The sequence below is a fragment of the Nuphar pumila genome, chromosome 4, assembly GCF_984573655.1.
Source record: "Nuphar pumila chromosome 4, dmNupPumi1.hap1.1, whole genome shotgun sequence".
NCBI lineage: Eukaryota > Viridiplantae > Streptophyta > Magnoliopsida > Nymphaeales > Nymphaeaceae > Nuphar > Nuphar pumila.
Window position 1 is genome coordinate 121,252,314 of NC_143252.1, and position 108,378 is coordinate 121,360,691.

The 108,378-nt window shown below is 36.8% G+C and overlaps 3 protein-coding genes across 3 annotated transcripts; all 3 read left to right on the forward strand.

Moving 5' to 3' along the window:
* The first annotated feature begins 32,498 nt into the window (after positions 1 to 32,498).
* On the forward strand, positions 32,499 to 61,569 carry LOC149840847 (uncharacterized). The gene is made up of 6 exons (XM_090005146.1): positions 32,499 to 33,114; positions 33,214 to 33,322; positions 58,112 to 58,232; positions 58,538 to 59,305; positions 59,967 to 61,458; positions 61,505 to 61,569. Exons 1-6 carry the CDS (start codon positions 32,922 to 32,924, stop codon positions 61,567 to 61,569), a joined length of 2,748 nt encoding a protein of 915 aa, XP_089861272.1. The 5' UTR covers positions 32,499 to 32,921.
* Positions 61,570 to 61,621: 52 nt separating this feature from the next.
* LOC149840848 (uncharacterized) lies at positions 61,622 to 73,847 on the forward strand. Its single transcript, XM_090003377.1, has 2 exons — positions 61,622 to 61,926; positions 72,896 to 73,847. Exons 1-2 carry the CDS (start codon positions 61,632 to 61,634, stop codon positions 73,324 to 73,326), a joined length of 726 nt encoding a protein of 241 aa, XP_089859503.1. The 5' UTR covers positions 61,622 to 61,631; the 3' UTR covers positions 73,327 to 73,847.
* A 2,684-nt stretch (positions 73,848 to 76,531) lies between these two features.
* LOC149840849 (O-fucosyltransferase 37-like) lies at positions 76,532 to 82,201 on the forward strand. The gene is made up of 6 exons (XM_090005147.1): positions 76,532 to 77,061; positions 77,676 to 77,841; positions 78,509 to 78,598; positions 79,820 to 80,100; positions 80,781 to 81,039; positions 81,959 to 82,201. Exons 1-6 carry the CDS (start codon positions 76,532 to 76,534, stop codon positions 82,199 to 82,201), a joined length of 1,569 nt encoding a protein of 522 aa, XP_089861273.1.
* The last annotated feature ends 26,177 nt before the right edge of the window (positions 82,202 to 108,378 follow it).

Genomic DNA, 108,378 nt, shown 5'->3' on the forward strand with positions numbered 1-108,378 from the left:
ACCAGTGTATCATCTAAAGGATTCATTCATGATTATAGGCAGATGTGTGCTAGCATTCAAGGTTAAGGGCGATAACTTTATTATGGCTTTTATTAGATATGGACATCTCTTTGGCCGTCATGCATGAAGTAATTCACTTTGATGTGAGTAACCAATTTATCATTGAAATTGAAGAGCGCATGAAGGGGTTTTAACCCTCCCATGAAAGGTATCAAACAGGCAAATATTATTTTATTTGTGAGCTAATTTTCCAATAGCCGTATTTGTTGAACTCTAAATTACAACATTTTTATCAGGCCCCTGCAATTCTTCCTCTACCAGATCACCGAGGAGAAAAGCTTTTTATTATTTAAGGTGTGGCCATAAATTACTTGTTCTATAGCCTTATGACAAATTTATGCAAACAGCAATACAAACAATCGTATATGGAGCAAAGTTGGGGGCTTAACTATGGCATAGATTTCTTTGATTATATCAGGTCATGCATCCCAGGGAACCAGGCGAAGGGATGTGAATCTTTCACATGCATAGACAGTTTGAACTAAGCCAGAACAAATTGAGTTGCACGATCCTTCCATCTTTGCTGGCACTTTCTATTCCGATGCCCAATTCTGCTGCGCTAACCAGGATGAAACTGTTTGGTGAGCCAGGATGAAACTGTTTGGTGAGCTGAAACCGTGAGTGTAAGTGCCCCTGCTTTTCTCCAACCAGGAAAGTTGCATATTGGCAGGCAGAGGAGTAAAGTGGATTCGACTTTGTACTTCATTATAATTCTTTGAGCTGCTTGATTATACTTAATTACTTCGCTTAAAGGATCCAAAGGTAGTGAAACAAGGTTAGGTTGGCTTGAAACGGAGGCAGACAGAAAATGAAACTAGTTTGGCATATTTTGTCAAGTGATAATTCCAACCTGGACGCATCATGCCTCACATAAAGTTAAAATTTTAATTACAGAAATTGCATAAAAAAGATTGAGCAGTTGTAGTAAAATGAATTTACTGTACGATGATAATGATGGCCAAGTACCCCGTAGAACTAATAAGCTCAGCTACTGCCGCTTCCTTAACCACTAGGAAGTCCACTTGTGTATATCGACCCCTGATAAACATAATCAAAGAATAACCTTAAATCGATTTCATCTGAAAATATGCATGCTCCATTTAATACCAGAAATGGCTTTTCCACCAAATTGCAGCAGGATAACTTGAACTCGAAATGCCATGCAATATCCTTTTTTTTTTTTTGAAAGGCAAGCTGGGGTTAGGCAGACCCCGAACAGATATCGCTTAAGCCCCATGTGGCAGAGGGATTCGAACCTGGGCCTTCAGCTTAGCACAGGACCCCGCTTACCACATGGGATACCATTTCGGTGGTACCATGCAATATCCTTGCAACTGCTCGTGGGGTGAATTTTGTATGAGAATTGGCTTGCAAAAAGACCTTATCCCACCCAGGATATTACATAATGAAAGACAAACTGAATTAATCAACTGAAATACAAATCACTCTGTCAACTCAGACTCTTCTGGCAGACCTCACCTTAATATCTGCTAGCAAATATGAACTGCAATGCAGTGTTAAAATAAATTAGTGGAATTGATCTTGAATGAATCACCATAAAAGAAATCTCATTGGTACTAATACTGAAGGCTTCACAGTTTTTTATGGCTATGAAAGTCTTGAATAAAAACTATGATACATGTTTGGGTATGAACAGTGGCGTAGCTAGGATTCATGTGAGGGGGGGGGGGGGGGGGGGGGAGCAAACAGGGGTGTAGAAAAAAAAAATTGGTGTGGTAGTCGGGGATTTAGGGGGCAGCGCCCCCGAATTTTTTTTTTGAGATAAAATAAAAAATGGCTGCAATTATTAATAAAAATCTATTTCATATGGACAAATCAAACTATTTGCTGCAGTCAGGGCTGGGCTAGGACTGGGCTTTAAAAAAAAAAAAAATTAACTGTTTTGGGAGGCAGAACTGGGCTACAGCCCAGTCCTGCACCCCCCCCCCCCCCCAGCTACGCCTCTGGGTATGAAAGCAATTGCAAATTAAACATGAAAGCACTGCAAATTAGTGAGAAACATTACGGAGGATTTCTGATGAAGAGCCAATCTACATAGACTACATAGAGGTTTCTTGATTTCCGCAAATCAGTTTTCAGAGAATGTAAGTTGAGTTTCAGCTATAAATCAGAACAGACTAAAATACTTCTATTGAAGAAAAAAACATAGAGCATTTGGGCACACATGATATCAAACCTTCAACTAATATGTGTATAAACAATACTACATTTGATTTATTTCTTGGTTGCACCATGATGGAAAATGTTTGTGGTATTTCCATGTTTGAAGTCTTGGAAACATGATAGGAAGTATTCAAGTTTGAGCTACTTTTGGGGTTTGATATTAGAATAGGAAACATGAATATATAAAATTGTCAGTTATAGGAAAATATTTTGTTGAGAAACAGGGTGTTACTCAATAGTAGAATGGGGGTTGATTAAGATGAGTGGCTACTCATTTATTAATTCCACAAAACAACATATTCCGAATGTATATATATATATATATATATATATATATATATATATATATATATATATATATATATATATATATATATATATATATATATATATATAAGGCACCATTTCTCGTTCTGCCCCATAGGTTCTATGTGTTTTATGATAGATCTTGTAAAACCTGTAAAAATTTGGATATTATTAACAAATAAATATTTCATCTTTATCTTCGAGTTAAAAATGTGTTTCTATAATTTAAATCTGATTTATTGGTATTTAAAAGCTCAATTACTCATTTCTGGCAAACAAGGGTAAAATTGGTATTTTTAAAACTATTTCAGATATTTAATAATCAATTATATTACTTCTGATCAAAAACATGCTTTTAAGAGTTTTGTAAAATATTAGTGTGATAGTATTTAATTTTCAAATTTACTAGATGAATTTAGCAAGTTGAAATCTTAATTTTTAACCAATGGGTATTTTGGTTATTTTAATCAAAAGTACTATTTAAAGTATTTAATCTATATTTTGCAGTAACCAAATTTGGTGAGATGAAGATGTTGGTGTATACATCATTTTCTACCCAGTAGTTAATATTTATTGGTGGTTCAACCAATTTTTCTGGATTTTTGTGGATTATACATTTTTAAAGCTTTTAGCATTTTTGATGACACACCAAGTGTTCGGAGTATCGTTGCTTGAGCGATCTTTGCAGATTTTGAAATCCCTCAGTCTTTTGAGTTTCAATTTATTATTTTTTATATTATTAAATTAAGTTTTCTTAACTAAACTTGTAGAAAGCATGTTTAGGCACTAATTGCATAAGCATGATGTTGTTGTGCTAAATATTTTACTGAATTGCAAATATAAGTTATGCACACACACCACACGTAGTTGTGGATATCTATGGGTGCTATGATTGCCTATATGTTTAACTGATTTGAGTGCATGATATACCAAAAATGTGATACTCACGCTAAGTACAACTATAAGCCAATGTGCATTGAATGTAATGCAATGCGAAATGCAAATTGGGTAAATGACAGTGGTAAGTACATGGTGCAAATGCATCACCCAATAAATGTATTTTTATTGTAGGCAACACTTTTCAGCTCACAATCACCACTTAGTTGTTGATATTTAAGACTTTGATTGTAGTTCGAAGATCATGCTGATCATGATTTGAATGTATGAGAACAGAAGTGATTTTCTTGTCATAGTTCAGAGATCATGCTCGTCATGATTTTAGATACCGAAATATGAAGTGTATTTGTTGTAGGTACATGTTTAATCTTGTATTTGTGTAAATGAATGTTGCATAAATTGATGTGTTTAACATGATCATATTGAATGATAGTGTAAAATAATAATTGTGTAATCATGCACGAAAGCATGAGCGATAGAATCATGTTCATGACAGGATTATGCAAATACAGTTATGCATTGACTGATACGTCTCGCGCTCTCATGAACGAATAATGATTTTTGTGAATGTTATATATATACACACACACACTATGTATGAGATATATTATGCATAAAATGCTTGCTTTGCATATTGATTCATGTGGTGAAACAATGCATATATAACTTGAATCCTGTGTGTATAACTCAAACTACGTTGGAATTATGTATGTTGAGGTTTAATTGCTTCATATTATGAAATGTGCATGTTCACTTATGCATGCATAGAACTCATGTTTTGTACACACATGCTTCGATGTATAATTTAAGAAATGCAATGTTCCTTGTAGTGATGATATGATGTCTAGGATAATATGCATCTGTATGATATGATTTAAATGCCACGTGGTATGAAATTATGAATGCATGCGATAAATGCTTAAGTTTAATAATGAGCTATAGTTCATGAAACCTTATTGGTTAAATGTATGATTTTATGATTTAAGTGCCATATGAAGTGATGTATGTTAATTATATACATGCTTGTGCTCATGTTGGTGGCTATCGACATTGAGAGTGGTCAATTATATTGATGAATGTATCATAATAGTTTTCACTTGTTATGATACCCGTTGAGAAATTGTTCTCAAAGGATTCTCTATGAGAGTATGCATGACTAGATCTGGTAATCCGACTAGAGTGGTAAGTCTTTTTGATGAAGTGCTTTGTCCAAGAGCGGGTAGCCTGCGAAGACGATATACTCTTGTGAGGAAGTGCATTATCCAAAACGAGCCATACCATTCGTCTAGGGCAGGTAACTCCTTATGAGGTTGTACATTTTCCAGACTAGGCAATTCAGTGTGGATATTATGAATATTTATATGATTAAATAGAATGTTATAATGAATTATGTGATCTTCTGAGTTGATTGAGATAGCCAGTTAAAAATCTATAGATTTGACTTTTCTATTGTAGCATGATTATATATTGAACTCAGATGTGAGAATTAGATCCTTATTGATTTTAAATCTTGCTATGAGATTATGATTGTGATTCTTATGTTAGTATATAAGTGAATGACACATCACACCTACAAATGACTAGGTTGACTTATTAGGTGAATGCACATCACGCCTACATAGTTTTGTTGCAAATGATTGCATTATGATTGTCTGATTTAAATATATCACACCTATATATCATGATTGATGCATATCATGAATATCTAACATATTTACTTAATAAGTATATGCGTGTGTTTCACGCTGGCATAGTTAAATATGATTTGACTCATTGTTTATAAGAATTATGAATGCATATGAAAATAATGCAATGACCTGAATGTCTTAGATGCATGTACATATTTAAGCAATGACTTGTACGTCTTGAATGCGTACGAATTATGCTTTATGATGCGACTTCATGTTGAATGAAATATTAAGTGATGAAATGCTTTTAAATGCCTTATGTTTAAATGCTTGAATGGATGACTTATGGGATGTTGTCTCTTTGTCTATCACTTAATGATTGATGAATAATATATCATGTTTTTACCTTTAGATGCTTGATATGTTTTTTTTAAGTTTGAGTTTGGGTTGCTCTACTAGACTTTAGCGAGTCTGACCTTGTTTTATAGGGGACAGTTAATGCAGGTAAAGTACGATGAGTAGTTGGAGCAAATGACTGGTCGAGCTGTATCTTCGAGGGTCCACTCTTACCTTGCGATCTTGGTAGACATGATCTTTTCGTTTTAAGTACTTGATCATGTAGAGACTGAACTATTAGTTTTATAGTCTGATCTGAAATAAAATTAACACTCTTCATATTTTAGTCTTATATTGTCCGTGGTTTAAAATATGTATATCCCATACATTTTGATTTGATTGTTATCTTTAGAGTAACCCCGCTTAAAGTCTTAACCATTTTTGAAAATCGTTTTCGCATTATAAGATCTAATTTACTCATACTTATAAAAAATTGTTCTCAAAATTTTAATATTTGAACAATAATTAAGGTTAAAATTTTGGGAGCTTTACAAATGGTATCAAAGCAGTTTGGTAATAGTGACCATGAGATGCGAATAAGACGACCTTCACAGGTAAGATATGTAATACCCGAAAAATTTAAGTAATGTTATACATATGGGGCCCAGGATCCGTTACCCGGATCCAAAAAGAAATATAAATATGAGTATTAAAAATATATACGTAATAATAATGTTTAATAAATATATAATTAAAAAGATGTGGGTGAGTTGGGTTTGGACCCAAATAGATCCAACCTGTGGATCCACCATCCACTTTAGACCCGGATCCACATTCCTTGTGGATCCAGCATCCGAGAATCGACCCGGATCTACGATAGAATGAATCTGGCATTTCGGGTCACGGTTCAGACCCGGACCCGGTGCGATAATTATAAAACATTGTATATAAGAATCGTGCCTGGCACGATTCTTGTAAAGAAAAAAAATAGCCAGAAACAAAACAGGGAGGAGAGGACCTCGCCTAACCCACCTCGCTCGCCTCCCTCTCGACTCTTCCCTCCCACCTCGCTGGAGCCCCTTCTTGTCACCGTCGATGATTCTGTTCACCTGCTGAAAACCATCAATGTCGACAGCGCCGGCCAACCTCAGCCGTTAACGTCTGCGGATTCTGTCGCCGGCGACCATCTTTGCGCATCTTCAGGCGTCAACCATCTCCTTTTTCATTCATCGAAAAACAGGTAGGATTTCTATCTTTGATTTTGTTGGGTATGGATTGAATCGAGCTGGGGTTGGGTCGGTCTAGAGAAACCCCAATTTAGTGGGCACGTATGAGCTTGCCAAGCGATTCTTGGTTGTTGGAAAATCCAACGCTGTGGCTTGGGGTTTCCGATAAGGGTAAAGATAGTAATTGGAGGGGGAATATGGTTTCGTGCCTAGCCCTAAACAAGAAATCCCCAAATCAAATCGATTTAGGGGTCCTCTTGATTTACCCTAACACGACTATACCTAAATACCCAAATCAAATCGATTTGGGGGTTTTCTTGATAAACTGATGCAGTGGAGACATCGACTGCAGCGGTTCTTGGGTGTTGAATGAAAGAACTCGGCTCCCACGTCGATGCAAGACACCGATATGGCAGCAACAAATACAAAAACTGGCTGTAGTGAGCCTGTGACACTTAAACGATATCAGGAGCCCACGCTATGGCTCCTCGATAGCCTGACGCGGTCGTTGAATTTTTTTCTGGTGCCCAGTCAGTTGTGCGACAACAATATAACCAAGGGAGTACACCTGATGCAGCGAGAGAGGGGATTAAGGCTGAACAGTCGTTGGACGGAGGAACCGAGCACTGTGCTACTAACGAGTGTTGTCGTAGGCTGTGTCTTCAAGGCACCGACGACAACAAGTAATGATGCAGAAACACGACTTCTATAGTTAATATGCAATGAAAAGTCTCTGTGGGATACACTGACTGCTTATGCTTTATTTCATTAACTAATAAATTGCCAGCTGAAGGCAATAACAAAACAAAGGGAAAACAGAAACAACAAAGACGTAATGACAAAAAGAATAAATGTAAAGTGAAAATCTGCAGGAAGGAAATGACGTCAAACCAAGAAGGGGAAAAACCAATCCTAGGCAAAGGGGAAAACTGCTGATAAAAAAACAAATACGGCTGCTGCCAATCTTGAATATTCTCCTCCTCTCGCACGAAACCCTAGACAGGGTATTAATAATGTCTTGCTGGATCTGGGTCTCGAGTCCAGTCCTTGGACCCGATCCAAAGGCTGATTGCTGCTGGATCTGGGGCGATCCGACTCATGCTTTCTGTGCTCGTGGACGTCCCAGACTTGCTCTGCATCATAAACCCTAACTCGGCAATAGCTACTCACCTCGTTTGGGGAGAGGGGTTTATCTTGTTAAATTCTTGTTTCTGATCTTGCATCCATTTCTTTTAATCGTACATAAGCACGTTTAAGTTCTTTACTGTTAGCCGTATGTATCTAATTCTCTTTGGTGAACACATCATATTATGTTGGAGCCCTATTTTTGGATCTTGCATCTGTTTCTTTTAAACTGTACCTAAGCATATTAAGTTCTTTACTGTTAGCCAAATGTGTCAGTTGCATTCTGACAAACAAGAGCATCTTTATGATAATTCTTGACAGCCGATTGTGTCAGTTGATGTTAATTGTACGTAGAAACTGATCCAGTTCATGGATGGAATGTATGCACATGTATGAGTAGTTATCAGATTCCATCTTATTTTCTGTATGAATGATTACGGATCGTGTATTGTCTGATACAGTGGTATTAGAATTTTTATCGATATTTCCTAAAATTTTCTGTACTTAATTGCACCTTATACTGGACCGTCAAATGCATGTGGTACTACATTTCTTTTGATTTCAAAATTTGGTTAAAGAGGGTATGCTGTTTAATATGAATTTGCACCTAGATCTGATGCTGCTGCCTATTGTGAGAATACTCGGTGATCATGAGAAACTGCATAGTAACTTGATGTTAGTATGGTTGGTCATTTCGTCGGTTATTGTAGAATTTGATTTTTCTGTTAAGAACAGAATTTCTGTTTATAAACATAGAATTTCGTGGGTGACCCATACAACATATCTCATATTTAATTTGAACACGTTTAAAGAGTATATCATTTCACATTACAGCTTGCAAGGTTATATAGATTATATTTAGGATGTAGTTGTTCTGTTCATGTTTGATTTCAGCTAGGGCTGTCAATTGTATATATTGCCTCTCTGTGCATGAATTGCCATGTTCTTTTAAACTATATCGATGCAATTTTTTTCTTTCTGACTAATTGCAATTTATATTGGACGTTTGTCTGAAAAAAAAATATAACCCAAATCTCATGATAGCTGATTTGTTATTTTCTTTGAAAATAAAATACCTAGTTGGGACACCTTGGGTTAGAACAATACGTGGGAGTATGTGATACTGTTATTGACAGAGCAGCTGGGTTCCTATGATGGGTATTCAGGTTTAGTTTATGGTGAACAATGAACATAACATGTGAACAAAGGAAATTGAGACTCAATATTTGAGGGTGTGTGTATTACTAAGAAGGGGGTTAATGCTATGGCAGTGATTAGAAGTTGTGGAAAAGATCTAACTTCGAAAAAAAAATAACTAAATTAATGAAACCCAATTACTCAGTTGAGACCTACCTTGGAGAGGGTGGGTGGTACAAGACTTCGAGGACTTGCGTTTGGTGTCGAGCGTGAAGTGGCTCGTGGGTCCCTGTCCTCGGAGTTAGGGACCAGGACTACCTATGTGTCCTAGGTGGTAGTTCCATGTCTTCTGCAGAAGTTAGTGATGCATCCTGTCTTGAGTGGAGCCCTTGGGAGATTCTCTCGGCTATTGGTCGCTCCCTTGGGGATTCAGTCTCAGTTAGAATGTTCGGGTTAATAAAATACTCTTGAATAATATACTCCCGAACGTTCTCTTCTGAGATGGTCACATGTGCCCATGTGTACCCGCAAGGTAAGATAATTTAAACACAATTTTAGAGCAGTTAGGTATCACAGTGATTGAAAATACCGGAGGTATGTGTTTATGTTCTTTAACATGCTTTATATTCTGAGCTTATGACGATATAAAATTGTGAAATGTGTAGATATGAGGTAGTTGAACAACTATATGAGAGTTGTACATGGTAATGCTATGATTGTTGCAATATACATCTCACTTGCTGATTAATGTTACACTCGGTTATTATTATGACTGTTGCATACCATACCTCTTTTGCTTATTAATGTTGCACACTATACTTACTTGCTCAGTTATGGTTGTTGTATAACTGTTTACATACTCATGTATATGAATGTTGGCTTAGTTTGCATAAACTGCTTACTTGTTTAGACATATGTTGAGATTCATCTTTGACACCCACATCACATGCTAGATTCATGACATACCTACATTAAGAGTTACAGTTTTCCTACTTAGACGTGGTAGTCTAATTCCTATAATTTTTACCATTTTCAGGTAAACGAGTAGACTTATAAACGGTTGCGGGATGAGGCATTGGATCACGATTGTTGATTTACTGTTCTAGTGATTCCTTGAGTTTATGGTAAGTTAAATATTCATATCATAAGGAAATGAAATACATGTATTGAGTTTTCTCTCAAAAGTAATGTTCTGAAATGCTTAACCCTATGTTGGTTATTCTTTTCGTTGTTATAAAAAAAATCCACATAAATCTGGGTTAAAATTTTGGGGCGTTACAAGATATCCGTCTGTAAATCTTGTTGATGAACATATATTAAATGTGTTGTTATTAAATGTGAAAAACTCGTATGATATGTGATATTTGAAATATTATTGATGTGAACCTAAAAATATGCTTAGGTCTCATATTTATTGTGTGATCTTTTCTTCGTGAGATGATTTGGGCATGAAGGGTCAATGACCTGATGAATACTCCCACATGTTTGAATGATTATATAAATTTCAAGCACAAAATTTCTTTTAAGTGGATAAAAAATAAAATTTGGATATTATTAATAAATAAATAATTCATCTTTATCTTCAATTTAGAAATATGTTTCTATCATTTATTGATATTTAAATGCTTAATTACTCATTTCTAGCTAACAAGGGTAAAATTAATGATTTTAAAACTATTTCAGATATTTAACAATTAATTAGATTACTTTTGATCAAAAATATGTTTTTAAGAGTTTTATAAAATATTGGTGTAATATATTTGAATTTTGAAATTTACTAAATGAATTTAGCAAGTTAAAAATCTTAATTTTTAACCAAAGGGTATTTTGGTTATTTTAATCAAAAGTACTATTTAAAATATTTAATCTATGTTTTGCAATAACCAAATTTGCTGAGATGGAAATGCTGGCATATGCAACATTTTCTGCTTAACAGTTAATATTTATTGGTGATTCACCCAATTTTTCTGGATTTTTGGAGATTTCATATTTTTAGAGCTTTTTACATTTTCGACCGCGCACAAAGTCTTCGTTGCATCGTTGCTTAAGCGGTTTTTGAAAATTTTAAGACCCCTCAGTCTTTTGGGTTTTGATTTGTTGTTCTTCATATTATTAAAGTAAATTTTCTTAACTGAACTTGTAGAGAGCATGTTTAGGCACTAATTGTGTAAGCATGATGTTGTTGTGCTAAATACTTTACTGAATTGCAAATAAAAGTTATGCGCACACATTGCACATTGTTGTGGATATCTATGGGTGCTAAGGTTGCCTGTATGTTTAATTGATTTGAGTGTAGGATATACTAAAAATATGATACTTAAGCTAAGTGTCAAAACAACTATAAGCCAATGTACATTGAATGTAATACATTGCAAAATGCAAATCGGGTAAATGCCCATGGTAAGTACATGGTGCAAATGCGTCACCCAATAAATTTAATTTTATTGTAGGCAACACTTTTCTGCTCACAAACACAACTTAGTTGTGGATATCTAGGACTGTTGTGATTTTAGTTCGAAGATCATGCTGATCATGATTTGAATGTATGAGAATAGAAGTGATTTTCTTGTCATAGTTGGAGATCATGCTCGTCATGATTTTAGATAGCAAAATATAGTGTGTATTTTTTGCAGGTACATGCTTGATCTTGCATTTGTGTGAGAATGTTGCATAAATTAATGTGTTTGACATGACCATATTGAATGCTAGTGTGAAATAATAATTATGTAATCATGCACGAAAGCATGAGTGATAGAATCATGTTCATGATAGAATTATGCAAATACCATTATGCATAGACTGATATGTTTCATGCTGTCATGAACGAACCATGATTTGTGTGAATGCTATATATATATATATATATATATATATATATATATATATATATATATATATATATATATATATATACTATGTGTGAGACACATTATGCATGAAATACTTATTTGGCATATTGATTCATGTGGTGAAACAATGCATATATGACTTGAATTTTGTGTGCATAACTCAAACTATGTTAACATTATGTATGTTGAGATGTGCATGTTCACGTATGTATGCATATAACTCATGTTTTGTTTATGCATGCTTCAATGTTCAATTTATGAAATGCAATATTTCTAGTGACAATGATATGATGCGTAGGATAATATGCATTTATATGATATGATTTAAATGTTGCGTGGTATGAAATTATGAATGCATGCGATAAATATTTAAGTTCAATAGTGAACTATGGCTCATGGAACCTTATTAGTTAAATGTATGATTTTATGATTTAAGTATCATATGAAGTGATGCATATTAATTATATACATGCTTGTGCCCGTGTTGGTGGCTATCGACCCTGAGAGTGGTCAATTGTATTGATGCATGTATCACAATAGTTTTCATTGGATATGGTACCCGTTGAAGAACTATTCTCAAAAGGTTCTCTGTGAGGGTGTGCATGACCAGATCAGGTAATCCGGCTAGTGCGGTATGTCTCTGTGAGGAAGTACATTATCTAAGAGCGGGTAGCCTGCGAAGGCGGTATATTTTTATGAGGAAGTGCATTATCCAAGATGAGGCAGACCATCAATTTAGGGTTGTAATTCCTTGTGAGGTTGTATATTTTTCAGATCAGGCGATCCAGTGTAGATCTTGTGAATATTTATATGATTAAATGAAATGTTATGATAAATTATGATAATCTTCTGAGTTGATTGAAATAACCAATTATGAATCTATAGATTTGGTTTTTCTGTTGTAGCATGATTATATATTGAACTCAGATGTGAGAATTAGATCCTTATTGATTTTAAAACTTGCTATGAGATTACGATTGTGATGCTTATGTTAGCGTATAAGTGAATAACACATCACACCTACAAATGACTGGGTTGACTTATTAGGTGAATGCACATCACGCCTACATAGTTTTGTTGCAAATGATTGCATTATGATTGTCTGATTTGAATATATCACACCTATGTATTATGATTGATGCGTACTATGAATATCTAACAGATTTACTAAGAAAGTATATGCGTGTGTTTCACGCTGGCATAGTCAAATATGATTAGACCGATTGTTTTTAAGAATTATGAATATATATGAAAATGATGCAATGACCTGAATGTCTTAGATGCATGTATATATTTAAGCGATGACTTATACGTCTTGAATGCGTACGAATTATGCTTTATGATGTGACTTCATGTTGAATGAAATATTAAGTGATGAAATGCTTTTAAATGCCTTATGTTTAAATGCTTGAATGGATGATTTATGGAATGTTGTCCCCTTGTCTGTCACTTGATGATTGATGAATAATATATCATGTTTTTACCTTTAAATGCTTGATATGTTTTCTTTAAGTTTGAGTTTAGGTTGCTCTACTAGACTTTAGCGAGTCTGACCTCGCTTTATAGAGAACAGGTAATACATGTAAAGTATGATGAGTAGTTGGAGTGAAGGACTGGTCGAGCTGCATCCTCGAGGGTCCACTCTGACCTTGCGGTCTTGGTAGGTATGATCTTTTCATTTTAAGTATTTGATCATGTAGAGTCTGAACTATTGTTTTTATAGTCTAATTTGAAATAAAATTAAAACTCTTCATATTTTAGTCTTATATCATACGTGGTTTGAAACATGTATATCCCATACATTTTGATTTGATTGTTATATTTAGTGTAATCCCGCCCAAAGTCTTAACCATTTTTTAAAATCGTTTTTGCATTATAAATCTAATTTACTCATACTTATAAAAAAATTGGTCTCAAAATTTCAGTATTTAAACAACAATTAAGGTTAAAATTTTTGGGGCGTTACATATTTGAACCGTTAGATGTGTTTAACCTGCTCGATTTAGTAAAAATCAACTCTTTGATCATGTTTCTTAAACAAAAAATATATTTTTATGATTCAGAAAAAGTTGGTACCTTCATTGCCATTGATTTTGGATCAACGAAAATACATGTATAATGGTCTGATTCAAGCGATCCAAAAGTTGGTTCCCTATTAAACAAAACCTATAGATCATATCTATGGTGTTATACGTGAAAAGAAAACTTTAAACTATTATTTTTGAAATGGCCTAACGAGACCTCAATGAAAAAAGGGCCCCTCTAAAAATCATAGTTTTAAGTGTTTTATGATAGATCTCAATCATTAGATGTGTTTATCATTGTTTTTCTTAGATTGATTTGATGTAAAAATATGAATATTTTATCATCAAATTTTAGTATAATATCAACCATTCATTTTTTTTCTCTTTAAAAATACACGTCTAAGCATAAAGTTGCTTAAGAAAAATCATGTTTTCTATTGAATAAACAATAATAAATACATCTTATGGTTTAGATCAATCATAAAACACTTAAAACTATGATTTTTGAAGGGCCCTAATGAGACCTAAAGAAAAAAGGGAGCCTAATCATGCCACTGCTCTCTCTCTCTCTCTCTCTCTCTATATATATATATATATATAGGAACTAATGTGTGAACCACAATTTTCATAGATTTTTTGTTCTTTTCTAGTTGAGTCGATCTGCATGCTTAGTTTTATAAGAACCCACTCTTGAATCATTCGATTTTTATGCATCAATGATATTTTTTAAGGCTTTAAAATCAATGACTCATAATCTTCATAGATATTCAAGCATTCAAAACTTGCATTTTTTCAACGAAAATACACAATCCAATGGTTGATTCCTAGCAAATTCACCATGCCAGGCACATCCACATGGTTGGATTTGCAAAAAAAGTGTTTAAAATGTTCATATTTATAGTCCTTATGTTCTAGTTCTCATATTTCAGTCCTCATATTCCAGTGACTCTTTCTCTCTCTCTCTCTCTCTCTCTCTCTCTATATATATATATATATATATATATATATATATATATATATATATATATATATATATATATATATATATATATATATATATATATAATACTTTTATGGTGGTACTGCAGCACCATAAGTTACAGTGGTACACACATCTAAGCTCCAAAACAAGATGTAACTATTGGATCATGTTTAACATATTCTATTTATTATTTTCACTTGTTAAAATTACTCAAATATGGTGTTTTATATCATATTTAAACCACCCTTATTTTCATGAATTGTGAGACATTAATTTTCATCAATGTCTAGATTTATCATTTGGTGGCTAGATCTATGCAAACAAGAGTGCTTATTACCGTATGGTATTATGGCATAGAATCATCATATATTTTCAAACACACACACACACACACACACACACACAGATATATATATATATATATATATATATATATATATATATATATATATATATATATAGAGAGAGAGAGAGAGAGAGAGAGAGAGAGAGAGAGAGAGAGAGAGAGAGATGCATAGGTGCACAATTAATAGTTGCACAACCTTGAGCTCAATGCCGCTGACGCTCAACAAAATCTGTGCAACAAATGCAATTTCGGCATAAAATCACAGAAAAAATACCTTTAGAGGCGGTTCTCGACTGCCGCTAAATTTCCCAGCCAAAATGCAGACCATTAGTGATGGTAAAAAACAACTGCTAAAAATGCTGAAACGCACAAAAACACGTTTTAGCATTTTTTTTGCTCACCGTCCATTAAGCCTTGCAAAGCGTGATCCTGTAGGTAGCTGCGCACCTAAAGGTTGCAAAGCTACCACTATATATATATATATATATATATATATATATATATATATATATATATATATAGAGAGAGAGAGAGAGAGAGAGAGAGAGAGAGAGAGAGAGAGAGAGAGAGAGAGAGAGAGCAATGAGTATATCCTAAATGGCTTTAAAGGGACAATTTTGAGTGTTTGCCTAATCTGAACTCATATGTGTTCTTTATAGCTTACTTAGTAGAAACCATGTATTAAATTAAACATCTTTTGTGTTTAGATGCATCCAGTGTTGTGAAAAGTGTTGAGGCGTAGCAAGGCGCTCCACCAAAAACCGAGGTGAGGCGTAAAGCGTAAGCCTCAATTAATTTTTTTGAAAACTTTTAAAAAATTATTAAAAAATATAAAAAGATAAAAACTGCTTTATTGATGAAATAACAACCAATAAGAAATAGAAAATCTCAAATAAGTACTAAAAAATATGAGATTGACATATAAAAGTAAATAAAACTGTTTACATAACTGGAAAATATATGAGATTAAACAAAAAAAGTTAAAATATACTACGAAATTGTTTACATAACTGAAATAACTGAAAAATATATGAGATTAACCTACAAAAGTTAAAATATATGAGATTATTCTAAAAAATATGAGATTAACCTACAAAAGTAAATAAAAAATGATTACATAACTGAAAAATATATGAGATTAACCAACAAAAGATAAACTATACTAAGAAACCGATTACATAACTAGAAAATATATGAGATTAACCAACAAAAGTTAAAATATATGAGATTATTCAAAAAAATATGAGATTAACATATAAAAGTAAATAAAAAACTTATTACGTAACTGTAAAATAAATGAGATTAACCAATAGATGTTAAAATATAATAAGAAACTGATTACATAACTGAAATAACTGGAAAATATATGAGATTAACCTACAAAAGTTATAATATATGAGATTATTAAAAAAAAAATATGAGATTAACATATAAAAGTAACTAAAAAAATGATTACATAATTGGAAAATATAAGATTAACCAACAAAAGATAAAATATACTAAGAAACTGATTACATAACTGGAAAATATATGAGATTAACCAAAAAAAAGTTAAGATATATGAGATTATTCTAAAAAATATGATATTAACATATAAAAGTAACTAAAAAACTAATTACATAACTGGAAAATATATGAGATTAACCAACAAAAGTTAAAATATACTAAGAAACTGATTACATAACTAAAATAACTGGAAAATATATGAGATTAACCTACAAAAGTTATAATACATGAGATTATTCAAAAAAAAATGAGATTAACATATAAAAGTAACTAAAAAATGATTACATAACTGGAAAATATGAGATTAACCAACAAAAGATAAAATATACTAAAAAACTGATTACATAACTGGAAAATATATGAGATTAACCAAACAAAAGTTAAAATATATGAGATTATTCTAAAAAATATGAGATTAACATATAAAAGTAACTAAAAAACTAATTACATAACTGGAAAATATATGAGATTAACCAACAAAAGTTAAAATATACTAAGAAACTGATTACATAACTAAAATAACTGGAAAATATATGAGATTAACCTACAAAAGTTATAATACATGAGATTATTCAAAAAAAAATGAGATTAACATATAAAAGTAACTAAAAAATGATTACATAACTGGAAAATATGAGATTAACCAACAAAAGATAAAATATACTAAAAAACTGATTACATAACTGGAAAATATATGAGATTAACCAAACAAAAGTTAAAATATATGAGATTATTCTAAAAAATATGAGATTAACATATAAAAGTAACTAAAAAACTAATTACATAACTGGAAAATATATGAGATTAACCAACAAAAGTTAAAATATACTAAGAAACTGATTACATAACTAAAATAACTGGAAAATATATGAGATTAACCTACAAAAGTTAAAATGTATGAGATTATTCTAAAAAATATGAGAATAACATATAAAAGTAACTAAAAACTTATTACATAACTGGAAAATATATGAGATTAACCAACACAAGTTAAAATATAATAAAAAATGATTACATAACTGAAATAACTGAAAAATATATGAGATTAACCTACAAAAATTAAAATATATGAGATTATTCTAAAAAATATGAGATTAACATATAACAGTAACTAAAAAACTGATTACATAACTGGAAAATATATGAGATTAACCAACAAAAGTTAAAATATATTAAGAAACTAATTACATAACTGAAAAACTAAAAAATATACGAGATTGACCAACAAAAGTTAAAATATAGTAATATACTAAGAAACTAGTTACATAACTGAAATAACTAGAAAATATATGAGATTAACCTACAAAAATCTTGTGGATCATGTCTCAGAAATCTTATTTTTAAAAAAAATAATAATAATAAATTTTTTTTGTGTCTCAGGCTTGCTCCTTGAGGCACAGAGGGCCGCCCCTCAAGGCGAGGCATGCCTTTTGCACCTCAAGGCACGTTTTTTATAACACTGGATGCATCAAAATCAATGATTCAAAACTACAGGTTAGGACTAAGCAAAAAACGTGCAACTAGGTGTATGTAAAAATGGCTTAGCAAACTTCATTGACCTCATGGATGTGATTTACATTCTGTTTTTTTGTGGGAACCAGCTTTTGAATCACTGGAACTCAACTGGCTTACAAGTTTTTCTGGCAATGCAAAAATCATTGGCTATAAAGGCACTGATCTTCCCCAACTCAAAAAACATATTTTTCATTGAAAAAACATGATCCAAGGGCCGATTCCCACTAAATCGACCATGCTAAACACATTTATGAGTTTAGATTGAGTCAAAACAACTTGGATCAAGAGATGCCAACTAGATTGTAGGTACACTCAGACTCAGTGGCGGAGCCAGAAGTTTTTCGTTGGGTGGGCAGACTTTGGGTGGTGATGATCGACCTCTATTGGTGACGCAATGGCTCGAAGCCTCCGTGGTGGTGAAGATCATAGATCGAGATCGAAAGCCTGTTTCGGTAGTTGAGCCACCTCCTTCTCGGTGGTGATCCAGCAGCAAGCCGAAGGTCTTCCAACTGAGGTGCCTCCTCAGCTCCCTCTCGGAGGGGACGGTCCTCGCCACAGCATGAGGCAGAGCAACTCCCTCGGCTGGCTCCATCCCATGTCCACTGTCTCATGCGTCTGGGTGCCATAGGGTACTCTGTATCGCAGGGAGGCTTGATCTCCACTCCTGCACCACCCTACTCTGATCTTCTTCGACAAGCATTCGCAAGGAAAGAATGCAACCACCAAATCGTGCGGAATGAAGAATAAGACCCGAGTCGTATCATATTTCGACTCGGTTTCTAATTCTGGGGTGGGCGACCGCCCACCCATGGCTCCGCCACTGCTCAGACTGTATTATATATATATCCCATCTTGATGGAGAGTTTTTGTCCATAGTTTGATGTAAGGGATGAAAACTGTTTAGAACCTGAGCAGCTAAATACATGGGAATTTGGATCATAATCAGATCCGAAAAAGCTAAAAAATTGCAAAACATCTTGGATCAGACACATTTGTTTGATGGCCACCAGGGCCCTCATTTTTTTAGATATAGAAGTCCGGCTATGTCACCTGGGTACGGGTGCAGGTGCGGGTATAATACAACAATTCCAAAAAATGTGGGTACGAGGACATGGTTATATATATATATATATATATATATATATATATATATATATATACAAAAAATTCAATATGCCTAAACCATTTTGGAGTACATATTAAGATTCATACATTGGGTCTAGATTATGTATGAATCTACATTAGGATTCATATTAAAATTCCTTTTTTAATCTTAAAAAGAGAAAAAAAGTGAGTTTGGGCCTGGGTTATGTTCAAGAAAAGAAAAGATTATCTTATAAATCCTTTTTTATCCATATTAAAAAGCATTCATATTAATTTTTTTAACTTCATTGACCACACGAAGCCCCCTTATGATAGAGGAGAGGCGTAACCCTAACCCTTCCCCTTTTGTGTTATCTCTCTCTATTTGTTGCAGGAAGAAGAAAAAGAAGAGGTGGAGGAGGAGAAGGTACACCCTTCTCTCAGGCCCCGCTCTTCCCCCTCTTCTCCACCCCCCCCCCCCCCCCATCTTCCCTTTCTCTGTCTCCCTCTCTCTTGTTTTCCTCTCTCTATCTCTATCGGTGGGAATGATACTTGGAGGCACGCAACAATAGCGCCTTCTTAAAAGCAACAATTGCCCCCATCAAGAAAAGAACCAGAGTGCAGTAGGGTGTACACAATTTCACTTATGTGATACAACCAAGTCTGTACCTTCTCGTGCTATACGAATCACCCTGGCATTAAGTAAGTTAGCCTCCACCACACAAGCACCTTAAACAATAACAAAGGGAGAAGAAGAAGGAAAATACACGCAAAAGAAAACTCAAATTTCTTATAAATGATGATGGGTTAGACAACTAGGGTTTCTAGGGTTCTATAGATCCAAAGTGCATGGTTTGATAATAAGGGCAAAACGAGTAACATGAACCCATTATGGAAACTCGCACTCATCGTGATCCAAATGGCTACATGCACCATAATGTCCCATTAAGTGATCCATGCGTAGCTAACATCCTATCAAGAGCCCAACTAGCTTACACGTTGAAGCTATCCAAAAGGATGTTTACACCCCCCCCCATGATGATAATAACCTGATGCATCGGTTTTTAAAACTCTTTATAAAATTCGGCCCATACATCATAACCTGATGCATCGGTTTTTAGACTCTCTATAAAGTCCCATCTATACATCAAAATGTTATAACCTGATGCATCTTTTATTCCAAAACCATGGAGACGGCAAGGCAAGCAGTCAAATACTTGCAAGTGTGACTTTTTACTAGAGTAAGTGGTCATATGGACATGACCATAGTCCACTAGTGAATAGGCTTTAATTACATGACATTACATGGCCCGATCTCCACCAAGATGAGATGCCAACAAAACTAAGTATCTGCTAAAGCGAGCTAGTGATATCCAAAATACCCATGAACAAAAAAAAAGGTTCCCTCTGGATGGATAAACTACCTATGCTTAAGTTTCTTTTTTTATTAAGCACCTATGCTTAAGTTTGTCTCTTCTCCACCATTGCCTGTGAAATATAGCATAGTGAACATTGTGAACAGACTAAATAATGTTTGTAACAATAAAAAACAAAGTTGTGTTCGGGACCGCCATGTTTTCACCTTTTTGTTTTTTGGGAGCCTTGGCTTCTAAGCCCATGACAGCAGTTAATACCTCCAAAATGAAAAAAAAACAGAACCAGCACTTGTACATGTCTACTGTACACAATTAAATGCAGTTAGGTATTTAATAGATTGGACTTATATATATATATCTGCCTGTCGTGACCCTTCATTGTCGATTCCAACCGTTCTGAATGTCCCGATGATATTGTTTGTCTACAAAGAAAAAATCTGTTAGGATTAAAAAACAATAATAAATAAATGTAGTATCTTTAGTTTAAAAACTCATTAGCGCAAACACAACATTACTATTAAAAAAGAAAATGATCGAGGTGCTGGATTATGTGAAAGTGAACAAGCAAAACATTCGTTTATACCAAGAAAGGGTTGTAGATGCTGATCTTTCACGACTAATCACAGTTCTTGTGGTGCACTACTAATCGATGTTTCCTTCTGTCTAATGAACACAATAATAGTGTTATTAAAGTATTTCATAAATCGTCTTAAATAAAAGGAAACGATATGGCCTGCATCATAAGTGATTACCTTAGATAGAGAAAGGGATGCTAAGAAACAAAATGAAGGAGCGAAGTATCTCCAAGCCGCTCTATATAACATTGATAGTAGAACCATCTTCTACTATATTTTTTAATTTAAAAAGATAGTTGACAAGGTCACCTTGTATTCGGAGTTGTATAAATTTTTCAAAAGTAAGGACAACTTGGTTATGGGCAGCAACTTCCTATTATAAATCAATATGCTAGACAAAGAGCATGATTATCATTTTGAGGTAAACACATTTTTTTACTTTTATTTACTATTTATGTTGTTTTTAAATGTGTTATGGCCAACAACTTTTATCATTTAGCTTTGTTGTGAATGAGTCTGATAAATGTGTTTATTGTAAAGTTAAAAGTGATACATGTATCATTTTATGCATGTATGTAGATGATATTCTATTGTTTGGTTCCAATATGGGAATTATGAATGAGACGAAGTCGTTTCTTAGTAGTAAATTTGACATGAAGGATATGAGAATTGCAAATGTGATCTTAGGCTTAAAGCTGACTCGTTCATCTGAGGGGATAGCTATTTCTCAATCTCACTTTATTGAGAAAGTACTTGAGAAATTTGGCTATAACCAAGGAAGATGGGTAGCAACTCCATATGACCCTTTTACTCCTCTTTATAAGAATACGACTGGTGTCTTTGTGTCTCAATTAAGGTATTCCCAAATTATTGAAATTTGATGTATCTTGCAAATTGCACGAGACTAGATATTTCGTTTTCGGTGACAAAATTAAGTAGATACACAAGTTGTCCAAATCACACTCATTAGAAGGCATTGGACAGAGTGCTTAGGTACCTAAAAGAAACTATTTCATTGAGTTTGCATTACAAGAGATTCACTGCTGTTCTTGAGGGATATAGTGATGCGAACTAGATTGCCATGAACTTTAAGAGTTATGGTGTAACATGGTATATATTTACTTTGGGTGACGGCGTAGTCACCTGGAGATCAGTAAAGCAAACCATCTTGTCACAGTCTACTTTTGAAACTGAGCTTTGTGCTTTAGATATCACAGGAATGAAAGTTGAATGGTTAAAGAGGCTTTTAGAGGAACTTTCTTTAATGAGCAAACCAATTCCTGCAATATCTGTGCATTGTGACAATATGACCACAATTGCAAAGATTAAAAGCACAAAATATAATCAAAAGCAGAGGAGACATATCCAAGTCAAAATAAAATCTGTTAGGAAACTGGTGCCTCAGTTAGTGGTTGCTATAAACTATGTTGGATCCAAAGAGAACACAGTTGATCCATTAGTAAAAGGACTAGATAAGTCATTAGTCCTGAAATTCAGAGAGGGGATGAGACTGAAACCCATCAGTAGTTCATCTACAGTGGCAACCCAACCAATTTGAGTGAAGATCCCATAAATTAGGTTTAATATGGTAATAACAAACTGTAGGGTGAACTGGATAACACCTTCATAATGTGATACTATGTATCTGTGTTTGTTCCCCTGATTACTCTGGAAATGTGATATAGCTGCAAGTTAAGGAAGAGTTAAAACTCTGAATGGGTTCAAAGCCTTCTTGGCGAGATGTTAGCAGTGCATCTTTGAAGAAGTTCACTTATGTGAGTGTGACTGTGTGACCGCAATTTAAGGAATTGGGTTATTCCTGAAGTCACTCATGAAACATGATTCAAGCCCATGGTTATTAACGTGTCACCCCTAAAGATTACAACCAGAACCTTTATCGTGTTGTTGCTAATGGACACTCATACATCAAAGGTTCAAGTTCAAGACTTTAGTTCACTTCGTTCCTGTGGGGGTAAAGTTAGTCAACTAAGGTAGTGGTTCAAATCAGAAGGTACTATTACTGAAAGCATGATATGTCCTGCTGCAGATTACTCCATCTTACATCTTTGTTTCCTTCTGCTTTCATTCTTTGAATTTGTGGAGGAATGTTGGATGTAGAAAGAGATGAAGAGGTAATTCAAATAAAGAAAACAAATGGGGACCACTCCTTTATGGAGTACTTTTGGACTTTGATGATGTGAAATAGTTCCATATTGAAGAATCTCAAAAAGCTTATGGGCTTTATAACCTACATAAAGATTCTAACACTTGTTCCAAAGAATAAGGGGATGGGATGGCTACCACACACACACGCGCCTGCCGTGACGAGCCAATTCAGGTTCGGGATATCGATCTGTTCCACTCATCCCTTATGTCCTTCCTATCTTCGTACCCTTTCTTGGGACTTGATTGATGCCAGTTGTTTTGAATAAATCCGACTCCACAGATGTGATCTACATCATTCATTTAGTGAATATTGTCAGTTAAATTGCCAAAATCTGACCTGTATATAGGATTTTTTGGCGATTAAAAAAATCAATGATTGATAAAACATAAAATTTTGTGATTTAAGAAATCATAGTTTCTCGTTGAAAAAATACGATCCAAGGGTCTATTCTTATTAAATCGACCATGGTGAATCTATGTATAGGGTCATATTTAATCAAAACAACTTACATCATAAGATTTAAAAGGGGTACGAAGAATGGCAATGACATAGGGGATGAGTGGAACCGACAAATGATTCTCGAACTGGGTCTAAATTTGAATGTCTACACCATGGAGCATGCAAAAAAAGGTAGGTTTAACCCTTTAGGTCACATGCCCTTCTGGGTCTGAGAGAGCACGGCACACTGTGTTTTTTTATATAAAATAATGCAGTCCACTGTCAGTTTAAAGGTAGGAGTAGATCTTGTTATCGGACTCAAATACTTTACAAAATACTCGGGCTACACAAAACATAGAAAATGACCAGTGCATGTTTTATGATTTATGATTTACACAACAAATTGCTATGTGTTAACGACTTTTTGTGTTTGGAGTTGTACACAAAAAGTTGCTGAACGTGGTAGTGATTTTCTGTGTTTTGTGTGGTAATTAAGTGCTCGGGTCGATGACAAATATCGGATATCACAATAACATTTAGATGAAAATGACACAATATTTACATTTATGTCAGCATAATATCATTGAAATGTCAGATATACTATTATTCATATTATTTATTTTTGTTTCTACTCTTCATATTTTTTTATTTGTTTTTTTTCAAGATTTTTGCCAATAAAATTGTCTAAAAGATTCAAAACATGATGACACTTTTAGAAAGGGGATCAGGTCCAAGAAACCTTAATGAGAAAGGCACCTTGGATATCACTCATTGCCCCAAAGGGGTTTGGTGTAATGGGATGGAGCCTAAGCCGCAAGGCAGGCAGTCTTTGTTCAAATCCCATGAGTGTCATCCCTTGTGCAAGCCGAAGTGTGGCGACTTATTTGGGCCAAGGGTAAACGTATGGAGTTTTCCGCTATCAGGCAAAACCAGCAGGGTTAGGTTTATGATCTTGGGGTGAAAAAGATGAATAACCTCAATAGGTGAAAAGTAGACCTTTCATTCAGACTAGACCTATTTATGCTACATGATCTGTCTGTGGCTTGACTTGCCTACTCAATGAGCCAAACCAGCTTTTTTTTTTAAACGATGTGGGAGGCTACCCATTTTTTGAAACGATGGAGTTACCCGAATTTTATATTATTACAAAAGATCACCCACAGGTGGTAGCTTATATGGTGGCTTATCTTTCCATAATAAATTATTACAAGTTTGAAGCAAGAAAAAAAAGAAACTCATATCTATCAAAGGCCCCTTACACAAAACATGCAAAAAGATTTGTCAAAGAAAGTGTTGGATTTCAAGATCGACGTCCTTGAACAGCACCATTTATGATTCTAGACCATCACTGGTTATTTGAAATCACCAATGCTAAAATGATGACAACCAGTGCAAACAATCAACTTCAACTCTTCCTAACACCTAAGCAAAGAAATTTGTCTATGTCATAGACAACCAAGAAGAGAAGACCTCAGCTTTTATAAGCACTACGCAAATCTGATCACATGTGTAATGGTTGGTTTTTGCAAATAAAAAAATAAATTTCATTTGAGAAATCGGTTACTATCACAGCAAAATGTTCGATACATAACGTCCAAACAAGATCAGCAGTTGTCGTTCTACTTGAAAGCATACCCTCCTGATATGATGTGTTCCTCAACTTCCAAATATTTTAGCAAACAATATGAGATCTATTGTCCCAATAAGCTTGAGCCACGGGGGGGGGGGGGGGTGAAAGCACGATGTTACCCAGCATTTAAGTTCCCGAATAAAATTTGTTAGAATAATGATAAGTTTGTTAAAATAAATTCAATTGCTAGGCAAGGGGTTCTGTTGGCCTATCCAAAAAAAAAATGTATCCAACCTTTTTCACCCAATTCCAATACCACCATATATATTTGTTATCCATATTAAATTCTACTTTACTTGAACTTGTTGGTATGAAGATCCGAATTCAGATCAATTACTAAGAATTTGGTTATTCATCCTCTACTCAATCCATTTGCATTGGGGTGCAAATGGATGGGATATATCCGGATATCCAATCTGAGTCTGACATGCTATTTATTTATTTGGATCCTCGAAGTAATATCCAAATGCATGAGCAATCAGATCAGATTTTGATCAGTTAAATCAGATTATTTTCAGGTTTTGATCTGATTCTAATCAATATTATAGTCTGATCTAATTCAGATTCAGATCAGAATCCGAATTGTTTTCATTTTTTACTTGTAAATAGTTTGGTTTTCTACTTACTGGATCCATCGTTACTACATATAGTTCAGATCCATATTCAACCTTACCTCATCAGAACTGATTCAGATCTAGATTTAGATTCAGATCTACTGTTGGTATTTCAGATTTGAATTTGGATCTAGCAAGATCTTGCCCAAATCCGACCGATTTGCACCCTTTTCAAAGAAACTATGTTCTATCCTTCGCCACTAGTATGGTTTTGAATGAATGAGACTTAAGCATGCCTTGGTGGATCTGGTCCCAGAGAATTCCATGCTAGATCCTGTGTCGCCAAGGTTATGAGACAAGCGCTTTCTTGTTGGATAAAATCCCATGCTTACCCCAGTTACACATTAAGATACCGGACCTGGATCCTCTCTCCATGTCCAGACACTCTCGCACCGTAACAAGGTCTGTTCGGACCGGACCTGATCCACTTTCACTGCCCCATTATTCATCTGTCACAAAGCTTGCACTCATATGCCCATGATTTGTGTTGGTCTCACCAAGATGCAACTTTTACATTTGCCAAACAACTTTAAAAATATGAAAGGGAGTTGGTTCCCCATGCTTTAAGGGAAAAGCAAGCAATAGGTGTCATAGTATTTGTGTAGGGTTGTATCCGTAAGGTCCAGATTCAATTGGGCACGCCTCAATCGGATCATATTCATGACAACTGTGTAAACAAGTCCTATACCGGCCAGATCATAGTAGATCCAAAATTCAAATGAGAATGTTGAAACAATAGTTCGGATTTGAATCCTGATCTGAACTCGATCCAATAGTAGAGCTGAATCAAGATCCAAGTTTTAAATGATAATACTGAATCCAATAAAGAAAAAGGTGCAAAAACAATGGGTTTTACATCTAAAAAGTGTAATTGAATTAGATTTGATCCGGATACAATTGTGGATCTGTCAAAAGGTACTGATCTGAATTCCAAATTGTCTGATCATATAAGCTTGAAGCAATCTGAATATGCTTCAATATCCATGTACCAGTATAACACATTGGGATCGGAGACCCGACCTAATTTGAACCACATCCACATTCAGCGGCTTGCCAATAGTTATGATTTCTTCTTTGCGGGGAGATCGTTTCAATGGTAGAACAATTGTCTCTAAAACTACAGGTTAAGGGTTCAAGTTCCTTCTCTCCTGATCGAGAAACTCTTCTTTATTCCTCTTGGGGGAGTTCGCAACCAAAAGAATGGCTTGGATCCATCCCCCCTTTTGCACCCCTAATTCGTGTAGTCAGCACTTGGGCATTGAATGGATCTCAGATCATACCACTATCCAATCAAAACCACTTGAACCAAGTATGGTGCTTGAATTTTTGCTAACTCCTAATTTTACCAAGCATGACTCGGGTCCAACCTAATCATTTAAATTAAGAATATCAGGTCTAGTTTGTGTTTGGTTGCGTATAAGATGGGTCAGACCCGAGGAAAGCGACCTGGTAGGCTGGTCTAGGTCCAACATCAACGGGTTGGACCTATTGATAGCCCTTAAGAAGAATCATAAGGAAAAGCACAAATCTCCAAATGAGTCATACCTTTTAAGCAATTTTTATATCCCTTTGAAGTTCTCTATTTTTATTGCAACTAGGGATGTAGTACTTATAAAATAAGTCTCTCTCTCTCTCTCTCTCTCTATATATATATATATATATATATATATATATATATATATATATAGTTTACAATGGTTTGGATAGATTCGACGAAGGTCTAATGATGCTTCAATTAGAAGGATAGAGAAATGAGAAAATATATTAGTTAAAAAAGGTCGGGGTAGGCCTAAGAAGACTTGGATATAGATGATAGAAAAGGATATGAATGCTTTGAACCTCATCGAGGACATGTCATTGGATATAAATGATTAGAGGAGAAGGATTCATGTGAAAGACCTAAAATGATTTTCTTGGTTCATATCGCCGACCCCAATTGTTTTGAAATGAAGGCGTAGTTGTTGTTGTATATATATATATATATATATAGTGCGGTGCCCATAAAACTCGAAAAACATTGTTTATGTGAGTTTTAAGCTTAATGGTGCTTTATTAAAGTGTCACTATCTTTAATGGCGCTTTAAAGCACTGCTTAAGGTGCTAAAACATGCATACAACAGGTTGTAGAGATTTTTCGCATTTTTTGGACAGTAGTGGCTGGACGGCCACAATCATTCCATTGGTAGCTGCACATCTCTCTCTCTCTCTCTATATATATATATATATATATATATATATATATATAGAGAGAGAGAGAGAGAGAGAGAGAGAGAGAGAGAGAGAGAGAGAGGTCAACATGCTTTTCTTGAATAGGCTATATTTTAAATAAATTTAAAAAATATAAAAAATTAATTTAATATTATTTTATTGGTTTTAACACATGTTCATGATTGACACATAATATTTTTTAATTATTTTTTGGCCGAATACATGAGATTCACTTGAGTATAGTATCGGGCCAATACAGCTGAATTGGTGGCCCAACAATTCAGGGACGATACGGATACTGACAACATCGGTTTGAGGTGTCTGTTCTAATGAAAACAAACAAAATGAACACATTTGTTGGTTGTAAATAGTACACTGACGTGTCCACCCAATCAGGCCTTTTATCAGGAAGCTTCTGCTACTCAATGTGATAGTTGTCGTTGCTTTTGCTACTGCTGTAATTTAGTTGGTGGAATGGAACATGGGGAACTTGAGAGGGGGCTCACCTGTCTTCTCTTGCCTCCTACTTGTGCAAACGCAATGCATTAGTAGCCTACCGGGTGACCTCATAAATAATCTAATGGTCAAGCCAGCATTCCACGTATCCAAAGGGAGGAGTTGTTTAGGAAAATAAATGAAAAAAACAGGCAAGGGAAATTTTTGTAAAGGAACATTTTGCACAACTTTATATGTGTCAACAGCAAATTTTAATGCATCTCTTTAAACATGAGTCTCTGCTGCATTGAGATCATTTCTTTTAGACATAGAAAGCTGGGGGTTAGGAAGACCCCTACCAGTTATACAACCATACCATTGGGATTTGAACTTGCAACGTCCCAACACAAGGTGAGGCGCACTAACACACCCCCTTTACATTGGGATCATTTTTGCTTAAGCCCAAAAGTTGGTTTGGAACCACAAGAAGAATCAACTTATCATTTTGTCTCATCTACATGGGATTGGAGTTGAGAGCCATATTTCTCCATATTTTTACAAATTTTGACCTTTTTTCTACAATTTTTTTTCAAGTTTAGGCTTACAACTTCTTGATGGCTAAGAGTCAACTAAAAGAACAAAAAAAAAAAAAATGCATGTAGCTTAACTTGCACTATAAAGTGTTTGTGCTTACAAGGGCTCAACTTATATGGTAGGGATGATTTATGAATGTCGCCAAGTTGACCGGACATCACAAGTTTGAAACTCACATGTGACATCTCTTACCCAGTCGAAACTGGGTGTACTATCCAATGAATTAAGAGAGGCTTCTAGGGTTTTACCAACCAAAGTCCAGTCAATGTGTGCTCGGTGATTAAGGGAGCCTTCTTTAGACTATCCAAATAGAAACTATAGGGTGCTTGTCATTGCCAAAATTCAATGAATTTATAGCTTCTCGTGGTATCCAAGAATATAACCTTTATTAGCTAATTCTACTCAAAAATGAACTTGGTGAGGGTTCTAGCCAAGTCAAAGTGACTTGCAATATTGACCTGGCCTCCGGCATCATTGAAGCTTCAAAAATATCCATAAAGGTTTGATAAGTTTTATTTTTTTTTAAATATTATTATAAAGAACCCTTGCTGAACAGAGGAACTCCGAGTGGAGCCTCATGACCACCTTGCCTTATGTGGCCTACCTCTAAAAGCTATAGACACACCCGTGCACCAGTGAGTTTTGAGAAGGTTTGATAAGTTAAACAGGTCACTAAGGGTGTATTTGAGAGCCTTGAATATCATATCTGTAGATCTTCAGAAGGCATTGATGCTAGCCCTACACCTAGGGGTGTCAATGTGTGGGGTTTACCCAAACCCTATAGGGTTTGGGTATGGTGATAAATAAGAAGACCCGATTAAGACCTGGGTCTGGACCTGAAGGTCTGATTAATACATGGAGCAAGGTATAGTTTGTGAAATTTTATACCAGACCCGAGCCCGACCTGAGTTCTGATTAAGACCCATAAATTTTTAATGTAAAAATGATAAAAATATTATTTTATTGGGTATGGCCCATGTCTGGTTCATGTAGTTCTTATGGGGTGCAGGTATGGTTTCTCTTATGGTGGGTCTGATTAGAACCGAGTCCGGACCCGATACCATACCAAAAAATCGGGGCTAGGTCTGGTTCCACCTGGGTTCGAACCAAACCCGACCCGTTGACACCCCTTACCTACACCTAGATCAAGGCTCTCGAACAAAGTATCTCAGTTCTTAGCTTTTTGAGGATCTTAGATACAAAATTTGGCTTTAATTCACGGTTCTCTGCCTAGACCTGCGGGTCGATCCAAAGATCCTTGATTCTCAAATCCAACGATCTCTCTCGGACTTGAGAAATGAAGCTATCAGACTCCCCTTAATATAATATTGTGAATGACAATCAAGCTACAAACTATCACTTTTCATAGACAAGGTTAGCTTTGTTTTGCACTTGATGTGGCTCCTTGTATCCTCATTCTTTGAAGCGCTTTTTTAGATAGTTCATTTATTGGGCAAAGTCACTTATTTTATTGATGAAATGTCACTCTCTTCCCTTGTTACCTTCCCCTCTTTTTTCATGTGAAATGAATGAGATGGCCCCTCGTATTGGGCACTATTGCTAAAGACTATGATACTTTTGAATGACCAAAATGTCCTTAAATGATTTAAGATAGAGTAAATCTTACTCAATTTGTGTTGTTCAAATATATGGAACATTGCAGTTGTCTTATAATGACCATATGTCCACATCTACTTTTATCTTGTAAATAAAAAAAATAATTGTTTCACATATTCATTAAACACTCCTTGGATTATGAGGTACCTTTCAAGTAAACCAAAATGTCAGTGGACTGCAAATTCTTGGTGTTCCAGGTTTTATTGGATCAAGATATCAGTATAGTACACGTGCTTTGATGATTGTGGTCTTGAAGTGTTGATTCTTGAGATCTACGGCCCATATTTGCTTGTATTTACTGTTATAAAAGCCCGTTTGTTGGATCATGGTTCATCTATCTAGGAATTGCTATCGTTTAGACTATGACATTTTGTTTTACCTAGAGGCCAACATTGTCAAAATGCTATAAGAAAATAAATAATGAAGGCCACTGTCGTCTGTCCATGATGATATCAAGAACCAACCTGTTGATTGGCATCATTCGAACTAGACCGTTGATTCTTTAGATTAACATGTTCATGTTCTGATTAGTTGTCAACACAAGCTTAAAGGGCAGTTTTACAATTATCAAACAAGAAAATCTTGTTTCTAAGCTCATTTTCTCTTAAAAGGAAAGAGTGAACAGCTGATAGTGTCTTGATGTTATCAAGTTCCAATTTGTGAAAATTGCTTTCAAACAGACTCCTCATATAGTAATATTCTAGCAAGTAAAATAACTTCTTGTGGAACTGGAATTCAGGGAATTGCATGAGAAGCCTCCGACTTTCACATGATGTTTATGCTTGTGTCACAAGAAAATGGACCATCTTCATGAATGTACACTGTTAATATGAAAAAAGAAAAAAAAAACCATGTACTCACATGTCATAGCAGAAATTTTGAAGTTCTCAAAGCACTGTAAAAGCAATCCAGTTCAAGACTTCAGATCATTTTAGAAACATGAGAATCTAAGAACTTGGTTACGTTTCAAAATGGTGCCAAACATTCTCCAATGACTCATAAGATTCTTATGAGTATATTCCAATTACATAAGAAGGCAAAAAACAGGATCAGGAACAGTCAATCATGTGAATCAAAGTTGTAGATCTTTGTCAACATTATCTAATGATACGGTGCCTATCTATAGCAAACTAAGTTCCACAAAATCACACTTGGAACACAATGATCTAGATCTTGTGAGTTCTTTCTTTCCTATGGTACAATACTATTTAACTCAAATAGGACCGTTGGCAGGATAACAAAGAGGCACTCTTAACTCTTGTTTTATCCTTTTCTTTTTGCCTCACATGATGCAAAGACAATGATAATTATTTTAGCAAACGCATCACATTTGTATCGTCAAAATTAATAAATAATTGCAGGTGATCTATCAAACAACATATTCAACACTGTGGCAGTATTTTAGTAGTTCCTTCTTTTTTTTTTAATGCTGCTTAGCTTGAGCATAGATACAAAATTTACAGAAGGAAAAGAAGATTTAAGAAAGAAAGAAGAGAGAAACAAAGACAAAATAAAAAATTAAACAAAAATGGTTCAGGAAAAAGAAAAATCAAAGGAAAAAAAAAACGCTCACTTAGCAGAGAAAACCAAGAACGAAACAGCGGAAAAACAAGAGAGAGAACAGCAAGGAAGAATAACCCTCTCTCTGTCTCTCTCTCTCTCTGGATTGTTGGTTCCACTGAGTTAAACACGAATTCCTCACTCTGAGGGGAGTTTATAGGATTGAGGTCCGCCTCTTCTATTCATTTCGCCGAGGTCGATCTGCTGGGCATCTGTGGAGTAACACCAACGCGAAGCATCTGAGCCGTCCAATGAAAGCTCTAATGGCGGAAAGAGTGAATTGGGTAAAATTGGTTGTCTTCCTTTCCTCTTATATCGCACTCCACATCGGCAGAACTCGGTGATCCCAGTGGTTTCTGGGGAATTAGGGTTTACGGGATTCGCTTGTTTGAGTATGGGGGTTCAGTTGTGGGTGGGCGAAGGGGTGGGGAGCGACTCGGAGTCAGAGAATTCGGTTTCGGGGGAGTTGTGATTGAGAGTCCGGGCCGTTGGTGGTGGTGCAAATGCCGCCTTCCCCGGCGTTGCGTCTCTCGCCGTCTCCGAAGACGGAGAGTCACAAGCGGGGGCAGAGCTTCGAGGACGCGCTGACGTTCAGGGAGAAGGATGACGATCTCGCACTCTTCAACGATATGCACGCCAGGGAGAGGGACAATTTCTTGCTCCCTTCAGCCAGCGAGGATTTGGACGACTCCATATGTAATTTCTGAGATGCCCATCTCCATTTCTGGTCTGTTATTTTGTTTCTGCGCTAATTCATTGATCGCCACTTGCTCATTTGCTCTATTTGATTTGCAGCAATGAAATTGAGGTATTTCTCTCATTTCAAACTGGGTGTGACAACTCCCGCACGAGGAGACGGCAGTGAGCTTCTCAATGAAGACGGCGAAAAGAATGACTATGATTGGTGAGATCTGTTGGTGTACTTATGCTTTGATGAACTTTTTTTTGCATTGAATCTGTTCTTGCAGTATCATACTTCCTCTCCTTTTTCTTTTTCCATTTGTAGTTAATGTAGAATGAAATCGCAGGTTAGTTTGGTTAAGGGCTAGGGCTTCACAGATTCGTGAAATATTTATTCATTTTTTTATTCAATTATTTTGATGATGAGTGCAAAACTCCACTGAAATCACATTCATCTTCACTTGGTTAAGGGATAAAGCAGGGCCCTGCTATGTTCTTAGTTTGGCGACCATTTTTTCTTTGTTGTGTGCATGTAAGTCAACTGAAGATTGAGCAATTATATTCAAGTTTTCATTGGTTTTGATGGCTACACACTGAGTCCAATTGAATTACCTTGTTTGTGCATAAACTCCATGTAGGGGTGCACACCAGTTAGGCTTGAGCGGAGCTGAGGCTCAAGAAGCTCGGCTTGGCTGAAAAGTATACTGCTCAGACTTGACTCTAGCTCGAAGCCAAGCCTGAGCAGTCTTGTTCGAACTCGGCTTGAATATGAGCTCGGGTCAGCTCGTGATAGCCGAGCTTGAGCCGAGCCGGGTCAGCTCGTGATGGCTGATCTCAAGCAGAAATTGAGTAATTCGGCTTGTTATGGCTCCGCTAGAGTTTCAAAAGCTTGATAGCCGAGCCCGAGCCAAAGTTGAGTAAATGGGCTCGTTATGGTTGTAATGAGTCGAGATCAAGTAACTCGGCTCGTTATGGTTGTAACGAGTCGAGATCGAGTAACTCGGCTCGTTATGGTTGTAACGAGCTGAGATTGAGTAGCTCGGCTCGTTATGGCTCGGCTTTGTAAAGTATAAAACCTGTTTTTTTAACAACAACAACAACAACAACAACAACAACAACAACTACGCCTTCATCCCAAAACAATTGGGGTCAGCGATATGAACCAAAAAAGAAATTCATTTTGGGTCTTCCACATGAATCCTTTTCCTCCAATCATTTCTATCCAACGCCATGTCCTCGGTGAGGTTCAAAGCATTCATATCCTTTCCTATCATCTCCATCCAAGTCTTCCTAGGCCTACCCCGACCTCTTTTAACTAATATATTTTCCCATTTCTCCAACCTTCTAACTGGAGCATCATTAGGCCTTCGCCGAATATGTCCAAACCACCGTAAACGATTCTCTCGCATCTTATTTTCAATGAAGATTTTAATTAGTTCCTTTGTATTCTTTGCATAAATTGCCCATGCAATAAATATAGAAGTTCCATTGTGTTCCCTGCATAAACTGCAATACTATACAACCCTGCGGCAAGTTATAAGGACTAAATGACCATTCTTAAATCTCAATTCACAAACTGACTCTTGATTACATATTCGCATGTGCATTCAATGCCCACAAACCTATTTTCCTCCTGTTTGGCTTTTTCATCACATTTCACAAAAAAAAATTGAATGTAATCAAATAATCAATTTTATATAGTGTATAAAAAAGTTGTACAGTCCACAATATATGTAATCAATTCTGTACAATGCAATAGTTTAACTACTAATAATTCCTGCATATTTATCAAAATTGAGGTGGGATGTTCTCATGATCCCCTCCTTGACCCTCCCAAAACATAGCCAAAATCGTAGACTTGCTAGAAGAAATAAAAAAATTGAGAAACAGAACATCATTCCCACAAACATAACAAGTTATTCACGTAAAATTTAACCACAAAAACGAACTTACAGGCTCACATAACTGTCACACACCTTGCCCCTTGCCTGTGAGATATTTGGGTTCAAGGCCATTTTTGTCCTACATAGAATTAATTCAACACTTCAGAGAATATTATATGGCTGTATGAATACTAAAACAACAAGAAAAGAGCATTTTTTAGCATAATCTCAACAACTAAAGCAAATGCATAATGGATTGTATACCAGGTATGAATATGAAGTGATAAATTTGCTTCTACTGCTCAAGAAAATGTGATTCAGGTTATTCATCATCACCAACCTGCGAAACTAAAAAGGGTTATTAAATCAATCATAATAAAAATGAAACTACACAAATTAACATGAAGATATTTAGTTTGTGGATTTATTATTACATTTATAACATCTTGATGTATCTTTATCCAATATGAAGTACAAATTAAAGCTTCCACCGTCTTTGGTAATAATGAACTATGAATGTCATCAAGCACTCAACCTCCAATACTGAAAGCTAACTCTGAAGCAACGATGCTGATAGGTATACTCAATATGTCACGGGCTAGCTGTAAAAGAGTGCGATATTTTGATATCGTATCCCTCTATCATACCAAAATGTCAAAATGTCCATCTACGTTGTATTTGACTAATCCATCTTCCAAGTAAGTGGCAAGATCTGATTTTATATCTTGGAAAGGAATATTGTCTGCATTACTTTAAAAAGCAAAGAAATCAACACTCCCACTACTAATACTACTGCTTGCTTTGGAATCCCCACCACTATTGCCAACCTTATTGATGTCCTTTCTGCTTGAAGCACCAATATTAAAATCAGCTGCCGCCTATGTCACATAGGTGTGGGTGCAGCGATGCGGAACTTTAAAAAAACTTGAGTGCGGGGGTGTGGGAGGGTGTATATATATATATATATATATATATATATATATATATATATATATATAAACCATACCTTCCTGTCAAAACCATACCAAAGCAAGTGTTGCTTTGATAAATGAACTGGCAGAAGGAGTGTTGTATCACGAACAAAAAAAACTGGTCCAAGTTGAACAAGGAAGAGAGGTGAACTGTCATTTCCATATGTGGAACTACCATGAGATGCCTCCACCCTCCATAAATCCCCTCTTTCAATCACAAAACTTTCAATTCCATGTGTTCTACTATCATATGTTGATGTAATATTTACACTCACCTGGTTTCAGAACAAACCATACAAATAGTTGGTATATCTTCAGTCTTCACATAATAATGCAAGACAAAGCAATATCGATAAAATAAAACACTTGAAACATCAAGAAGTCACGAATGAGAAAGCAACTTCAATTGATTAAAACTACTTAATTACCAACCAAATACATCTTACTTCTCAATAAGAAAAAAAACTTACATACAACATATATTTAACGTACACAAGCAAAACAACAGAAGAGAAGATCATAAGAATGCATTCAATAAGTATAGAAACATATGTAAACATGTATTTCATAACGCCCATGGTGAAAACAACATCCTAACTCTCAACAAAACATACATATGCATATATAAGAGTTTTGGTTAGTCCCCAATGCAGGCAGGCACTACCAAAAATAATATCACTTAGCATGGCCGAGAGGCGTCAAACCCGGCCACCACTATCGTAGGTGGCCGAGCTGTGCCCTTCTTGCCTCTGGCAGAGGCAGAGAGAAAGAAAAGAGGCCGACGGGAGAGTGAGAGAGATTGAAGGAGGTTGGGGAGAGAGAGATACGCAAAGGGGAGAGAGAGGTACGCAGAGAGAGAGGCGGGGCAGGGGTTTAGTCGAGAAGAGCGAGAGAGACGGGGGGAGAGAGAGATTGAAGGAGACATACATGCAGTCGTCGCACCAGAGTCGTCGTGCCAGAGTCGCAGGACGATAGATCTTCTCAATTAGAATATCTCTTGTAGATGGTTTAGAGGAGAAAAGGAGGCATCAGGGTCGGGAGGGGGAGGAAATTTTTTTGACCTAATCCCCCGCCTAGCCCCATTTCATTGGTTTTTTTTTTAAGTTCAGATTTGGACTATTATGACCTTGGGTGCATTGACCACATCCAGTGCCGGTTTGACCGCACCGGGTGCTGCACCCGCACCCAAGTCGCATCGCGTCGACGTGGGTGCGGCACCCTGTTGGCCAAATCCTTGTGACTTAGGTTGTCGCCTTATATTGACTCTCATGCGAGCAATATAATCATCATAAAGCTCTTGCAATGTAGTTTTCACTAACTGAACATGTTTTGCTTTTTCCTTGTCATAATAGATTATAGAAAATACAAAATTTATCAATTTGTTTTTTATTCTAGGACCCAAAATTAAAGCAATGTCCATCAACAAATTGCGACTTCCTCAATATTTCTCAAACTTTTGCCTCATTTTTTTTTTGCCATTGTTCTCATAAAGCCAAAACCCTCAATCACCTTTTTATCCAATACGTCCTTCACCTTCCAAATCTCCAAGAAAAACAACTTTGAAGTCGGATATTGGGTCCCCGAAAAAAGCCGAGAAACATTGTAGAACACTTTGAGGAAAATGCATGTATCTTTAATTCTATCCCAATCTTCATCTTCAAGCAACCAATCAAAAGATACATCATGAACCTTATATTGTGAAAAGATATCCTTATATATCAAAGCAATCTCCAACATTAAGTATGTCAAATTCCATCTAGTGGAGACATACAAAACTAACTTTCTTGAAGTTGGAACATCTAGTTCCTTTGCTACAACTATGAAATCATGAAGCCTTGATGGTGAATCTTTAATATATTTGATTCTTTCTCTAACCTTGTGAAGTGCTCCTTTAATCTCCTCAAGCCCATGTTGTACCATTAAATTCAAAATATGCGCACAACATCGCACGTGAAAAAATTTGCCACCACAATATAAGTTTAAATCACTTTTCTCCAAGCTATTCTTTAATGTCCTAATAAGAACATCGTTGTTAGAAGCATTGTCAACTGTAATCGCCAAAACCTTCTTCTTAATCTCCTAGCCTATAAGGCACTTTGCAATGGTATTGGACAATGCTTTCCCAGTATGATGTGGCTCTACTTCACAAAAATTGATAATACGCTTCTGTAACATCCATTCTTTATCAATATAATGGGCAGTCAAACACAAATAGGAAACAGACTGATTAGAAGTCCAAATGTCAGCGGCGAGACCAATTTTGTCAACATCATTGAACAATTCTTTCATTTTCTTTTTTCCTTCTTTGTACAACTTCATACAATCCTTCTTGATGGTCATACGTGATATTGGTTGAAATTTTGGATTCAAAGTTTTGCAAAACATGATTAACCACTCATGTTCTACTATTCTAAATGGATACTCATGGGCAACAATCATTCTTGTCGTTACCTTCTTCACTATCTCCATGTCAAGCTTACCACTTGAAGGAATCATATTGTTTGAATAATTAAATCCTTGAGCACCACTAAAGCTCAAAAGCTTTTGTTTGGATTTGGTAGATTTTTCTGTGCATCTTTCCAAATGCCTAATAATTGTAGTAGTGCAACCATTCTTATAACTCTTTAAAGTAACTGGACAATGTTTACATTTAACCTTCTTCACACCTTTGACTGTAATTTCATCAAAGTCATCACATACAATAGATGTTTTTGACCTATTTCGCTTAACTTCTTCCAGATCTTGTTCTTCAATTTCAATATTTTATTTCTAACCATCTTCATTGTGAACATCTATGGAAGACTCAAGATTTGATGAACCTAAATCAATAATAGATTGTTGCACTGAGACTGATGTCTCAGGCATCATAACTTGGTTGTCCTATTGGTCGCTTCCCTTTTCTATTGTATCTTTCTTCTGGTGTCATTTTTCAATTCTCGATAAAATAGCAAATATAAAATTTTCACATTTAAGAAAAACAACAAGAAAAGAAAAAGTGCAACATGCCTAGAAAAGTGTAATTAATTATGTTGTCTTTCCTACATACAGCAAAATCCAAAACATTTAACTTGCTTATAGCCACAGAAAAGCAAAAAGCAAAAAAGAAAAGAAAAGAAAAGAAAAGAACATGCCATATATTTGACTAATCCATCATGGGCTAATTTACCACCACACCTCATATAGTACATAACCGGCCATTAGTTATATTCAATCACCATCACACATCTCTATGTAAACGCAATTTGCTAAGACAAAAACACTACCCTGAAGCTTTGGATAATGACGAGGCTACCTAAATATTGCAATAAATCTTAAAAGTCATATAGATATCATGCATAAGCATAAAAGAAAATTGTCTGTCTTCCAAAAGCACCAAGACATTAACATGTGAAAACAAAATTGTTTGAAAATTTACATGGGCATCCTCTAATAGATATTATTAATTGGACACAAAGTTGAAAGTGCAAAAACAATTATAAAATTGCATTCATACAAGGAAAAAAAATCTTGTGGAGCCAAAACAACTATAAAATTACATTCATACAAGGGGAGAAAAATCTTGCTGGGCCAAAGAGAGCGTTAATACACAAAGACTGACATTACCAACTTTAATAGGTTCATGGAGATGTTTATGAAAATTTGGTAACATCATGGCCTGGAAAGTTACTTTTCATATCACTGCTTTATAATCATTTTTTAGTCATGAAAAACTTAAGATCTACCTATTTTTCAGCCAGAATGCAGGTGTGTAACGACCCCAACGCATGCCCCTTGAACATGCAATTTTTTTTTTTAAACCATTGCGGAAATCTTTCTAGAGACCCAGGGCCTTTACAGTTTCACTCCCAATTGGATAACCAAACACACCACAATAGAGAGAGGAGAGGGGAGGCCCGGCAGGTGGCCGTCGGCCTCCTGTCGACCTCCCGGCAAACACTGAAAGAGAGAGGAGAGGGGAGACGTGGCAGGTGGTTGTCGGCTTCCTGACGAACGCAGAGAGAAAGATGGGTGGCGTGACAGGGGGGCGCCAACCTCCTGCCGGCCTCTCGACGTACGCAGAGAAAGAGGGGAAGAGGAGGGCGTACCTGGAAAAGGGGTGGGGTCGGCTGTCGTGCGAGGCTGCTGACGGCGTCGGCCGGCGTCGGGCGATCATTGAGGTACGCCGAAACGGGAGGAAGCGAGGGAGAGGCGAGCGTCTGGCTCGCTGAGGATTGCAGAGGGGAGGTCACCGAGAGGGGGAGCAGGGAGGGCGCAGGTTGAGAGCCCTCCCTCCCTCTGCACGATCTTAAAAGGGCGCATCGATCGAGTTCCCCTTTTTTAGCGAAGGGTGGAAATAGGAGAGCAGCGGCGCGGGGGAGAGGGTTTAAAAGAACCCTCGCCCCTGCGGTTTTATTTTTTAACCCTAACGGGTTGGCGGGTCCAGGTCCGGGTCGGATCTGACCCGGGTCCAAAAACTCTTTTTTTTTTACATGGGTTTTACAAGGTGTCTGTTCTGAAATTTTGCACTCATCTTTCACTTAAGTATCTCACTATGTTTCAAATTTAAGCTTAACTGGACTCTTGGATTATGTGTTATCATCATCCGATTGAGAATGAAAATTCAGCCACTCTATTACTGCAGATTTATAGAAAATTGGGCTCTGTTTTTAGTCAGTTGAAAGGCCCTATAAAAACAAGCAGATTCTGAGCAATTTACTAAAAATAAATTCACCAACATGAATAGTTGAATGTCTCTATTTTTCATCAGCATAAGTTTCATCAAATTTGGAATTCTAAATTGGGATATCTGATAATTTCGCAAAGTCTCTCTCTCTCTCTCTATATATATATGTATGTATATAGATAGATAGATAGAGAGAGAGAGAGAACCTAATGCCAGTAAAATCAGTGACCACTAGAAGACTAGAAATATCTAACATTGTCTAGAAAAGCAGTAATTGAAAATTCAACAATATCTAACATTAACAATATCTAGAAATATCTAAACTGTGATTTATCTAACAATATTTAACATTAACAGAAAATTCACCATCATTGGTTATATTAAATCACCATCATGCATCTCTACCTAGAAGCTATGTTTTTTATCTAAATCTAAAACATGATTTGCAGAAAAAACCAATGTTGTAACTATCGCACCGTATCGTACGATACATATCATAACTATAGCCTAACTCGATACGATACACACTCTTATTGCGATATGAGTGAGTATCGTATCGTATCGTATCGTACGATATAGGGTGTATCGTACGATGTGTGTTTGACGCACTTTAAAAAGACCGAAACTCTACTTTTAAAATTTTTGGTTTTAAAGACCTCCCTACGGCCTATTCTCTGATTTGAGTAGAGGCCTTTAGAGGAAAACTCATCACCTTAAGATGCGTGAGAGTGATTTAGGGGCCGATTTGTGCGTAAGGAATAGGGTTTTGCGGATTTCTCACGTAAGAATGCATATCCACGTATATTGGAAACAATGTGGATGTTGAAGGAGGAGGAGAAGTAGATAATGATGATGATGATTGAGGTTATATTTTCAAAAAGCTTAGTTATTTAACACGTAAGTGTTCATAAACTTAGTTATTTTGTTTTTGTTTTTTTATGTAATATGAAAGTATGAGTCTTGTGGCATCTTTTTAATTGCAAGATATTTAATATTTTGCATTGTTCTTGTGAGATATGCATGCAATATTATCTATATTAAATAATGTTTGATGATGTCTTATGCAACTCATAGAGACATAAATGTTTCATATGTTATTTTATGGTTGTATTTTGTGCAATTTATCATTGTTTCATGTGTTATGACTTTTTTTAGAATTTTTTGCTACTTTTTCTTATTTTTCTTGATTTTTTTGGAATTTTTGAAATTTTAATTAAAATTTATGTTTTTTTGCGATACACTACGATACATATCTAACTTTGGGCCCGACCGATATGGGTAACAATACGCTACTTACAACATTAGAAAAAACTGCTAAACTATGATTTATCTAAAGAAAACTAGAAATATCTAACATTGTCTACAAAAGCAGTAATTTAAAATTCAACAATATCTGACATTAACAATATCTAGAAATATCTAAACTGTGATTTATCTAACAATGTCTAACATTAACAGAAAATTTACCATCATTGGTTATATTTAATCGCCATCATGGTTCTCTACTTGGAACCTGTGTGTTTCTTATTTAAATCCAAAACAAGATTTGCAGAAAAAACTTTTAAACTGTGATTTACCTAAAGAAAACTAGAAATATCTACCATTATCTAGAAAAGTAGTAATTGAAAATTCAATAATATCTAGAAATATTGAAATTGTGATTTATCTAACAATAACAAAAAAATAAACAAAAATAAAACCTATACGGTGGTAATTGAATCATTATATGGTTAACCCACATATAGTGATTCTTTCCTATTTCTATTAACGAGGGAAGATCAGGTGAAATCACATTGGACACCAAAAGTGTGCTACAACACCTGACTGTCCTCCATCTCTAAGTACAACCTATCGGTTGTGGGGCTCAATGTTAAAAATTGTAATCTCATAGATAATCTCATATGTAAATATCCCATAATATGTAATATTTTTTCCAGTTTAGTTACAATAGCATAAGTTAGTTAGGTTTTTACTTTTTAGTTTATTTTTCATTTTTGGACATAATATAGACCTTTTGCTTTTTTATTTGCTTTTTTGACTAAGTCAAAAAGCAAAAGTTGTGAGAGTCGTTGGACACTCCAACAACTCTATTTAAAGTTGTTGGAATGTCCAACAACTCTCCCTTGTCCTCTCTTTTGTGTATATATATGGGGAGTTATCCCATTGTATTTGATTTGTGTATGTGGGTTTTGTCCCACTTCAATGAAATCAATTCTTCACTTTTTCATTTGGAATCTCTCTTTTGAGTATTTTGTGTGTGAACCCTAGGGGTTCTTAAGTGTTTGCCTTGTGTGTGAACCTTTATGGTTCTTGAGAGAGTTTATTCATGAGAAAGCATTTGAAGTTTGTTTGAGGATTCCATTTTCTTACATGGTATCAGAGCTTGGTTGAAGCAATCAAGATAAGTTCTTTTGTTGCATTGAAAAACGTGTCACACAAGTTTCTTGCAAGAAAGTGATCCTTTTTGAAGTGGTGATCGTGTGAAGGCATAAAAAGCTTGAAGAATATTCATACTCATCATTTGTGGTAGAATATTCTTTTATTTAGTTTTTCTCTTTCTTCTCTTATCTATTTTCCCAAATATTGTAAAATCGATGACAATGATAATGTCACCATTAAGCCCATCAAACTAAATGATTCCAACTATGTCACATGGGCTTCAATTATGAAGCATCTTATATGGGGGAAGGGTTTATGGGGATTAGTAGATGGAACCGATGAGGAACCTACTCTAATTCTTATGAAGGATGAAGGAGAAAAGGAAATACCTCTTACGGAGGTAGAAAGAGTTAAGGTCATATCTACTTACGACAAATAGTGAAAAAAATAGTGTATGGGACATGTCAAGATCATGTCTTGGCTTATTTCAAGTGTTGATATAAAAAAATGCTCAAGTTTAGCAAAATTTGAGCATGTAAATGAAGCTTGGGACTATCTTAAGAGAATGCATTCTCTTAAAGATATTGCACATGTGTGCAATCTTCAAATTAAAGTAGGAAATATAGTTTAAAGAGACAAGAGCATTAGGGAGTATTATAATGGCTTGTCGGAATTGTGGGAAGAATTAGCTCTTCTTGAACCAAAGTGACATTGTCCACAATATATTGAACTCCGCCAAAACCAAATCAATGCAGAGCACTTTTTTCATTTCATTACTGGATTAAGATCGGAATTTGAATCCACTAAGTCTATCCTCCTTCATCCTGAAAAAGTGTCTTCAATAGAAGACACAATAGAGGAGTTAAGTATGGAAGAAAATAGACTCAAAAGTAGAATCTCCAAGAATGATGACTCAGTTCTAGTTGTCTTGAAGCCCGGAAACTATGTCAGGACTTACAAGCCTCCTAACTATGGAAGGGGAAATGATGAAAAACAAGGAAATGATTTTGAGAAAAGAAAAATCATTTGCTACTATTGTCGTGAACCGGGACATATAAAAACCCATTGCCCAAAATTAAAAAGGCCCTATGAGAAAAAGGTCGCCATCGTCGGACTACCACAAGAATCAAGTGAATCTTCCATTGGAAGCATATCACTGGCACAATTGGTGGAAGCTCTTGGAACTCTACTCAAGGGAGCATCTTCATCTATGGGAGCTACAGTCTCTTCAGTTAGCACTTTCGATCCAGGTAAAATTCTATGGCTTCTTGACTCATGTGCTTCTTTCCATATGACTCTGAATATTGAAATGCTATCCGAATGTCGTAACTGAGATGGGTCCAATGTTTTTACTGCTGATGGAACATCACTAGAAATTAAAGCAATAGGCAACTTTGAAAAAACTTCTCAAAACTTAAAAGGATTTCATATTTCTCAAATTAGATATATTTCAAAATTGAACCTTAATCTCTTATCCGTTTCTCAATTATCTCACCATGAATATAATGTTTCCTTCTCTTCTCATGGTTGCCAAGTGCAGGATCACCCATCAGGGAAGCTGATTGGGGAAGGCCATAGAGAAGGAGGCCTATACTGCATGGATTTTTTGAAAATTCCCAAGAATACGTTTTGTTGTAATGTTCAGAAAATGAACTTGGATTTATGGCATAGGTGACTTGGTCATCCTAACATATCCAAAATTAATTTTTTTCCAAATATGGAAAACTTTTGTAATTCTGAGACATTTAAATGTGAAAAATGTATTCTTGAAAAAATGAAGAGATTACCCTTTCAAGAAAGAAATTTTATCTCATCTCGACCTTTTGAGTTAGTACATTCGGATGTATGGGGTCCTGCACCTCTCATATCAGAAGGAGGGTTTTCATACTACGTCATTTTTATAGATGATTTTACAAGACATACCTGGATTTATTTTCTCAAACATAAATCCGAAGTATTTTTACATTTCAAATATTTCATAAACTGGTTAAGAACCAATTTAAGAATGATATCTCTATATTTCACACTGATTCAGGGAGAGAGTATTTATCAAAAGAATTTAGCGATTACTTAAATGTACATGGTATTTTACATCAAAAGTCATGCCCATATACCCCACAGCAAAATGGTTTAGTAGAACGAAAACATAGACATTATAGAAACAACAAGAACTCTGCTCATTACTCAAAGCTACTGTAATCGCAGTATATCTCATTAATAGAATGCCATCGTCTTTGTTAAAAAATGTATCACCTATTGAAAAACTTTTCAAACAAATTCCAGTTTATTCGCGATTAAGAGTATTTGGTTGCAAATGTTTTATTTTCTCCAACAAAAATGACAAACTTTCCCCCAAGGCCATTCCTTGTGCATTCCTTGGTTATGCAAGCAATCAGAAAGGCTATAAATGCCTTGATCCCAGAACTAGGAAGTTATATATGTCACGAAATGTATCTTTTTTAGAAAATGAAAGTTCTTTTGAAACTAAAAACCCTAGAGAGGTTGATGAATACTCCTTGTTGGACTTAGTTCCAAAAATTAATAAAGAAGTTAATCAAGAAGATCAAAATAGTATAATCAACGTTGAAACATCTCATCCAGACTACATTTAATACTTCAGGCGAGGAAATCTAGAGCAACCTTGTGCTCTAGAAAAATATATTAAAGCACATGATCAAATAGAAACCATAAAATCATCTAGGGTGTCAAAGGTGCCCGAAAAATTTGTATCCTATGAATCTTTTTCACCAAAACATCAAGCATATATTTCCCTATTACACTTCTATACAGAACCTTCAAACTATAATACAGTAAAAAAATATTCAGAATGGGTCGAAGCTATGATAGCCGAGTTAAATGTCTTGGAAAAGGCAAACACGTGGACTATTCAAGATATTCCACCTGGGAAAAAGCCCATAGGATGTCGATGGGTATACAAAGTTAAAACTAAAAGTGATGACACTCTTGAACAATTTAAAGTTCGACTAGTCGCCAAAGGCTATTCTAAAAAATATGTCATAAACTACGAAGAAACCTTTACACCAGTCGCTAGAATGACCACCGTAAGAACTCTAATAGCCCTTGCCTCCGTAAAGAAATGACATATCTTTCAAATGGATGCCAAGAATGCATTTCTCAATAGAAGTCTAGCCGAAGAAGTCTATATGAAACCACCTCTTGGCATTGAAGTTCTTCAAGGAAATACTCTTCGGTTACATAAGGCCTTATATGGTCTTAAGCAAGCCCCAAAGGCTTGGTATGATAAATTCAGTAAGGTTATGCTTGATTTTGGCTTTCAATTTTGTCTTGCTAACACAACTTTGTTTATTAAGAAATCTAATGCAGGGATCATCATTTTTCTTCTCTACGTGGACGACATGATCATCACAGGAAGTGATAAATAAGGAGTTGACAATATCAAAAAATTTCTCAAAACCAACTTTAAAATGAGTTATTTAGGTTTTTTAAAAAAATTTCTTAGTATTTAAGTAACTTATTTTCCTAAAAGTTATTTACTAACTTAATCTAGATTTGCTCTTGATATTATTGACAAGTCAGGAATCACAGATGACAAACATGTTGATACCCCTGAAGTTGTAAACATTAAAATGAAAATTGATGATGGGGAACCTTTTGAGAACCCAACACCTTATAGACAACTTGTTGGGGCATTGTCTTACCTCTCCATCACAAGACCTGACATTGCATATGCTATTCACACATCCAGTCAATTCCAGCATGCCCCCACCTATATTCATATGGGAGCTATGTTACACATTATTAGATATATTAAAACTTTCATTTTTAGAGGATTGTTTTTTTCGGCTTCTTCCACACTAAAATTAATTGCTTATACTGATGCAGATTGAGGAGGTGATTCAAATGATCAACACTCAACTACTGGACTGTGTGTGTTCCTTGGAGAGTCTTTGATCTCGTGGAGGTGTAAGAAGCAACAGAAGGTTTCTCTTTCGTCTACTGAAGCCGAGTACAGAGCCATAGCTACCACCACCATGGAAGTGGTCTGATTGAGACGACTACTTCATGATATGGGTGTTACAAGTATAAGTGCATCACAGCTATGGTGTGACAATAAAAGTTTCACTTATATTGCCAGCAATCGGACATTCCACGAACGAACCAAGCATATCGAAATGGACTGCCACTATGTACGTGAGAAATTTTTACAAGGCACCATTGATGTTTCCTATGTTTCCTCAGAACTTCAACTGACAGATTTCTTCACCAAACCGCTTGCTACTCCTCGATTTCACTTTCTCTTGGACAAACTTTCGGTTGTTCAATCGTAAGTTTGAGAGGGAGTGTTAAAAATTGTAATCTCATATGTGTAGGAGAAAGATTGATATTTTATGTCTTCAAGAGACCAAATGGGTAGGTGAGAAAGCTAAAGTGATAGAACCTTGGGGATATAAGATTTGGTATACAGGAATAAATAGGAATAGGAATGGAGTAGGGATTGTTATGAGTCGTCAGTTTATAGATAATGTAGTTGAGGTCCGTAGGAAGGGTGATAGAATTTTACTTATTAAATTAGTATTAGGTACGGATATTATTAATATTATTAGTGTTTATGCACCTCAAGTAGGTTTAGATGATTCCATTAAGCATCAATTTTGGGAAGATTTAGATGGAGTAGTACAAGAGACATCTTATGGAGAAAAGCTTTTCATCGGCGGTGACCTTAATGGACATGTAGGCATTAGTAGGGATGGATTTGAGAATATCCATGGAGGCTATGGTATAGGAGAAAGAAATGAAAGTGGAGAAAGGATTTTAGATTTTTGTTTGTCCTATGATATGATCTTAGCAAACACTTGGTTTAGGAAGAGGGAGTCTCACCTAGTAACATTTAAAAGTGGGGTTAATACGAGTCAGATAGATTTTTTCCTACTTAGAAAGAGAGATAGGGGTTGTTGCATCGATTGTAAGGTTACACCAGGAGAAAGTGTAGCTACACAACATAGAGTCTTAATTTTAGATCTTAGAATTAGACAATGCTGCAAAAGGGATAGACATAGGATAGATCCTAGAATTAAGTGGTGGGCACTGAAAGGAGCTAAACAAGGAATGTTTGCAGAGCAGGTAGTTAAGGAAGTTGATTGGTGTCTCGAGGAGGATTCAGAATCAATGTGGAATAAGATAGCGGGTGGTATGAGAAAAGTAGCTAAGGAGGTAGTGGGTGAGTCTAAAGGCGGTGCACCACTAGGTAAGGATACATCATGGTGGAACGAGGATGTCAAATTAGCTATTAAGGTTAAAAGAGAGTGTTATAGAAATCTAAGTAAGAGTCGTGATAATGAGAATTTGGAGAAGTATATGATAGCAAAGAAGGAAGCTAAAAAAGTTGTTCGAAACGCGAGGGCTAAGGTATATAAGGAGGTTTATGACAAGTTGGATACCAAAGAAGGCGAGAAGGATATTTATAGGCTTGCAAAGATGAGAGATAGGAAATCGAAGGATTTGGGTATGGTTAGATGTATCAAAGATGAAACGCAAAGGGTTTTAGTCAAAGATGAGGAGATTAAGGAGAGATGGAAAGATTATTTTGATAAGCTATTTAATGATAGTCATGCTCAAGATCTTGGAGACTTCTCCATTCCTTTTCATGAGATAAATCGTGACTTCATGCGCAAGATTCAAAAGACAGAAATTGCAGAGGCTTTGAAGAAAATGAAATCAAGAAGGGCAGTTGGCCCAGATGGTATACCTATCGAGGCATGGAAATGCTTGGGAGAGAAAGGTTTAGAATGATTGACAAATCTTTTTAACTTGATTTGGCGAACAAATAAGATGCCTAATGAGTGGAGGAAGAGTACTTTGGTGCCTTTATATAAGAATAAGGGTGATATACAAGATTGCACAAACTATCGTGGTATAAAACTCATGAGTCACACTATGAAACTTTGGGAGAGGGTGATTGAGTCTAGGTTGAGGAAGGTTGTCATGATATCGGAGAATCAATTTGGTTTTATGCCTGGAAGATCAACTATGGAAGCTATACATCTTCTTAGACAACTTATTGAAAGATATAGAGAGAGGAACAAAGATTTGCATATGGTTTTTATTGATTTAGAGAAGGCATACGATAGAGTACCTAGGGACGTTCTCTGGTGGACAATGATGAAGAAAGGTGTTTCTCTCAAGTACATTAGTATAATTAAAGATATGTATGAAGGAGTAGTAACCAATGTCCGCACTTGTGGAGGGGTGACAACCAATTTTCCGATAACGGTTGGGTTACATCAAGGATCTGCTTTAAGCCCTTTCCTATTTGCGATAGTGATGGATGAGCTTACGAGATCAATTCAAGAAAATGTACCGTGGTGTATGTTGTTTGCTGATGATATTGTTTTGATTGATGAGTCTAGAGCTGGGGTTAATGCTAAGTTAGAATTATGGAGACAGACATTGGAAGCTAGAGGTTTTAAGTTGAGTAAGAGTAAGACTGAATATATGGAATGTCGGTTTAGTAAGCAACGAAGTAGTGATGGGAGTGTAGTGAAGCTTGGTGAGCAAGATATACCGGTGAATGACTATTTCAAATATTTGGGATCCATCATTCAAAAGTATGGAGAAATTGATGGAGATGTAAATCATAGGATAAAGGTTGGGTGGATGAAATGGAAAAGTGCTACTGGAGTGCTGTGCGATCGTAGAATGCCATTGCGGTTGAAGGGAAAGTTTTATAGGACGACTATTAGACCCGCTTTACTATATGGTACGGAATGTTGGGCTGCCAAGAGACATCATATTCAAAAAATGAGTGTAGCTGAGATGCGGATGCTTAGATGGATGTGTGGAAATACAATAAAAGATAAGATTCGGAACGAAGAGATACGTAAGAAGGTAGGTGTTGCACCCATTGAAAATAAGATGCGAGAGAATCGTTTACGGTGGTTTGGACATATTCGGCGAAGGCCTAATGATGCTCCAGTTAGAAGGTTGGAGAAATGGGAAAATATATTAGTTAAAAGAGGTCGGGGTAGGCCTAGGAAGACTTGGATGGAGATGATAGGAAAGGATATGAATGCTTTGAACCTCACCGAGGACATGGCGTTGGATAGAAATGATTGGAGGAAAAGGATTCATGTGGAAGACCCAAAATGAATTTCTTTTTTGGTTCATATCGCTGACCCCAATTGTTTTGGGATGAAGGCGTAGTTGTTGTTGTTGTTGTTGTTGTTTATATGTAAATATCCCATAATATGTAATCTTTTTTTCCAGTTTAGTTACAATAGCATAGGTTAGTTAGGTTTTTACTTTTTAGTTTATTTTTCATTTTTGACATAATATAGACCTTTTGCTTTTTGACTAAGTCAAAGAGCAAAAGTTGTGAGAGTCGTTGGACACTCCAACGACTCTATTTAGAGCTGTTGGAATGTCCAACAACTCTCCCTTGCCCTCTCTTTTTGTGTATATATATGGGGAGTTATCCCATTGTATTTGATCTTGTGTACGTGGGTTTTGTCCCACTTAAATGAAATCAATTCTTCACTTTTTCATTTGGAATCTATCTTTTGAGTATTTTGTGTATGAACCCTAGTGGTTCTTAAGTGTTTGCCTTGTGTGTGAACCTTTATGGTTCTTGAGAGAGTTTATTTGTGAGAAAGCATTTGAAGTTTGTTTGAGTATTCCATTTTCTTACGCTCAACAGTGAGATGGAGGAGATCAACATAACGACACAATGAAAAACAAAACCCAAAACAAAAATGAGAGAGAGAGAGAGAGAAATATGATCGTTGATGCTCTGCTTTAGTGAAACTAAAACCCTCCCTAACCTTCTATGATCGATATAGTGATATTGAAACACAAAATCGAAAAAAAACTGAAAAGTCAACATAAAAATCACATAAATTAAAACAAAAATGGGAAATGTTGAGATTAAGAGGTTTTTAGTTTAAGTTTTCCTAGACGAGAGGTTATTTGATATTTAATGTTTGATGAGGGACTTGTGTGTAATTTCTTCCTTTGGCCTCTCTCTATTTAACATAGAGATTAGCCCTAATCCAACTTAATGAGTTCTCTCAGTCTTACTGCCGTCTCTCTCTCTCTGCCTCGGCTTCTGTGTTAGTGTTCAGAACTTCTACATGGTATCAGAGCTATCGGGAGCGTGATCGATCCAGAAAACAGGTGTGCTTATCTTTTTTATATAGATCTGATAACAGATCTGGTGTCTGACTAAGGTCACGACACAGATCTGTCATCAGATCTAAAGGACACGATGTTTGTGTGTCATCAAGATCGGGATATGACAGTTTTTTTAATGGTGCCCTGAAGAAACAAATTTTTTTGGTTGTCGTGATTTATATGTCTGGGAACAACAACTGTCGTGATTTTTATTTTCTGTGTGTGCATATTATCGTTGGTCATGAATATGGGTGTCGAGTTCTTCTCAGATCTGTCATGATTTCTATTTTCTGCGTGTGCATATTATCGTTGGTCGTGAATCTGGGTGCCGAGTTCTTCTCAGATCTTATTTGGTTGTTCGATTTCAGAATATGATATCAGCAGTCGTGATTCCCTGCTGTGTTGTGATTTTTTTTTGTAACATGTGTGCTGTGAAAGCAGCATGTTAATATCAATTGTTTTTCCGTCGTGGAAGCAGCAGGCGTGATTCCCTGCTGTGTGGAAAAATATTTTGTGTGGGAAGAGCTGTGTGGAAAAATATTCAGTTTGTGGGAAGATTTTATCTACTGTCGTGGGATTTCTGTGTTGAGTACAACTGCTGGTCGTAGTATTGGCTGATACGTGATTGTAAAACATGCTATTTTTGTGTCACTTGTAGCCTGTCAAGATTTTATTTCTGGTGTGGCAAACTGTGTAGTCGTGGACTTGCCTGACGTGTGATTATAAAACACGTTGTTCAAGTGAGTGAACCTGATTTTTTTTGGCAGCTGAAATAGAATTAAATATTCAGTATGGGTGAAACTTCGAAATGTGATTCCAAAATTGAACATATTGGGGAGTATAAGGCTTTTGCAAATCCCTTCTCGTATGGCTCTTCTATAAGGTTGAATGAAACTAACTATGTCAGGTGGTCCAGAACTTTTATGATGTCGGTATCTGGACATCGTAGAAAACATATTTTGTTGGAAGACAAACCCAATGAAAAGGTGGGAAAATACGTTACTTGGGATGAAGATAATGACATAGTTATGTCATGGATCATGAATAGTGTCGAACCCCATATTGCAGATGGTTTAATTTACTATAATATAGCCAAACAGATGTGGGACAATCTTCGAGATACGTACTCACAAGAGACTAATGTGAATCGTATCCTACAAGTCGAACATGAGATATAATTTACAGCAGGGAGATCAGACCTTGACTCAGTTCTATGCCTTCGTCAAAGTTGCGTTTGAAAGACTCAATGTTCACAGGCCTCTTTGTTGTTCGAAGCAAAAGGATTATCAAGAACAGACTATGGTTGATCGGTTTCTTACAGGTTTATCTTCAAAATTCTCTGTTGCAAAAATCCAAATGTTGACTGGATCAGATGTACCTACTCTTGCTGATGCATACAATCGTCTGAGTAGACTTACGATCTCTCTTCCACAATCTCAGCCTGTGACCCAGTCATCTGCTCTAGTTGTCTCATCTGGTTATGGGCGTGGAAATATTCAGAATATCAGAGGACGAGGTATGGGAGGCAGAGGAAAACTTTAATGTACATTCTATGGAAAATCTGGACATTTAGAAGATCGTTGCTGGGATAAGCATGGTCGACCAACCTCTTCTTCATCAAAGTCATATGCTCCAAAAAGCAAATGTTACTACACTAGAGGCAACAAATGTACATGATAATATCTCTGCAAGTGACAGTATCACCCTCAGTCGAGCTGAATATGATGAGCTGATATCTCTTCGCCCTTTGAGTTCCACCCCTCCTGTAGCCGGTGTTGCCTACTCAACAGGGAATCATCTTCATCCGAATGACAGTAAGTGGATTATTGACTCTGGTGCATCCAAACACTTGTGTGAAAATTCGCTTGTCTTTTCAGATCTAAAGGATATTATTGTTCATCGAGGAGTCTCATTAGCCGATGGGAGTTCCTCACCGGTTGTTGGTCAGGGAAATATTTTTATATCCTCCTCCTTACAGTTGAAAAATGTTCTTCATGCTCCCAACTTTCCTCAAAGTTTACTCTCTGTTAGTTGCCTTACAAAAGAACTAAACTGTAGAGTAATATTTGATCCGATTGGTTGTCATTTTCAGGATTTGCTGACGGGGAAGAAGATTGGTGGAGGCTATGAAGAAAATGGAGTCTACTACCTACATCATCCAGTGGGTAATGTTCATGCTGCAGTGGAACACTCATCCAGTCCTGTTCAGTGGCATCGTCGTCTTGGTCATCCTTCATTGTCAAAGCTTCGTTCTGTCTTTCCTCAAATTCTTTCTACTACATCATTTCAGTGTGAAGCATGTCAGTTGGGCAAGCATCATCGAAGTTCGTTCCCTTTGAGTCAGGGTCAGTCTAGTCATAAAGTTTTTGAACTTCTTCATGCAGATGTATGGGGTCCTAGTAAGATTCCTACTAGGACTCAGTGTTGATATTATCTTGTTATTGTTGATGATTTCTCTAAGTTGTCATGGGTGTTTTTAATAAAAGAATGATCTGAAGTTCCAAGTATTATCAAATCCTTAATTCTTGAAATAAAAACTCAATTTGAATCTATTGTCAAGATTGTTCGCACTGATAATGCTCTTGAGTTTAAATCAAAAGTTCTGTTACAATTTTACCAAGATCATGACATTCAACCCCAAACTACCTGTGCCTATTCATCTCAACAAAATGGGGTGGCAGAGCGAAAACATCGACACCTGCTTGATGTTGCCCGAACCATTATGATTCAATCCAATGTTCCTGCGTTATATTGGGGTGATGCGATTACCACTGCTTGTTATCTGATCAACCACATGCTTTCATCTTTTGTGGGTGATCAAATTCCATTACATATCCTAAAACCTAATGCCCCACTCTTCTCTTTCTCACAAAAAATATTTGGATGTGTTTGTTTTGTACACAAACTTGGCCCTGACCGTGATAAATTAGCTGCTCAAGCTACAAAATGTATATTTATAGACTATCCAAAAAAATCAAAAGGGATATCGATGTTATGATCCTATTTCTCGCCGAGAGTATGTCAGTGCGGATGTATCTTTTTTGGAATCCACTCCTTATTACTCTAGTACCGGTTCCCCGCTGTAGGTTGATCCAGCTGACTTTTTTTCATTACCTATACCTCCTTTTCCTTTGGAATCTGTGCCCTCATTTCCGAACCAAACTTCATCCTCTTCACGATTTAATAATCCTCCATTGGTATATGTGCGTAGAGCTCCACCTCCGCAAGTGCCTCCATCCTCTTCTTCTCCTGAGGTAAGTACTACTGACAATAGTGATCTTCATGATGATGATAACAGGCTTATCGCTCTACGCAAGGGGACACAACAATGTACCTTATATTTCATATCTCATTTTGTCTCCGATGTCAAAATTGGAAATCAGATGAAAACTTTTATTTCAGCCATATCTGCTGAAACAATTCCTCTGAACTATCAACAGGCAGAGCTAGATAACCGCTGGAAGCTGGCTATGCAAGAATAAATAGATGCTTTAGTGTCTCAGCATACATGAGATCTAGTTGATTCCCCAGTAGATGCTGACATTGTTGGATGCAAATGGGTATATATAATAAAGTACAAATCGGATGGTTCTATTGAAAGGTACAAGGCCAGATTAGTAGCAAAAGGGTATACTCAGACATATGGTATTGATTTCTTTGAAACCTTTTCTCCTGTTGCACGGATGGTCACCATTCGTCTTGTTCTCTCTTTAGCTGTTCATCATGGTTGGAGCTTGTGTCAATTAGATATGAAAAATGCATTTCTATATGAGGATCTATCTGAGACAGTTTACATGCAACAACCTCCAGGATTTGAGGTTGAGGGGGAGTGTCGGAAGGTGTGCAGATTGAGAAAGGCGATTTATGGCTTGAAACAAAGTCCGCGTGCATGGTTTCAAAAGTTGTTTGAAGTGATGTCACGCTTTGGCTTTAACAGGTCAGCGGCAGATCATACACTATTTATCAAGAAAACTAACTCAGGCATAGTTGTTATGGTGGTATATGTGGATGACATCATTCTTACAGGAGACGATGTGAAAGATATTGAAGCCACAAAGGTTCATCTTAAAAAACACTTTGTTACAAAAGACCTTGGTTCACTTAGATATTTTCTGGGTATAGAAGTTGTCAGGAGCCGTGAAGGGATGGTTTTGTCTCAACGGAAGTATGTTCTTGACTTATTAAAGGAAACAGGAATGTTGGGAGCTAAACCAACAAATATTCCCATGGACCATAAAGTTCAGTTGTTTGAAGAAGGGTCAAAACCGGTTGATAGCAAAAGCTATCGCTCACTAGTAGGGAAGCTACTGTATGTAACTGTGACCAGGACGGATATTGCTTTAGCAGTAAGCAAAGTTAGCCAGTTTATGGACAAACCAACTGAGGTACACTGGAATGCAACTATAATGATTCTCAAGTATTTAAAATCTTCTCCTGGAAAAGGGTTATTGTTCAAGAAAGGTGGAACTCTGGAGATAGTGGCCTATTCTGATGCTGACTATGCAGGATCTGTAGTAGATAGAAAATCTACCACAGGATTCTGTGTGTTTCTGGGAGACAACTTGATTTCATGGAGAAGTAAGAAGCAAAATGTGGTTTCTAGATCGAGTGCAGAATCAGAATATAGGGCTATGGCCCAAACAACTGCTGAATTGATGTGGGTTCGTACTGTTCTTCATGATCTTCAGGTGAAGGTTTCCTCTCCTATGACCATGATGTGTGATAACAAGGCTGCCACATATATAGCGAACAATCATGTTTTTCATGAGAGAACAAAGCACATTGAGGTTGATTGCCACTATGTAAGAGATATGGTTCAAGCTGGTCATATCACTACCAAATATCTAAAGTCGGAGGACCAAGTTGCAGATATGTTTACAAAGCCTCTTGCTAGACCAAATTTCTCAAAATGTTGTGACAAGCTGAGCATGATTGATATCTATGCTCCAGCTTGAGGGGGAGTGTTGAGATTAAGAGGTTTTTAGTTTAAGTTTTCCTAGACGAGAGGTTATTTGATATTTAATGTTTAATGAGGGACTTGTGTGTAATTTCTTCCTTTGGCCTCTCTCTATTTAACATAGAGATTAGCCCTAATCCAACTTAACGAGTTCTCTCATTCTTACTGCCGTCTCTCTCTCTCTCTCTCTCTCTCTCTCTCTCTCTCTCTGCCTCGGCTTCTGTGTTAGTGTTCAGAACTTCTACAGGAAAGATAGGAGATAGCAGACTAAAACACTTTCCCTTACCCTCTGCAACTCTGATTCAGTGATACTCAAGAGAGAGAGACTTGATGGTTGATGCTCTGCTTTACCAAAAACCTTTTGCAACCAATTCAATGATACTTAAACACAAAATTGAAAAAAAAATCCTGAAAAGTCAACATAAAAATCACATAATATAAAACAAAATTGGGAAAGATAGGAGAGAACACACCGAAACCCTTCCCCTTACTCTCTACGACTCTGATTTAGTGATACTGAAGAGAGAGAGAGGGAGACCTGATGGTTGATGCTCTGCTTTAGCGAAACCAAAACCCTCCTTAGCCTAAGTCAACATAAAAATCACATAAACTAAAACAAAAATGGGAAAACTAGGAGAGAGCACATTGAAACCCTTCCACTTACCCTCTGTGATTCAGTGATACTGAAGAGAGAGAGCGAGAGAGAGCACACTGAAACCCTTCATTTGTTCCTTTGCTTGACGTAGACTCGATCTTGTCCTTCATCGCTCGTCGGATACACAGAGTGACTGAGAGAGGGAACTGGGAAGAAGAGGATGAAGAGCGGAAGAGGGGAGGGTATGTTGGTGAAAATGCACAAATACCATCGTTCCTTTGCTTGTCATAGGCTCAACCTCGTCTATTGCTCGTCGGATGCACACAGAGAGAAGCAGGAAGGAGAGTTGGAGAGAACGAAGAGGGAACACAGAGCGGCAGAGGGAACTGGGAAGTGCTGGGAACGAAGGAGATGAACGGCAGAAGCCAAAAGGGGAGGGGGGTGGGGGAAGAAGTCGAGAAGACGAGAAGTCTAACAAACTTTTTTTAACCCTAATCGTGGTATACTCTGAACCATTGATCATGATAAGATCAACGGTTCAGCAACACCATACCTTACCGGATCCGGGTCCAATCGGTTTGGGCGAGCTTGAGCTTAAGCAAACTCAAACGTGCTTGAGCTTAAACGAGCCTGTACATAGGTACAGGCTCAGCTTGTTTGTATGACCTAGCCTATAGCTCATTTAAAGACTCGGGCGCACATGAGTCGGGTTTAGACCGAGCCGAGCTCAGGCTAACTTGACTCGTTGTGCACCCCTAACTCCATGGATGTGCTGGGGATTGTTAGTCCTTAAATGTGGTATTGGATTGAGGATCACTTGGTTGAGATGTGGAGTTCCATATGAGTTCGGTCAATACCTTTTGTCTCTTGTGGTGGATGAGCATGGGAAAATCAAAGAGAAGTTGGCTATGGTGTAAAAATGTTTATGTTTAGACACCAAAGATTTTACCTTTGGTGGTAAAGTCTATAAGAAAACATGGTTTAGGCATAAAACTTTGCAGAAGCTTGTGTTGCATTTTTTTTTCCAATGGTATATCTATGGCTGATTCAAGGATCCGTGGTGATGGTGATGTAAAACTCCATACATGATTGCGCTGATACCCATGCCTTTGTTGCATAAGCATGGGAAACCCATGATCATTTGGTTAGTGCATAATTCTATATGTGCATTAAGGTGAACTTTTTCTATCTTGGTTTGCATACAATATTGTGTTTTAGGTATATTAGCTTCTTTTCTCTTATTGGTAAAAATATTCCTTCTTGGGAAGGCAATGTTGTAACTGGTGATTCTTGCAATAACTTTTTCGGTATTTCTTCAATTTTTGTTATATTTGGCTTCTCTTGCAATGGTGCATGTCAATTTTTCTTTTTGCATTAGATTCATTTGTTGTAATCGTTTGACATTTCTAATTGCAGGCTTTTGACTCCTCCTGAGACACCACTCTTCCCTTCATTGGATGATGAAACTACTACACCTAATCTTTCACAGAGGGGCAGACTACAGAGTCAACCCATCTCTATTTCAAGATCAAATACAGTAAGATACTGATTTTTCTTACTCAAATGCTTTGTTGCATATCATTCTTAGATCAATGGCAGTTGCTATCCAACTTCAGTGAGGGATACTCTTGCCAACCTCATGTGGAGACATCATATATGCCAGTTCTTGCACACACACGAATGTGCACACACGCCCACACATACAACAATATACACAGGCACCGACAACATTAGAAGCATGTAGAATCGAGCATGGTAACATTGTACTGGTTCACTCAAGACGACTGATCTCAGAATACACTCAATTTTGCAATTTTTGGTGGATTGGCTATGTAATTTTAGATGGAGAAGAGTTACAGCAGGGCCAGTAGAAGTAGTGCAAGTCCACACCGGCTAAGCCCATCACCTAGGTCAACTACCAGCACTGTACATTCAAGGGGTAGGCCATCTTCTGCTCCCAACTCTAGCTTCATTCGTCCTTCAACACCAGTGCGAAGGCCTTCCACTCCGCCAAGTAAGCCTACTAATCAAGCACCAAGGTCTTCCACTCCTACAGCTCGAAGAATGAGTACTGGATCAAGTGGTTATAGTTCCTCATCCAGAAGGGGACTGTCACCTGTAAAGACCAATTGTGGAAACTTTGCTTCCCCAAAATTAAGTGCTTGGCAATCGAATCTTCCAGGATTCTCTTCGGATGCCCCTCCAAATCTTCGGACTTCTTTGGCAGATCGCCCTGCATCATACATCAGGGGGTCATCTCCTGCATCAAGGAATGGGAGTGACAGAGCAAATAGGTACGGAAGGCAACCTACATCTCCAACAGTTTCTAGAAGTGCCAACTCACCTCACAGCCATGATCATGATCATGATCGCTTTAGCTCGCATAGTAAGGGTTCTGTAGGTTCATCTTGTGACGATGAAGTGGAGTCTGTGCAGTCCATGCTCCCTGACAAGCAAATAGTCTCTCGAGGGAATTCTGGTCACTCAGTGGGAAAGAGATATGAGTCTTTTTCAAATCCTAAAGGTTTGGCATATCCAAAAAGAACTTCTAGACCGATATCATCAAGCCCTGCTCCAAAGCGGTCCTTTGATTCTGCAATGCATCAAATGGTATGCTTGTAATATATAATGTTCTAACAATCAATAAATGCTTATGCTATTCACTTTGTAATTTTTTTCATCTTCAATTACTGTCTTTAGTGCAAAACCATACCAAATGAGCAATTAATCTAGTTATTAATGTTGATGATATGGCTTGTGTTAGTAGGAAGAAAAAGTAAAAGGCCATTCAGTAGATCAACAATACATATTTATTTATGTGTTTTTCTTCTTGGTGTCTCAAACCAACCCTTTCATGTACTCAGAACATAGTACATTCACTCTCAATTTTCCAATCTAGCATGATCTGATATTCAGTGAAATTACTGAGAAGTGAATGGTATGTTGTTCATATTGGCCATGTACTTTGTCCATGGTGAATTAAATTGGTCTTTTTCTTGGTACGTATCATGTGATGATATGGGCATTTGACTGTAAAGTTGCACAAAAATTATCTGAAGGATCTGTTTGAAATCTGTACGGGCTATCCTCCAGCTTGTCTATCAGACAAACAAGGATGTCAAGTAGTCTTTTCAGCAGTCAAATAGTCTTTATCCTCTGAATAAAATGATGAAGCATGCGACAACTCCATGTTGTGACCAATTTATCTGCAATTTGATTGCTTTTGGCCAGCATGTTGAATTCATCATGACCATGTATATATTTTGTACAGGATCATCGAAAAAGTCCTCAGAGCATGTTCAGGCCTCTGCTGTCTAGTGTCCCATCTACTTCCTTCTATGTTGGAAAAGCAAATTCTTTTCATCAACGATTTGCTTCTGTCAATTCTGTTGTAACATCCACCATCAGTGCAAGCTCTGAGCAGGGTGCTAGTGTTGCACCTGACACTGATGGAAGTGATCATGAACATGATCTGGTTTGTGAATGGGAAAGGGCTCCATTTTCTGATGTCCAAGAAGAAGTATTTTCCTATGAAAAAGTCAATGAACTAAGCAAAGATACACCTGACATGGAGCTTCATAATGCTGATTTGGAAGGGTTTGAAGCTGTTTTGCATTCTAATGCTGCTAGTAACATTTTTGAGACTCATGGTGAGGCTAAGGAGATAGATTCTGATAATCTTACTGATGGTGATATTGGTACCATGAATTCTAGGATCACTGTATCAGATGAGTCCACCAGTGCAGCTGATAATTTTGATGAATTGGTTGCTACGTGTTCTAAATGTGGCAAAAAATTCCATATGATGGAAATTTTGGATGAGAATTTAAATATTTGTCAAACCTGCATTGAGAAAGATGAATTTCTATGTTGCCACTTGCAATCACAGCCTGGAAATGTGAGTATTGGCATTCATACTGAAGACGGAAACTCTGAAATTTTCTCTTCAAACGATGGAAAGAAACAAAATGAGCTAGGTATTGATGTAGAGAACATCTTTGGAATTTGTGCAAATCCACAACATACCCCAGACAATAGTCTTGGTCATCTAGGGAGATGTGGGGAACATTGTGCTTCTTGCTTGGAAGAAAGACAAATAGAGCAACTTTCTGGGGATAATGTGGAAACAAATAGTGAAGCAAAATACGTGATTGAAGCACACGACAATTATTTCTCTGGCCCAGAAACGGTTGATCATATGCAACCTCAGGGAAATCTCCTTCAATCCGACAATGACAGTAACGTGCATTTGCAAGTTAATGATGTCAGTGCTCATCCCAGCTTGAGACTTGAGGCTTCAGAAGGTGCTGGTATTTTCTTGTTGCTCACAAGATCAAGCAGTGGCAAGCGGCCAGTGGTTCATGTGACTGGTAGCTTAAATGCTATGAGAAGTCTGAGCAATGCATCTTTCTCCTCATCCATTGATGCAGTCTCAACAAGACAAATAGATGCTCGTTTTCAGCGGCAGTCTAGTAGGAGATCTGACTTGGAGAGTCCTAGCATCAATATGCACACAAATGTGCAATGCAGACTAGTTTCTTCAGGAGCTCAAACCTGTTCTTCTGATGCTGAGGTTTGTTCTGTGAATGTTGACCAATACAATTTTGAAGATGCTGTCCTAGCTGTTGAGGACAAAGTTTTAGAAGACACTTTATCAGTTTATGATGGAAAATGTATAGTATTGGAGAAGGTAAACTCAGATGCTACATGTTCCCTTTCAGTTGATATTCCAGTCTATGAGCATGTTGAAGCAGATATCAAATGTAAGCAAGTGATACCCATGGATGAATCTGCATGGGAGTCATCCAGCAATTCAGGATTTGCCCAGCTGGGTGATACATCAGATGCAGAAGTTCTGGATGAAACATGTATAGTTGTCAAGAACTGTAGTTTCACTGAGAATGCTGAAGACTGCTACCCTAACAGCTCAGGGAATATGTCTGAAAAAGAATTAAAGATTCTGAACATGGAATCTTCTGAGGCTTTGGATGATGGCATGCTTATCCGCACCAATATTCAGGTTGATGTGGTTGATTCTGTTCCTAAGGACTGCTCTTCAGATCAAGAAAATAGGCATGGCAGCCTTACAAGGTCATATTCTGATTCTGCAGCCTCTCCATCTGCAAATAGCATCTTGGACCAGGAGCCTGCTGCTTCTTCAGCCAAGGACACAGGTGCACTCCATGATGTTTCAGAACCAGGTGTTCTGGATCATGCCTCATGTTTTAAAGGTCTGGTTTTATTTTTTGATATTGACTTTATTTTTCCTTTATCTGTTCTAGTGTCACATCACAAATTAGAGTACTGTTTACCTGTATGATAAATGTTGAGTGATAGAGCACCTGATTGTATGTCTGTTCTATGCTTCTGTCTTTGATATTCTTAGAGCTTTACTAATGTCTGTATCTATATTCCCTCTATAACATTTTGTGGCTAATCATATAAATACCTACATGTTGTCTCCATGGTTCTTTTAGGTAGTTCTGCACTTACCGGTATTTATTATGTATTATGCTTATCCTCATGCATGTTTCCTTGATCCTTGTGTGTTATTTGACTGTCTAAAGTGGTGCAAAAATAACATTGTAAACAAATAACTTTGTAGAAGTTCCTTGATTTCCTTTTTTTTCCCATGTGCTACTATGTGCAATATTAAGATATAAAGAAAACCCTAAAGTGAAAGGAAAGATTTGGTAATTCTAACGTTCAATAGCTGTTGAAGACATTTTCTTACACTTTTTTAATGAAAATTGATTTTTCTTGCATATTTTCAGAAAATGAAACAATTTTGGAGTAAGAAAATGGCAGTCAAGATTGCAATCATCTTTGAGGCGCATTGCTATATTGGAAAAATATAAATTTGGCATCTAGGATCTGGCTTCTGCTTGTGATATTTAAATAGATTACTTATGTTTTATCATTTTGAAAGCATGACTAACTAAGATTGCCGGATTCACTGTGTTTTCTTTCTTCTCTTTGGTACATTACAAGTTGTTAGTTGATAAAACCTTTTATTCTTGTTGCTAACCTAATTAAACATGGTTGTCTATTGCAGTTATATTTTTCTGCTGCACTGAAGATTATAATAGTTGGGTTTCATAAATATATTCCTAAGCAGTTTTCAAAATCAGGGATGTGATTCGAACTTAGAGGTTTCTCTATTATGTTGGATTGCCAAGTGGTAGAGCAATGCTAATTAATAGCTCATGAACATTAGTAAGTGTAAATTTAGGTGGTAATAAGAGTTCTTGGTGGATATCTGGTCTTCTAGGTATATACGGGCTTCAAATATTTGGAACAATTTGCAAAATCCTGCTGCCAACTAAGAGTTTTATCCAAGCTGCTAGTTGGATTGATGATTTCTCAAAAGCTTGGATTACAATGCATGTTCATCTGTTCGATCTGCTGGGGGAATTTAGGATGTTTTTTTTTTCTTTTTCAGAAATTTTCATACTATGTTGACATTTTGGGAAACAATCTTCCTTGCAAAATCCTTCTGATCTCTTGTTGAGGGTATGTTTTGCACATAAAACTTTCATGATATATTAGTTCTGAAGAAAAGTGTAAGCCTAACTGATCTCAGATGGCTATGCATCATATAGTTCCGTATCATCTAAGGTATGTTGTATATCAGCAAGGTAGAAATAATACAACAAAATAGAGAGAAATTTTTCTTCCTATCATTTGGGTAAGTGATGACAAGATGAAATGAGACCTAATGCTACAAGTCCATTGTGGCATTTTCCTTATCCAGTACTTGAAATGGAGGCAAACACAGCCTACTTTTGCAAAATTGTCTACTAAAACCCGTGAAAGAAAATCTTTTCCTCTAGATCTTTTGGTTGATGCTTATTCTTTCGTGATGCTAGAAAACTAAAAGTAACTTTGAAGAAAGAGCATAAATTTCATTGCCTCTCCAAGTAAATTGCCTTCATTTTTTCTTCGCAGACCTGATAAACCAGTTAGTGATGACTTCCATTTCACGTGCATTTCCAAGCATATAATAGTGCAGTTAACTTCATTGAACAGTAGGTCCAGAGTCAGCTCATAAGCTTACCAATACCATGTAAGGCAATAAAGAATTAGCGTATTTTCAATTAATTGTAAATCCAAATAGAATAAATGGCCTTTGCAAAGGAAACCTCAAAAATGGGAAAGAGGTTCTGGGCTTTAGAAAGCCATAGGTAAAGCATAATGACTTGCTCTTAGATGCACTGTTGGTTAAAGGGGAATGGGATCAAAAGTTCGCTTTTGGTTCTTTAGGACAATGTGGAAAAGCATAAGAACTTGCTCTTGGATGGGCTATGATGAAAGTGGGATCTGGATAATACTTGCTTTTGGCGAGTAACCTTCAATTGAAGGGCATCTACTCAATTTTAGATTCTCTTGACATCTACTGCCTACTTTCCCAGAAATGAAAACCCTGTATTGTCATCTGACATATTCCTAAACAATACAAGAACAATGCGACATCTAATCGTTGAAAACTGCAATAGGCAAACCTTTAGCAGGACTCATAGCAGGGCATGTTCATGTAAGTGGCAGAAATTATATGCATGAAGGGAGTAATAAAAATAAACAACTACAGCAATACATTAGAAATCAAGGACAAAATAAAAGTAACAATTGTTATTAGTGCAGCAATGACTGGTGGATGTCACAAGAACAAGATCACTTAGGCCTGTTTGGATGTGTTTCTATTTATTGATTAAAAACATAGATAAAAACACATTTAAAAAAGCGGATTCTTGCCTTTATTTATAACTAAGTGAATGTTTGGAACAAAAACTATTTAAACTAGATGAAGCAGAAAGGGTGATAAGTAAGTAGTGACTGGTGGGTGGGAGAGAATGAAGCAAAAAGAGGTATAGGGAGTGTGGTGATGAGGGTTTTGGTGTTGAAGGGGTGGTATTGGTGGCAATGATGGTGGTTTTGATGTCAAAGAATGAGAAATGGTGGTGGTTTTGGTGATGGTGATCTTAGTATTGAAGGGGGGGAGGGGAATGGTAGTGTGTTGATGGTGGTTTTGGGTTGAAGAAAAGAAAGTGGTGGTGGTGGTGAATAACTGGTAATGATGGTGCTGGTGCTGGTAGCAAAGAAGTGGTGATGGTAGTGAAGAGGTGGTAGCAGTAGTGGTGGTGGTGAAGAAACGGTAGTGGTGGTAGTAGAATGGAAGAAGATAAATAGTAGTAAAAAGAAAAAATTAGGTCCTCCCTTCTTTATAAAAGAAAGGGTGGTTTCTAGTTATATTTATGAGAACTTGTTAAAGAAGTAAAATAGAACTGCGAAACACAAAAGCTTGCTATTTAAAATAAATATGAATAGCAAGGATCTATTTATATAAACATCCAAACAGCCGGTTAGCACTGAGATATACAGGAGGATATATTGAACTAAACTTACCGTGAAATTATGCCCCATACAAGTATCATGATTGAGGACCTGTTGTGTAGGAGGAAAGTAAAGAACCCTTGAGGAATCTGTACTACTAAAAAATGCCATGTTAAAACACTTTATAAGGCTCCGGGTGGCCCATTTGAGCCATGTGGGGCTTCGAGTATGTTTGAATAAGTCTTTGCTACAATCATGTTAGGGCAACAGCATACCATAGGGTGGTAAACAATGCATTGTGACAAATGGGCATGTTTGCTATCCATATTTGATAGCTCTAGTAAGAAGACATTCTGTCATGGAATTCTCCTCTTGGACCTCTCTTAGGACCTTGACGAATGAGTATAATCTACATACATACCAAGTGGATGAGATAGCTTGCAAAAGGAGGTGGAGTGATGTTTCTATTCTCAAAACATGTTATTCGTTCGGCTTTGCTGGACCGTTGGGTGGGCAATACGTCACAGGCAGCTGCTCAGTTTGGGCCCAAATCCAAGAAATTGACACTTTTGCTTGGCTTGTAAAAAAGCTAGGTGTTGACCTTGGAGATCTCAAAAGACAATTAATTATTGTCTAGTCATTTTGATATTTACCTGGTGACTGCTGTAGATGGAGGTGAATGCTCACTACTGTAATGACGACACTTCTTTCCTCAGATCACTGTTTGCAATGATTAAGATTGATCTTTGAATTTGTGCCAGGGTTACTGGCCCAATTTGGACATTTACTGGCTAGGGTCCGACCAGAATCAGCGTGAATCCAATCTTATTTCCATTCAATTCTATCCTGGCTTTTCTTTCTGTGCGTTGACATCTCATCAACCTCTTGCCCGAGTATTCTGGTTTCTAATGAAATTTCTCTTTTCTTTGCTTAAAATAGGAAAATATGTGTTTGCTCAATATCAATCTTCAGAAAAAGAACTTGAGACAGAATTCTTCAATAACTTGTCAACATGAACTCATATTGACTAGCATCTGATATTTCCTTCATGAAGATACTCTGGGATGGGGAAATTGATTTTACGGTAAAAATACTATTCTTTTGGACAAACCTTTGAGATGGGCTTGAGGTTTCTTCTCAGAAGATAGTATATGATAGAATTTGGATAGGTTCCAGGGTCCTCTCTATTTTAGCAACATGTATAAATCGATGAGACATTTTGAGGAAACCTTATCCCTGAAACTCAATTAAACAGTGACTATGTGGTATCATACATTGGGATAACCAAGAACGTCGAAAAAGTATGCAGGAATCTATCATATCCTAAGGTCTTTTCAGGGGTGACACCATCAAATCTCCTCACGAACAGAGTTGCAGTAATGAATATTTTCCTCTTTGAAAGTCGAAGGGAATTGAAGATTCCCCATAACTTGTCATAGATTATTTTTTGATTATCAATTTTAAGTCAAGAAAATCATCCACAAAGGTGAAAATTGGTTATATTGTTTATGCCCATTTGTTCATTAAAAAATCTTATCATCATTATCTTATTGTAGCTAGTAACCTAGCATGCCAGTGAATGGAAATGTTTTTCCTCTGGTCATAATTATATGAATTACTTGTAATGGCCTATGCATTTTATCAGAATTCTTAGACTAGACATGTAATGTATAATATAAAGTTTGAATCCACCTTTTAGGACCATGTAAGCCCATCATTTTTGTATGGCTATCTCACGTTTCACGTACAGATGCATGCCAGATGTGAACAAAGATATATATATATATATATACATATATATATATATATAGAGAGAGAGAGAGAGATGGAAACCTACCATATAGAAAACTTACCAACCCTACCCACTAAGAATTTTTTCATTGTTTTTTCGAAATTCTGACCTTCCAGATGTGTTCAGCATGATTGATTTACTAGAAATTGACACTTGGATCATGCATTTGGGATGAAAAAAACGGTATTTGAAGCCTCAAAAATTTATGAAAATTGTAGACCATTGATTTTTGAACCTTATAAAAACCTATCCATGCATTGGAATCAAATGATCCAAGTGTCAATTTCTAGTAAATCAATCATGCTGAATGCATCTGTAAGGTCAGAATTTCGAAAAAACACCAAAAATTGACCGTCCCAAACAATTGGGTACCATCTCGTAGGGATGTAGCCAGGTAGCTTTTATATATATATATATATATATATATATATATATATATATATATATATACACGGGTCAACATTATTTTTTGGTTGATACAGAACAATTCACTTGAGTATCGTATCAGTGGATACAACTAAATCGGTGGCCCAATGATTCAGGGCTGATACGGATACTAACAACATTGGTTTTAGGTGTCTCTTCTAAGGAAAACAAACAAAATTAACACATTTGTTGCTTGTAATAGTACACACACGTGTCCACCCAATCAGATCTTTTATCAAGAAGCTTCTGCTATTCAATGTGATTGTTGTTGTTGCTTTTGCTACTACTGTAATTTAGTTGGCGGAATGGAACATGGGAACTTGAGAGGGGGCTTCACCTATCTATGTTGGTCTTCTCTTGCCTCCTACTTGTGCAAAAGTAATGCATTAGTAGCCTACCGGGTGTCGTCACAAATAATCTAAGGGCCTGAAATCTGTGGCTGGGATGGGCGTTAATGAAGTTTATGCATTTGAAGAAGTGGCAGCTGCCAAATCCATGATTTAGTGTAAATACAACGGAGAAAGTGCCTCACTTCCCATCCCAAATGCATAAACGCCCATCCCATCACCGAGATTCCAAACAGGACCACCAAGGTAGTTTGACCAAGATTTTACCTCGGGACCGCCAAATGCATAAACGCTCATCCCAGCTGTAATGCCCCAAAATTTCGACTTGTGATTTTGAAAATATTATCGAAAAACCTTTCAAAGATTTAAAGTTTTTACTTTTAAAATCGACAGCGGAAGACATTTAGAAAGGAGCACAAGTCAACAAATCCTGGGTACGTTAGCTGAAAAACCATCATTCACATAAACCACAACTTAAAGGAATTGAGGAAATAAGGCAATAGATTAAAAATCTGCAGTTTATTACAAAATGAGCATCTTTCCAAAGTTCAATAATTTAAAGAAAAACTCAAAAAGACTCAAAGCCAAGCCGCCAGCAGAAATGAGATAAATCTTGAGCCATATTACACCACGCCATCGGCCGTCTGTGAAGTCCTACTCCTCACCTGCCCATGAAATGGGTTAGTTTCATAACAAACCAGTAGGTGCACGAACAGATAAGTAGAATGAAAATAAAGCAGGACATTCATGAGATAAACAATTATTATATTAAAACAATCAATACAATTATAATCTATTCTAACAAGTGTAACATGTGCAAAGAGCTATTGTTTGAATCATTTCAAGCAGTGTAAGTCTCAATCATCTACAACTATTCAAGAAGATATTCTTTAAGTTCTGATATTAACTGGCCTGTGGGCACGCACAGACGCGAAACGTAGAAACAACCGAGACTGATCTAGGGGTTTATTATGTCAGGTGTTTTCATTAACCCGGATGGCTGACTGAGTCCGCTCCTAAGGGGACGGTCAGTGACCAAGAGAGTAAATCCTCAAAGGCATTCGTGGCCCATGGATGCATTCAACTTCTGCAGAAGTACCTGGGAGTTACCACCTAGGATAATTTATGGTATTCCCAATTCCCCTAACTCCGATGATTGGGGAAGCCGAGTCTTTTGCCCATGGGGTGGTTGTTAACAACCTGTCCATCGGAGTTTTTGTACCATCCATCCTCTCTCTTGATGAACCGTGAAGGTCGAATGGGTACGACGGAGGTTTCTTAACCGCCGCCCCATCCTACATGCTCAGGTCTATTAGACCCACTCGAGCATCTTGCCTGTGAAGGCGAATGATCACTATTTATGTGATCTCAGCATTGTGCTAAATGCACGCATCGAGATCGCTACAACCTCATCATCCAACCATCGTAACCCACATGGGACGTACTTGTCCAAAAGTACGATCGTACATTCCTAGAGGTACAACTACGATGAGAGGGCAACATATAATGTTTTATGATTCTTTTGGTTCATACATGACATGTATTGCTCTTTGAGCAATTGGCCTGTGGAGGCCGACATTATCTCATCTATATTAATAAAGTGTTGAGTTCCCACTTCAAGGTACTCCATGACCTCTGGTCAAATTTATACCATACCTGCCTTAAGGTTCGATTATAATAGTAATTGCAGTGGGTTTCTCTTCAGAAATGAGTCTATTCACAAAGTTTACATTAAGTATGCAATTTCAAAAGGATAAGCATGCAGGACAGATAATCACAAGTCAAGAAGTCCTACAGGTAAACAGGTATACCAATTAAACTACTCGATTCTCTCTAGAATGAGTCTACCCATAGAGTTTACTCTAAGCATGTAGTTTCAAAAGAATCAGAACGAGTAAAACACTGACTAGCAATTCATAAATTAAATACTTCTTCAGATAAGCAGGTATGTAAAATAACTATTCTATCTCAGGAGTCTTATTTTATTTTATTCATTCAAAATCCTCGTGCGATTTTCCCCTACCTCGGGATGTCGTGCAGCTGCGCGCGTCTACGAGTGTAGATGATACGAGGCTCAGGCCGCGGAGCCAGAGCGGGGTTCAATGTGAAGTCTGCAAAGGTGTGAGTATTCAATTATGATAAATAAAATTTTATGGTGCAACGGGGACCAGGGTAGGATTAGGTGACCGGGGATTTCGGCCCCTTCCTACAGAACAACAAATGGCAGAGGCCTCGGCCCCTGCCTGACGAAATAGTGAATGACAGGGGCCTCGACCCCTGCCTGACAGAACAGCCGACAGGGGCCTCAGCCCCTGCCTCAAGAAGGCGACCAGTGACAGGGCCTCGGCCCCTTTGCTTGCCAACACTGAATGGCAGGGGTCTCGGTCCCTACCAAACAAATTAATAAACAGCGGGGGGGCTTCGGCCCCCGCCAGGCGGAATAGAGAATGACAGGGGGACAAGCCCCTACGCGCTGAGAACCAAGGGGCAGCAGGGGGATATCCCCTGCCCGGCAAAACAAAAGGGCGACAGGGGGCGAGCCCCTGCCTGCCCAGCAAAACAAAGGGCGACAGGGGCATTGCCCCTGTCAGCCGAGACAGGAAGGCGGCAGGGGCATTACCCACTGCGTGCCAAAACCCCAGAGGCAGCGGGGGCGAGCCCCTGCCTGCCGGGAAACAGGAAGCGGCAGGGGCATTGCCCCTGCCTACTGGTGATCGAGAGGCGACAGGGGGACTAACCCCTGCCAGAGAGAAAGAGAGGGCTCGGGACGGGGGTGACAGGGGCAACCAACCTCCCGTCGGTGTCCCTATCACCCACAGGGGTGAGGGGGTGTCGCAGGGGCCATTGGTCCCCTGCCGGCACTCCGGCGCACCCCCGAAGGGAAGAGGGGACGACAGGGGCCTCGCAGGCCACCTGTCGGGCCTCCGATGAGCATAGGGAGGCGGGAGGGCACAGCAGGGGCCGCGCGTCGCCTGTCGGCCTCCCGGCGAGGTGACAGAGAGGGGGGTGAGGAGGAGAAGAGGGAGGAGAACGGCGTACCTGGGAGGCGGTGGCCGGCGTCGGTGTGGGTCGCAGCCACGGCGGCGCTGGAGGCGTGCGCAGGGAAGGAGGAAGTCGGCACGGGGGGAGCGAAGGGCTTCGAGAGGGAGGCGTGCCTCCCCTCGCCCTCCCACGTTGAACTTAAAGGCTCCAGGGGGCGATAAAAGGGGAAACCCCGATGGGTTTCCCTAATCCTTCCGAAAACGAAGGTGGAAGGGGGGGGGGGCATTCGGGATGAGGATTTAAAATCCTCTTCCTGAGTCGGGTTATTAAAACCCTAATGAAAAGGGGCCCGGGTCGGGTCCAATATAATAATTTAAAAAAAAAAAAAGAAATGTGGGTTTTACACCAGCGCCGAGATTCCAAACAATATAACAACACAACAACAACTACGCCTTCATCCCGAAATAATTGGGGTCGGCGATATGAACCAAATAAGAAAATCATTCTAGGTCTTCCACATGAATCCTTCTCCTCCAATCATTTCTATCTAATGTCATGTTGTCGGTGAGGTTCAAAGCATTCATATCCTTTCCTATCATCTCCATCCAAGTTTTCTTAGGCCTACCCCAACCTCTTTTAACTAATATATTTTCCCATTTCTCCATCCTTCTAACTGGAGCATCATTAGGCCTTCGCCGAATATGTCCAAACCACTGTAAACGATTCTCTCTCATCTTATTTTCAATGGATGTAACGTCTACCTTCTTACATATCTCCTTGTTTCGAATATTATCTTTTATTGTATTTTCACACATCCATCGAAGCATACACATCTCAGCTACACTCATTTTTTAAATATGATGTCTCTTGGCAGCCCAACATTTTGTACCATATAGTACAGCGGGCCTAATTTTCGTCCTATAAAACTTTTCCTTCAACCGCAATGGCATTCTACGATCACACAACACTCCAGTTGCACTTTTTCATTTCATCCACCCAACCTTTATCCTATGATTTACATCTCCATCAATTTCTCCATCCTTTTGAATGATAGATCCCAAATATTTGAAACAATCATCCACCGGTATTTCTTGCTCACCAAGCTTCACTACACTCTCATCACTACTTCGTTGCTTACTAAACCGACATTCCATATATTTTGTCTTACTCTTACTCAACTTAAAACCTTTTGCTTCCAATGTCTGTCTCCATAATTCTAACTTAGCATTAGCCCCAGCTCTAGACTCATCAATCAAAACAATATCATCAGCAAACAACATACACCATGGCACATTTTCTTGAATTGATCTCGTATGCTCATCCATCACTATAGCAAATAGAAAAGAGCTTAATGCAGATCCTTGATGTAACCCAACCGTTATAGGAAAATTGGTTGTCACCCCTCTACAAGTGCGGACATTGGTTACTACTCCTTCGTACATATCTTTAATGATACTAATGTACTCGAGATTCCAAACAATCCCTCATTAAAAATACATGATCCAACAGGTGATTCCTAGCAATTTCACCATGCCAAGCACATCCACATAGTTGGATTTACAAAAAAAATGTTGGAAATGCCCATATTTCTAGTTCTCATATTTCAGTTCTCATATTCTAGGGACTCTCTCTCTCTCTCTATATATATATATATATATATATATATATATATATATGTGTGTGTGTGTGTGTGTGTGTGTGTGTGTGTGTTATCCACTTTATATGCCTAAAAAGGCATTTTCCATTAGAACACAAGGACCTGATGGTGTCTTTTTTAATGGCATTTCCTAAAGGCAACATAGTTCCACATACTTCATTGAATTTCCTGTTGCATATATCACATACTGTGAAGTCAGCTAGCCACTTTGCTAGATATGATGTATGACACCATAAATGGCTAAATGGAATGAAAGAACAGTTCTCCTTACATAAATACATCGGACTTTCTTTCATTTGGATGCTAATTGCAGATATGAAGATCTAAGTTTACCAGAATATGGTAGTATTTGGCCATTGATAAGTTTAGCTTACATCCCTATGTCAGATGATCCATGTGAAGGACTGTTTGGCTGATTAGTGATTATTTATCAGCCAGAGAACTACACGTGGTTTGGAACTTTGGATTGCAGTTGACAACTCAATGTTAAGGATTATTCTGGCTTGTGTGATGAATCGTGGACTTGATTTACTTTGTTTTTGGATGATTGAACGAATAGCATCCCAAGTTTTTCTTTTTAATTTCTCTTCCATGCATGTCACCATAGATGAATTTGAGATTTTCTGTTTTAGTTTTGTTAGTTACTGAGATTTAATTGTTGACAGAGGAAGAGACCACAAAGGTTGAGGGTCCAAAAGGTTTTTTGTCAAGAAACATTACATTGGAGGAAGCCACAGATACAATTCTCTTCTGCAGTTCCATTGTTCACGGTCTGGCATATAAAGCTGCAGCAACTGCTATTGAAAAGGAGGAATCTGTTTGCCTTGAAGGTTCTCGGCCGACAGTTACCATCTTGGGTAGGTCTGGTCCAATTGATACCAGAAATCCAGGTGGTCCCTCCGGAAAGCGGGTGCCAAGATCACAAAGGCCTAGAACAAAACAACAGCTACAGATAAATGATGCCAACTCCTTCAACAAGACCGAGGTAGAAGTGAAAATCTACGAGACCAAAATCCATCATGTTACTGTACCAAAGCAGGCTGACAGCATGAAACCTCCAAAGCTTGAGTCCAAGTGCAATTGTTCAGTAATGTAGTGGGCCCTCACTCCTGTGATACAGCAGCTGTGGCGAGAGTGCGGTGTATGTACTTTAGAAATTTTAGTGTTTGTAGAGCAGGCAAGGGCAGCACAAGGCAGATCACAAGCGGCGCCTGATTTTCATTTCTTCTGATCTATTAAATGGTTAGATTTAGAGAAGAGATCAGTGTGTTAGGTGATGTAATCATGTAAAATTGTGGCTCTTTGTGATTCAAGGAGAGATACAGTGGTCTGTCTCTCTGTGTTGCCCTTGTTGGCTTGATTCATGTGAATAGAATGAGAATTATGATTTTGAGTCGATTCTTTTGTTAAACATGGATCCGCTCTGCATGACGACTCCAACATCCGGAACAACCTCAGAACCCCTTTGTGTGCCCACAGGCTTGAATTATGCTGGTTGGATGTCTAGCTATCATTAAATGGAAGTTTTCTTCCCATTTAATTGTGCTATTTTGGAGGTAATCATTGTATACCATCTCGTGATACCATGTTAAAGTACAGAAATGAATGCAAAGTATGGATGGTCATGGTGGTACAATGTGAAAATGGTGCTTGGTGGAGGTAGTCATCTTAACAGAACAATGGCTCTATCACTGCTGTGCATGATATGGTACAAAATCTTTTGAAGAATTCGGATGGGGGGGTTGCGAGTGTGTGTCTGTGTGTTTTTGTGTTAGAGAGAGAGAGATAAGTGTAGGGAGTCTGGTTGTAGCATGGTTCAGATTCACCTTCTAGAATGGTCAGTAGAGAGAAGTTGCACCGACGCTAGTGCTTCAACTGAGCATCTGTATTGGCAGGAAAATGACAATCTTTACCTGGAATTGAGTTTGAAAATCAAGTCCTGGCAACTTTCCATTCACCACATGTAAAGTCATCAAAGTTCTCTCCAGGACATCTTTTACCTTTTTCTAAGTAGGAACAATATTTTTTCCTTAAAGAAAAAATAACTTAAGAAAAATATTTGCTACCCTCAACTGTACCGTGTCCTCTATTTAAAACATCCTGTTCCATCCAATGTTGTCAGAATTGATCTGAATTGGTCGAATAGGTCCTTAGGCCGATTCACCTGTCATTTCAATCCAATTTTTTAAATAATTTTAAGGGGTTAAAAATATTGTTTAATAATTTTTAAAAATATTTCTTATTGTTTAGTAACATGTGTCATCTGATGGTAAAAAGTTGTCGATTCACAAACAATTCCATTCGATTCTACAGATGTGATCTGTATGGTTTATTTAGTCAAAAGATGTTTTTGATGTCCAATTGCATTGTGTAAGTAGCTCATTTTGCAAAGTGGTAGCATTGTATGAGTTAAGCTTAACTTCTGGGTTATCCTATGATCAACACATTGCCATTGAGCAAAATTATGGTGCAAATGATGGGGAATCATGTTGAGGCCTGATTAGCTAAAATATCCAACAGGATTATCTTGGTAGGTTTTTGGTCTCCTATTAAGTATTTGCTATGTATTAATTAATAAGTAAAAATTCAGAAAAATATTCTGTGTTTATCCCAACTGGTTCATGTCCACTGTCCGGGTCTGGCCATATCGGCTGCATTATTTTGACCTGAATCCACTAGATCCAGATCCATATATGACTCTGATCATGGAGTTCACAATTGAGCTTCAGATCCAACAAGTCTTGTTCCTATAAATGTGTTAAGATGATGTACTAGGCTAGCATGAATCTGATCTTGTCCTAGCTAAATGGTTACGATCCAACCCAATAACAGTCCTTCCGAATACGACACTTTTGAACCAAGTCCTTCTACCAGATCCGGATGATGCTATATTGGGCAAGGTTGCAGTTTAGGGATAGCCCAATCCACTCCTTTATCTTGATGCAGCCTTTGCTCCCAAAACTACTCGAAAGTAAACTGGCTAAGTTGGCTGAGAGCCAGGGGTGGACATCCGGTTTGGTTTGAGTGCCTGACCCAGGATAGGCTAGGTTTGGGATGCAACTGCAATACAGAACCCGATAAGATCTAAACCTGAGCTGACCCAGGATAGGCTAGGTTTGGGCTCAATGTGCAATACAAAACCTAATAAGACCCAGGCAGTAAATTGGACTGGAATTAGGTCAATGGGACTCATCCCAACAAAAAACCGGGTTGTCCATGTCTATGTTAAAAGGTAAAAGATCTAGTTTAAACAATAAGGCATGGCATTTCTTGGAAAAGCCGATCCAGTACTCCACCCCAATCACTGAAACCTATGTCACAGGGACACACCATTTGAGGAGCATGTCCCTGGTGACACGCTCAGGCACACCGACACATTATTTTAATAACTTTTAACAATAATTTAACATTTTTGGTATTTTTCAATAAATTGCATTTTTTACTACTAAAATATCAAAAAAATAGTTTTTTATTGATTAAAAAGTTAAAAAATCTGTCCTTGTGTCTATTTTTTGAAAAAAAAATTGAACTTGCGAGTTGATCTCTCATCATGTTATGACTACAGGTGTCGATGGGTCGGGTTTGGTTCGGACCCAGGTGGTACCAGACTTGGATCCGGTTTACAGGTATTGTATAGGATCCGGACCAGGGTCTAATTGGGTCCACTGTAAGAAAACTATACCGGAACCCAATAAGAACTACATCAACCAGACCTGGACCATACCCGGTAAAACCATATTTTTTTTTATCATTTTTACATTGAAAATTTGCGGGTTTTAATCAGAACTCGGGTCGGGTCCGTGTATGGTATAAAATTTCACAAACTATACCCAGGTTCATGTATTAATCGGACCTTCGGGTCGAGACCCGGGTCATAATCAGGTCTTATTATTTATCACCATACCCTATAGGGTTTGGTTCGGGTCCGGTCCGGGTAAACCCGACCCATTGACACCACTACTTGTGACTCAAATGGCCACTTAGTGACCTTAATTAAATTATCCCCACTGCATAATAAAACAAGCCAAACACACCTTTTCATACCAAAGGTTAAAAATGATACGTGGTTAACAATGAAATTAACTTAGTGTCTTTGTTTAATAGTTTTAGTGAAATGTCTAGTCTTGAAATGTTTTTTCAGGAAACATAGACCGTGTTTTGAAACATCAGGAAAAAGGTGGGCCCTAATTGAAAATTTTCCTTTTCTTTTCTTCTGCGGTGTACTTCCCTCCAATTTTTTAGTTTGAGAGTGAGAGTGTGTGAGTGCATGCAACTGAAGCAAGATTCACAGAGCCAAAGAGATGGCAGCAACCAAGAACTCACCACCCCTTCATTCCTTCCTCATCTCCCCAAAAGGAGGATCCGATCTCTCCCCAACTTCATCACTTCCTTCCCACCATTTCTTCCTCTTCCTCTGTTTCCTCTTCCTCTGTTCCCTCTTCCTGCTGGTCATCAAGCTCACCTTCCTCACCTCCATTCCCACACCTTCAACCTGCCCTTCCTTCTCAGCCGGATTCCTCTGGCCGACAAAGAACGCAACGGTGCTGCTGCCCGTTCGAGGCGTAACAGAGAACATGCTGCCTGAGGAGCGTGAATTTTGGCAGCAGCTGGAGAACGGCGGATTCCGGCCCTGCCTTATGTTTAGCCTCGAGTATAGAAAGGCCTCTAGTGTAATTCCAGCAGAGAAGTGGAGGTTCTTGATGGTGGTTGTCTCCGGGGAGCTGAACCAACAGAGAACTCAGATTGTGGATGCGGTTGTCATAGCAAGAATTCTTGGAGCAGCTCTTGTTGTGCCTATCTTGGAGGTGAATGCAATATGGAAAGATGATAGGTGAGCAAAGAATAAAGAAAATTTGGTCTTCTTGGTGGTTTTGAGGGGGTGGTACTTAAGATCGTTCTTGAAATTAATGTAATTTTCAGTTAGTTAATTTGTTGATTTTGTGATGTGGGGGGTCGCGGGGGGGGGGGGGGGGGGGGGGGGGGGTTGGGGGGGCAGATTTCTATGAAAACGAGCTCCTAATTCGTTGATTCCATTGTTTTGCGATGTTGGTTTTCCAGATTTTTACAGAAATGGATTTGTATCTTTCTGTTGATAAAATTATTTTATTGGGATCAAGAAGTTCCGAATTGATTTAGTCTTTGTTGATTATTGTGTATTGCTTAGGCAATGTAAAATGTCATCAAGTTTTCATGAACATATATTCTTTTCTTTTATTAATTTGTCTTGTGCTTTGTTTTACTGAATAGTCTAAAAGAATCTGATATGTATTGCATTAGTATTTTCACTGAATGTGGCATTGCATTTCTTCTTTCATTAATATAATTGGTCATTAAATTTGATGTAGTTATTTCCTGATTCTTGATTCTGTTGTGTGTCATTTGGCTGTTTCATGAGATTGAAATTAGGTTAAGGTGCTGATTTTGGTTTTTCTGATTAATGTGCAGTGAATTTGCTGATATATTTGATGTGGAGCATTTCAAGGAAACACTGAAATCTGACGTGAGGATAGTCTCCTCACTCCCATCATCCCACTTGAGGTCTAAAGCAGTTGCAGAGAGCATTCCTTTTCATGCTACTCCTCTATGGATTCGATCAAGATTCAAAGCAAAGGTGAAGACTTCATCATTCTTTCAATTTCCTCTGTCAGAAAATTAAAGAATTTTCTTTCATCCAAATGTGGCTTTCTCTATTTTTGCTTGATAATCTCAAGAAATTATTTTCTTCACTATTTATTTGAAGAAATCATTGGCATATATGACAATTCTCAAAAACTGTAAATTTTGCTTCAAAATCTCAAAAACTTGTAAGAGGAAAATAAAGGATTAAAGGATAAATTGTTCATTTTCAAAATGTCCAGGTGCAGCCTGTCAATGGGTCCAACATACTGGGACCCGATTCGATTGGTTCCCACTTTATGGTATTTGAAATGGACATGAATTTGGATCTACCATCGGTGAATCTGATCCATCCGATATCCAAAAGCTCCTGTTGCCAGATCCACCTAGTGGACATAGTAGCATCATTAGCATATATAGTCACAAATATCGGTGTCACAATTTTCTCAAAAACGGAAAAGCTTGTGATAAACTTAATGTGTTTATATTTTGGAAAATTATAGGAAAATATTGTTATGTTGAAAAACTATAAAACACAAGAAATCATGATATGTTGAAAGGGTTGATATTTTTGGATTATCATGATTTTGTTGGGATCTTTCCATTTCGAGAATTTTATCTTTGATAAATTCAAAATATAATGTTTCTCCTTTTTCCTTTAGTTAAATAAGCATGGAGTCCTGCTCTTGAAGGGGCTACATTCTAAACTGTCCAAAGATCTCCCTCTTGACTTCCAAAGGCTTCGGTGCAAGGTATACTCCAACTGATATGAATATTAATAAAAGGGAAAAGTTTCATACAAGCAGTGTAACAAATATCCTCATTTCTTAAAAACCTGAAAAAAAACACATGATATTTAATTTACCCAACTGATAAAAACACAAGTACGTCGATAGAAATTATTTTTCTGGTTTTTAAAATTTTCCCTTTGTAAAAAAATATTTTTCTAACATTTAAATTAAATTTATTTATGATATTTTGCTGATAAAAAACACTAGAAAATATAATGTCAAATTTTCACAAGAAAAGACTGGCGTAGTACTCCCGTTTTAAACTTTTTATCACTATGCAAACAAGCATCTGCCTTTTGATCACTGTCACGGCTGAGATGTGCATCTGATGACTGTTTTATAGGGATGTAATGGTACAAGTTTGGATCAGGTATCCGGGGAACCGAATACAAGTCAGATTTGTCAGACCATTTTCTCATTGAATTGGATAAATGGTGGGATCAATTGGTGTCCAGTTCTTGTATCCAACTCTGATGAAAATCTGAATTACATGAAGATACTAAGTTGGTCATGTTACAAGTGTGATGAAGTAAGGGGCAGTGTGACAATCGGATTTGGATCTGGTAAAGGGTCTTTGAACCTGAGTCTGCTGTGGAAGTTGGACATTAGCTTTTCTTATGCATATCTCCAAACCAAAACATGCAAAGTGATGAATGGGGATTTTGCCCATCGTCACAAGCCAGTCTCGTTCTCGGGAAATTCTCCGTGAGGAAAATCTCACGATATTTTAAATTTTTTGGTTTTTCTCAGAGAAGTCTGGAAAATTTCGGCATATAAAAATACATATGAATAAAAATACAAATAATATAAAAGCAAAAACACAGTTCTTATCATGATAAATCTTGATGTTTTAAAAAATATGACGATATTTATGTCTATGGTTCTGGCCTTCCTCAATTTATCATTTCTCTATGTTTTTGAACTATGCCCTTAAATAAAAGTTTAAAAGCTACAAGTAGCAAAAATACTTCTGAGTAATTGTTTTTTGATATTTACACGGAGAAACCACCCCTAGGATCATAGACCTATCTTGGCAGTGTAAAACTCTGCTCTGTGGGCTTACCCCTTGCCCCTAGGGAGTTGCCGCAAGGGGGTGACGCCAATGAGATTTGAACTTAGAGTGCCTGCAGATTTGCTAATCTGACAAACCTTACTAGAAAAAAACTTGTTTTATTGGCATAGGTGGCATTCAGGGCACTCAGATTTGCAGCTAATATCAGAGCACTAGGAAACAGGTTATCAGAGAGGATGAGGATGAATGGCCCATACATTGCACTTCATCTAAGACTAGAGAAGGATGTGTGGGTCCGAACTGGATGTTTACCAGGTCTGTCTCCCGAATATGGCGCCGCGATCGCCGACGAATGGAGACGCTCGCCAGAAGTTGTTAGCAAGTTGAACATCAGTTCTCAACAACGCAGGGCAGCCGGTCTTTGCCCACTAAATGCTGATGAAGTTGCAAGGTGTGTAACAAGCTAGACATGAAAGCCTGGTTGACCTAGCCTCCCTAGACTCATCCGATCGCTCTTACATGACCTGCTATACATTGACCTGGCCCAAGCCTGTTGGGGTCCATGCTGACGCTATTCAACTGAGCTCAACCTGGCCTGGTGCAAGCTGAGCCTGGCCGAGCTCGAACTTCCTAGGCTTTGGCTTGGCTTGACCCATATAAAACCTTAGATCTAGGGGCAAACAGATCTTTCAGGCCGCAACACGTCCCATCCGAATTTCAAGGTAACAGGACTGAATTGGAATCCAGACCCAATGAGGTAGATTGAATCTGGTTATGTTCTTTGGATCTGACGAAAATGGTTAGTGGAAGCATTTTAGATTCCAGCATCATAAGCAGAGATTGGATTCAATGAGGATCAAATGCATATCTGATGAAAATTTAATCCAGATCTGATTATGAATCTGAAAAAGGTCCCACCCAGATTCTAATCTGATTACTCAATTTGAATCTTAGTAGGTCCATATCTAAGAAAAGTATATATATCAGGTCCGGATCAGTGGTCTGACTGAATCCGATCCATTTTCTCCCCTGCTTGTGTCCAACTAAGTGATCATAGTACCGGTTCTTTTCTGATTGTCTTGGTATGATCCAAAGCTTCCTGAAAAAAGTTTTGGAATAATGCATGTGTAGGTTGTTGAAGGCTTTGGGTGCACCAAGAAGTGCCAGGGTTTACTGGGCAGGTGGGGAGCCCTTTGGTGGGGCCCAGGCACTGGAGCCTTTGGCCCAGCAATTCCCTTACTTGACCAACAGGGAGACCCTTGCACTCCCCGGTGAATTGGAGCCGTTGATGAACAGGTCATCAGCTCTACCAGCCGTCGATTATACCGTCTCCCTCAATAGCGATGTCTTCATGCCTTCTCACGATGGGAACATGGTCCAGGCCATGCAGGTGAGTCTCTCTCTCTCTCTCTCTCTCTCTCTCTCTCTCTCTCTCTCTCTCTCTCTCTCTCTCTCTCTCTCTCTCTCTCTCTCTCTCTCTCTCATTACCGAGAATTTAGAAGGATAAGAAAAAGAAATGTTTTAGTAGTATTTTTAGTATGAAAATGCAAATAAATAGTGATACAAATTTTAAAAAATAAAAGAAAAAAAATCAGAAAATATCAAAGATATTGATGATTGTGTGGGTATGGATTAAACAAGTATGTGGGCCCCCCATGTGATACAAGATTATTATAGATGTTTTATTTTTATTTTTTGGTAAATAATACATGTGTTATTTCCATGATAGTATTAACCAGATGGATAACGGGCAAGTCATGATTATGAATGCTAACAATGATTTGTATTCCAAAAAGTGAGTTATTATATATGCCAATCAAATTGGATCTGTATTTCTCTTATATTTTCTAGCATACTCTTGCTCCATTACTTTTTTTACATGCTATATATTTTGGTTTTTCATAATTCGCCTGTCATTTTAAAAAAAATGTTTTTCTTTTTTGCTTTGCTTTTATATGACGTTGTTAACGTGGTTTGGATTTTTGCCTGGTTATAGTCTGGTGAAGTCATCAACCTAAACACAATTTTGGCTGATCTAGCAAAAGAGATAACGTACGTAATGAACCTTAGCAATTAGCTCAATTGGTCATTATTCCCAAAGTTCTATCAAAGTGGAAGTAGATCTTGGTCTGGTCAAACTAAATCACTAGGAGTTGCTATGTCTGCAACAGTCAGCTAAGACCCTCACCCAATCTATGTTGCTTTTGCTTCTAATTTCTTTTCGGTTTTACTGATTAATGGACATATATTATGAGCATATAACTGAAAATTGGTTTGTTAATTAACCCCATTTGTGGTAAATGTTACAGGGACACAGAGCATACGCCGGTAACCGGAAGTTTATTAAACCGAATAAGAGAGCTGTAGTTGCAGCTTTATCATCAACTGCACCATTTTCGGATGAGGAATTCAGTCAGATCATGAAAACTGTGCACCGGGGGTTGCTTGGTCAGGTCGAGCCGAGGGCTCGTAGGCAAGGCCAAGATGTGACTGCATATCCTGTGCGCCAGTGCATGTGCAAGCGCCATGGATCACCATTTGCATGGTTATGAGGCTTTTTTGGCTGATGAGCTTAGCACATTGAGTTGAAGCTCTTAAATCTTTTCAACATTTCTGATTTTTTAGTTCAACATGTACACTTGGAATGTCTTTTTCGTAAGAATGGCACATAATGATGTTAAGATGTAACAAAAAATAAGCTTCTTTTTTAGCTCATTATACTGTCCATGAACTTGTCCAATGCAAAAGCACAAAATCCGTGAAATCGGGATGTGCAGTGTTGGGAGGCATGCGGCTAAAAATAAAGACCAAATGGAGAAGGGAACACATCAAGTGATGTGCCAAATCACTGACTATATCTCCCAGCCCAGCCACTACAAGAAAAACGAGTTTTATTGGCTCATGTTGGCGTTAGCGCCATTGTAAAACTCGTTTTTTTGGCTCAGTAAAATATTGCGCCAAAGAAACCTTACACTGGCGTACGATCCCTCAGTGCCATTGTAAAAACATCTTTTCTGGTGCAACAGGAGACTGCGCCAGAGAACCCCACGCCACGCATAACTGGTGAAGCATTCTTGTGCGCCAGAAAACATAGGTTTCACTGGCGACAATAAACACATCGCCAGTGAAAACTTGATCCACTTTTTTTTGCACACCCTTCCCTCCTCTATTCCCCTCCCCCCCCCCAAAAAAAAAAAAACAAAACTGTTCCCATTTCCATCATTTTCGTCTCTCTCTCTCTCTATTGACGATGTCGCTCTTTCTCTTGGTTTTCTCTGGTCCACAGTAAGCATGGGATCTCTGATTTTTTTTTTTTTGAAAGATGAAAACAGTAAGCATGGGATCCCTAATTCATATATGTACATTCACCAAAGATTTCTGAGATCTTGCTGAAAATCGACTGCGATGGGAGATTGGATCAGCCGCAGAATTATATCTGTACATACACTGGCTAGCCCAGCCTAACTCGCAGGAGGTTGGCCCATAAGTGACCCGGTTCTTGGTGAGGGTTCATCATCATAAAAAAATCACCGACTATCCCAGCACGATGGCTTCCCTTTTCTCGCGAAAAGAGACCCTCACTTTCGGCTGGGCGGGATCCCTCTCCCTCTTTCTATACTAATATTTTCTGTTGCAGCAGCAGCGCATGGCGTGGAGACCTCTACCTAAGGGCTAGGGTCACAAACGTGACAGTGGATCAGGTGCAATCACATTGCACACTTTATTATGCCGCTTCCCTTGATCCATCATCCATCTTCTGTTGGGCCCTACAGTTGGACAGGCTATATATACCCTGCTGCGCAATCAGGTGCAGCAGCACACTCAAAATGTGAAATGTCATTGCACTTGATCTGTTCTCCGCGACTAATTAGCTGGTGCTGATGTTTGGGTTGCATCTCGATTTATCAAGAAAAAAAAAATTATTGACTAATATGTAGACACCCATCTTATGACAAATTTACGTTTAGCCACTCAGTTTTTCAAATATTTATGATAAATGAACTCATTTATTTCTCAAATTGCTCTTGAGTAACTCTTTATGTCACATAACTATATGAAAATAACACTTTTAGCCTTTTCCTCTCTTTAAAATCATTGAATGTCACTTTTGTAGCTTTTGATCCTAGGAGCTATAATTAAGGATCAATAAGAAATTTTAGAGGGTGAGAGAATAGTGACAAAAGTTAAAAAAAACGGCAAACTATTAGCACTAAAAAACTCGCAAGAATTGCAATTTTTTTTTAAAATATCGCATTTTAATTTTGGCAAAATCTCTGCAATAAAAATAAATTTAAAATATAAAAATTAAATGTTATAACAACATATAAATAAAAATATTAGAAAATAAAAACCACATGGTTTTTTCATGATAAATAGCCATTAAAACGTAAATATTGTGTTTAAATCACAATATTTATGTTTTGATGAAAAAATAGCGATATTTTGAATATATTGTGAGAAATTAAGTAAATATATGATTTCTAATGTAATAAATAAAAAAATGAAAAAATGTAAGGTGGTTCTGCACCATGATACCATACAGTGGTACACATGTAATGTTTGTATAGATCCAACCACCAAATGGTAAATCCTACTGCATAGATGTGTTTAGTATGATTTATTTAGTATATTAGAAGGTTTTATCATGTTTAATACACCATAATATTCTATTTTTGAGAATTCATGAAAATAAGAGTGGCTTAAAAATGGCATAAAACATCATGTTTGCCTTAACTTTAACAAATGAAAAAAATAAATAAAACATGTTAAATATGATTTAATGATTAGATTTTTGTTTTTGGAGCTTAATTAGATCTATGTATATCAAGTGTGTACCACCATACATTACTACCATAGAAGTGTGTACCACCATAGCTATGCTTTTTATTATCATTTGAAAAATATCTGATAATATAATTTTTGAGTAATATTTATGTGTACACACGGGCCGTGCTAAAAAAACCAAACAAAGCATAGCAACAGATAGAGATATTGAGAAGAGAAAGAGAAACAAAAACTAGATTTACTGGCCTGGCTTTTGGCTTATATTCACAGGCAAGGAAGAGCAAGAAATCCACTATTGAATTATAGACAAATAACTCCAGAAAAGCCCTAAAACTTCAATACACGGGAAACTCTTCTTGGCCTTCTAAATAGGTACGTAGCTTTCTAAATAGGCAAGAAATCCACTATTGAATTATCATTTGTGGTATATATATATATATATATATATATATATATATATATATATATATATATATATAGAGAGAGAGAGAGAGAGAGAGAGAGAGAGAGAGAGAGAGAGACTCGTAATGTCGATCAGGTCGATCATCGAATGATGATCAGACATGCCTTGCGCATCAATTTTGCACAAAATTTGACCAATAGTGGCAGTCATGGCTGCCGCTAATGGTCTGGCCAGAAAATGCACAATCGCAACCACCGCTAAATGTGCATTTTACAAAAAAAAAAGCACGTTCTGCCACTGATCTTTGCGCAATCAGCAGCGGAGCGAAATATGCTTTTTACAAAAAAAAAACATGTTCCACCACCGATCTTTGCAAGATCAGCGGCAGAAAATAGTCCTATATATATAGGGTAATACATCTGTGCTAAATGAAACATGCTAAAACTAAAAAAACTGAAAAACTAATTTAACATATTTCATTTAGCAATGATGTATATTATACATGCTGGAAGGATGCAAGTCAACTTGAGACAATTTTAGACCCAAGTTGACCTGAAACAATCCACAACTTGACTTGCATCCTTCCGGCATCAGATTGGCCAGAAACCATCAAGGTAACACCATCCATGCTGGCTGGCGTGACCCTGGCAGTTGCAGCCAATCTCATGGTGTAATGTGGCCAGAAAATGCTAGTGTATCACCATTCTTACACTCAAGTGTATAAAACATTTTTAATATATATGAAGGTTTTATTACGGTGACCCAAGCCCTCAAAAAGATTAAAAATATCAAAATCCAAAAAATGTTGTTTAACATCTAAAGTTAGATATCAGTAGAAAGGTGTGTGTACCTTGTATGAGCATTATATGGTGTTAAAGAGCTTGACCTAACAGCACATAAAAATGGATTTGATTCTAGATGGTAATCACTTTTTGCCAACAAAAACAAGAAAGTTGAAAGGTTAGGAAGTACATACCCCTCCCCAACATCTAAAGTATGAGTAACAATGGATATGGTAGCAGCTTCTAGCTAATCATGACAGTTTTTGTTTTTAATCCACTTGAATGCTTAAAGTTTGAGTACCTTTTGCTTACTTGGATCTTTAGTATTGGATCACGAGGAATATCATTTTAGAAGAAAAATAACAAGAGGTTGGGAATGTTAAGAAAAGTGTGGATATTATTGAAAATTATGCTTAATTTAGTGTCACTGAGCTTAGAAGCACGCGTAAACATGTCTTTCAAGCGACCGTTGCCCCCACTTAGGATCAAGTTCTCGATACAATGAGTACTCGTGCAACTATGTTCTTAGGATACAACTGAGCTTTCGTCTTCTTGCAAATTATTGGACCACGCCTTGCACTGAGTGAGCCCAATAACCTTGACACGAACCACCTTGAACAACATATTGATTATGATAGAAAGATCTAGGTTCGAATTGGGTATGGATTCTAGGTTTGCATATAGGTATAGATTCAAACTTCAAGTGGATATGGATCTGAATCAACAACTGAGTCTGAATCTTAGTAATTAATCTAAATAGCAACCAAATTTGGATAACAGTTAAATCTGAATCTGAATAGAAACTAGATCTAGATCTGAATGACAATCAGATCTGGATCCAAATAATAAATAGATCTAGATATGAATACCAAACTTCAAAAAACTAAAAGAGGGGAAAGAGCAGAACTCATGGAGAGAGTAGAGAGCAGAGATCACTTGTGAGAGAAAGATGAGATAATGGGATGGGATGAAAGAAATATGAGAGGGATGGGGTTTATATAGCCTCCAGCACTCAGGCCACCATTAAGCCCATAAAGGGTTTTAAAGAGGCCAAAATGGTTAGCTTAATGGGCTATGGTTGGCCAAAACAGTCAGCCATAATGACCCAAATGATTATGCATATAGAGGTGCCAAAATAGGACATAAACGACCCTCAAAATGGCCAAATTCGACCTTGATTGAGTCAACAGGTCAATGATCAAATAAAGCTAACAAGTTAAGGATAAGGGTGGCTATGGACCATTTTGGATTATAAATTCCCATACAAAAACATTGGCAGGATCCAAACAGATTCAAATAAGATCTAGGAAGATCTGAATAGGAATCAATCCAAAGTCAAAGTTCATTTAATGGGTTGATGTAAGGTCAGTTTTAGACTTGGAGATTAAATTCATCACAAGTACTAAAAAAATAAGTCAAAGACCAAACCCAAAGTTCAAGGTCTAAAATCCAAATCCAAGGTCAAGGGTCAAGATCAAGATTCAAGAATAAAGTGATGCACAAGCCCAATATCTAATGCCCTTGAGGGCCTTGACCTTTAAGGCACCACTCTTCTATATAAAGTTAAGATGTTCCTCAAAATTCTTGAATGTGGGACTAAACTTTAGTAGAGAACCCTATACCGACAAACTTAGGAAAACAAGAAAGATATAGGAGAACTTAGGGATAGTTTTGAGCCAAAATCCAACTGACATTAAAGAGAAAAGTGCAGACCTTGAAGATAAGACAAATCTCCAAGAGCTAGAGTTGGCCTTTAGGGGGCGTGTTAAGGAATGAGTTGATCCCAGAAAAGTATGTGTTAATGATGGTTGTATACATCTCACCAACAATATGATGTCAAAAAAAAAATATTGAAAAAGGCAATAGTGAATGAAAGAAACCTCATTAAGTTGGTACGTTGAATTTGACAAGACATAATTATTAAGAAACAAATATTGAAAAAGACAACAGTGAAGAAAAGAAACCTCATCAAGGTAGTACATTGAAGGAAGAAACAAAGAGCAAAGTAGAAAGAATTGTAAGTTTGTCTTGTGAGAGAAATATGATGCTGAAAAGAGATATTGAAAAAGGCAACAGTGAATAAAAGAAACCTCATCAAGGTGGCACGTTGAATTTGATAAGGCATAAGGAGGAGAAAACAATTATTAGAAAAGGCAACAATAAAAAAAAGAAACATCATCAAGGTGACATGTTGAAGGAGGAGGAAACAAAGAACATAGTAGAAAGAATTATAAGCTTGCCTTATGAGAGAAAATTATATTCTCACATACCTCAATCTTGTAAGAGTTGGCTACCTCACTTGCCTTCTTTAACAAGAGTCTTGTAGAATGTAAAGACTCTAATGTATATTATGAACCCCCCCTCCCTCCACCCCAACTAAAAATGTGTAAGAAAGAGAGAGAGAGAATAAGAAATAAGAAAGGAAGAAAAGAGAAGAGCCATTATCGTGGGTATAGGCATCTTAAACTGAACCACATAAAAATGTGTTCTCTTGTGTGTTTTTGCTCCTCTAATTTTTCATGGTATCAGAGCAGTCTTGATCACCTTAGTTGGAACCCATTAGTGATTGATTTGATCGTAGTTTCATAGTTGGCTCAAGCTTGTCCTCTAGTTCAAACATGTCCTCATGTCTTACACTATCTCCTAGTCCTGTTGTGCAATGAAATGCCTTCTCCAGCCTTGTCTTCTTTAAACTGGTTCGTACCAACTATCTTCTATGACATTTATAGATAGAATTAGTTATATATAACCAAGGCTTATAAAATATGTTGATGGCTTATTACCCCTTAATCAGTTCATTATTCAAGGTGAGCAGTCCTCTTCTAATTAAAATTACTTTGTGTGAAAATGAGTCAACCAATTGACTCTCGGTTGGATAAAGGCTATTATGTATTAGCATGTTCTTGTACAAATAATAAGGTTCTCTACTGCTCATGAGGTTTGGCTTGTTGCATAGTGCTCTTACTCGTCTCAATCAAAACCAAAAAACCTCCAATTGAAAGGAGAACTCTAAAATGTCAAGAAAGATGACAAGTTTGTGGTTGAATATCTTAACCATGTAAAATTCATTGTTGATTAGTTGAGTGCTATTAGTGAAGAGGTTAAGGATGAGAATCTTGCCCTATTCACTATCAATTGTCTCTCTATTGAGTATGAGAGCTTCATTACCATTGTTTTTGCCCTTCAAGATAAATTACCCATGTTTATTAAAGTTTTTGACATGTTGCTCATTAAAGAGAAAATGCTTGAATTGTCCATGCCAAAACAACCACACTAAGTTTAGTCTTCCTCAACTGCCTTCTTTTCTCATGGGTTTGAGGCCACAATAATAACTTTTGAGGCCATGAAGAAAGAGGCCAAGGTTCTAGGAGAAAATTTCAAAACAATTTTGAATCCCATAAAACACCATTCAATCAAGCTTTCAATTCCAACCAAAATTGGTGTGTTGTGACACCCATAAATTTTTTACAGTTATTAAACAAATAAAAGATAAAAAAAAATCTAAAATTTTGTCGATACATAACCCTAGTCAAATTTCGAAGACAAAATTTCTTTAAGGAGTGAAAGATGTAAAACCTGTAAATTTTTTATATTTTAAGAGAAATAAAGGTGAATCTTAAAATATTATTTGAAATTAAGATGAGATTTAAATTATAGTTTGAGCTTTAATGTAGATTCAAAATAAATTTTAAATTAAAAATTTATTTTGAACCTGCTTTTAATTTTTAATCGGATTTAATCTGAATTTAAGTTGGACTTAATTGGAATTTAAATTGAGTTTCAGTTTAGTCAGAATTCAAATTGAGTGTGCATTTGAATTTGGAGTCTCATTAAATTTTGATTTCAATTCAAGAATTTAAATTTGTATCATATTTGGATTTAATTCAGATTTAATAAATAGGTCTCGAATATTATAATTGAATTTGGGTTTAATTCGAATCTAAATTAAGATTTAATTGAATGTCAATTCAAGTTGAATATACATTAATTTGAAATTAGAATTAAATTTAGAATTTTTGATAATAAATAAATAAAAAATAAATAAATTATTATATTTGGTTAAATATAAAATTTTAATTAAGACTAAATTGAGATTTTATTTGCGTAATATGAAGAATCAAAATTTGATCAAGGAATGAAATCAAATTTAAATTAAATGTTAAATTGGATTTAGATTATATTTGAAATTTAATTTATTATAAATTAAATTTAAAGAAAAATTAGTCTTTTATTAGATATAGACCTACCTAAATGGATTTGGATTTTGCTTGGATTTGGGTTTTCATAAATGGGTTGGATCCCAATTGGATTTGAAATCCAACTGAGAAAAATCCATAGGGGATTTACTTGTAGTAAATAAATGCAATGAAACTTTTAAATTTAATTGTAATGTAATAAAATATAGGAGTCCATGGGCTGGACTTCCCCACCCCTATGAGGACCAACCTAATGAGTGTCTACCTTGCCTAAAATAAATATTTAATCTGGAAAATTTTTTATTTAGAAACTTCTTTTAAAAAAAAAACCCGAGTCAATGAAAAAAAGTTTTCAATTTGAAACTTAGGGGAAAAATAGCTTTATGTGTAAAACTTATTGATTCTCTAAGTTTTATTTCCTTAACAAGAGCACCCTTAGGGTGAGACGTGCACCCTATTGGGCCCTCTTTGGTGGCTAGACATCCACCTTCCACAATATAAAACAAAAAGAATTTAGTCAAAGGTCACCAAAAAAAAATCGAATAAACTTAGGTGTTAAGAAAACTAAGAATTTTTTTGGCAAGATTGAAACAATAGGGGACGTTCCACCATCGTGAGCCCCTTGAGCATGGTTGAAACCTCTTTAAGAGGATATATATATATATATAAAGCTAAGCCTATGAAAATATATCTATATATTGATAAGAAGCATGAAATAAGAAACAAAATAATGAATTTTGGAAAAAAAACTTTGGGGCTGGAAGTGGTATCAGAGCGGGATGAAAACATTGGCTCAAGACACGTCCAACAGTCCAACATCGCTCAATAAGTAGGTTTTTACTGAATCTAGTTTTAGCTAAACTCAATATCAGACCTAAACGAGTTCAACCATGATCTAAACTAGATTTGTTCTGTGGAAATTTGAGTTTTTGACAAATAAAATGGAATTTTAAGAAAATATACATAATATATATTATATGTGGGACATCAGCTCAGTTCCTTGAAAACGTGGTTGACGTGGTTCAAGGAACTAATCCACTTATGAATTATTCCAAACCAACCTTAGACATATGCCAGACATGCCCTTTGATGGGCTGGGCCTTTTCGACTTCAACAAATTGTTGGATATAAAAAAAATGCTATGAGTAAGGTTCCTCACCTCTACTTTTTCGTTTATTGCTTAAACCCTTTATAGCCTTTTGAAATATTGTGGGTTCTTTGACCTTATCAATTTCATGAAATAACATTTGGAATCCATGAGCAAAATGCTTCATAAGAAAGAAACCTCTAAGGTGGATGCTTAGATTTTTTCATTTGAAATTTCTCTTGCTTCTACTGATGGTTTAATTATATCTTTTCTTGTCTTGGTCTTCAAAAATAAATACTTATGATTGGTGGCAGTTCTATTGGACTGGGCATCCCAATTCCTGTTTATAGTTGTCAAGCATTTAAATCATGAACATCTTCTCTTGCAATTTTAACATTTTCTTCACAACCATGTCACCCTCGATATATTAATCATTGTCACAGTATTGCTGAAATTCCTTTGCATGATTAGCCTAGATTGTGTCCCTATTAGCAACTTTCTTCTTTATTCTATGATTGTCTTATATTAGGCAATCATTATACAAGGGTTTGACACTAGGTATGTTTCATTAAATTTAATCATGTCAACTAACTGATTTTTTATGAAATTATTGCATCCTTATTCGAGCTCAATCATATTTGATGTTATGTGAGGCTAGCTTGAATTATACAGCTATAGTCCTAGCAAGAAAAAAAATATGCAGACTAGCTTTTGACAAGGATTGGTACTAATGTGTATATATATATATATATATATATATATATATATATATATATATATATATATATATATATATATATATATATATATATATATATATATAAAGATAGCACCTGGTACAGACTAGCTGGGATCGTCTAAAGCCCAGTCGGTTGCTCGGGTGTTGTCGCAGACCATGCTTACCCAGGATGAATACAAAAGTCCTAAGATGTTGTGTGGGGCAGTGGACAGTCTAGACTGGGTTCGACCTGACCCCAGTTTACATAATAGCTTTGGTGGCCGACAGAGAGCGACTTTGCAAAGGCACCTTAGTCGGACTATAGGGAGATGCAGTCTTGCTAAAAGCTTCTTGCAGCTCGGTTGTAGTCTCGAAAAACATTTGTTTTAGGATTGGTTGTTAAGGTGTTTGCATAAGAACTGAATAATAATAATAATAATAATAATAATAATAGTATGAGTGGAACTCCGCTTACCTATTTGATTAACACCACCTGTGTGAATGGGAAAACTGACCCCTACCTTGTAAAGTGTTCGTAACTTTCTCTTTGTGAGGAGTCTACGATTTTGAGATAATGAGTCATTTATCGATTAAATGGTTGTGTTTATGTGGCCGATGTGTATGTATTTCTATGTTATTAACACACGAATTTGATTCAGTCATGAATGATTTTGATGTGCATGAAAAAAAAATGAACTCAGTTTGCATGTTAATGGCCACTCAAATGCATTTTACCCGCTAGTATGCCTAACCAATATTTCATATGTTTGGTAAATTGCTCATATCTCCCTCGTTCAGAGGAATTTTTATGAACATTTTGATGCATTGGAAAGCTGACAAAATTTTACATAATTTGTAAAATTTTGGGGTCTATTCTCAGAATGTGCATAGAATAGTGACAATCAAAACATAATTTAATCATTGAATTTAATCAGTGGTGCAGTGGAAGCCTGGTAGGCCCATAACCCACAGGTCCGAGGATCGTAACCTGACTCTTATATAAATTTGTCTTGCACTAAAATTTTGTAATTTTTTTTTCTTTTTAAAATATTGTAAACAATCTTTTTTTTTTTTGGGTTAAACATTCTGGTCGGGTTACAGTACAATCAATCATCATAAGTGAATTAAAATGTGAATAACATTCACTATTAAAATTTAATTCAATTTCAATAATTTAAAATTTACATGAGTCTTTTTAATTCAAAATAACAAATTTGTTTTCCAAAACTATCCTTGAAAAAGAAAAAGATTAGCTCTCAATGCCGCCCAAGCATTATGCATCTGCTCCACAGTTGCACATCATAATTTACTTGAAACCCTATCAAACGGGTCAGACTAGTGAAAGCCTGGTTGAAATTACTAATATAGGTAAATTGAAACCAATATACATGAGACATACTATCGTACATTCAAACAGATAAACATCCATGTCAGGTAAATCAAAACTAATATACATGATCATATTCCAATAAACTCATGCAATGATCCAAACAATTATCCATTCAAATATGCATATCATCATATTTCATCATAAGAATATCATTAATAAACCATTAAGTCTTTTGCATGATCAAATAAACATGCATGCACTTACCATTATAGAATGGGAGGTCAGTTATACATGTGTGACTTAATTATCTTTAATTAGGTTTTCTTTTTAAATGATGCATGCTATGACTATCTAAATGCACAATCAATTTAGGTTCTTACTTCTTAGTCCCATGGGTATGACACAAACAATAACCTAGATCAAGGCCATAGCACAGGGAGTGTATTCGTACAATTTGCGACTTCGTACTTAGTAAGGCACCTTTCACTAGTCCTCGGGTGTGGGACGACCGTATCGAGAGAGCGCTCCCAATACCGTCATTCTGATGCATTAGATTTTCACTCATGAGTTTCTAACCATCCACCTCGTGGTCTAATGTGAAGGTTCTCCCTATCTTCATGAATGGGGAGGAGCAACCTTTTGTGCTTAAAGCTGATATCCACGAAGCCAATATGTATTGCTTGCATTCTCTTTATAAGCATCAATAGTTTAGTATCACATGGTTAACCTTTTTAATACATCATGTCCATGCAGTTCATCTATGCACAATATGAATCTTATTAAAGATTCAAGCCCTCTTCCGAGCTCATGAATGCACAGTTTCAATGTCAATCAATAGTAACACACAATTGCACATTTTTAACATTTCAAGTTTTAAACATTCATTCATCAATAGGCACTGTTTATATACAATTAAATGCATCCATACACATTCTCATTTAATGCATGTTTCATTAATTTTGATCATAATTTGCAACAAGGCATATACGTGCAATGAATGTCTTATTCAGTTTATGCCCTCATCTTGGTACTCACACCTGCATAATATCAGGGTTGGAATTATGTTTACAGTTTTAATACATCCTTATAAATGAAATTTGAAAACCATTCATGCATTGCATTCATTGTTGTTCTAGTCCTTAGTCGGATTGATATTCGTTGGGCCCCAAACTGACCTGTTGTTCCGACTGTAATAGTGTTATTTACACTCTGAGAACAAAGCTCAAAAAATATAGAAAATTTTGTCATCTTTCTGATGATACAAATCGCTCATAAAAATTCTTCTGAACGAGCGAAATACGATCGGTTTAGTGCTCACATTTACTTTTATATTCCGACTGTCACTGTTTTGTGCACATTTTGATAATAGAGCCCAGAATTTCACAAACTATGTAAAATTTTGTCAGCTTTCCAATGCAACAAACCATTCATGAAACTTCCTCCGAACAAGGGAGATATAAATGATTTATCAGATGTATGTTGGGTCGGTTAAGCATACTAGCGGGTAAAGTGCATTTGGGTGGCCACTCACATGCAAACCGTGTTCATTTTTTTTTTCATGCACAACAAAATCATTCATGACTGAATCAAATTCATGTGTTAACAGCATAGAAATACATACACATCGGCCACATAAACACAGTCATTTGATTAGTAAATGACTCGTTATCCCGAAATCGTAAAGACTCCTCACAAATAGAAAGTTATGAACACTTTACCAATTAGGGGTCAATTTTCCCATTCACACAGGTGGTGTTAATCTAACAGGTAAGCAGCGGCCCACTCATACTATTATTATTATTATTATTACTATTATTATTATTATTATTATTATTCAGTTCTTATGCAAACACCTTAACAGCCAATCCTAAAACAAATGTTGTCAGGACCACAACTGAGTTGCAAGAAGCTTTGGGCAAGACTGCATCCTGCTGCAATCTGACTAAGGTGCTCCAGCAAAGTCGCTCTCTGCTGGCCACCAGAGCTGTTATACAAACTGGGGTCAGCTCGACCCTAGTCTGGACTGCCCACTACCCCACACAATAGCTTAGGACTGTTGTGTTCATCCTGGGTAAGCATGGCCTCTGACAACACCCAAGTAATCGACTGGGCATTAGCAGATCCCAGCCGATCTGTACCAGGTGCAATCCTATATATATTAATACCAATCTTTGTCAGGAGCTGGTCTGCATATTTTTTTTCCGCTAAGACTCCAACTAAATAATTCAAGCTGGCCTCACATAACATTGAATATGATTGAGCTCAAATAAAGATGCAACAGTTCCATAAAAAAAACAATTAGTTGACATGATTAAATTCAATGAAATATAGCTAGTGTCAAACCCTTGTATAACGATGACTTAATATAAGGCAGTCAAAGAATAAAGAAGTTGCTAATAGGGATACAGTTCAGGCTAATCATGCAAAGGAATTTCAGCAATATTGTGACAATAATCAATCCACTGAGGGTGACATGGTTGTGAAGAAAAGGTTAAAATTGCAAGAGAAGATGTTCATGAATATTCAAATGCACACTTAATTTGAATTCTGACTAAATTAAAACTCAATTAAGTTTCAATTAAGTCCAACTTAAATCCATATTAAGTCCGATTAAAAATCAAAACTTGATTCATAATAAATTCTTAATTTAAAATTTATCCTGAATCCACATTAAAGCTTGAATTACAATTTAAATCATATTTTAATTTCAAATAATATTTTAAGATTCACCTTTATTTTTCATAAAATATCAAAAATTCATGTGTTTTACATTATTCCCTCTTTAAAGAAATTTCATCCTCGAAATTTAACTAGGGTTATTTATCAAAAAATTCTGGGTATTTTGTTTTTATCTTTTATTTGCTTAATAACTATAGAAAATTTATGGGTGTTACACGTATGGTGTGCCAATTTTGTAGTCATAAAAACTACATTGTATGCCAATGTTGTGACATAACTAAGGTCTTTGCTGCCATGACCCTAAATTCTTTTCAAGATGATATTTGGTATCCTGACAATGGAGCAATAAATCATATTTCTAAAGACTAAGGTATGGTTGATAAAAAAGAGTACCTAGAGAACAAATCCATCATTGTTGAGAATGGTGCAAGTTTGCCTATCTCTAACACTGGTAACATCATCCTCAACTCAAACTCAATCTTTTCTTTTAAAAAAACTATTGTTTATGGCCAAGTTTACTTATGATAACAATTGCATGTTTGAATTCACCTCTCATGGATATACTGTGAAGGATTTGCATAAATGGACCATCCTTAAAAGAGTACTGAGTAGGACTAACTTATACATGTGGTCTGGAGTTTCTTAAAAAAATGGTAGTGTGGGAGAAGAGGTGTATGTTTCAGTCAAAGGGGTAACAACAGATACTCAACATTTTCAGTTGGGGCATCTAGGAAATAAGGTACTTGAAACTCATTAGAATGTTTTATCGTTTGAAAAGGATCGATCATCTAGTTTTTGCTTCACTTGTGTCGTTGCTAAAATGCAAAGATTATCATTTATTCATGCTAAATTTCATGCATATTTTTCTCTTGAATTAATTCATGTTGATTTATTGGGTCCTTCTTGTTTATCTAGAGAAGGTTTTAGATACTACTTACTCTTGGTTGATGATTATTCAAGATTTTCTTAGATTTTTCTCTTAACCAGAAAATCTGAGACTCAAAAATGCTTTGAAAATAAAAAAATATTGTTAAAAAACAACTTGGGCATGAGATTAAATTTTTTCATAGTGATGGTGGTGATCAGTTCTTAAGCATAAGTTTTTATGATGTTTTGATGAAATATGGTATTAAAAGATGGTTGACATATCCTTATACACCACAACAAAATAGAGTTGTTGAAAGAAAGCATCAACATGTGGACAAGTATGAGCCGTATGATATATGCTTCTATGAAAATAAGTTTTTGGGTTATTTTTTATATGGTGGTTCATATCATAAATAGATTACCAAGTGTCAATCTAAATAACAAATCTTCATTTAAGTTGATGTTCAAAAGGCCCCCTCGCACTACAAGAAAATTGTTAATTAGCGACGGAAATTAGCGACGGATTTTTCCCGTCGCTACTTAGCGACAGATTAGCTAGAGATAGAATCTGTCGCTAATTCGCGACGGATTAGCGAGGAAACGACTTTTATCGCTAATCTGTCGCTACTTAGCGACGGATTAGCGACTGCATGTTTTTGTCGCTACTTTTTATTACAAGAACACCATTTTAGCGACGGATTTAGAAAGGGAACTCTGTCGTCGCTAATCCGTCGCTAATTAGCGACGGAGTAGCGACAGAATATATTCCGTCGCTTTTTTGGTATTTTGGTTTCGCGACGGCTTAGCGACGGAATTTTTCCGTCGCTAAGCCGTCGCTAAATATCGCGTAAATCCCTAATCCCATCCCTCTTTCTCTTTTCCCTGTTTCGCTGTATTGCTTCCTCCCGCCGCCCGTCGACTCTCACCACCGTCCGGCCGCCGCCGCTCGCCAGCCGCCGCTCCCCGTCCACCGCTCGCCAGCCGGCGCTCGCCAGCTGTCGGTCCCCGTCAACCTCCCGCCACCGTCCGGCGACGCGCAGGTAATATTCTTCTTCTTCTTCTTCTTCTTCTTCTTCTTCTTCTTCTTCTTCTTCTTCTTCTTCTTCTTCTTCTTCTTCTTCTTCTTCTTCTTCTAAACGCAGGGGGTACGCTCCTTCCCTGCCGGAAACGCAGGGGGTTTAACCCCCTGCCGTGCTTTCCGGCAGGGGGGGTCGACCCCCTGCGTTTCCGACAGGGGGGGTCGACCCCCTGCCGTAAAGGCACGGCAGGGGGTCGACCCCCCATGCCGGAACTGCCTTTCCGGCAGGGGGTTTAACCCCCTTCCCTGCCGGAAAGGCAGGGGGTTTAACCCCCTGCCGTGCTTTTCGGCAAGGGGGGTCGACCCCCTGCGTTATGCTGCCTAAGTGACTTGTCAAAAAAAAAATTCTGTTTTTGAATGCCTATGCTGCCTATATGAATCGTTTGAAAAATAAAATCTGTAGTAGGAATAACATGCTGCCGATGTGTATTGCTTTTGAAAAAAACAATCTGTTATGAGATATATTATGCTGTCTATGTGAATTGGTTTCAAAAAAATCTGTTTTTTAATGCATATGCTGCCTATGTAAATCAGTTTGAAAAAAAAAAATCTTTAGTAGGAATACTATGTTGCCTATGTGTTTGTTTGAAGAAAAAAAATTTGTTATGAGATACCTACGTTGCCTATGTGATCTGTTTTGAAAAGAATTTTTGTTATGGATACCTATGCTGCCCATGTGATCTCTTTTTAAAAAAAAAAAAAGTTATTATGTGATCCCTATGTTGTCCATGTGATTAGCTTGAAAAAAAAATTGTAATATGTGTATATAAGATGTCCATATGGTTTTAAGTGTAGTTTGCATATATGTTGTCCATATGGATTTTAAGTTGAAATTTTTTTTGTAATGTATATATACAAGTTGTCCATGTTGTTCAATTTGTTAGTTTGTTAATGTCTACTGGTAGTTAGTTTTACTTCAATTTGTTTTCTTGAAATCTGGTTAGTTAGAGTATTTCAATCTATTAGTCTTTTATAATTATATTTTTCTTAGATAGATTGGTATTTAATGTTCTCACAATCAGTTAGTTAGATTAGAGTTATTTGAATTCTTTATGATAGTGGTGGTTAAACGAAGTTCACATCTTTTCTAGTAAACTAATTGATTGATTTACTATTCCTTTGCTAAGTAGTTCAGATTAGAAATTGTCTATGACTTTATGTTAGTCGACTGGTTCAACATGTTATAGCTGGTTTGTTAAATTAGCATCTTCTAGTTAGATTTGGCTTAACATATATACTATTTTTCTTTTCTCTTCTTTCAATTAGTTAGAGTTGTTTTAATTTGTTTTAATTTTTTTAGTTAGTGTTTCATCTTGTTTCATGATTAGTTAGTTTGTTACTTAATTTGTTTTGTTTTTGTGCAGATTTTTCAACGGAACCAACTCGTGCTCGGCCACCTGTGGTAAGTAAATGACAAAAACAATGCAAATCGGGTAAATACCCGTGGTGAGTAAGTGATGCAAACGTATCACATGTTATTTAATTTATTGAATGCAGCACTTTATTGTTCACACACTCACTTAGTTGTTGATATCTAGGACTGCTTTGTTGGAGTTCGGAGATCATGCTGAGCATAATTTTAATGTAGAAATATGGAAGTGTTCTTATTTTTGGAGTACGGAGTCCATGCTAAGCATGGTAGTAGTTAGTGAGATATTAAAGTGTGTTTGCTGCAGGTACATGTTTGCCATTTATTTGATATGAATGATTATGATGTATTGCAATGTTTGATGTAATTGTATCCATGCTTGCATGTAGTTACTTTCAATTTGATTTTGACTTCCATGTGAAATTTTATAATAAAAGCATGCTTCAAATGATTGTATCATGTCATTAATAGTTTGCACATGAAAATATTAAGTTATCAATGCATGCATCAAAATTCTTGTTATTGTTTGACATAGTATATTGCATGATAAATTTGATATTTTCTTCATCGTAGCATTCTGATTGTTTTTTTCTTAATTCGTTAGGATACTATTCGTAACATCATACGACAGAATGACTGCAAATCGTGAATGGATGTACCGTAGGATAGTGGACAATGAGTTATCGCATGAATATATGGATGGTGTCGATAGTTTTATTGAATTTGCAACGGCGAGTGTCAGTACGGTAGATCCCACAGGTCGGATTAGGTGTCCCTGCAAGATTTGTAAGAATAATCGATTTGTAGAACCTCATGGCGTTAGACATCACCTATACAGGAAGGGTTTTGTGAGTGATTATCAGAACTGGACGTTTCATGGAGAAGAATTTAGAAACGATTTTGATGCACGGGTGAATGTGGTGCACGATAATCCATATACGAATTTGATATTTGATGCTACAGGAACAGAACTGGGTTCTGTTATAAGTTCTAGTGATGTAAGAACTGCCGTAGATGAAGAATCACCAAACGATGCAGCTAGTAGATTTTATGATTTACTTAAAGATGCTGATGAGCCACTTTGGAACGGTTGTGAGAGTCACACTATCTTGTCTGCAGTTCTTCAACTAATGAATTTGAAGTCCGAGTATAATTTGAGTCAATCATGTTTTGACCGTTTGTGCATGATTGTGAAGAGTATGTTGCCTAAAGATGAGAAATTGCCACAAAATTTCTATCGTGCGAAAGTTATGGTCAACGCTCTAGGTATGGGTTACAAAAAGATTGATGCTTGTCCAAATCACTGCATGTTGTATTTCAAGGAGCAGGAAAACGACATATCATGCCCGTCATGTGGGCATCCTCGGTTCAAGCCAAAGACAAGAGGCAATGGTAGCACGAGATCAAAGAAAGTTTCATACAAGTCGCTCCGCTACTTTCCTATCACTCCTAGATTGCAGCGATTGTATATGTCTTCAAAGACAGCTAAACACATGAGATGGCATGCAAATAAAGTTCGACACGATGAAAACAAGATCACGCATCCTGTTGACGCTGAAGCTTGGAAGCACTTTGATCGTACTCATCAGAACTTCGCAATGGAAGTGCGAAATGTTAGACTCGGTTTATGTACAGATGGATTTAATCCATTTGGGGGTAGATCAACTCCATACTCATGCTGGCTAGTATTTGTAACTCCATACAACCTTCCACCAAGCTTGTGTATGAAACGTCCAAATCTTTTCTTGTCTCTGTTGATCCCTGGTCCGACCTCACCTGGCCAAAATCTTGATGTATATCTAAGGTCATTGATTGATGAATTAAAAGTACTGTGGGATGACGGTGTTACCACGTATGATGCCCACAAAAAACAAAATTTCAACATGAAGGCCATTGTTCTATGGACAATCAGTGACTTCCCTGCATATGGTATGTTATCTGGTTGGAGCACACATGGGAGGTTGGCTTGTCCGTACTGCATGGAGGATTCCAAAGCTTTTAGATTGAGGCATGGAAGGAAGCCTTGCTGGTTTGATTGCCATCGTCGATTTCTACCCAACGATCATCCGTTCCGACGTCAAAAGAATGCATTTACAGCAGACACAACTGAAATGGAAGGTCCATCCTCAAGATTGTCTGGCATAGAGATTTTAAGAAGATTGCGATACTTTCCAGATGTATTAACAGATGCCCGCAGTCCTACACCCTTCCGTGGATTTGGGAAGGAACACAATTGGACGAAAAAATCTATTTTTTGGGAACTACCGTATTGGCCGACCCTATTGATACGACATAATTTGGATGTGATGCATGTAGAGAAAAATGTGTTTGATAATGTGTTCAATACAGTAATGAATATTAAAGGAAAAACGAAGGATAATCCGAAGGCCCGTATGGATTTAAAATTAATATGTAAAAGACCAGAATTGGAACTCAAAGAGTATAATGGCAAAGTACTGAAAGCAAAGGCGAAGTACGTGCTCGGACCTGATCAAATAAAACATGTATGTCAATGGTTGAGACAACTGAGATTTCCAGATGGATATGTCTCTAACATTGCTCGGGCTGTGAAGATTGACGATGGACAGTTATATGGGTTGAAGAGCCATGATTGTCATATCTTTATGCAACGATTGATACCCCTAGCATTCCATGATATGTTAGACAAACCTATATGGGGGGTATTGTCTGAGTTGAGCGGATTTTTCAGAACATTGTGCGCATCGGAGGTCATTGTATCAGATGTAAAGAATCTCGAGGACTCTGTCATCACCACTGTTTGTCTGTTAGAAAAGATATTTACGCCAGCATTTTTCGATGTTATGGAACATTTGATCATACATTTGCCATATGAACTAAGGGTTGGTGGCCCTGTGCAATATCGATGGATGTACCCATTTGAAAGGTATATGTTTTTTTATATTTGTCTCTTTAATGACAGATATTTAAAATTTGAAATGTATATTCTTGTCAGATGCATGTTCGACCTAAAAAAAAAGGTTCGTAATAAAGCAAGAGTAGAAGGCTCTATTTGTGAGGCGTACACTTTAGAAGAGATTTCAAATTTCTCATCTATGTACTTCGAACCTCATATTTCAACACGTTACACATGCCCGCCCCGTAACGATGATGGAGAACAAGTAACTGTAGCTGACAAGCTGTCGATATTTCAACCACTTGGGCATGCATTTGGTAGTTGTCGATCAAGGCTATTGACAGATCGAGAGCAAGATGCAGCACACATCTATATTCTTTTTAATTGCTCAGCGATCGACCCATACATCGAGTAAGTATATGTATATGCAACTCAATTATAAATCCTTTTATGTTCTATATGTGGATACATGACTCGGTAATATAAGTATTTGTGGTTTGCAGACAATTTGATCTAGAGTTGCGAAACGAAGTTTCACATCTCACTGATGCAGAAGTACAAAAAGAACGTGAAACTAAGTTTGTGGAGTGGTTGAAACAGTTGGTAAAGAAGCTAACATAAATTTTGTACTTATAAACAACACTAAGTTACTTAATTGATCGTGATCACAATCATTGTTTATGTTTGTGCGTAGGTTCGCAATGGTGATGTTAAAGATCAAGGAATATGTGATTTAGAAAATGGTCCGACCAAAGTTGTGCAATGCTACAACGGATATATCGTAAATGGTTATCGATTCCATACAAAAGACTACGGTATAAACAAATCAACGATAAATAGTGGCGTGTGTGTCAAGGGTAGCAGCTACGGTGAAAATGAACATGATTACTACGGTGTTATAGAGGAAATAATGGAGTTGACTTACTTAGGCATGAATAACAGGGTTACGGTATTCAAGTGTCATTGGTTTGATCCAACTGCAACAAGACTCGACAAAGCTTCAGGCATTGTGGAGGTGAATCATAAATCCAGGTTTGGAACATATGAACCATTCATATTAGCCTCGCAAGCTCAACACGTTTATTATACTTCATATCCGAGTATAAAAAAGTCAGATAGAAATGAATGGTGGGCAGTTTGCAAGGTGAAATCCAAACTATACCCCGAGTATGATCAGTTACAGGAAGATGAGTTAGCTGAAGACAGTGATTACTATCAATCAGATGATGTCTGTGACTTCGCTTATGGTCACGATGTTGCATATGATATGCATGTCATATCTCCATTGGCTGATGAAACATTCATAGAGGAATGTGATCCAAATGATGTACCAAGTGGATGGGCAAACAATGAAGAAGAAGAAGAAGAAGAAGAAGAAAGTCAAACTAGTGACGAGGAAGAATTCTCAAGCTAGTGAGCAAAATCTTATACTACAAACCTCTATTTAAATGCATTGTAATACTTGATGTGAGTTGTATTGCAATAATTGGTGTGAATGATTAAAAATTTTATTTCAATGTATTGTAATACTTGATACGAATGATTCGAATGCATTGTAATACTTGATGTGAATGATTTCAATTATCTGAATGTATTATAATTTATGCAATTAACGAATGATTTGAATTAGTGCAATACTTGATGTCAATGATTTGAATTATTTGAATGCATTGCAATGCTTGATGTGAATGACTTGAATGCATTGTAATACTTGATGTGAATTATTTGAATGTATTGTATGACATATGTTATTTGTTAGAATATGGTTCATGGAGGTTATAGTGGTCGCTCATCCAGTAGTAGCCAGGCTCAACCTTCATCTTCACGGGCTCCTGTGATAGGTATATCATATAATTAATTAGATGCTTGATTAGTTCAAATGCACATTCTGAGAATTTCTAATGTATTTTTTTACAGATGATGTTGCGCCTGTACACGACCCACCTACACCAGTTGATCGCACAAGTCAACAGCCAACACAAGAAACAGGGTCTTCTCAGGCTGGCACAAGAAGACTCATTCGAATAATGTATATCGATAATCGACCGTAAGTATTTTATTTTCAATTATTGCATATCTTTTAAATATTTTATATTGATATTTACTGTGTAACAATTCATGTGCAGCACGAGGTTTGAGCCATAAGAAGTAGTACGGGAGATTAGGAATTCACTTCTTCAACATCTACCAGGACCAGTTGCTCAATGGAAAGAGTACCCAAAGGAGGTGTTAGACAGATTGTGGTCCTCATTCATGGTATACAGTTGTTCCTCATAGTTAATGTGTTTCATATTTAATTTATTTAAGCAATGTCTACTAACTTTCTGAAAATATTTGTAGGCTTCGAATCGCTTTGCAACTACGGTAGAAGAAAATGATGCAAGGAAGGTGTGGCAGAAGGTGACTGCCAATCGATTTGCAGACATGCTGCACACTATGAAGACTGCAGCAAAAAAAGCATCTGGCGTAGTAGATGATCCATTACTGTGGAAGGGCCATGGTCCTATTACTATCAGGAGAGATTACTGGGATGAAATGTGCAATATGTGGGCGGGAGATGCATTTAAAAATCGCTCTGCGAAGGCTTCACAAAATCGATCGAAGATGCCCGAAGCCCATCTACACACAGGTGGATCTAAGACATTTGGGAGCCACCTAAAGAAAATGGTAACTCATCAATATATAATATTAATTTTATAAGTATTGTTGCAAATTTGTGTACTAAATCTTTTGTCATTTAACTTCGCAGGAAGCAGAAAAAGGAGGCAGTGTACCATATAAGGATGTGTTTGTAGAAACACATAAACGGAAGACCACGAGAGTCTTCGTATCAGAGAAGGAGAGAACGACAACGGTATGTATTAATTCTATTAATAATCATTGCAATATATATGCAAGTTATCATAATGTTATCATTAATTATTAATGAATACTTTAAACATTATTTTGTAGGAGGCATATGAGCAACAGATGGTAGAGCGATATGGCGAAGACGCTACTCAGCATCCATCATTTGATCCTACAGCATGGGTGACTGCAGCAGGTGAACCCAAAAAAGGTTGCGTGTTCGGGTTTGGGAGTAATATGAACACTTCACCAGTTATTGGTTCTTCCAGTTATGGCTCACCGACTTCTTGCGCCGACATAAGCTCCAAGCAGCCGACTATTCTTTCCGGTGATGATGTACGCGAGATCATTAATGAATCACTGAATAACTACTTTCAATACACCGTCGCCCCCTTTCTCCGAAATAAGATCAAGGCCGCTGTTCAGGATAGGGGATCTTCGATTCCAGGTCCCTCTCAGGTATAATCACATTTATAGTTTTTTTTACTGTCTTAAAGCACATCTGAGCATGGTAGAATCACATATAGAGTTTTTCTAGATGCCTTAGAACACATATGAACATGCTATAATCACATATTCAATTTTTTTACTGCCTTAGCACACATATGAGCATGATAGAATCACATATAAAGTTGCTTTGCCTGCCTTAGAGCACATATGAGCATGCTATATTCACATATTCAATTTTTTTACTGCCTTAGCACACATACGAGCATGATCAAATCACATATATAGTTTTTTGCCTGCCTTAAAGCACATCTGAGCATGGTAGAATCGCATATAGAGTTTTTTTATATGCCTTAGAACACATATGAACATGCTATAATCACATATTCAATTTTTTGACTGCCTTAGCACACATATGAGCATGATAGAATCACATATATATATATTTAACTTTTTGTCTGTCTTAGAGCACATATGAGCATGATAGAATCACATATAAAGTTTTTTTGATTGCATTAGAACACATAAGCATGCTATAATCACATATTCAATTTTTTTACTGCCTAAGAACACATATGAGCATATTATAATCACATATTCTGTTTTTTGACTGCCTTAGCACACATATGAGCATGCTATAATAACATATAGAGTTTTTTAACTGCCTTAGAACACATATGAACATGTTATATATCATTTATGATAGAATCACATATAAAATTTTTGGCTTTGCCTGCCTTAGAGCACATATGAGCATGCTATATTCACATATTCAATTTTTTTACTGCCTTAGCACACATACGAGCATGATCGAATCACATATATAGTTTTTTGCCTGCCTTAAAGCACATCTGAGCATGGTAGAATCACATATAGAGTTTTTTTATATGCCTTAGAACACATATGAACATGCTATAATCACATATTCAATTTTTTGACTGCCTTAGCACACATATGAGCATGATAGAATCACATATAGAGTTTTTTTATTGCCTTAGATCACACATGAGCACATGATAGAATCACATATAGTGTGTAATTTATTTCATTATATTTTGTTTATCAATACTGACTGTTCTTTTCATGTGTAGGCTGCTAGCGATAATCAGGGTAGTGGAGCTGAAGGGACAGATAAAGACAATGAATAAGAAGACGCACAAAATCTTGGCGATGATTAGAGGACTGTGTTGAAGAAGTTCTATTTTTTTTATTTTTCCTAATTGTAATTGTTGAATTGTAAATAATTAAACTTCTTAGTTTTAAGGTGGAACGATTAATTATTATAGATACTTGTTATATGATTTTTTTTGTGTGGTTTGTTTTTTATTTACAGGAAATATAAATTGTACAGGAAATATAAATTGTACAGTTCTCGGTAATTAATTTTTAAATAAATTTTTTTTGATTTTTTTTCGTTTTTGCGACGGATTAGCGACGGATGATTCCGTCGCTATTCATATTAATCTAGCGACGGAATTAAATCCGTCGCCAAGCCGTGGTCGCCGTTTAGTACCGGCAGATTGGCGACGGAATATAGCGCTCGTTATTTCGTCGCAATTAGCGACGAACTTGGCGACGGAATTATTCTGTCGCCAGTTAGCGTCGAAATATTCGCGACGTAAGCATACTGTCGCTGCGTTGTCGCTAATCCGTCGCTAACATGGTTAGCGACGGATTAGCGACGGAATGTGGTCGTCGCTAATCTACTGCTTTGTTGTAGTGTCGTTATGACTACTTCAGAGTTTTTAGGCGCATATGCTACCCTTATCTTGTCTCTTTCAATCGGACAAAATTGTCCCTAAGTCCAGGCCATGCATTTTTATTGGATATAGGACATGTCATAAGGGATTCATTTGCTACGACCCTATATCTAAAAGAGTTTTTATCTCCTGACATGTTACCTTTAAGTGTATGAATAACGGAATTTGGTTGGCTTAGTGGTGGATTCATCAACAATTTAACTGGGTTTGTGTCACTGTGATATTGAATTCATGCAATTCTCACAAATTGTCTAGAAATACTGCTGGCTATCATATAACAATGATAAGTCAAATTTAGCAGTGGTTTACTGAATGGTGGCAAGCCATGGTCATGGAGCTTAAGAGCTTGTTATGTATTGAGAAGCAGTTTCTTAAGTTTGTTAGCATAAGTTGTAGTTTCTGATTCACATTTATTGGAAAGTTTTATGTCTCTCTCTCTCTCAGAGATTAAATGCCAGCAGTAAAGATATGTAAGCGCCAAGCTCTTAAAACTTGATAACATGATTTGGATCACCGGCTTCAAGAGTTGTATGTTTAGGACATTTGGGTCTTCCATGTTGCACATTTTATACTGGGGCATTTCAATCTGATGGATAGCGCAACATCTTGTTCACCAAGCCATGTCCTCTTTCATATTCTCTTATTTCATGTTTAATCCTAATTACATCATCTAATCTTTTGATCACCCAGCCTTTTCTTTTACATGTTCCATTTCATGCATTAATCCTCATCACACCTCATCATCTAGTGCTATCTTCTATCTACTTGGGTTTCAGTAAACCAAATTGCCTGCCTCTTATGATTTGAGATGGGTTTTACTTCATTTCTTATGCTACCTCTATTGGCACTTTGGCTTGAGTCCACAGGGTGTCAAATTAAAGGATCAGGTCCAGGCCACATGAAAAGATTGTCCTAATGTGCATTTGGTTGAGTGGCACTGGGGAGCACAAACAATGTCATCAGACCATGAGGACCTCATTTTAACTCATAGTTGCATTGGTACTTGATATACCTTTTATGGCGCACCGGATATAATGATATAGGGTATTGGTATGAAACCCGTTTCAGAAAACTTAAATAAGAGTACCAATTACTAAAGAACATCGTAGACAAACTTTGAAACGCATTCCAAATAGTTGGATTTTTTTTTTTTTTTTTGAGAGTACAAATAGGTGAGAAACATATACAACCGAACCTTTGCTTCAACTCTTTTTCTGAGGAAATAATATGGGAAGGTGAATTTCACCATAATTTTTCCATGATGAATTACAATGCAATGACAGTGATACACGACATTATTATAAACTCAAAATGGCTTGCTACTTTATAAAAAGTGTCAATAAGACATGGAGCATGGATTTCAAAAAGTATCAATATCTTTAAATGACTTATTGGAATTTATATAACAATTCGCTTCTTACCAAATATTTGAAAGAAAAACTTCCGTATTATTTTTAATATGAAACCACAAAGTATTCTGATTGTGGGTAAATTAATCTTTTGAGA

Coding starts and splice junctions, on each gene's coding strand:
- LOC149840848 (XM_090003377.1), top strand. CDS start 61,632: ATGTCTGAAAAAGAATTAAAGATTCTGAACATGGAATCTTCTGAGGCT. Junction 61,927..72,895: donor TCATGCCTCATGTTTTAAAG/GTCTGGTTTTAT, acceptor AATTGTTGACAG/AGGAAGAGACCACAAAGGTT.
- LOC149840847 (XM_090005146.1), top strand. CDS start 32,922: ATGCCGCCTTCCCCGGCGTTGCGTCTCTCGCCGTCTCCGAAGACGGAG. Junction 58,233..58,537: donor CTATTTCAAGATCAAATACA/GTAAGATACTGA, acceptor ATGTAATTTTAG/ATGGAGAAGAGTTACAGCAG. Junction 59,306..59,966: donor ATTCTGCAATGCATCAAATG/GTATGCTTGTAA, acceptor TATTTTGTACAG/GATCATCGAAAAAGTCCTCA.
- LOC149840849 (XM_090005147.1), top strand. CDS start 76,532: ATGGCAGCAACCAAGAACTCACCACCCCTTCATTCCTTCCTCATCTCC. Junction 77,062..77,675: donor GCAATATGGAAAGATGATAG/GTGAGCAAAGAA, acceptor ATTAATGTGCAG/TGAATTTGCTGATATATTTG. Junction 80,101..80,780: donor AATGCTGATGAAGTTGCAAG/GTGTGTAACAAG, acceptor ATGCATGTGTAG/GTTGTTGAAGGCTTTGGGTG.